This window comes from Hetaerina americana, unplaced genomic scaffold (genome assembly GCF_022747635.1).
Source record: "Hetaerina americana unplaced genomic scaffold, ioHetAmer1.1.p SCAF_1, whole genome shotgun sequence".
Lineage (NCBI taxonomy): Eukaryota > Metazoa > Arthropoda > Insecta > Odonata > Calopterygidae > Hetaerina > Hetaerina americana.
Window position 1 is genome coordinate 100,682,127 of NW_027286069.1, and position 144,179 is coordinate 100,826,305.

At 37.6% G+C, this 144,179-nt stretch overlaps 1 protein-coding gene and 1 non-coding gene across 2 annotated transcripts; one reads left to right on the plus strand and one right to left on the minus strand.

Annotated features, from left to right (window-relative positions):
* Nucleotides 1-37,091: 37,091 nt before the first annotated feature.
* On the minus strand, nucleotides 37,092-99,548 carry Gapvd1 (GTPase activating protein and VPS9 domains 1). Its single transcript, XM_071591580.1, has 32 exons — nucleotides 99,403-99,548; nucleotides 98,849-98,983; nucleotides 87,457-87,633; nucleotides 84,700-84,847; nucleotides 83,413-83,669; nucleotides 81,190-81,511; nucleotides 80,741-80,959; nucleotides 79,158-79,324; nucleotides 78,967-79,053; nucleotides 76,377-76,718; nucleotides 75,521-75,722; nucleotides 73,862-74,082; nucleotides 72,259-72,424; nucleotides 71,176-71,348; nucleotides 71,040-71,109; nucleotides 69,459-69,815; nucleotides 68,633-68,922; nucleotides 67,207-67,316; nucleotides 65,761-66,086; nucleotides 61,434-61,463; nucleotides 59,065-59,372; nucleotides 58,047-58,463; nucleotides 56,351-56,478; nucleotides 54,462-54,595; nucleotides 52,644-53,050; nucleotides 50,764-51,008; nucleotides 49,696-49,809; nucleotides 47,528-47,742; nucleotides 45,624-45,738; nucleotides 45,407-45,479; nucleotides 44,058-44,258; nucleotides 37,092-40,046 (listed from the first exon to the last, which is right to left on the minus strand). The coding sequence occupies exons 2-32, from the start codon at nucleotides 98,951-98,953 to the stop codon at nucleotides 39,906-39,908; spliced, it is 6,267 nt and encodes a 2,088-aa protein (XP_071447681.1). The 5' UTR covers nucleotides 98,954-98,983; nucleotides 99,403-99,548; the 3' UTR covers nucleotides 37,092-39,905.
* On the plus strand, nucleotides 78,742-78,814 carry TRNAS-GGA (transfer RNA serine (anticodon GGA)). The gene has a single exon. It is a non-coding gene; the product is annotated as a tRNA-Ser (tRNA).
* Nucleotides 99,549-144,179: the final 44,631 nt, after the last annotated feature.

A 144,179-nucleotide genomic window follows, 5' to 3' on the forward strand; every position in this document is an offset into this window, starting at 1 on the left:
TCTCTCCACCCCTTGACTCCTCCGAAGCGGTCTTCTTACCCACCCCCACCCCCTCCATCGACACCCTCACCTCATACCGCATCCATCCTCCAAAAAAAAATGAGTAAAACACGGAAAAGAAGTCCATTATATTTTTTTCAGTATTTTATGGCCCGTGTTTTCCCAGCCGCACAGCCTTTTATAATACTCCTCGACACACAAGGCACCTGGGCGGGCGACGACGCATTATTTTTGCATATTTTTCCTGCTTTTCAAAATATTCCTTTGACTCCGCGAGAGTACATTATACACACATTTTATTTCCCATCCCGCCCCCTTCCGTTGCCCTCGCCCTCTTCCCCCCTTCGTGTAACTGCCACGCTCGGACAGATAAGAGCTTCACGGGCACTTTCTCCCTTTCTCCTCCCCTTCAACCCCCCATTTTTCGCCACTCTGTACCTTCATCTGTTTCTTAATTGATGCGCACGTAGAGTCATTTCGTCCGCATGGTCATAGGCCCCCTTTCCCCTTTCACTCCCCCCCCCCTGGATCTCCCCGCGGAGCAATCCCCCTCCCCGACGGGAGAGCGAGAAGCGGAGACGTTCGAAGAGCACGAGTCGGTGGGCTGATGAGCGGAGGGAAAAGATTTGTCTCCACGAGTTCGATTGATCTTTTCTCGGGAAGAAGTTTCAGGATCGCATTAAGATACACGTTTATCTCGCCCCTCAAGGAAAACGGTCGTCGGTGAATTCACCGCCCGACTCATTTCCCTCGTTCGCTGTCACCCACAGAATTGGAGTTTCCCTCTAAGCGAAGGCACCGAGAAAATATTTTCCTGAAAAATACATCCTTCGCTTTTTTGCTTTCAATAATCGGCTGTACCTTTTATCTTGTGTATATATATATATATATATATATATATATATATATATATATATATAATTGTTATTTATGTAGTATATATATATATATATATATATATATATATGTGTGTGTGTGTGTGTGTGTGTGTATACATATTTTTTATCGTTTATGTGTAATGTTTCGGTTATATATGTAATATGAAATTACTTCAGCGTAATTATTTGAAACTGAACTAAACGGTTTGAGCATCATTATTTTGCATTTTTGTGAAATGAAACCACGAATGATATCTAACGACCAGTTTTCACTCGCGCTTTCATACATTCCTGCATATTGCATACATTGCAATAGATACTGAATTGAAGAGTTCCAACAGCTATAGTCATTCGTCCACATCTACACAATGCACTGGAAGCCGCCGTTATAGCATGTGGCGGAGTGTTTCAGGTTACCAACCTATTCATAAATATGCACAAATACATTATGTATATAAATGTATGCTAACTTATACATACGTATAATTACAAACATGAATGCATATTTTTATCATGTAATTACGAATGTATTCAAGTAAAGGTTTACATTTGGTTGGTTGAAATAAAATGGGTTTATGTTTACGTTTGATTCTGTTGTGATTATTCGTTGCGCGAAAGAAGGACGAGAACTTGAATTTGTCGGTGAAGGTTCACTATCAATTCCCCAATGTCAGAAAGAAACTCTGGTGCTCCGTAACTTTCTTAAAATCTGATTTTAAGCCTTGCCTGGTCTTATCGTGAATCAAAGGACGCCTGACGAACAAGTCACGCTTACTCTCTTCTCGTGACAATTTTAAGAAAGTTTAGCGGAGATTCACTGAAATATTTCCAATTCCTTAATTCATAGTCTAACCCATTCCATAATAGGAAGCCACCTTTCGATACAAAGCATCCAAGGCTCACGCGGAAAACTAATCTAGGCCTTTTGAGTCAGACATCGACTAAACTATCTATTTCTTAAACCAAACTAACCCATTCATTCTCCAATCATGCCATTTTAATACCATCACAGTTCTATTACGAAAAATTAAATTACACCTTTTCATGCACCAGCGGAGGTTATTATTTGCAGTATACATGCAGATAGCTCTCACGGTCCACAGAGGAGCTCGATAAAACAAAACCTTCCACCTTCGCAAACGACTAAACGACTGGAAAATTCCTGAAAGTATCGTCTTAGTAGAACTTCCTGAATCTCACGTGTCGCACACACCAAAAAAATTCATTGTTTACCTTTTCGCAAGAGCTCTGGAAATAATGTTAAGGATTTATATTTCTTCCTAAAGAGGAGCATTCAAAGACCGTTGAAATAATTGACGTTTTTCATCCTTTACCAGTATTTCCATACACAATGATGGATTAATGTGAGCCTTAAAAAATTATATGCATGGAACAACGTGATTCACGGAAAAGAATTAATAGTATCTTACTGCGTAGTGACCTAGCGCTTCTTGATTCATGTTTTCCCACAATAATATATGTAGTTAGCATAGATAAACGAGAGACGAGAGTTTTGTGATACTCAAATAAATTATACACGCGTGAACTATTCCTGGCACTTTGGACACTTCATCAGAGTTTATTGTCTAATGTGTGCGCAAATATAACGCATAACAATTAGAAAATTTCTTGAATTTGAAATGCTGAAAATATGTTTATATCGGATTCTGTCTTTGACGTACAATTGATCAATCTTCTCACAAATAATAATTAAGACAATTGCATTATTTTAAAATAAGTATCATTAAGTCTTCCTCTAACTTTCCACTTGAATCTGTTTAGCACTTCATGTCATGCCATTCTAATTTGCTTTAAAATTAATCGATTTTTTTTATCTTTGAAGTGTAGGATGCTCCTAATAGGTACGCCCATAGTATATACCAGGTGCGTTCCTAAAGTAATGCAATTATTCTTTTAGTAGTAGGCAGTGTTAACTGTCTGTCCTGGAGGAACAAACTTCTTATTGACCGCTCCTTTACCATCGAACAAGAAAATGAGCATTGTTTTCAACTGTAATTTTACACTGACTCACTATTTGCGTTGAAAACCGTGGTTCCTTACTATTCAGCATTTTGGCAAGAGAGTTCCGAGACCTAAAAACATTTGTATTTATTCATTTATCCACTTAAACCCACTGTTCGAGAGAAACCCCAGACAGTCATCTCCAAGAGATCACCGAGTCCACTCTCCTACACAAGGCTTAGTCTCGCTTGCTCTCTCGTCATCAAGAGGGGTTTCCCTCCCAGTTTCTATTGCAAAAGCATTCCAGAGACTTACCATTCTCATGTGACATGTTTTCGAAAATCTAAACGAACCATATTTGATCTTTTATAACATCTCCGATGGATTAAAAATAACTACCGCGTGCTCCAAATATTTCTCTAAACAAGACTAAGAGCGTCCTCCCTCATTTCCGCACTCCATTCTCCTCCAACCCGTCTCATTAAGCTCACTCAAGACGGGTCGAACAATTTCTTCTAGTGGGTGTTCTCCGTGAAAAGTGGTAGGTAAGAATGAATCCTCTTCGAAGGAAAAGCAGAGATTAAAAAAAAACGAGCCGAGCGATCACGGCCTGATCAGGGAGAGAGAGGCAAACTCCCAGTTAAACGCGCGAGCCTCCCCGATTCTCACTGAGATCCGGCAATTAGAAAAAAAAAGACCATCGCCCGCGTTGGTTACGCTATGCCTTACGCTCTTACGGACAAATCAGGGCCGCGGAGTCGAGAAGCACAAAGCCCGAGGGCCGCCTCCCCCTCACTCCCAGCGGGTGGCCCCTGAACTGTCCCGGACTCCACACTGCCGTCATTAAAAACGAGATTTAAAAAAAAAGTGAGGAGGCAGTCTGAGCGCACGACCTCGAGAGCGCGACGCAGACGCACAAACATCGTATCGCGCGCACTTATCTTTTCATCGTTCGGCATTTCACACGCCGCGGATGAAAGGGCCGTGGTAGTCCTTTTATAATTGAGGAGGTGGCAGGGAGGGGGCATATATAGGGAGGGAAGTTCGAGAGGGTGACTCTTCGACCTCCCACCGAGAAGATAACTACCGCCTCGGAAATACATGCGCACAAAGACACATGCATATGCTTGTATGTGTGTGTGTATAACATACTAGCATAGAAAAAATGGGAAGTAAACTCATATATATGACCAAACGCAATGGATAAGTAAATTTACATGGAAGAAATCTGATACGACCAGGATCCGAACACGTGGCCTCTCGATTGATGGCCGACTGCTCTAGCAACTGAGCTTCTTGACAGGCGGAATTCAACCGAAAATTGTTAGTTTCCTGATTTCGCACCATGCTTTCCGCGAAAATGCACTGAAGTATGCATTGCGTTTGTTCACATATTTGCATTTGAACATCCTTATATACCAACTATACCTTAGATGTTAACTTACGTACACATTGTTCTCTCTCTCGCTCTCTCTCTCTCTCTCTCTCTCTCTCTATATATATATATATATATATATATATATATATATATATATATATATATATATATATATATATATATATATAATATCTTCGAAATGGAACGCTCATCGGCGACACACAAATATATAAAAACACAGATATAGATTTTTAGAATATAGAGACACAAAGAAAGGACACTCACAATTTGTTATTTTACGTTTCGACAGCACGGCTGTCGTCTTCAGAATCATTCTGAAGACGACAGCCGTGCTGTCGAAACGTAAAATAACAAATTGTGAGTGTCCTTTCTTTGTGTCTCTATATTCTAAAAATCTACATGTGTTTTTATATATTTATATATATATATATATATATATATATATATATATATATATATATATATATATATATATATATATATATATATATATATATATAATATCTTCGAAATGGAACGCTCATCGGCGACACACAAATATATAAAAACACAGATGTAGATTTTTAGAATATAGAGACACAAAGAAAGGACACTCACAATTTGTTATTTGACGTTTCGACAGCACGGCTGTCGTCTTCAGAATGGCGTTCTCGGGGAAGAGCGGAGAGGATGTGCGGGGGAGAGTTGGGGGAAGGAGAGGTAAAGGGACCAATAGGAAATGAACAAGGGGGTGGGGGGATATGTAGGCAGCCATATGATGCATTCAGTGGGCTTGGTTCAGCCCGGGCGGTTTGAATGATTGGGCCACCCAGGTATGCGCCATCTCGCTTGTTCTCACCTTTCTTAATTATCCCATCCCTACTCACACCGCTTCCCACAATCAATCTTTTGACGACTGCTTCTCCGTTTCGGTGATTGAAATCCTTCCCAAATCTGCGAGTGTGATAGAGGTGAGAACAAGCGAGATGGCGCATACCTGGGTGGCCCAATCATTCAAACCGCCCGGGCTGAACCAAGCCCACTGAATGCATCATATGGCTGCCTACATATCCCCCCACCCCCTTGTTCATTTCCTATTGGTCCCTTTACCTCTCCTTCCCCCAACTCTCCCCCGCACATCCTCTCCGCTCTTCCCCGAGAACGCCATTCTGAAGACGACAGCCGTGCTGTCGAAACGTCAAATAACAAATTGTGAGTGTCCTTTCTTTGTGTCTCTATATTCTAAAAATCTACATCTGTGTTTTTATATATTTGTGCGTCGCCGAAGAGCGTTCCATTTCGAAGATATTATATATATATATATATATATATATATATATATATATATATATATATATATATATATATATATATATATATATGTATATATATATGTATAAAAATAAAAATATATTCGAAACAGGACGCTCTTCGGCGACGCACAAATATATTAAAACATCGACTAAAAAAATTGCTGCTGCTGCTCCCTTTCCACCCACATCCCTAATATCTACGCCACCGTGCCCTTCCAACCCTCTACTCGCCATTGCATTACCCTTTGGACCTCCTGCTGCTAACCTTCCCCCCTCCCCTCTCTCGATTTGAATATTCATACCCCTCTCTACACATCGTTGTCCTCCCACCCCCCTTCCTCCGTCCTTCGGTTGAATACGTCCCTTTATTCGAGTCACGAACATCGGCGACAACAAACAAGATCGGAAAAAAACCCCACGTTCCCTAGTTCATCCCCTCGTAGAAATAATTCCTCCTCCTGCCCCACTCCCCCTCTTTTCTACTGACAGGGGCTTGATGCCCTTAACCACTTCCCTCCCCCGACCGCCCCGGACCGCCCCCGTGACTTCTCCCTTCCAACCCCTCCCTTCATTTTCCACTCACCCTCTTTGAATTAAATGGTTACTGGATTTATATCCTCAGGCATTTACCCACAAGTAGTTGTATTTCGTACTCAACTCCTCGACCTAAAACGTCTGTCCATCAACACAACTAGGGTCAATCAATCTGCGTCCAGGGAGTAGGTATCTTTGGCCGCGAGACGCTCTCTATTGAATTGTTCTCGCACGATTCCAATGTCCCCACCGTATTTCAAAGATAACCTTTTACTTCCTGAGCAATTGCACATCGACAATTCTCGAAGACCATGACCAACCGCTGAGTTTGAAAAAAAAACTTTTGAGGATATTTGCAATTTCAGATACCAATCCCTGAGTTATTGATTTTATTTATATAGCTGAAAATTCTGCGTCATTCTTATGCCCAGCATAGACCAAGAGCTAAATGCGAATGCATTACCACCAGAATGCATTTTAATTATTGTCCGAATGGTGTTAAAACAGAATAAGTGAATTCAAGGGATATTTTAACAATATATGTAGAGATAATCCTTATTTTTATTACCTAGGATCTAATTAAATAAAATATTTTACATTAAAAGTTACTGCAGTCAATTCTTGGAAATCAAATATTTCTACGTTATATTTGTGTGGCAGTTAACTCGAAATAATCAATTGAAAAAAGAACTGCATGTTCGCCTCCCGGATTGGTTTAGGAACTTTAAATATTACGGTCTTCCCTTTTACTGGGATTGCACTTATTCCGGGGTAAATTAATCTAATGCTTAAAATATGGCAGAGCGGTTTTTTACGAGAATTTGCAATGCTGGCCTGAAATTGCCATTTCGATAATCACATACAAATACATAAAAATCTCATTTTCTTTCCAACCAGCGTAAACCGCGTTCCCACAGAATTATTTTTGAATAACACTTAAATTACCTTTTCGAGAAAAATCGTTCCTCCTATGAACTAGTTAATGCCTAAGTCGAAATAGAACAAGGGGAAAACTAGAAACAACGTCCACCGAATATTTCAAAAGGATTTCGGTATTTGTCCCCAACTGGCGGCTTCTAAATTCTGCGAAAATGGAAACATTGCCTTAGTGGAAGGCGCGCTCTTCTTCCTTAGGCGTGCGTATTGAGTTCAGTGAAATGAGATTGTTGTTTCCTTCGCCGTTTCTACACGCTCCCTAAAGCATTGTTGAAGCATCGAAATTCTCTCCCGTATCGTTTACTTCCCTCCCCTGATCCCAACCAAACCCGACCCGTACTCATCTCAGGATATCGCCTCCCCAATCCATCCCCCCGATCCACACTGCCCCCCCACCTCCGTCACCCATACTCAAACCCCCTCCCCCCCCGTATCCACTTGAGCGCTGCACCAGCATCCCCGCAGCAGCGCGGAAGCGTGGCCGCAATTACCTCCGCCCCAACGGACGAGAAAAGATCCGTGTGTGGGGGAGGGTGAGGGGAGATAGGATGGCGGTGGGAGGTTCCGTTCTACGACGAGGCGGAGCGGGGAGAGAGGGATAAGGATTCCACCCGAAGGAAGATGTGAGGGAAGGGTGGACGAAGGGGACGGCGGAAGGGGGCATGAGAAGGGAGGATTGAAAGGGGCATATTTACCCTGCGCGCGCTTCAACCAAAACTGGAAAAGCTTCGGTCTCCCGAGATAGCTCGGGGAGGGAGATGGCGGGCGGAGGAGTGAGTCGCTTGCCGAGGGAAGATGTGCGTGCCGGTATTCCGTCGTTAGGTATCCATCCGCGAAGTCTGGGCGACGGGCGTCGACGCCTGTTGCCGTAGTGGTCTTCGTTTTATTCCCACTGCTGAGAATGAAAAAGCAAAATCAAGATCCCTTCCAAAAATTTCTAGCACCTGAATATGATTTTTATCGGTAAAACTGGAAGTTATATTTATATGAGTCCTTCTTCAGCTTGATTGACAATTAAAGATGGATAATTCAAGAAGAAAGTATCCAACGACAAGACGATGTGTGCAATCAGTGCCGCCACCGCATGAGTAGGAAAGGAAACACCCTGCTATTCAGCAAAATATAACTTTGATGCGACCGGTTTCGATGGAGCGTATCTGACCAGATGATGATATACTGCATCGAAACCGTTCGCAGTAAAGTTACACATTGCGGAATAGTGGAGTGTTTCCGTTCCCACGCATTATGTAAGAGTTCCACCAATTTAAGCCTTCCAAAATTGCATACATTAAGACCGTCGCTCCACGTAAATGAAATATTGCGCTCATTGTATTTTGCATTTTTCCTATAATTGCTGTCGGTTTCCATTAACTAAATATTTATGTATTATTTTTCTAAGATAAAGGGCGTTTCACGCATATTTTAAATATTAATTTTTCTAATATTCGAACTAATGGTCGATTACAAATTCTTCCTGTGGCCGTCCTGTGATTCAGTTCAATTATTTAGTTTCTACGAAGATTTTGAAAAGGCTATACATTAAGTTCACTGTTATCAGTGATTGCAACACGCTTGTTTCCCAGTTGGATACCAGTGCGTGTCGATACCAGTCCTTTACTTTTCCTCTTCTCCCTCATCTTCGTGACATCATCCTATTACGTTCATGTACCAGTATGCTAAAACGCAGTCCATATAGTTATAAAGATGACCCAAAAGGATTTTAAACCTCATTTCTAACTCTTTTTTAAATGTTGTCACAGTTACATGTTTTCGTTTCGGGTCAACTCGGTGAAAGAATTCTAAGCCTATGTAACTCGGTTACCCAAGGGAAGTTCAGAGAGTGTTATGGGAGCTGTAATGTGAGAATGGGCAAAACATTTTCTGTGCTTACGCGTACTATACATATTTTGCTCGGATAGAATCACTCATTGCCTAATGTGATTCCCTTTTCTTCCATCAATCTAGAGAAATTAGAGCATGGCAAATGGAGACATTTTCTTTTCATCGTATAAATAATGAATTATAAAGACACTGCCTGAGTTCTACGATTTTTCTTGATAACCTATTCACAAGGGAGATCATGCTAAAATGTTAAATTATGTACACTTAGAAACTCGGAAGCAATGCGTGAAAGAATTCATGTGGAGAACGGGCACTCTACGGATGGGAGAGAGAGAAACCATTGAAAAAACAAATCCGTAGAGTTTTTTGAAATCTAGAGCTGGAGTCGCCAACTGAGCATCGGCTGAACAAATAAAATGAGAAGTTAGATATACAGATAGAGTAGGGGATGAAAAGGCAATGTGGAGTATGGTAGGGACATCACAATATTATTATTAAGAGTGCTTATAGTATTTTATGCATATGAGAAAATTTAACAGAAAATTTCAATGAAAACCAAACTGGATAAAACATGCAACAATTTCAGAGTTTAAAAATCATTCGCCTTGACTGGGATTCGAACCCAGATCCCTCAATATCAGGTCGAGTGCTTAAGCCAGTTCAGCTATCTTTGGAATGGATAAAACATGTTTTGAATCTACTACAGGAGCTCCTAAGTCCATTTTGATCCTAAGCACTTTTGATATTAGTAAACTGTTCTACCTGCCCTAGTTCATTACTGCCTATTTAAACGTTTGACCTAGCTTTCTTTTTTCTTGAAAACCGCATTGGCTTTTTCTTCGTTCACAATGATTCGCATCCCATACTTTTGAGTCGGGTCCCATAGTTTTCTGGCCTCATATTCATAATTGTGTTCATCACAAGTGTATGGGATAAATAACTGAGGTGGTTCCTCATTGCCTCCCTCAACGGTGTTTTTAATGTGATACAATCACTAAAGTTTATCACAGGTCTAATAATTATTTTTGCATGAAAGGAAAATAATGCTTATCCCGTACCTATTACAACATTAAAATACTTATGTACAGGCATTTTTCTGTTATTTATAGTTGAATACATTAAATACTGTGATCACTATATGGATATTTACAAATAAAAATAGATCACCGGTACAATCACAGCACTATCATTGATTTAACTAAAGTAATATGAAAACCGATGAATAGTTTAAAATTTAATTATTTGTAAAGGATATTTTTCTCTATTACGACACATTAATAGTTGTCCCTGTAGAAGTGCAACCATTTGGTGTCAAGCTCCAATAATTAAGTCGACTATGATGACCACAGGGCGTATAAAATAACTGAGGAAATATGAAGTATCTGGGAGTTGGGAGAGTAGAGGAGGAAGAATGGTTTAAGTACAAATGAAGTATACGTGCCTATTCGCTCCCGTATTTAAAGGTATAAATTACGAAAATAAAATTAAATCACCATTAAGCGTTAATTATAATTACCGGGAGTTGTTGACGGGGAAAAATCTATTTCTCGGCTTTAATTTTATCGCATTTAACATATTATATAGCATTAACTTGAATGGTGAAGGGCGTCATGATGATAACGGATGATCACGTATTTAGTTATTTGCTTTTTGTAACGTTTGCCGTTAGGATTTCACATGGAATACCCACTAAAACATCAAAAACGGGCACGTGAATGAAGAAACCCCATAGATAATAGTGTTTTTTAATTAAAAAAATGTCAATTTGATAAAATATATACATTAAATTCAGATTGAAAAGAACAACAGGATATTTTTTCACGTAATTAAGATCTGATATAAAGCACATAATTGCATGAGCACGTGTCGCAATTACCTCGCCATTGCAGCAAAAGAATTACACCAACTGTTAAGTTTAATTTGATAGTTTTTTTTACAAACTATTCCACAAGGGCCCACCCGTCCGGTTTACACAAGAGATGATGACTCATAAAAATCACCCAGGATACGAGTGATTTGGGAGTTGTGTTAGTGGGGGATGCGGAGCTGAAGAGTGAGTGAGTGAACTATGGGGGCCGGGGGAGGCTGTCTCCTTCGCGAAGGGAAGGCGCGCGTTTCGGGGCCGTCCGATTGGTCCAACCCCCTTCCACCGAGATGCCGCTACGAGGAATCCCATTGGTGGATATCCCCATTTCCGAGCGGGGGAAGGGAAGGATGCCTCTCGCCTTACAAGGGGAGGGGGGAAGATGGGGGAGACGGGGATAAATGGGGGGGGCTCTTGCAAGAACTTGCGAGGAAGGAGGAGGGGGATTGAGTTCGTGTGGGGTGGGGGAAAGTGAGAGGGGAGAAGTGGTACTCTCTACGGAGAAAGGAGAGGGGATCGACGAGGGAGGGGTAAAACGGGGGGAGGGTGGCGCTGGGTCATTTTGGAGAAGGGACGTTCGAGGTAAAGGGCTAGCAGCGGAAGGGCCAAGAGGGCGGTTTAATTTGAGAGGAGGGTTGGGATTTTCCCTTGAAGAGGATAAATATAAAACGTGATTCGAAAGCGAAACTTAACGAGCGTTAGAGACGCCGATTTGAAATAAACGACGTATTCTTCAATCCTTAAGTGTTTATCGTATTTCTAATCCTTAATGTCAATAGTATCTAGACATGCGCAAGAACTATAAAGGACATCGGTACCTTTGGTAGTGTTCCCCATTCCACTATACCAAAACCAATAAACAAAGAAAACCAAACCACACTAATGAACTCAAAGTTCGTTTGATAGACCTCATCTAGAAGTAAAGACAACGGCATGTGACAATCACACAAAAAAGTATGCGGGCCTTCCCTGTGCCGCCCAGGAAGATCTAATAACCGGAAAATCACACAGCTTGAGAGTGCCTAGAAGCAACGGAGGGCCTGGGTTCGATTCCCGGGGTTGTCGAAAGGTATCACCGGAAATCGAACCCGGGCCATCCGGTCAGTAGTTCAACACTCCACCCACAGGAACACCAAATTCCATTAATATACAAATATAATATTTATATAATTTATGAAAATATATAATTTGAAACAAGGACTATATCAGTATCATAATTAAATCTGCATCATAAATTCTTCCAATCCTTTCACATGTATCTTTTAAGCGCATCATTTAAGAAAAAATGAATTTTTTATCTCTCATTCGATTATTTACCCGATCGGTGAAGGACGGGGACACCAGCCCACTGTGCATCATGAAGTAGTTCTTAAAAATGTTGTGGCTTAGGTAGTCTCTGGTCCCAAACATATAAATATTACCTTTACCGTAGATAATTAGACGTACTTATATAAGGGACATGAGTGCTTAAGAAGTCGCTCGTTCGTATCCGCTAATCTAGGGTCTCCCGGAAGAATCCTTGCCATAGCATGTCGCTCGAATCTGAATATGGGCAGTAGGCCGTAAAATGACTGCAAAATGGAAAATGGTTTCCAAGTCTCTTGTAGCATCCATGATATAGTATAATTAGGAAAATATTAATGAAGTAGGTAAGTTTATGAGAAACTGCACGCTTGAAGTACCTATGCAATATTTAAATTTATTATCAAATTATTATTTATCAAAACTTCCGCTGAATGTTTGGTGTCGAACTTTTTAGAAGGGGAAGGATTTGGGATCTAAGAATATTTATAAAATAATATTTCTCTTTTCGATATAAATTTGTTTCAATATCAGATTGTTGTCAGCTTCCAACAAATTTATTACACATTTTCAAGAACCTATTGGAAGATTATTTTGGCTATAAGTAACCAATTTCATCGGTTAAAACTTTTAAACTTGGAGTAATATTGCACATGAAATTTAGAGAGGCAATATTTGTCTATAAATATTTTCCTGAAAAAAACTTTTAACAAGTATTTTGTCTACAAAACGGTTTATGTATAGAGTTATGCTGCATCGTTTTAGCCTAGCAACTGGATATTTAGTTTTGCAGGAGTAAATCAAGTCAATGGTAAGTTCATTATACACAATTCCCTTATTTTCGAAGGAATAATTATTCTGCCTATTAGCTTAAGTAAATCGTCCGACTTTAAATAGATAAAACAAAAAATAGTTAGATATTCAAAGTTATAATAATAAGAGGAAAGTCAAACCCGGACGTTCCTTTTGCCTCTCTAGGTGTCATCTGAGATAACATATTTACGTCGAAGAAATTAAGAAGGCAGTAATCCATCGGAAAGAAAATTTGATTATTCATTCCAGGCATTGATGGCCAGAAAATTTCGGAAATATTCAATCTTCATTTCTTTTAAATTCATGTTGTTTATTATGTCCATCTAGATTAAAAATATTTACTGTCAACTTTAATTCGTAAAATTTTTCTACCACGGATGCCACAAATTTAGATTATGATTTTGCAAAATGACCAGGCATTTGGTGAATTATGGCCAATATGTTAACATGCAATAACAGATATTTTTATTTCATCTTTCGCTGCCTCTTCTCAGGGAAACTACCTCCTGCAACCACTAACATATGGCATGCGCCCACGCATAATATTCCACACCCCTCACTCATAAACTACCTTCAGTCAAAATTTCGTTATCGTGATGAAAAATTTCGTTTGGAGGAATATAGTGGGGGGATGGTACTAATCACTCATCCCTACATTGCTTATTTCTAATGGATCTCTTCTACGATTTTCTCTCATTGGTGACGAGAATTATCCAACAATACGTCCTTAAACAAAGTATATTCAATGTAGAGGAAGATTTGTGATAAAAGGCTCAATTATATATATAAACTCCAAATTAACTCGCCGAAGTAATATACTCGATTATCTCATGACCATACTACGACATGTTGTGAAATACAGTACCCATGTATCACATACGATATTAAAAGCTGTTTCTTTTACGTTCATCAAGGTGTGAGATGGATGAATTAGGCCGTCACCATGCATACATTTCAAATACCTACAGGTAAAAATTAGCACTGTATTAATATTTCCAGTGGAAATCGATACAAAGTTAATTTCACTCGATATTAATTTTGGTGAAATTCAATTTTAGCGAACATGGGCTTCCTTTAGGTATGTTAAGTAAGGAAAACTCATTCATATAGCTACGAGGCAAATGAATTCCTCAGTTACGGCAAAAATGGGTTGATTTATATCATGATTTGACTCGTACTGCAGGTGACGGGCTTAAATTCACCGCCATCTGTTATGGAATCTTTCATCCTTTTCTGGCACGCGCTAAATTTTCCGAAGACATCCAGATGCTCTGTTTTCCCGTTAGGTATCCAGTTTAAGTAAATATCCAGTTCTCCACGGAGGCCTAACGACTGGAATGTCGGTATAATATAGTGGATTACATAAATCTCCCGGATTAAAGAATCCAGCGGATGGGCTTCCTGTTACGCTAAAGAGGAGAGAAAAAGTCAAAGAAGAGAAACATGAGAGCTCTGTGGAAGACGTACCATCTTAATTAAGATGTGAGAAGAGTGTGTGACAAAAATAGCTTGGGACAGTTAGTCAAGGTCATAGGCGAGCGCAGGGGTTCATTACGGTGTATTTCAAGTCTGGGGATCGGGAAGATGCGGTGGATAATGTTCCAGCTTTCCACTACGAAGACCCGGGCTCTAATCGCGGTGGTTGCAGGATTTTTCATTGGTATCCCTACTTTGGGTGCTATGTGGAGAGCACTTTCAATAAGAACACCGCCCGTCGGATGGGACGTTAAAAGTTGTGCACCTTACCGCTTTTCGTTCGCCAAATAGGAGGATATTGTCGACGCCGGGTGTCTCTCCACCTTTTCTCCATTCCCGGAGCATCCTTCACATACCAAATTACCCTCTTATCCCACATGGAGGAAGTGATCCTAGCTATCGGTCGCCACCCCTCATAACTACCACATTCCAAGCTGGTGGCCTTTGTTCTTCTCCCTTACCCTCCCTTATTCAGAAACTCAAAACTGCCGCAACGGTATGAAATTCCAAGCCAGTAGCCAACGATACCGGAAATGACAAGATTTTTGACGGAAAGAATTGCATTTCTGTCGTATACATCGCTTACCGAATGAAAAACAAGGTGTTTTAACTTCAAATTCCCAAAGGTTTCAAAAATTCATCGTATGAGACAGGAAGGATATTCATCCATGTCAATCCGATCCAATCCGATCGAAAACCTAAATAAAATTCTCTCCTATTAAGGATGAATTAATGAATTCATTGAGGAAATGCCTAAAGACACGAGAGTTGCAGTTTACATACTATAACGAAACCACGATTATATATAAAGATGATGACACGGTGTCAAAGAGAGTCACTAGCGATTCTCTCTCTCTTCAAAACCTTCACGGCTCAACTGCTCCCGTCTCAGGTGTTTACGTACAACTGAACGGCAAGGACACGTATTGTGGAAAGAGGACGGAATGGCCGAAATCAGTCGAAAAAACGGCGCATTTTAGGGGGACGCACATGTTGAACAACAAAGGAAGTGGCTTATAGAACTAACTCGTGTGATACTGGCACAGAAAAAAAAGGTCCCAAATTGTCGTCCGGTGATTGGCGGTTGCGTTCCCAAGACGTGAGCGCTGGCACCTTCCATTGGCTAACTTTCGGGAGAGGGGGGACGGGAGCTAGAAGGGAGGGGCGTTGTCATGGCAACGGATCGATACGAAATTAGGTTGAAGAGAAAACGAGGCTCCTGCACCCCCTGAGGGCTCTCCTCCTTGGAGAAGTGGGGAGGACCCCGTGTCCGGAGTGTCACAACACAATCCGGCGCCACAGACGTGAGGCGACGCCCCCTGGTTTCATCGCTCCGAGGCCGAAGATATTATCTCTCGAGTGCCCGTCGCACTAATTGACCCGACAGCCACATGTGCGGGCGCAATGATGAGCAATTGGAAAGGTAGAATCTGATCTGAGAATCATCTCCAAGGGTCCTATTAGCAATTGCAAGAGGAGAGTATAATACTGAGTAATGCTTTAATCGCCGTGCATTCATCCGACAGGTGGGCTTAGACAGGGAATCGCCTCGTTGACGTCGCCAAAATACATTTCGCCCTTCCATTCATATCATTGGTCTCAAATTTAACACGATTGCCGGTCGATTTACAGTGGAGTGATTGCGACGGCTGACAAATATGGCGTTGTGTGCACGCTCTTTGCTCAAAAAGGAAATAAATTTAAATAGTCTTACTTAGAGTCAAACTTAGATTAGTAAAACTTAGATTATAGTATATTCTAAGAGAGGAGAAATTGAAAAAAAAATTATTTTTACTGGAACATATCGGAACACCGTTTATAGAGCATTAATAGTTTTTCTTAGAGCTTTGTGAGGAGATAGGGGCTAGCCGTAAGAGGTCCGGATGCTTAAAGCCAAACCGGTTTTCACTGGTTGCCACAATTTAGAGTTGGTTGTTACAGTTTACGGATTATTGTATTAATACCTGGTATTATTATTAAAAGGCGTTTTATACGCCGGGCTAAGCTACGTGTACATCAAAGAATATTTTTAAAACTTTTTCGTGAACCATCTATGTTTACAGTTAAATACATTTCCATGCTTAGGTATATATTTATCTGTACACCATTATTACATGCGTTTTCTTCATCTCTTTTCCTTTTTTCCTCAATTTTCTCCTAGCATACGAGTATACCTATTGAGTAAAGCACAGTCGTGTGATCGATGGCATATGTACAAGATAGATATAGATATATGTAACGGACGGTCGTCTTCCTGAAACCAATGCCCAGGTTATTTAAGACTTCCCCTTTCCCCCTCCAGTCTTCAACTCCAGCTATCCCTTCGATACTGCTAATAATTGCAATATTGAGAGTCACGTGGACGTCATTTACACCGCTTAGAATTGGGGAAGTGTTTGAAGGGCATCAGAAAGAGGACAACTGATAGAGAGAAACGCGAGTTGGTCTTAGCGTACATCTACATCTACATGATACCCCGCAAGCCGCCGCAAGGGCGTGTGGCGGGGGGTGTTAGGTCACCAACCGTAAAAAGGAACAATACCACATGCAAAAAAACAACGTGGAAAATTACACCCACAGCAGCGCACACACTCATGGAAAAATCCCTTCATCCAACACTCATGCAAACACATATACCGCAAAACAACAAAAAACTGCGCCCCAGGATGAAGCGTAGGTACGAAGGGATTCAAGGCGATCAAGGCTGTCACCCAACATTAACAACGTCTTCTGCGTACTGATCTAATCCCTTCCTCACGACAGCCAAATAAGAGACGAAAAGACCAACAAAAACCCAAGAGAATCCGGGCAATTTAACCCAAGTCTTCGGGGGAGAGTTTGCTGGCATCCGATGTGTAAGCCTCACATATCCACGTACCAGCCCAACCACTTTAAGATGAGAAACTAATAGGTCAAAGGAAACGTGGTGGAAGGAGCAGGGCAAGGATAATGAAAATTTGCAGAGATAAGGCAAAATGGGTGCTATAAACCAATTGGTGATAAAACTGTTCGGTTTTAAGAAACGTAATTCTATTTACACTATTAGAGATAAAATGGGGAAATAATTAATAAAGCAGAGAAGATTCTGCCCGGTATGGAAAGAATATATAGAGGGACTACATGACAACGACAATAGGCCAGTGGCCATGGATGTAGAAAAGGAATACGTTTTATAAGAATGGCTAGAGACCAGGAATACCTGACTGTGAGGTAGAAAAAGTATTTAAAAAATAAAAAGGGAAAAGCAGCCATATGTAAGGACTATAAGTTTAATTTCACAAGCATCAAGATTAGTACTTATGATATTTAACAAAAGGGTGGAGAAAAAAGCGAATGAGGAAATAGATTAAAGTCAGTTCAGGTTCAGAAAGGGGACTAAACGTGATACCATGGCATTAGTGACGTCACTTATGAAAGGAACATAGAGAACAATCCGGGTGCATGATGATGTATAATTTGTGTTGCTTGAGATGGCGCTCGACAGAGGAACCTGAGTACAATAAATAAATGTTCTACAAAACATAACAATAGGCTGGAGAAAAAGACGACTTATCGGGAAGCGGTTCCCATTTCAGGCTGGACAGGTGAGGATAGCGAATGGAGAGTCAGAATGGGCAGTGCCATGAGGGAAGTAAGGCAGGGATGTCCATGATGTTAATCTCGTTTCAATAAATATGCAAAAGAAATGGTTTCTGGAAAGGATGGAAAGGACTGGAGGCAGTAGTGAAAGTAGGAGGGGAACTTCAAAAAAGTCAGATTTGCAAATGATCATGCATAACTTATCCAGTCATCCGCATGTTTCCAATAAAAACCAATCACATTTAAGAATCAGTGTGATTAAAGTGGGTTGAGAAATAACTATTAGAAAAGGAAGGTAATGACATTCTCAAGAACTAGGAAGGCTATGACAAATATTAAAATTAAGAAACATCAACTAAGACAGGTAGAACAGTTCACCTAATAAGAAAGTGTTTTGGAGAAGGGTATCCAGAATAGAAGGGGTATAAAAATAAGAATTGTGTTAGGTAAGGGAGGATTTGCAAAGAGACAGGAGTTGATGAAATGCACCTTAAGTAATAGTTTAGAGGAAAGACCAATGAAACTGGAGAATGGAGCGTAGTTTCGTTTGGCTCAGAAATCTGATTGCCGACGCAAGGGAATAATTTTAGTTTTTTGAGATGTCGGTTTGGAGAATAATCGAAAATAAAATGGGCACATGAGAAAACAAGCGATAAATTCCTAAGCATGATAGGAGAAGTGAGAAGGCTGTTGGAATAAATTTGAAGAAGGCAAGGCAAGTGGATGTAAGAGATAAGAGTACTTACTGAGGGGTAATGGGATGCTGAAGACAGTAATAGTGGGGAGAGTGATGAGAAGGCGAGGTAGGAGGAGGAAAATAGGAAGCATTCTGAAAGATAATAAGGCAGGTAGAAAGAGTTCAGAGCTAATATGACAGGCATGTCCATGATTTTCCTCTCACTTGATTAATTGCCAGAATAAGTTATTGTAGCGCGAAGTACCCAGATTTAAGCATACTATTTTGTAAGCTGTTATGTAAGTTAGGACTCAGGATTACAGTAGCAAGTAGTGTCAAAGCCCATCCAAAATCTACCCTAAACCGATAAAATACTACATATCATCATTATAAAATCAACAGAATCAAACTTGTTTGACTTGGGCATATTGAATACTCGTTATAACACATCGCACAACAAATAATCCTCCATTACTTTGTGATTTTAGTGGCTAGTAGTATCCTTAAATAATTTGGAACAGTTTTCGTTTTCTAAAAGAAAATATCTAAATTGAAAAGAGTCAGATACGAGTAGCAAAAAGATCGCGGTATACAGATAGAATAAATACTTAAAGCTAACTGCTAGAAAACTCCTCTTACGTATTGCCTAAATTCGTCTACATACTGTTTATATCATTATCTAAATATAAGTAATTATTCATTCCTACGCACCTTGGTACCTCCGAAGAGTTGAAGAGACAAATTTCATTGAACCAAAACTTAAGCATTTCCTTCCTTCGATGAAGGTATAACATAAGAGTTGGATTCGGGGGAGCATGAAAAGACACAATGCCTCGCGGATTTCCCGGAGCGTACCTCATCGCCGACGGATTCTGCGGGTTCACCGGATGAAGAGTAAGTGATTTTTAAGCGACTACAACCCGGTAGAAGTCATGTTGCAAAATAAAACATCTAGGGCTTTTCCGCACGTGGCGGGAAACAATGAAGCAAACTCGTGAAACGTATTTGACGAGTTTTTCCCAGTCGGGCGGAGAGGGGTTGATCCGTCATTCCGGACGCCCACCTTCAACAGCGGGGCGTCTGGAAGACCACTCCGGATGCGATATGCGTCGTCATAGTCATCCAGGCGATCGCCTTATGCCTCCCCCATCCACACCCCTCCCCGTCCGCCCGTTTCGTGGTTCTTTTTCCCACGCGCGTCGGCAGTAAGCGCCTCGGGGGAGACGATCTTGCAAAGAGATCGAACGTCACGCGCCGCACGATTGTCCCCTCTAATTGGTCCGCTACCCCCAGCAGCGATCCGGACGCACGCATATTTATCGGAAACCTCTCCCCTCCTTCATCCCCCTCCAGAGCCATCCTCGGACTCCCCCTTCACAACATCCCCTGCCTCCTTGTACTCGATGCCTCATGAACTTCGGTTTCTCTCTCTCTATCTCAATATATATATATATATATATATATATATATAGAGAGAGAGAGAGAGAGAGAGAGAGATATAGATATATATATAAATATATAAATATATATATATAGAGAGAGAGAGAGAGAGATATATAGATATATATATATATATAAATATATATATATATATAAATATATATATATATATATATATATATATATATATATATATAGTTTTTTTGAGCGTTGGACTGCTGATCGGTCCGAAGGCCCCGGTTCGATTCCCGGGCAAGCCTCCTTGGGAACCGGCAGCTCCACCAAAGCTATGTGATTTTTCGGGTACCAGATCTCCCTGGGAAACCAAAACCGGCACAGGGAAAGGAACTGGCCCCCCTACCCTGATCTGTGAATTTCACACGCCGTCGGGCTTAGTACTGGGTGAACTCAACCATCACCTACCGAATCGACCCTCGGGATGGTTTTTTATACTTACGTATGTATACATCTCCCGAATCTTTTTCGTCTCCGCGAGGGTGGAGAGAGACATCGAAATACGGAGAAACCGACGGAGGAAATGATTCCGTAGTCGAATGGCGTGGTTGTGGAAGAAGTGGGAGATGGGAGGGGCGGACGAAGGATATGCTATCGGGAGGGAAGAGGCGCAAAGCGGCCGCGGGCGATCGTCTTTTGTCCGACCCAGCGTGAGGCGAGAGCGCCGGGTCCCTATGACGCGCGCTCCTTCGAGCAGAGATTCGGACAAAGGCCTTCCCTAATTATGGATAAAGCCCTCGCGGCGGAGAGGGGACCTCTTGCCGCGCCCGAATCAACCTCTTGCCCCCTCCTCAGCGTCCCCTCCTCCCCATTCCTCCCTTCACCCCCAGCTTCTACTCCTCCTCCCTCTAGGAGCCCTCATCGACCCTTCCGTCGCTCCCTCTCCGTCCCTCGGAGGCTTAAACCCTTACCCACTCCGTCTCATCCCCCACACCCTCCCGCTCACCTCCCTGGGTAATTATAACTTCCTTCTAGGATAATTGAAGTGTCATCAGATTGCGCTATCTGAAGTCCGCCGCTCAATAAATTCACCCGCACTCCATAGACATCATATTTCCCAAGTTATGAACTTACGCCGACATTGACTTGACAGCTATGAATCACAATAAACATGGTCAAAAGTTGCGCATTCCATTTTACTAGGCAAGGATTCAGTACAAAAAACATATTTAATTACACATTAAATTTCTGCGTGAATTTATGTACCTATGTCTGTTCGCGTCCACGGCGATGTGTACTTTGGTCCAGGGAACTCGAACATTGGGCATTATTCCAAAGGAGATGGTCATGTCTGGCTCGTGTAAACATATTCTTCATCTACACCTCCGCATACTCCTACTTCGCATTAAACGAAATAAAACCTATTTCTCGGAAGGAATCGAAAACATTTTTCGTACATACTTGAGGTCATCATCGACCGAAAATTAAATGAACAAAGAAATTGCTCTTTGCAAATCAGGATATATGTGATAATTTAATTACTAGCACGAAAGAATAACGGGAACATAATAGGTTACCAATGGCGTTAACTCCCTTATTATGGATTGATTTAAAAAAAGATAGACAACCTCTTTCCTACGGAAATATTTTGAATAGCGCTTTACAATACGAATAACTTAAAATCATTCTTTAATACTACGAAAGACAAAGCAGGAAAACAAAATAAAAGTGGCATTTATAAGTTAACTTGTAAGGACTGTAGTGCTATATACATGGGCCAAACGGGGAGATCAGTAAAAACACGGGCGGAGGAGCATAAACGCCGTTTTAGAAATTGTGACCTCAAGCAATCTCACTTCGCCAAGCATCTGTGGGAAGAAAATCAAGGGAGTGATTTCAACCCGGAAGTCATACACCATATGGACAAAGGAATGAGGATGGACAAGTGGGAAGAGCTGGAAATCAGAAAGAATTTAAAAAACGGGTCATTTGGTTAACGATTTATTGTTTTAATACCTCTCCCCAATCCTGAAAGTATCCCTTTCCTTCACAGAAAGACCCAACAATCCCCTCCCCCCTCGGTGAACCCACCTTTCCTGAAGCTTAACACCCCTCTCCCCATTCCCATCAACGCCGATCGCAATTCCACTTTTTTCGCCTCCTTCTCCCCCCTCTCTCGCCCACCCGTCCTCTCCCTCATGAATGGTATATAAATGGACCGCGACTTGATTCATTTACACCTGATGATGACGCCTAAGCGTTGAAACTAGTTGTACGTAAATAAAGAACAGTGGAAATGTACATTGCGTTCTTCATCTAATGAAGTGCATAGGATGTTAAATGAGATACGTTACAATAAAAGACAAATTTTGGGATGCCTATCTGACTTCAAATGTTGCTATAAATCACTTCTTCCATCACTGGCAATAGGAAACATGGCATTTTTCACACGTGACTTAATACTCCCTCCCATTATTAAATCTGAATTTTCTTTTTCCAAGTCTGCATTAAATTACACTCTTTCCTTGACTTCGGTATTTAAGTTCTTAAAATCATTTGAAATATGAAATAAATATAAAAATCCTTATAAATATTATACGTCAAGAAAGGACCTTGTACTAAGTAGTTATGCATAGTTACTGCCCTAATTTGACCATTTTAATTTTCATGTCATAAAATCATAACTGAATCAATAATGTGACTTTTAGTAAAAATATAAATAACCAAACGACACGTACACGATGGCCTACTTATCACCAAAAATAGAAATCTTAGAGGGCAAATTGGCTCTTTGTATTACTAACAGTGGTGAAATGTAACGGAGTACAGAAGCAAGGATTGATTAAAAAACTGCAGCGCGGAACAAATATAAAAGCATAAGACTACCTCAGGGAAATCGGCGACATAGGTCACCTAAGTTAGTTTCAATAATGGTCTACTTATATTTCGGATAATAATTTAATAATAATTCGGAGTTCAATTTAATAAATAAATAGCATACCTCCTAAATCATGGTCATTTTTGTTCGAAAAAAACTTCCATCAACCTTCTCACTTAACTTCAGTTATGACTGTGGTTGAGAGTATTATCATGAGAGGTGAAAGTGAACGTAATATTAAAAGAGAAAAGTTGTTGTTCTACACCTATTACATAACATATGTATAAAATTTAAAGATTCCTTTATTTTAAATGTAATTCCTTACTGTTCAGTAATGCATTTTTGAAAAATATGTGACTGAAACCTGTAAATATTGGCGAGTTACGTTATACTCGGTAGGAACGAAAAGAAAATACTATATAATTTAAGAGCCGTTGAACATAAGAATTCAGATAAAACGTCAATATCTGTTGAAACTCAGTGACCACTGTGGTACTACGGTGGAAATAACGATGAATTTTGAAATTATAAAAGAATATATTAGTGTACTGTACTTATACTGTACGCTATTGTGAAGAAAATTTGATAATGGCACACAGTGCCGAAACTATGGTCGGTAGAATGAGTAGTATGGAAATTTACCGATTGATTTTTATGTATCACATTGGTCACAAATTCTAGTTGAGAAGTAAAACTTCTGAAGAGGGCAAATTGATAGCAAAAATAAAATAAAAGAGTTTTTTCTTGCATTACTCGCCTTAATTTTCTAATTTAACCTTATGGACGTATACTGCACAGAGGAAAGAGTATGTATATTCCCACCGATTAGGAAAAAGAGAAGAGCACAGAAAAAAACAGCGCTGAAAGAGAATATCTGAAGAGCACGTCTGGTCAACCTTGGATAGATCCCAAACCTGATCTTTGAGACGAGAGGATGAGCGTGGATATGGCTTCTGAGATGTGAATACGCCGAAAAATAGGTAAAACAATTGGGAGGAAAACGACGAAGTATTTTCATAAGGTAAGAGAATATCAAAGATTTCCAGCCATAACACTGAATAGGCAGTAATAACAGGAGGAGGGTTCCCCCTGAAATTTGATGTTGTAGTGACCTGCAAGCCACCGCTAGGGTGTGTGGCAGGGAGTGAATATACACCGGACTAATTTGGACACGAATATGACCACACCGTGGTCGGATGATGTTATTCTGATCGCCTATCGTTCGTTGAAAAAATGACTTCTTAAATCGATCTGTTCCAGACTTAATCTCTCTAATTTTATTGACATGATCTCTCCTACCGTAGTACGATGGGGGTAATAATACATTTTCAACGTTACTGCTAATGAGACCTTCCAATTTATGCAAGAGATTTAATCTGAAATTTAATCTTATCTGCGTGAGTGATTCCCAGCCTAGCTGCTCTATTATTTTGGATACGCTACTAAGGTTATCATGACAACGCTTTACAAATCTAGCTCCTCTACGCTGCACGCGATCCAATTCGGCGATCAATCCAACTTCGTGAGGATCCCATATACTTGGAGCATATTCTAAATGAGGCCTAACCAGCGAAAGATAACATTTCTCTTTGATCTTTTCATCACGTTTACCCAGTACCCCTCTTATACCTGTAAATCCTAATTTTTTGTTAGCTTGTCCACATATTCCCAATATGTGTTTCACCCAGAAGAAGTCGTGAGTGAGGGTAACGCCGAGGTATTTAATCGAGTCTACACACTTCATTTCGGTGTTCCTGATGCAGTAGGCGTGTCAGAGGATTTCCTGATAAGTTCTGAAGGGAATTTGGGTGTGGAAGATAGTGCTTAAGATATAAGGGGGAATGAAGAACTAAGGGAGCATATCAGTAATTCAGGGCCAAAAAGAGGAAGTTCACGTGATACAGGGTCGCACCCAAAAGTGGTAGGACTGTTTTTTTTACAAGAATTTTATTGACGATATACTTACATCGACATAATAATCTTCAAAGTATGCTCCTTGAGCTGCTACACACTTAGTATAACGTTGCTCCCATTCCCCGTACGCCCGCTGGAAATTTTCTTGTATGTGTGACGTAATAATTGCTGGGGCAACAAAAAAGCTAATTTTATTGGTTTGATTAACTGCAATAATAGCGATTGAATCACTAAGTTTAATTACAATAATATATGTCCATAAACGCAGCAAGATTCCGACTACATGCTTTATCATTTCTTATACCGAATACTCTTCTCCCAACAAAATTTTATGCACCACTAAGGTAACACTGTTCGCGTCAATACTGCCTGTGAAAAGTGACTCACTGCCCCATAATCCGCAGTTCATGTTGCGCACCGGAACTGCTGGTAAACTGTATGAGTGTGCAGATCACGTCACATTTAATGCTTGTGAACTGTAATAGAGAACAAATCACGTCACATTTCAAGTAAAAAGAGACGATAAGATGCATCCTGATAAAACTTATTTCAGGTATGTGTCGTTTTTGTTAGCTTTCGAACAGGGGGAATTAATTACATGGGAAGCCAAAGGAAGAATTGAGAAGAGCAGGAAGAAGTAAGCGCTAGAAACCTTTGAAGAAATTGACAATTTGGTATGGAACAAGATAGCTTGTGGAGCAATATAAATCAATCGTCGAATTGGATGGATTACCTATGACAATTACTATTCAAGCAAAAGTACGCAAATATGATTTTTTGTTTCTACGCATTATTTGAATTCTAAAATATACGTATTTACCGTCCGAAAAACAGTATCTATCCCGAAACGATAGGGAGTGCGACTACCATCTAATTTTCAAATTTCCCTCGTCTCGCGGTCAGATGTAAATGCGCGGGAGTGCGACGCCGTTGCTTGGATTGGCTCGTTCGGACGATGTTTCGCAGTCAACTTGGCAACAGAGCGACCACGTACCCAGCAGAGTGGATGGGCAGTGAGTGGCATTGTCGGTGAACACGCGCATTTGCAGGAGAGGCAACCCCACTATGATTATTATGTATTATTATTATTATTCTAGAGGCAGAGCGAGGAGTGTTGTTGATTTCAGAATGTAGAACCAGTCGAAGACGTAATTGAGTGGCGGCGCGAAGGGTGGCATAAGGGTGCGGGAGGTGGTTCGGCTGACGGAGGCAGAGGAGAGGGAGAGAACTTCCACCCCTCTCCGCTCCACCCCCTCGCCTTCATTCACCACATGGCCACATTTCAGCAAAGCAGAAGACGCCCAGCGCCACATCCCCTCCCTCATTGCAGACAAACAGGAGAGGGTGGTGTCGAAGAAGTCGCGGGGGCCGTGAACAAGCACCACGACGCGAAATATTATACCAGGCGCGCATGGCTTTGAAAGAGTGTTTATTCGCATCGTCGCAACGCATTCTGAAAACGTGTGCTTGAGGAACTGTTGCCCTATGCGGCTATTCTCGTCTTTGAGGCGCGCGGTCCAACTCCATTTATTCACAGAGATATGGTTGGTATTAAAATGTGAACTATCTTAATAAAATAAGTGCATCTTTGGGGGAAACACTTGAAATGAATGCATACTCTTCGTAAAAAAAACATTGAAGGAACCAGCAGACAAGTCCGTGTGACAGGAACAGAATGTCTAAAATTTTTAATGCTTTTGGCATAGAACTTCCTCTCCTCTCCCAATTCTAAATCAAATTCTATATTTAATAAATATAGGCTAATGTCCATGGAGAAGGTTGAGAGTCCTATGGGAGAGGCACGAGAATGAACATAGTACCGTTACGTAGCATGTGTCCATCTAAAACAGTATCTAACCTGTAAAATGCCAATATTAAGCATAAAAAAACATCCTCCGTGAAAGAAAAGTACTAGTGATAGAATCACATTAAATAGAATTAAGGCTGCTGATATTTGTTTTATTCTATTGGTTGACTTGGATGTGGTCATTTAGCATGTCTTCACACAAAGGAAATTCTTAAATCCACCCTGAGGCCGCATTAGAAAAGCCCACTTGGTTCGAAAGTTAATCGAGTTGTGGGTGTATGTTTTCCAGATTGCGTTTCTCCTGCGTGGATCATTTCCATTGTAAAAAAATGAAATGAAAGTATGAGGATTTAAGTTTCAATTTTACCAATACTGTCAAAATACAGAGTAGTAATTTAAAATAAATAAATCGAAAGCGTGACGGACGATGGATTCCCAAAGAAACACAATTAATCCTTAATTCCACCTTACAAAATATTCCCACGCCAACGCCTTGAGATTTCTCAAGGAAGGTGCACACTGGAAACATTGAAAACGGTTAATAGAAATACTGAGGCAAAATTTGAAGTTATCAATTTTGTATCCTCAAGGGTGGAGAAAAATCGTAATGAAATTTAATTAGTTTTAACGAATTTTATCGTTTATATAGATGATCTCTTTAGGTTTACCAATATTTTGTCATGGCTGAAAACGTCGAGGAATTTTCATAGGTTTTTAAATGTTTCAAATACATTGTTTCATTGAAAATCTCTTGAGTTTACGTAAATACCATTACAAAAATCAATATTTTGCATTGCCTAAAATGAATTCAAACTAAAGCTTGGTAACGAAAATTAAACTGCATTAACCTCACATGTTTTTCGGCATCGCCATAAAAATGTCAAATGAACACGAACGATATCGATCTTCCGCCAAAAGCATTTCTCGGTCCTCCGCCATTTTCCTTGCACACTGGTACATGCTGGAAAGGGAGTAGCCAATAGAACGGGCCCGCTTTTTTAGTCTCCCCTCCACTGCCAAGGCTCCTCCCACTGCCCGGGAGGCTATCTCGGCGACACCCTTTTCCTCCTCTAACAAGATGAAAAAAAAAATAGCCAGCCTACCGTAAATAGTATCTAGGCTGAAATAAAATACCTCGTCAGAAGCCCTTTTCTACGATCGTTTACTCAATAATATTGTAGTAGTACAATGACATAACACTAAATTTATCTAAGAATAGACGTAGGCGTGAGAAATTAGTCTCTATCTTCAAAACGGGGGTCGATATGGCTCCAGCGCATTCATTGTATGTAGATAGGCTCGCGCGATCAAAATTTATTTAGTTGTGAGGGAACGAGGCAAATAGGTTTCGGAAGAACGTCGACCCAAGGCAGAATGAAAGCCTACGGAGGCAGGGAAACATGATCTAGGAGGAGGTTATCAGAAGATCAGCAGGCTGGCTCTGAGCGAGGAAGGAACTCGTTTCTCCCCGCTTCGGGACTTTCAGTGGCAGAGTGAACGCCTGCGAATGAAAGGTGGTGGGAGAGTTTTGAAACGATTTGCGTTGAAAGGAAAAAATAGTGAATACTTTCCTCTAGAAAATTTACGAAAAGGTCATTTTTGAACATGTATAATGGGTTTTCAAGTCCCCTTTAAACGCATGGATCTAATTAATTGCTGCACAACTTTAGCATAACACGAAATAAGTGCCACACACTCAACTGTATGCCTTTATTTTGAATTATACAATGCGCGCGTGCCGTCTCTTGCCAATTGTTTCCAAAAACTAACATTGCAGTAAGTAAATCAACATATTGAGAGAAGCTTTTCATTAAAGACTACTTCCTCCATTTTGCAAAAATAATTCGCTCTTCAAGTTGATTCTGAAAGGGAAAGACGCAACTAAGGATGGGGGCGAATGGGGAGGACACTTATTTCCGTTCACTTCCAATGCTTATGGAATTTAACATGATTTGTGGTTCGTCTCAGGAAATGAGGATTTGAATTACACATTCTTTCAAGCTGCCTTTTCGAAAGATAGATAACTTTTCTTTGACATATCCCTTAGGATGTGATCATCACTACACGAAAAAACTTCCAGGGAGTGTCAGCCCTCCCTTCGATCGAGATGGTGCGGTGGCTAACGTACCGGCTTCCCATCGTGAAGGCCCGGGTTCGTATCCCTGAGACGACACATTTTTCAATGGTATCCCGATCCCTACTTGAGATGCTTTGTGGAGAGCACTTAGAGTGAGTACGACGTCCGTCAGATGGGACGTTAAACTGCGGACCCCTTGGCGCCTTTCGACAAGAGTAGGCTAATGCCGACGCCGGGTTTCTCTCCACTCTACCTCCTTTCCCATCCATCCCCAATGGCGCAAATGACCATAGCCTCCCCTAAAACTACTACTACTGATTACACCCAATAAGGAATGTCATTGTTATTATCTGAAGGGTTAGTCTTGTTATCGCTACAATTCGCCTATGTCGTTCTTTTCATTCCGACATACGATTCACATTCAATGTAACTGCTTGCACTCCGAAAATAAGACGTTCTGGGTTAACTTTAGGGTTTCTCCCTTAATATTTTACTTTCAAATGTGGTTTTGAACAGGTTATTATGCCTTACCATATATCCCCTCTAACCCTCTTTGAACATAAATGTCGCTCTAATTTTTGAAGAAGAAATGCCGAACACTAACGTGAACTTGGAGAACGTATCAGCGCTGAGCTTAGTAGCGTATCCAAAATAGTAGATCAGCTAGGCTGGGAAACACTCACGGAGCTATGGTTAAATTACAGATTGAAGCTTTTGCATAAATCGGAAGGAGATCTCTTTGGCAGTGATGTTGAAAATATATTATTACCTCCTTCGTGCAGGAGAGATCATGTTAGTTAAATTAGAGAGATTAAGAGTAGAACAGATAGAATTAAGATGTCACATTTTCCACGAACAATAGGGGATCATAATAACATTGTCCGACCGCGGTTTGGTCATGTTCGGGTAAAATTATTCTGGTGTGTATTCACCCCCTGCCACACACCCTAGCGGTGGCTTGCATGGTGCATAAATAAATAAATAAAAATGTGTTTCCAACCGTCAATAGTAAAGACCACTGACTAGTTGAATGTTTGTTGGCATTAACCCATTAGCGAAGTTCAATGGTATACAAAAACCGATTTTCGTCATGGCCTCCCCCGAGACGCCTTCCAAGATATCCAGGGAAAATATTGTGTTATTCAAATATCATTCACTTGAATCACGACAAGGATGAGACTTCCCCTCTTCCCCTAAATCGGAAGTCTGAATCCACTCCCGCACATTTTTCCCGCCAGGAAGAGGCAGACGAGGCGAAGAGCCGGCCACTCGCACAGGGAGACTGGCGGCGCCGTGCATAGTCACCTGATCAAAAATATTCTCGAGCGCTCTCATTCAAGGCTACGCCGGCCAGGCGGCCGGCCGCTCAATGCGAGGCGGAAGAAACGTTTCCCTTCGCCGACACTACTCCCCCTCGCGGCGCGCCGCGGTCCAGCGGAAACGGCGACCCGCCCGCCCCCGCTGAACCCCTCGCGACCGCCGGGAGGAAGAAGATAGTCCGCGACGGACAGTCCTCTTTTCTCTCTAGGGGTCGCCGAGGGCTCTCCCACGACCGACCGGCACCTATCGCACGTGTCGCCGCGGGAGCCAACGCCGCCAAGCACCGCGACTAAAAGTTTTAGCACCAGGCGAACATGAGGCATGGAGAGGACGACTGGCGTTCGGATGCGAGGAGCCCCTCGTCTCGGGAAAGCGGCGGGAATATGAACCGGCGGTGAAAGCGACGGAGTGGCTAGAGGGGGAGCCCACTTGTTACGGGAGGGAGCACGTCGCAAAGGTGGAGAAGGCAGCGGAAAACACGTACATAGATGGTAACAAAGTTAAATAATATTTGGGAATGCAAACCAAATACAGGTATATTGAATGCGGTAATGAAATGTGATTACTAAACGAGATACAAATATGAGCGAACGAGGAATTAACTCGTGAAAAATGTAAGTGAAAGAGATACTAAACCGAACTCATTTCACGCTACGTATTAGTGGCTGATATAATTTGGTAGAATGTTCCCATACCCGTAAAATCAACGATTGGGATGATAGGCTTATGACGTTTGAATTCAATAAAGAAGGCCATATGGTAGGTTTAACATTCTTGTCGTCGATTTCCGTGGAGATTTTAATGTCCCATCTATTGACATAAATATTATTAGAATAACATATTAAAAACCGGTTGTAAAGACAAAGATATATGCGAATGGCTATTGAATTCTTTTACGTCGACCTTTTTTAATCAACTTGTCACTTCACCAACTAGGGGCGATAATATTCTAGATTTGTTAGTAACGAATATTCCCGAAAAAGTCTAACTATGGAAACTATTAAAAGAATTAGTAGCCACAGGGCAGTAAATGCTAAGTTTTCGCCTCATGGAGTCCGAAATAAGTAGCCGAAAAGGAAAATTTAATTGCTTAAAGAAGGGGCCTTAAGTGCGTGCTACAGAATCAATTAGCTAGTTTTATGAAATATAGTCATCACCGAAATACTGAGGATACGTGGAATCATATCCTTGAGATCACGCGCTCAGCAGTCAACAAGTGCATTCCCAGTAAATTTATAAAATATCGCACGGAACCTAGATGGTACAACGCGGATGTTAGAAAGGTACTGCGCGCTCAAAGGCTATGTCACGCCAAGATGAAAAATATTAAGGATGATATCTCTAGCGACAAAAAGAATGAGATCACCTATGATTATAAGATATCTAGGGGGAATGTCAAGAATGAATTCAGAGAGCGTTAAGGTAATCCAAAAGGATTTATTTATTTATACATTTACCCTGCAAGCCACCGCTAGGGTTTGTGGCAGGGAGTGAATACACGCTAGAATAATTTTGACATGATTATAACCATACCGCCGTCGGATAATGTTATTATGATCCCCTATCGTTCGTTGAAAAAATGACTTCTTAAATCGATCTGTTCTAGACTTAATCTCTCTAATTTTACTAGCATGATCTCTCCCCTACCGTAGTACGATGGGTGTAATAATAAATTTTCAACGTCACTGCTAAAGAGACCTCCTTCCAATTTATGCAAGAGCTTCAATCTGCAATCTAACCTTCGCTCCGTAAGTGATTCCCAGCCTAGCTGCTCTAATATTTTGGATACGCTACTAAGGTTATCATAACGTTTTGCAAAGCTAGCTCCTCTACGCTGCATGCAATCCAATTCGGCAATCAATTCAACGTCATGAGGATCCCATATATTAGCAGCATATTTTAAATGAGATCTATCCAGCGACATATAACATTTCTCTTTGATCCTTTCATTACATTTACTCAGGACTCTTCTTATGAATCCTAATTTTTTGCTAGCTTGCGCACATATTATTCCCCGGATGTGTGTCCCCAGAAAAGGTCGTGGGTGAGAGTAAGGTCTAAGTGTCTACACATTCCGTTTTGGTGTTTCAAATGCAGTATGCGCTCGAGTGGGAATTGCTCTTTTTCCAAAATATTATGACTTGAAAATTTAGTTTAATCCAAATGAACCCCTCCGCCCCCAGGTTGTACGGACTCCCCAAATTACACAAAAAAGCCATACCTATTCGGCCTGTCATCTCAGCTGTGTCCGCCCCTTCACACCTTCTGGCACGAAAATTAGACGTATTGCTCCGAGATCTCACAGGTTTTAAACCTAAATATGGAGTTAAAAACTTTATAGAGCTATCCCGAAAATTGAAAGATATTGATGTCCCGGAAAAAGCGAGGCTAGTCTCCTTCGACATTAGCAATTTATTTACTTGCGTACCAATATCGGAAACTTTGCTTAGGGTGGAAGAACTACTCAAGGATTCCACCATTGCCCAAAATATCTCAGACGAATTGGTCCCCCTCATCAAAATGACAGTTAACCAGAATTATTTTAGTTTCAACCACACCCTTTACAGCCAAACGGATGGGTTAGCTATGGGTTCCCCACTGTCCCCCTTCCTAGCCGAAGTCTTCCTCAATTCTGTAGAAGAACATCTTTTTAATGCTGACAATCAGCATAACAAAAACGTGGGCTATTGGTTTCGTTACGTTGACGATATACTATGCCTATGGACCGGAACCAACCGACAGTTAGACTCCTTCCTTAATTCCCTAAACACTCTTCATCGGAATATCTCCTTCTCCATGGAAAAAGACGTCAACGGCACCATCAACTTCCTCGACTTGACAATCACAATTAGGGATAATAGACACGAATTTGCAATTTATAGGAAACCCACATATACAGACCATATAATTTCTAATGATTCCGCACACCACTTTTCTCACAAACACGCAGCCCTCCACTCCATGATCCACCGCCTCCTACACATCCCCCTTTCCCCCAAAAACCTCAAAATTGAACTCGTGAATATCACTAATATAGCTACCAACAATGGTTTCAACTCCAAACTAGTTGACACATTACTACGGAAAAAACAAAAAGCAATGGCCATAAAAAGCATTTTCGTATCTAAAGATTTTAAGTGGTGCTCGATCCCGTTTCTGGGAGATCTTTCATATAGGATTTCCAACTGCCTACCCACCTCACTCAAAGCAGCCTTCTACCCACCCATAACCCTCTTCAAACTTCTAGCCAATGGAAAAGACACCCAGGATAGCCTTCTCAAATCAGGCATTTATAAACTGAAATGCGAGGATTGCAACAGCGTTTATGTCGGTCAGACCGGCAGGAATATCAAGTTACGAGTCAAGGAACACGCTAGGTGTCACAAAAATCAGAATAACAACTCTCTCTTCGCCAAGCATTTACTAGAATTCAACCACAGCAGTGACTTTGTCCCAGAGATATTACACACACTCCCAGAAGGATTAAAAATGGACGCTCTCGAGCAATTAGAGATTAGAAGGCACTTGGTAAACCCCAACACGACACTTTGTAACGAGCAATTGTTCCCATACCCCTCCCCACTCCTCTCAGAAAAACTAGCCTGGAAATGGTCAAAACAATCCATCAACGCACCTGCGAGCCCCCACCCCTCTCAAATCCTTCCAACCCTCCCCGCCCCCACTCTGTCCTGAGGGTATATATGCTTGCTCTGTCTGTTTTGCAAATTTGCACCTGATGATGCCGCAAGTCGGTGAAACGCGTTGTACCGTATAATAAAATCTGTGGAGAAGTACGAGTCTTTCTTTCTTTTTAGTAATGGATATTAAATACTTCCACGAAGTGAAGCCTGAAACAATAGAATATATATTACTAGTGACTACGGAGTCAATGTCGTTAACGTAAAGTAGGAATTAAAGAGGTCTGATGACACTTCCCTGGGTGAACCTCAGTGAACCTGAAGTAACTTCTACTGTATTTGAGCTAACTGCATCTATCAATACCCTTTGAACCCGACTATTCAAAAAGTCTTCATTCCAACCCCGGATATTTGTATCTATGCCATATGCTTCTAGCTTTGCGAGTAGTTCACTATGAGGTACTTAGTCAAAGGCTTTCTTAAAATCTAGAAAAATCGCGTCCACTGGAATATTGTTCTCTACTGAAATAAGAATATCATGAACAAAAAGCGCAAGCTGTGGTTCGCAGGATCTACATTTTCGGACACCGTGCTGATTTTTCATCAATAATATCTGGTTATTGATGTCTGGCGATCGAACTAGCAACTATATGTTCCAAAACGTAGCACGAAATGGATGTGAGGGAAATAATTAATGATCAGAGGGCTGTAATTACTCGGTTCCTCCTTGTCTCCGTTTTTACATATTGGTGTTACGTTAGCCGTTTTCCAATCCCTGAGAACCTTGTTATCTACCAGTGGCTTATTAAATATTATTTCTGGATACGGCGCAGTTTACGAGGCTAGATCCTTAAATATACGAGCGGGTATTTCATCGGGCCCGGAGGATTTATTGGGCTTGATATTTTTCAACGAACGTTCTATTCCATTATATCATACGAGTATTAAATTTTCGTCATCGGTTGACCGGCACGATTTGTTAAGTTATCGGGAGTATTCTGCGAGATATTAATGAAGACTCTTTGAAAGAAGGAATTTAATTAGTTAGCCTTTTCCAAACTACTGGTTTTTCTTTCGCCTTTATCATATTTGAGTGAATTGAAGTTGACTTATTTCACAGTTGATTAATTCCCTGAACTTCTCCGACGAATGACCAAAATGCTTTCGGATTCTCTTTCAAATTATCAGCTAACCGTTTCCTTTTGAATTCCCTTAACGCTTTCCGAAATTCATTCATGGCATTCGCCCTAGATATCTTATAATCATAAGTGATCTCATTCTTGTCGCTAGAGATATCATCCTTAATATTTTTTATCTTGGCGACACATAGCCTTTGACCTCATAATGCCCTTCTAACTTCCGCGTTGTACCGTCTAGGTTCCGTGTTATCTTTCACACATTTACTGGGAATGAACTTGTTGATTGCTGACCGCTCGATCTCAAGGAAGTGATTCCACGTATCCTCAGTATTTCGGTGATTACGATCTTTCTTAAAACTAGCAAATTGATTCTGTAGCGCGCACTTAAGGCCCCTTCTTTAAGCAATTAAATTTTCCTTTTCGGCTTCTTATTTCGGACTCCATGAGGTGAAAACTTCGCGTTCACTGCCCTGCGGTCACTAATTCCTTCAATATTGTGTATAGTTAGGACTTTTTCGTGAATATTCGTTGCTAAAAAATCAAGAATATTATCGATCCCTGGGTGGCGAGCAATTTCGAACACAGCAATACAACACGGATATAACAAGCACCTTTGGAATTAGCGAACTTGCCAAAACAGTAAGAAAGACGCCACTTTTTTAGGGTGCAAGCTTTTGCACTGATTTCGAGTTCGCGTTGAAGGCATAAAAAACGAGGGCGAAGCGGAAAATGTAGCCATGGGGGAAGTATAGGGGCAATTGACCGGTAGAAGTATCAACGGAGAAACCCTAAGTATCACGAGGTAATGTTAAGTATCTCTATAGTAAGAAAGTATCTCCCTTGGCCGCATGGTTACACCTCATATCTAAGTCTCTAACCCCTACCATTGACCTGTTGCCAAGGGCTTCTTCCCCGAACCCTTCTCAAATAATACTCGGTCATATGAGGCCCAAGTTATACGATAAGTTAAACACAGAGGATTATTCCACCTGGGAGGGATCTTCCTTCCAAAAGCTAGTTCACTAATGACAAAATTTTGGTTTTGACTATAACACTGCTCTCCCCCTAGGCATGCTACGGACCCTTCCACTTGACACCCCACCTTACTCTACCCATCATCCCAATGGTGGGGCATTGCTCTATGGAATGCTTCCAGACAGTCACAATTACAGCCCAAGCAGTGGGGTCTTTGCAGTATAATATTCCTTCACGGAGACTGCAGACAGAGGCAGCCTCTCTATTTCAATTTTAAGTACACAAGTAGAGGAAAAACAAAATACTATCATAGAATCCAAAAACTACCTTTTATTAATAGACTATACCATCATCAGCAGTTTTGATTATAATATTTTCTTGTTTTCACATTCATCAATATCAATTAACATCTACTGATTCCATTGGTTATTTTTAATTTCAATTTATGATTGGATTCGATTACTTACAAATATAGACCAAGACAAGGGTCTTCAAGCATTTTCTACATATGCACATAGATCTTTACCCATTATTCAAGGTTCCCATTCTATCATTAAAGGATACCCATAATTTTCATTCCCAAGGTTACACTTAGTCTTACCGATTATTCAAGGAAAATCATTCGAATTAAAAAATTGAACCCAGTTAAATTTTTAATACATAATTCAGTCTAACAGGGTCTAACCATTCCTTACCCCTGAGTTTACTGCATAGGAAGTTATAACAAGATTGCACCTAAATCTTTCCCACCTGAATTCGTTCTTATTCCTTAAATATGAGCTAGAGGACAGTGACAAAATGAATTAAGGGCTTTGGAAACTCACCAATCCTTTTCATCTCAAAACCAAAAGTTTATCAAGCGACTGCCCTCATTATTGATCCAGGTTTTACTTCATCAAATTTCTTAGCTCAAAGGAATTAATTTTTGACAAGTCTTGCTTCCACATTTACTGGGCAATCAATACCTATGTTCATTAGTTGAATCAGAAGAGAATGGAACAATTACATCAACACTCTTGTCCAAAAAATTAACTTCACAATAAATAATGCACTCTGCCTATACATATTGAGAGGGGAGTAATTTACATTTTAAGAAGTACCCAAGACAAGTACTTCCAGAGAAAGATTTGGCCACAGCTGAGAAATGCAGATTGGTACCTGACACAAATGTAGTTTATGGGCCGAGCATTAGCCTATATCAATGGCATACATAATAGGTGAGATATAGCTAATATCTCTGGTAGATGGTCCTCGCACATTGGAATGAGAAATCCCGCTAGAATTTCTCATAAATGAAGTTATCTCTCTCGACTTCCAATGTTGACGTACGTCCCAGTTCTCCTAGCTATGGGAACCAAATGTGATAAGGGTAAAAACAAATAATTAAAAAAAATATTAGTTAAATAGCTGCATTTTATATGTATACTATATACACAGTATAAATGAACAAACATCAAATAAGCTACACATCACTGAAAACATAGGTAAAAGTAACAAGAATATACTGACACATAAGAAACACAGTAGAACAGTTTTTTTTCTTTGTACTCATTTCCATTAATCTCACAAAAATAATTTTAAAATTATTACTCCAAACATGATAGATCTATTCATACAATAACAAAATACAGTATATAATTTAATTTGAACCTGATTAATGTGCTATCTGACCTAGATAAGCCAAAATCTATTAAAGGAAATATGGTATAAACCTCTAATTAGAATATATATATTATATATTTCCATTCACTGAATAAGATAGCTCTCAATTTATCATCACAGACTTTTTATCATAAAAAGGAATGTGGAAAAAATCACAAAAAAAGTCTGGCATATTTTTATCCATATGACATAGTTCCTCATATAATGCCTACATAAGCTTCATGTGGGCTCAAACTCAATATTTACTGTTAAGTAAAGCAGGGAAAAATGATCTCAAATTAGGAAGAAATAATAATTCTTGAGGTGAAATGCTTGTGAGTTAATGTGAAATATATTTTTATATACACACACATGCACTTGACCATAACCTCAAACCCAGTTTGAAATTCATAGTATACAAAATAAGTATTTTTGTTTCATTCAGTCAAATGCACTAGACAAGACCCAGTACCAAATCCAAAATCATTTCCAACAATGTTTGGAGCATCAGTCAATTAATTTGTTTGAAGTCTCACTTCATAGGCCCTCCTCCTCCTCCTCCTCTAGAAGTGTAGCTAAAATTTTGTACGTGCATTGAATATACGTTAATATATTAGAACAAAAAAATATGTATCATCTCTTGCATTTTGAATAGTCTGAGTTTGTTGCACTTTTGTTGGACCCACTTGCGGGCAAGAAATACTGTATAATTCATAGAAAAATTGAGTATTCATGATAGATTCATACACCAGGCAAAAAGACAATAATTGCACAAAGAATCCCCCACTGTTCCCAAACTCTCAGCTCATACTCTGTATACATTATTAGTTTACATTAATAACAAAAAAACTGACAAATTACCTATATATTTTTACATACTCATAACCAAATAATATTTTGATGCAAATTAATTTGCACGGGCAGAAAATCTGCAAGTGGATATTATCTTTAGGATAACTATATACACCAACTAAGTGTGAAGAGCAATAGGTAAATAAATGCTCAGTGTGAGTTATACCACCTACCTATAAAATTTCCATATAACTGCTCATAAAAATTATTTCTCAATGCTGTGATCAAACATACACATTAATGTGGCTGTTATAAAAAAAATGTAATATATTTGAAAACTTTTTACCAACCAAAGCTCCATTAAAAACTTTTTTTAAGATTCAATAGGCATTTAAAGCCTGCATTCTACGTAATTCATTCATGGATGCTTGGCACAATGGCAATAATAAAAATATCTGTTGAGCAATTGATCAAAATTGGTAAATTGTCATCCCTTATTATTAAAGGCTATGCCTAAAAAATCTTAATGACATCAATAAGATTAAAAACCATATTCTCACAAGTGTCAGATTACTGAGATTGAATACAAGCAGTTGGGAAGCATTGGAGAAATAACATTATGAAATTACATAAATGTCAAAAATAATGATACCATTCCAGGGGAAAGGGGAAGTATAGATACAAACATGGAATAACTGTACAATAAACAAGCCACAATGGAATAAATATTCCAGAAGCAAAACAAACGACTTTTTTGGGTAACATCTTTTGAGTCCTTACTAGTTTGTGCGCATAAAATATTCCTTTGCACTCAATCTAAATACAGAAAATTCTCAAGCTCTTTTGATACCCATTTTACTAATGTATTGGTACTTTCATTTCCCTCAATGCATTTTAATGCATAAGTTTTTATTGGTGTCCTAAATGATGAACATCTGAAAACCACACTGCCAACACACAAGGAGGAAATCCCTTCAGCAACCAATGCACCATTAAAAAAGGACCATTATAAATTATAACTAGACTTCCTTTTGAACATAAGGTCCATGACCTTCTCAAGGAGGAGAATTTATAGTGACTTTCTTCAAATAATCTGGTGTAGTAAATCACAAAATCAAAGTATTCAGTACATAAGAAACAATTTGCACAGAATGATGGGGGCATGACCCCTCTTACCCCTGCATTATGTACGTATAATCACACCCTACTAGGTGCGGATCAAATCAAACTGCGAGGTTCAGACGTGTTGAGGTATAAGAATAATTACAGGTTTAACTACTTAATTTTAGGTATTTCTTCTCACAGATTTAATCCCAGCTCGCAAAATGAACAAACGTCATTCCTCTTTGTTTCTGTCAGAAAAGGAGACTTAACTACCTACAGAAATAAATTATCTGGCACTTCTACGTCTTCTGTACAAGAAAGAAAATCATTGCTGTGAGATGGGAAGAAGTGGTATTCAACAGTGTAAAGCCATGCCCTTGGGCATTAATATCAAATGCATATAACATCTCAATCTTTAACAGTCTTATTCATGGATGCTTACATATCTACTCCGCCTTGATTTCGACATGTGAAAATCTAAAATCAAGGTAGTGGGAATCATTGGTGCTGCCAAATTTCACATTCAGTCAGATTTGTCAGCCACGTCAGTTATCAACTTATCTGGAATTCCTAATTTACACGGGCATCATAGAGCTTCCTGTCAGCCAGGGACCAATCTCAAAATTTCAAGAAGGATGACATCTGAAAGGCCAGTGGCCTTAAATGGTGTGATCAGTCACTGTAATCCATTGTCTTGATGAACTCAATGGCTGAACAGAACTGCACCCACCAATACTGATCTGCACCAGTCAAATTTGATCCATGGAAGCTGTTAACAAACTGAACAGTAGAAAGAAGGGAAGGAGGATTTGCCTGGAAATAGGAAATAAAAAAATTAATTTTTTGAATGTTCATTCAATTTTAGGTAAAATTTCTTCAAAAATAGAAAAATCAGCTAGTTCAGTGCAGCTGATTTGTAGATTGATGGAGTCATAAAAAGACTATACTGATATGATTCAAATAATATGCATGCAACAATATACTGGGCCATTGCAATTCATTATCATAATGTTCAATAGATGTATAACATGAAATTTCATCACAATTAACACGTTATAGCCAAAGAATGATCATGGAACCGTTTGGACTAATTTATTTCCCATTTTTAACTTAAAACGTTTTCAGTTTTCTTCATACTTTTTCAATGAAGAATAAAATATTCTGCCAAGCCAAACCATTTATTAGATGTTAAAATTTTCTAGTCTTGGCCTCATAATCTGAACAACATGAAAGTGACTCAGTCACACATTATAGCTATGTGTAAAATATAATACTTAAGAGTGTCAAAAGGGTTACCATGTTCTAGATGCTAAGCTTTTTAACACTACCACTTCTGATATCGTTGAATTGATGTTTTGAAAATACTATAAACTGCCCCCTCTCCCTCACCACTGACTCCTGACTGGATCAAATTAGATCAGGCTGATAATTTGATGTTTCTTAGTCAGCACCCTTTCCAATAAGCTATAGAAACTGATACTACGGGCAGCCCTCCCTCTGGTATTGCTATCTTATATATGTTATGCAGACCATTTTTTTTACAAGGGTTATATCAGAAATACTGGTAACTATAAGTATACAGATATGTTTCTCCAAGGATGAATTTAACTTTCTATACTTTCTTGGTAACTGTCCCAACCCATGCAATTTGATGTATGATGTCTGTAGAAAGTTTTTAACAATACTTGTATCGTGATAGACTGCCCTTAGGTGCATGACACTTAACCAGACCTCTGGATCCCTTGTTTTGGAAGTAATTCAAAAGCAGAAGGGGTCATCTATGGAGTAGGCGGATGATTTGTGGTTTCCCATTGCCACCTTGATTTTCATTCTGCGATGTAATTTCATTCCTTTGAAAGCACATCTTCTGGCACTCTTGCAAGAGTAAAATAATGAATACAGATTCTTTATGCCATCATTTCTATCCATATCACGGGAATTCCCTGTCTACATATCGTGTGCTAGGGATTGATTCTCTAACTCACATCTAATGTGATTAATTGCATCATGCGTGCTCTGCTCTTTCAAAAGAAGCTCTGATATTATGAGGGGGTAACCAAAATAACCAGAATTATTTTTTTTCAAAGTTATGTATTTAATTTTTTAACAGAACAGCCTTAACTCAGCCTCAACTTCAAAGTACTCTCCATTACCCTTAATAAATTTGTCCAATCTGCGATTCCATTTCAGGAAACATTTTTCAAACTAATCTGTTGTGATGCCCAAAAGCTCCTGCCACTTTTTTCTTTACCACATCCACGTCATACAAACGTTGTACTTTCATGTGACTCTTCATTCGCGGAAACAAGATTAAATCGCTCTGAGCAAGATCAGGTGATTAATTGGGGGTGGGGCAAGGGAGTCATGTTGTTTTTGGCTAAAAACTGGTGCACTGAAATGGCTGCATGAGTAGATGCATTACCATGGTGGGAAAACCAAGGCTTCGTCTCCCACACATCAGGCCTTTTTTGTGGCACACTGTGATGCAATACTTTGAACAAATACAAATAGAAAGCCTAATTAACAGTCTGACCTGGTGCGACAAGTCCAGAATGCACTTTCCCTTTCACATCGAAAAACACAAATTAGAATCGTTTTGATGCTTGATTTCGTTTGACAAGCTTTTTTTGGGCGAGGCGATGATTAAGTTTTCCACTGGGGTTGTAACAATAGCACCATGACCCATCACCAGTAATGACCTTGGAAAAAAAATCTGGGTCTGTTCCGAGATGGTGTTTCACTGCACGGCAAGTTCCAATTCGATTCTCTTTTTGCTGATCAGTCAGGATGAGAGTCAGGAATTTGGCAGTGACCCTTCTCATCTTCAAATCTTTGGACAAAAGTTGCTGAACCTGACTCCACATTATTACAGATAACTTTATAATCTCTTCAATTGTCCATTGTCGGTCTTCAAGCACAATTGCTTGAACTTTTTCAACATTTTCATCAATTATAGAAGTTGACAAAGTCCTGAACGAGGTTTGTCATGAAGTGACTTTTCATCTTCTTTGAAATGAGAAAGCCATTGGTACACCAGAGTTTTTCCTATATCACAATCCTTGTATGTCATTTTTTTAATACCATAACAGTTTCTGCAGCATTTTTCCGAAGCTGGAAGCAAAATTTCACAGCAGTGCAATACTTTGAACAAATCCAAATAGAAAGCCTAATTAACACTTAAAATAATTCACTTAAAATACATTCACTTAAATCCACTATGATGAAAAACTAGGAGCAAGGGAAACTGCTTTTACAAAACGAATTATTGTGACTGAACACAACCTTCCCACATGACAACAATGCCTGCACAGAACTCGGAACCAGTTGCACTATGCTCACCTAGCAGAAGAAATGGATTTTACATAAGCTCCCCCAACTGCAGCACTATTCCATTTCTTTTTGGGTACCCCTCATACTTCTCAATCATCCTTCTACTAATCAACTATAAACATAGCATTTAGTGCCATTTTGTTCCCCTTGGATAAGTTTCAGTTAGCGGCATTGGTCAAATCACTGTTGCAGTTTATACTTACATTATCTGAATTCAAACAGTTAAGTACCAAAATTCATTAGTAAGTAAACGTCTGTTAAGTTAAAAAACCAAATTTTAACAGAACCTTGGAATTGGATAAATAATAAAAACAATTGTTGTGAAAATTAAATTATAGAGACTGTTTTAAGTTGAATGAAAATAAATTATTATCATTATCACCAGGTGTTCAACGCACATGTGGAGGAAATGATTAAAGAGAGGCATGGGAAGAATTGGAGGTAGAAATGAAAGTCTGCAAGAAATATGTTTGATCAGTTAGGTTTGCTGATGACCAAGCTCTTAGTTTTTCAGTCAGCAATGGGGTTGTAAGCATTGCTGAGTGAAATGAAAATTCAGTGGGATCGATGCGGGGATAAGAATCAATATAAATAAAACAAAGGTTATGCAATTTTCCAGAAAGAGAAAGGCTAAGGTTAACATTACAATAGGAGGGTCAAAACAAGAGCAGATGGAAGTTTACACATCTCAGAAGTGTTCTGGACCAAAATGCTCTAAGTAGCAGGGACGTACGGTGACGAATTGCACTAGACAAAGAAGTTTTCACATAAAGGTGGCAGTTGATGGCAGGGATATTGAGTCAGAACGTTAAGAAAAGGCTTGTTAAATCTTTGATATGTAGCGTAGTTATGTACAGTGCAGAAACATGGTCACTGAGGCAGAAGAATAAGCATAGATTGGAGGCTTTTGAAATGTGGGTGTGGAGATGGATGGAGAAGGTAAATGGATGGAAAGGAAAACAAATGAAGTGCTAGATATGATGAGTGAGGAGAAGGGATGGTAAGGAGAAATCATAAAGAGGCAGGAAAAATGGACAAAGGGCATATTGATTGGCAGTGGGATGTTGACGACTATGATAGAGAGGAGAATGTTAGGTAAATGAGTAAGGGGCCAGAATAGAATAGGGATGTTGGATGGGATGAAGGAAGTACACAGAGATGAAGACGGGCTTGTTGTAGAGTAGGATAATGGGTTATGTTTTGTTAGGATCAACAATATTTGTTTGCTAGTTGTGTCCATCCAAAACGTACATTAACCGGTAATTACCAAATAATAATAATACAGCCCTGAAAAATTGGAAGATTTTTTTCGAGAGACTAAAATCGATGTTTCATTATACATGTATAGCAATAAAAAACATTGGCTCCTACTAGCCCATGGGGTAATACATACATGAAGGATAATAAAAATCTTCTACCATTTTGAATCAATGACTAAAGTATTTGAGGAAGCAATTTCTTTTCATTATTACTCAAACAGTGTAATATCCTTACCTTTATTAGCACATACACAAGAACAGGGATCAGATCATCTGCAGCTGGGGCTCCAGTTCTCTCTGATGCCATTGCTAAGAGAGTGATGAGTGTCAGGCAAGTGCGAGACACACAGTCAACCTTATCCCTTGGTGTGCAGTAGGTTCCTATGGCAGATATCTCAGCCTGTGCACTAGGCCATGGACATTCTCGGCAAAACACCTATGCAAAGAAAAATTGACATTGAAATTCATTAAAACTATTCAAGTTTTTGAGGAAATATTTCATGACATAAATTTATGACAAAGAAATATTGACTCACAAGTGATGAACAAACAAAACTGGTAACAAGGATCATAAATATAATGCTGAAAATTTCAATTGCCTGCTTATTTGGAACAGTTGTAATATCCAATTCATATAAAATTTGTAATATTTAGAAGAAAATACTGTTGTAGTTGGGGGACACGGGCAAGGACATGTCCACTCACCCCCTTCTCTAGCTCTCCGGCCCTGCCCTGCTACATCATTGAAGGATGACTCGATCTGCCGTGTGAACCTTTCGAGGGGGTAATAAGAATGGCAGCATAGATGCTCAGGGAGTCCGATCCCAACTGTACCCTCATTGAATCTGTGACCTCACAAGACTTGGCTACTTGCTCCTACCCTTCGTTGAGTCTGCGACCCCACAAGACTTAGCCTACCTGGACTTCCACCACGTAGCTATTTCGTCAATCTCGTCTCATTACCATGTAAGTTATCAATAAACTCAATGTAGTGCTATGTACTGCCTTTTTTTCTCCCTAATATCACAATGACAATATAATAAATTGCCATTTTACTTTCCCTAATTTAAAGCATTGATTGATTTGCCTGGCTTTGATTCACTTAAAGAGAAATACCCCCCCATATCAAGTTTTAAACAATGAATGTTATTCTCAAGTAATTCTTGATAAAATATAATTCTATGATTTATATCATCAACGCTAGAGCATTTAATAAACCCTGAATTCATCCCCAAACAATTATTGCTGCTATTAGGAAAGAAACATTTCACAGCTACTTTGAGTGCCAGTGGTCACTGATCAGCTAATGGCACGTACACATGTCATCACTTAATGTTTTGGAATATTTTCAAATGTTAAAAATTGAATGAACTTTTTTAATAACTTGATCCTCAACGTTTGCATTGTGGCTAAATAAAAAAATTACATTCCAATATTTTTATTAATTATAGGAAATTCCCAACAGAAAAATGGGACTTCTAGAATGGAGTTTTTCTTTGACTCCATTTCAACTATCAAGTCACATTTCACCAAGTATCAAAATTACGTGAAAAACATGGCTACTCTAATTCAAAGATCACATACCTTGGGAATTCTAAGATCCTTGTGGCAGGGCTTGATTACTTTGGACAGCTTCTTCATGTGCTCATGAAGAACCCTATTGGTACAAATAGAAAAGAGAACTTGGATAAGAGTATCAATCTCAGACAACTATAAAAAGGGCAATGACACAAAACCCATTTCAAAGATTTTAATGTTTATCAGAACTATAAATGACACAAAGGGATAAGAATTAACTCACTGATCTCGTGATATATCTCCATCCCCATTAGGGTAAAGTGCATACAGGTACACTCTCCCCATAACAACTCTTTCCAAGGAAATTCTGGCAAGTTCAACCTGTTCTTCGCTAGCACCTAAAATATATTTTAAAAACCACATGATTATTTTGACAACACCCATATTTTATTTAAATTTTCATAAATTTTCAAAATTGCTATCATAAAAATACTTCAATTAACATTAACATTATAAATACTAAAATCATAATTTTGTGTATAGGACAAAAAGAGATATTTTATTTATATAATGAAGAAACTAACATGTATTAGGGCTGTAACATAATTGGATCATAACATTTTTTAAACGCATAATTTGTTGTACGAAACTAAACTTTGTAACATTATTAGCTTCATGTGTAATTTATATATGGTGCAAGCTTCATTGAATTGACTCCATCAACTAAAGATGCAACATGATCAGTTTACTTATGCCTAGTTCTGATGAAAAATAATTTCTACAAAGTTATTTCTCCAAAATCAAAAACAGCAGACTCACATGTGGCTATTATTTTAGGAATTCTTAAAATTATTCAGAAAATTTTTGTATCACTAACATGTGGGTGGCACTCAATAAAATTTTCAGAATTTCCGATAGCAAATTAAGAACAATCTTCTACAATGGCAACAGCTGTACTAATGTTAACTTCTGTAAGAACAGTGCCTGGACCTTCTGGTCCACCTTCTCTTGAAATTGATGTCTTCCCTATTATGAAAACATTTTAAACCATCTCCTAGTTGTGCTATATGAAGGAATACACTCTCCATAAGCCACCTGCAGCATTAAATGATCCTCAGCTGATGATTTGTTCACAAAAAATGAAAGTTGCGATGTAGCCCCACGTGTTATCCCAATTGTTGCTGTTGGTGAATTGAACATGTTTAATCTTTCAATGCCTGTTGCTGATGCAATAACATAATCAAATCAATTAAACTAGGGCCATTATGCATTACAAAATTAACAAGAACATAACATTAAGTTGAAATTTTGCACAATAAATGAATATGATAAAAAAATTATTGGCACCCTTCATTGGACAGCTCGGGTATTTAAATAGGTCTGTATTCAGGAAAGTTTTACAAAAATGTGAAAACTAACTAGCATTCAGAGTATGAAGAAAAAGAAGCAGCAATTTCTTGGGTCACACATGCTACCATGTTTACACCTCCATAGTCCTATTAGATCGTGTTGAGAATAAAAAGGGACTGTTATTATATTGTATCACAGCCAATGGGGATAAGGTCTAGCGAAGTATGACCTGAGGGAAATGGGTTGCACATATGCAACATTACATTAACAGGATCAAAATTCAATGATAATCAAAGTAGAAGTTTATCAAGGGAGTTGTTTCTACACTATACTCCTTAGAAGACTGGCTGCCAACTGTCCAGCCCACTAGGTTGATTCAACTTTTAAATATACATAAGATTAGGAGATAGAAATAGAATAGGATAAAAAGGTGTGATAAACTAAGGAAAGAAGGATTAAGGTAGAAAATTAGCACCAATTACAATGTCAAAGTGGCTAGGGCCAAAAATGAGAACAAACTATGTTATGCAAATCTATAAACAGTGCTAAACAACAATTGAAGAAGTAGTGTGTATTAAATTAAAAGCAGCAAATATTTTGATGACTTTTCAACAAAAAAATAATGAAAAAATGTTGATAGAAAATTCACATTATTCAATTTAGAGCATTAAGTAGTTTCAATTCATTTTGAACAATTGTGAAGATTACAATCACAAGCAAATATTCCCAATGAGTCTTTAAACTTAAGTCATCTTTTACCACACAACTTTAGAGATAATTATTCATTCACAAGTGAAATTTCAAGCCAAAATTGGATGAATATAATTAAGTTCTCACCCTGCCATGTAGGATCCTCTTCCATTTGGGAGTTCCATGCTCTGAGTAATGATCGCACAAGGACAGCTTTTTCGTCCACAGCAGCAGTAGGCCGTCCAAAATCTGCCACAAAATTCATAAATTCCTTTTCATGGCGCTTCACAAATAACCGAACACACACCCAAATGAGTGCTTTACTGCAAGCCTGTTTTTCCCTGCCAGTCCGCTCAAGAAGCCTTAAATTGGATAAATAGATAAACAATCATTTTTCATGCCCAATAAGAGAAGAATTATCAGAGGGGAGTTCAATAATTAAATATGGCACGTACAAAGCATTAAGTTGAAAGCGATTAAGGAGATTCACAAAATATTTCACACATTGAATTTTAAGAATATTTTCAGACATTTCCTGTGTACTGAAGGTAAAAAAATTGCAATTTGTAATCTTAATAACCTTTTTCATTTTACATTTTTCATAAGAATTTGTAATAGGGGTCTTTCAATGAACTGGAAAACTTAAGTCTGGTTAAAAATAATTTATAGTTTATTTGTACCAATAAATATTAATCAATTATTTGGCTGTTTTTTGGGATTCTTTTACTCTGGAGCTTACTTTACATCAAATTTAGCATTTTATTTTAATACATACAAAGAATGTGGCATTAAAAAATGTATGCTTCAATGCTCAAAGGTACCAAAACATAATAAAGTCAACAAAAAGTGAAAAAGAGACCGGTTCAAGTGATTTATTCAAGAGAATACCTTCCTAAATGGAAAATGATCCCATATCTAAGCATATACTGAAAAATCTAAAACATAATATGGAAGAACAAATTTTTTAAATATTTTATAGTGAAGCATTCCAGACATGCATGGGCAACTTTGAATATATGAGGGTTGCTATTTATATTTTCTGCCTAATAATGAAAAGACTAATTTATTGTTGGAAATTACCGTGTAGTTTTTCATAGTATTCTCCATGATAATCAATACAATTTTGCATGCGCTTGAACCAATTTTCATAACACTTTTTCCACTCAAATTGAGGTACCTCCAAAACATGGTTTTTGAATGCATCAATGGCTTCTTCAGGCAACAAAAAACGTTGACCACACAATTTTTTCTTGATAAATGGGAATAAAAAGAAGTAATTGGATGCTAAATCAGGGCTGTACGGAGGATGACACATCAATTCGACATTTTGGCAAGTAAAAATGGTCTGCTGATTTGTTTTCTGAAATACAGCACCATATGACACACAATATTGAGAAGAATTCAGCCCATCTCCAAGACCACTATTTCAAGCAATTCAAAAGCAGAACAGCTCATATTCTCTGCAATTTTCCACTGTCATCTTGATTTTAATTCAGCAGCGTCATTCCATTCCTTCACAAACATCTTCAGGCACTCTTGCATGAGTATACAAATGAATGCCAGTGCTTTGTCATCATCTCTTTCCATTTCACTGGAATTCCACATCTGCATATTCTACACTAGGAATTGGTTCTCTTAGTCACATGTAATGCAAACAATGGCATTATTGAACTCCCTATGCTCTTTCAAAAGCAATTCTGTAATTACTTTCCCATTAACCTCCGATACAACCAACAATGAACATTGCATTGCCTTTCTGTTCCTCATCTGACTATTGCAGCTTAACGTTGGCCAAATCATTGAAGAACAAGTGTCTATTTTCATTTAATCAGAATTTAAACAATTGAACATCAAAATCCACCTTAAAATAATTAGTAGACATGTTTAATTAACAAACCAAATTTGAATACAATCCGGGGAAGTGGATAGAAAAACATAAACACTTGTAATCAAAATAAAATTTAGGGTAACTTACTTTAAATTTAATGAAAATAATGAAAATATTATTCTTCAAGGTTACAAAAATTTTTTCAGAATAATTTATTTAATCAATGGATGATATTTTCATCATAAAACATAAAACATTACCTTATATTTAAGCATACACGGTACAAATACGAGGAAATTTATTTAAAAGCACCTATTTCAATTCCTAGGTTTGATTTATAAATTTATCTGACTAGTATTTTAGTCTTTATGCTCATTAAAAAAAGCAAACTTAAAAAATTTTTCTATAAACTTCTATAATAATTGATAATTCATCAAATATCCAGGCTGACATTATAGGGTGAAAATTAGACTATGCACTCCATTACCTCTCCAAATGTGTAAGTGTTGACAGAAGTCCTTGCTTGCACCGGACCAAATAAGCTAGGTATGGAGCCCTCCTCCTGTAGTCATCCCTCAAACCTCGGAAAAGTTTTAAGCAACTGAAATACCAACATAAAATTAGAAACTTTTCACCAGAATTTATTTTCTACTGCGCACCGCAATGATCAAATTATCAGACATAACTAATATGAACTGGTAACTTCCTGCAAATACAGTAGCTTAATATAGATACACCCAAAATATACAAACCCCTGGGTTTTTATATCCATACTGCATTTATTTTTCCATCAAAATAAGTTTTTGCAACTGCCTTGGCTATTTGTAAGGTATATGAACTAGTCTGCCAGCACGGCAATCTGAACTGCATGAAAAGTTAGCCTTTTCCTGGTATGAGCATTTTTTTAAATTGCTCAAAGTAACACCACTGCTACTGATTAAATGACTGACATTAGAATATTTTACATTATTATTGTTTAATAATTCTCTAAAAAGGGTGAAAGAAAAAAAAACATTTAAACTGAAATAAATCTGGAAATTTTGCAAGAATGGATGAGCAAACACAGGAAGCTTGATGGGAAGTTGATTAAGTAATCAAAATTTCAAATCCAAGAACAATAGAAATGAACAATCTCAAATCATTAGCTAAGAACACATTTTTTCACAGTGCATTGTAATTTCCTCAGTCATTGAAGTTAAATCCTCATTGATACGTAACAGCAAAGATGAAGATGCAATATCAAACAAAATATTAGTCCTCAACATGGCAAGACAGTTCATTTACAAAACATGAAGATCTTTTAAAATGTTTTTCCCAAAAAACCTAAATGTTACAAAACCTCAAATTTTTACAACATCTTCCTGGGTGCAAAAAAAAAATTCAAGGTGCCCCGGAAATTACAATTCCATGTAACAACAAATGCAGGATTAAATTTCTTGATATAAATTACATTTCATCTTCTTGTAATTAATGCAACTTTTAACTATTTTGGAGAGGTATCACCATTCTCGGGTGACTTGGACCCACTTTACTAAAATGGCAACCAATCACTTACCGCTGATTGTCAAACGACATCACACATCGCAATGTCTCCCTAATGTGTATTGTGTTTGGTTGATGAACATCATCATGAAGACTAACTGCCTCAGCCAACTGCAGCTGCAGAAATGAAACCAGCTCATTGCCTGTGCCTATCAGTCTACTGCGTGCAGCACGATGAGGGACACACATCCCTGGAAGGCCACCATTTGTGTTTGCCCACGAGGATGCAGATGATGATAACGTGGATGCCGTTTCTCTCTGAAAATTTAAATTACAGTCATTTGTCATCATTTACTCATCTATTTTTGGATGCAACTTACCTATGCAATGTAAACAATTATATTTTTCTTTCAAGACAGAATAACAGATGTGACAGATACATTTTCTCCCAGCAAAGACTGATATGTACCCCCGGGAACGAATTATTTTAAGAGATACCTTAACAAATAACAAAAGTGATTATTATCATTTACTTTTGCCTAGTGCTCATAGATGTCATGTAACTTATGTGCCAGAGTGATGCAGGACAAGCACATAGTATGTAAAATACAATACACATTTAGAATAATGCACAATTAAGAAATATTATTCTTCAGATGAATTTAAAAACATTACAATAAACTTTATTCATAAAGCGTTTCTTCAATCATTATTAATTTTCTATAACTTAATATGCATTGCCAACACTTTTGGATAAAAATTAAGTATCTTTCATCCCACTCTAATGGAACTATAATATTGTTTTAATTTTATTCTTATTGCATATATGCAGCCTTCTTATGAAAATTTGGAGGGCGCTGCATTGGGAAGTCTGATGGTAGCCAACATGATGTGATAGGAATACCTTGGATTTTCAATTGAATAAATATCTATCGGCATCTCTGGCCCAGTAAGTGTTTATGAAAATTACTAGAAAATAAATACAGCTAGCATCATTCATATTACGCATTACTAAATGTAAGGAACTAACTTAACAAACAAATGATCAAGAGATGGATGGCAATCTGAAATCAATGAACGAGATTTTGCAGCATATGAAAAGTGACTTAGCAAATCATAGTTATGTGAATCATCCAGAATCAAAACACTCTTTCTAATAGAAGTTGCAAATACTTAAACAAGAACATACTCCTTCTGAATAGAAGTTGTATATATTTAAAACAATTTGCTGCTTTGACAAAATTCGTTGGATTTGGTGTGATAAAAAATATTTTTTAGCCTGCTATTAAACATTCACTTATGGAAATACGATGAACCAGATACAAATCACCAATGTTTAAGAGGAAAATGATTTATTGACTTCAATTTCCTGCTTTCTACAAATTGATGTTCTCTAAGTATATACAGAGAAAGAACTGCCTTCTGATTGAGGAACTCATTATAACATGGAAATTTTCATAGAAATTTCCAGGAAATCTAGGTAATAAGTTTAGCTTAACAATTAGTTTTATACATTATAATTGAAAATACTGGAAGAACTACAGAAGCTAAGTTAAAATCAGGTTGGAATTCACTGAAAGATAGACAAATCTTAGGCCTTGAGTGGATATGGCAAGTATATTTAGTGTCAGAATTATTTTTATTCACCTCTACTAAACCAATTTGAGTGAGCATCTAAACACAGTCGACACATGCTCTTTCATTATAAATCTATAATAAATGAAACATAAAAACATATAACTATTTGATGAAAAATAAAAAAAATAGATATTTTCTCAACTCCGTTGCCATAAATCAGGATTTTACATCTGATTACATTAACCCTCTCAAAAATGTAAATTTGTCATTTGACTACATGTCTTATGCACCCAGGTTAAAGCAATTCAAAACCTTTATTCAGTATGTACACACCTGAGTTATTTTACTTTTAAAAGATGAAACACAAGCCCTTACCAGTCCATGTCCCATTGGCCTCCCCTCAAGCGGATGCAAGACATTTGCTGTGCTGAGTACCAATCGGAGCTTCCTCTTGGCATCCTCAAGTGCCACTTCCTCATCCTCTGCCACCCCAGTGCCATACCCCGTGTCCTCCTCAGGGCCATCCTCATTCTCTCCCTCACTATCCTCATCCGAGTCGCCACCTTCTTCCTCCCCATCCTCCTGCTGCTTCCGCCTCATCAGGCTTAACTCTCCACTTGAACTACTGTGAGGCCTATGCTGCCCAGAAGACAGGCTCAGACCATTCACTGCGGGAGTGACTCCAAGGGATGATAGGGAGACTGGGGACTCGCCCATCACATGGCCAGGTGGCGTTGCCTCCGGCTTTCGACGATACTTCGCCAAAATATCTTCCATGGCATCTGCAATCAGAATTTGACCAGACACTTATTTGAAAAGGAAAATATTAGCTCTCTGGAAAATAATTCCAGAAAAACTCTTTCATCTAATTAAAATCGACCTCTTTACCTCTAATCAGAAATGTAATTGCCGTTTACATTATCCAGTAGAGTTTTAAGGTAAGAAAGAGGTGTGTGTTGAGGCATGACAAGACTGGTTGATTATTTTCTGATGGCAAACAATATGCAATTAAATGTTGATGAGTTCATGTATTTTTAACTAGAATTCCTATTTTTTCAAGGCTACAAATAGTTTAAATTTTGATACATACACAAGAACACACTTTAATACATAGTCCGGTGTCACAAAAAACATGTTTTAGAGGAATTTTCATTTAAAAAATGATAATTTGATAAGAATTCTTATGATGAAATGACTGCTGCATTCCTTGAAAATTCCTACACGCTAATATTGAGATTAGTGTATTTTAAAATTTAATCAGGGTATTTGTTTAATAACAGATACAACATATATTTTGCTGTGATAACTGAAATTATTATGTTTCTACGTAAATAAAACCCTTGGTCCTGATATCTGAGCACATTTTTACATAATGGTTTGTGAGATGGTATACTTGTGCATCTGGGACAAGCATGACTCGATGCCATGTCAGGAGACAAGAAGCAGATGAGACTATGGCATAATATGAAGTTCAATTGCCGTCTTTCTTATTATGGACTTATGTTGGCTTACTTCAAAAACAATAAAAACTTGAGACATGTATATTACCTGACAGTAATGAGATTGCTCCAGCATTGTGTGAATAATCATAAGGAATCATATGGAATATTTTAAAACTTAAGTACAATCATATGAAAAGATTGAAAAAGAAAGTTTTACCACTCACTTCCATCTCCTTTTTACTAACATGGTATCCTGAGTCATGTAATCAGGGGTTTATATAATTGAGAATTTTCATCAGGACTTCTTTGCTACATAATATAGGTATGCATCGCCAGATGCTTGTTGTAACAAAAATGCATTTATCCAATTAGTAGTAGCACTCCAACTTTAAACAATGCAATTATACATTAAGTATTATATCTAAATAATAAGCTGACACCTCCATTAACTCTAAAGGAAACCTTGTAGCCCACTGATAATAATGGACTTAGCAATCAATACTTCTTTTAATATTCATGCCAGTTCTCAAACAAAAAATGAATTTGTAACAGAAGGGAAAATGGATAAGTGAAGAATATGGTAGCTGGAAAATTTAAAAAAGAATGGGGCCATGACATGGACACTGACCATGACAAATTATATCACTTGAAGTATATTTTGAGAAATTCATAAAATAACACTTTATCAATGAACTAATTATAAGTTCACCATCCTATAACAGCAATATGTTGAATAGAATGAAGCGCTCACCACTTTGGCTAGGAATTGCGCTGTCCATAGATGAATGCTGTCTCAATCTCACATGAGTGAGAGAGTCAACTGAATGCCCAGTCCTTCCATTACTTCCTTGGCTCCCATCAAAGCTCAAGTGAGCACTGTCATACCTAAAGAATCAGAAGTCAAACTTTAACATTTAATTAAATAAAATAGTTCAGCATTTGAAAAAAATTAGCACTACTACAAAAACATTCCATTTTTTTAGGCATTTTCAATTCAAAGCCCTTGCATGAAGACTATGAAAAAAATCTCAATAAAAATCCTTATCGATAAAATTTCCATAAAAAATAAAATCCTTAAAAGAAACAGCCTTAAAAATTCGGATTCACCAGGTGATTATTTTTCCAAAATGATGCCAGGTTTAAATAATACACAGAGAGAGAAATATGTGCTGTACTCATTATATCAGGATTCCATAAAAATTCAACATATACCGGGAATGAATGATTCTCCTAATATCCATGCTGACATGATGTAACGGAAACTAATAACTTTTCTAGCCAATCTTGCAAGGAGGAAAACTCATCTTCGTTTAGAATTACCACAAATTGCTTATCTGGCATGTGAGTGGACCAGTTTCAGGAATGTGGCAGCTCCACATCTTTAAGAACAATTTAGATGTAGCATCATAAACCTTTGTGCAAGTTACAGGTAATAATTGCTTCTAAGCTGGATTTATATACATTGTAACCTGTTCAAATCTTTTGCTACATCCAAAATTGTTGAAAGTGTTGATGAGAATATTTTATACTTTTTTGACAATGTTCCCTTTTCTCATTTCAGTGATAAAATATTTTTAAATGGCTAACTTATTGTCCAGGGTGAATCGGTTTGAACAACATTCCATGAGGTAGGGTGTAGATCACCAAACTTAACCGTAAACTGCAAATCCCGATAAATCATAAAAAGCAAGGTGTTTGTTGTTTCTATCCTTAAATCATGTCAGGAAAATATGAAAACCTGAAACATCATAAGTTCAGATAGGGTTGGTTATCCAGGACACATAAGGAAAGGCAATGCGACAGAAAAATAAACAATAAATGAAGGCCTACAATAAATAACTATTTATTTCCAAAATATACATTTTAATAATGGATGTAACATCTAGTGCCCCATTACATTACCTAGATTTTGCTCTGGTTAAACTGGCTCGCCCGACGAAAGGGCCCGCATTTGAATCTAGGAGGCAGCAGATATTTTTCAGTGGTATCCCGATTCCTCCTTGAGGTGCTTTGGGGAGAGCACTTGGATTGAGTATGCTGTCTGTTGGATGGGACATTAAACTATGGACAATTTGGTGCCTTTTTGTTAAGAGTAGGCTAATGCCGACACCGGGTCTCTCTCCACCCTTCCTCCTTTCTCATCCATCCCTAATGGCACAAACGAGCTTAGCTGTCAGCTGCCTCCTCTGAAACTACTACTCTGTATTACTTCACTTATTCAGTGTTGAGAGACTGCTGATAATTGCAATCAATTTTATTATCATTTACTGTCATAGAATATCATGACGTGTTCAATATAATTTGGCCAACATTACTTATGAGTGGTTAGAAAACCTCATATTTTTCTCTCTGTATGGGTTATTCCATTTGTTTTTTTAGGAGGTATTAGGTTAAATAAGTGAAAGGAAAAAAATTATGAAAATAATCATAATATGGCATGACAAATTATCTCAAATTAGAACCCCTATATAACCCCTCTTCATTGAGCATTTAGGTTAAATGGGCATTTAGGTTAAATCGATGAGCCAAATTTGGCAATGTGTCAATATACTATAAAACAATACTACTTTCATCTTTCTCTGGTCATTTTTTGACTAATAAATGTCCACTTCTCTTTAAAAACTCAATTTATTTCATTACCCATGGATGGCAAGGTCATCAACCGATGCAGTTCCAGAGCCCCTTCCAGGTTTTCTTACACGACTTTTAAATGGCAGCTTGAAGCGGAAGAAGCTTCGTTTCTGTTTGTGGTCATCTTCCAGTAAATCCTAAAATAAAATTCACAGGCACTGTTAGGAATAAAACTTCTCAAGAACATGATGGCCAAGTAGAGACATGCAAAAGATGAATTCAGCACAAAATGATTCTCAAATACAATTGGCATGTTGAACATGGATTTTTCATAACTTTTCCAGCACTCAAAATCCAACCTTTATAACATGATTTATGAAATGGCTCTTCCCCGAGAGACAGCAGATAAAGGGAACTAACCATGGGATTTTTTTAAATTAAGGAAAATTTTTTCCTAAAGTTAACAGAAAATGCTACCATCAAAAGATACCAAAGGGTATGATTTCGGAAGAGTAAAATCCACTTTACAATGCACATTCTGATTCCCATATTGTAATTCCAAATTGCACAACTAATTCATTGATTTTTCAAAACTATTCAGATGTTCCCCACCCATTTTTTTAAGAAATTCAAAAATTCCGGAGTTTATCCCAACTGAGTGGCCACCCTGAACTACTTTAACATTACCTTTTAAATACACTAAGCATAGTATGAGGACCTTATATTTGCTAAAATCAAAGTCTTCACTTCCTCTTGATAGCATAAATGTTCCTCAATCCACAGTTATTTTCTATTTTTATTCAGTTCAGAGAGTGAATGCATATGTACTTCAAATTATTCACACAAAAATGAATGTCATTATTTTGTCTGGCTCACAGCTCTTATGATCCAATGTCAAGATATTTTGAATCCAGTTGGAATGGAGGAACAAAGTTTTAATGTAGTATGAAAGAAGCAAATTTAAAAAATTCACTGTAAAATTCAATAATAAAGTTGCTTTATCTTTTTTTGGTATATAACAGTGAATTGATGTTAATATAGTATGTAAAAATGATACCCAATTAAAAGTTTCGTAGTACAATCTGAATTTTTCATTTGAATTATACCCTAAATGAATTATTTATACGGAAAAACAAAATATTAATAATAGAAATTTTATGATGCTTAGCTGTCCGCTACTACTAATATAAGATGATTAAATCAAATGGCAAAACAATTACTGAAAAATTGTTTGTTTCTTCATAGCTTTTATGCCTATTATCAATTCATATTTAATGATGATGTTTACTTTTGATTATAACCTTTTTCAAAACGTATCATACACAAAGCAACATTCTTGAGGTGGAACAGTAAGCTAACAGCCAACTCTCTACGATTGATGCATAGAAAGACGGCTGAGAAAATCCCTTAAATTGAAAAATTATATGAAATCTAAGGTAAGGTTTCAATGCTGGAGGAAAATTATGAAATTAATCCATAATGGCTTACTGTATTGGGAACTCAGGTGAGCCACTTTATGGGTAACACATGATGTGTTATGACTACGAACTATGATGCAGTGGATAAGTGGCAGTTAAGAGAACGCAAACTAATACTGGTGAGAAAAAGGATTGCAGGAGGCAAATGAAAACTAGGCATGCATGGTAACTAAAAGCAAAGGAATTGAGGGAGAAAGGTGAGAAGCAAGATGGAGACAACTCAAAATGTCAAACCCCAAACAAAAGGCAAAACCAAAGAATAAGAATGTATCTGATGCACGACTCACCTTATCACCACGTTCAGCAGTTTTGTCAAAGCTGATACTTTTAGGTATAGCACCCATCAATGGAATTCTTCCCTGGCTAGTGGAAGATTGCTGTTGGTTGAAGGAATTGACAACAACAGGTTCCCCAGCCAACACGGCACCCTCAGCACTGAGTGCCTCCACTGGAGGAAGTATAGGGAGGCCAGGTTGAGGAGCAACTGCAGATATGATTCTCCTGCGAGCCCCATCTCCACCTCCACCACTGCTCGAGGAAGACGAGGCGAGGCTGGTTGAGCTGAGCCGCGCCCCACACCCGGGCCCTGAGAGGAAGTCAGCCTCAAGCTCCTCCTCAAGGTCCACATCATCATCGTCATCTTCTTCATCATCAACATCATCCTCCCCCCTTGCCCTTCCATTTGGCCTTGGCATCATACTTCCCTACACACAAAAGGATTAAGAAGAAATAGCACTTTTAAACTGCAGAGCTACCTACAACAACTATACAACAGCAAGAGGCAGAGCCCTACATATCATCTTAGACAAAGTTACAAAAATTATGAATTCAAAAATATTAAAACTGGAAATTTTTTCCTGCTTCCAACAACAAATATTTTGGAAAACATTTCACACACAGGCTGAAAACTTTGGAACCTATAATTTTAAACAGAAAAAACATACATTACCAAAAAGTAAATAAATAAATATTATACAAGTCATGGATTGCATTTTTCTTTTCTACAGACACACATTGCATATTCCTACAATGATTTCCCTAAGTATTCCACTTATAAACTATCCGCAAATTCATTTCTTTCATCAACAGAATGAGATATGACCAAAAATACATCACTGCATTTGTATGAACATGAAAATTCTAAGGCCACAAATTGATCACTTAGCATGCTATGACAATCAGATACACAACTATTTTTTCCCTTAATTCAAAAATCTCCTCAATCAATCTATGACCGGAAAATGAACACCCAATTTCATCATGTCTAAAAAGAAGTTTTAAACTTCACTTCAACAGTTTGCTTACCTGACCACCCAATAAATTACTAGACACAACAGATGATTTTGTGTGTGCATGACGATTTCTCCTTCGGTGATGAATGTGATGCTCATGAGGTGGTGGTTTCAGTGGAGTTGAGATGGAGGCACCACTGAACTGGCCACACAGTTGGTGCAGAAAAATTTGATTTTGGGGAACAACTGGAGATTCTTCTGGAGGCATGGTGGGTAATTGTTCTATTCCTTGACTACTAAATTCAACTGGTGGCTTCAAACTTGATGCTATGCATTCTTCCTCCAGCTTGACAGGACCTTCCAACTTTCCCTCTTCAACTCCTGAGAAATTAAAATGAAAAATGTTACACTTTGTTTTTGTACCACATCACTGAATGAAGATCAAAATAAATACACAAAAATGTATCAAGCATGGCATAAGCTCACAGGATCAATTAAATTCTACTTTAACAAATAAATACATTGATCTTAAAAATTTTGATGCAACTAAAATATTTGACTCATTTGGGTGGCTTTTTCATGATCTAATTTTGACTTACTTGGTTCCAAAATACAGAATTTCATGATTCCAATGTTTTAACAAATTTCTAACAGGAAAACTTTTCAAAACTCATTGAACACTTTAAAAAAATTAAACTAACAATTTAGTTTGTCATGGGCGAACTTCACCCTTTATACGCTGATATTTTTATTAAACAGCTGTGGGTAGTCATTTGAGTAATTAGACAAAAATTTAAGTAGACTCTACAAAATCAAATTGATTTTGGGCAATGACATCATACAAACAGGTTAGGGCCTCTGATTAAACCTTTTATCAACTGCAGAATGAAGTTCACAGCCATTCAAAAAATAAACAACATTTGGTTGACATCAAAAGGCATAAATTTTCAAAATGCCCTTTATTGACAATATCTTTTTAAATACATTTAACTCTCGATTATCCATGTGTGGATTACCAATTTTGCATATGATCCACGGTCTTCTCTTCCTAGCACCTCAAATTTTAATAAAATTACAATCGTAAGATTAGCTAAACGCTTTGAAATTTCAATATACTTTTTTTTAAATAGAGGTTTGACATACCTTAGCTTTCTTTCAAGTTTTCAATTTCACAAAATAAAAAAGTTGTCAATTGTACGTTATGTTTTAATTCAAAAATTTTGGTACCATCCATACTTCCCCATTCTCATTACCCTTGCATTAATTTGCCCTGACAATTCCATATTCCCCTTCAATGCAGAAATACAGTTTTACTACGCAACAAATAGGTCACTAACTATCTGCACTGCATTTAAATTGTTATCATATTTTGACTTTGAATCAATACCAGCAATTTTCGCCAATATTCATTCTTTGCCAATCATTTGTTAATTAATGGCTACATGATTGGTTTAGTTGAGGAAATAATGTTCTGCTATTTACTTGATAATAGTTCCATATTCTTGAAAAACTACAATTTTATAAAATGGTTGAAAAAGTGAAAAAATTGAACTTTCCATAGCTAAAAAAGGAGAATTAATCACAGGGAATGTAAAAGGAACGAGTCCTTACAAATCCATTTGTTTTATGACTATATTTTCCACATTATTCGGTTATCCGTGTTTCCCAATTACCATGATTCATCACGCATCAATTACCATGGATAATAGAGAGTTTACCATGCATGCATGCACAACATAACTTTGAAGCACACTCCTTAAAGTCGATTAACTGACACAACCTGATTTTTGTAGCCAAGATATTTGTTCTTATTCCCTGCACTGACACCAATAACGACAGTTTTATTATTGAAAGTCCATTAAAATTTATTTTAAATCTAGATATCTGGGCTCTTCTTATGACATAGAAAATACCTTGGGACTGCAGTAGACCTATTGAAGTAATGTGGCTACATTCTACAGTTTACTTTAATTACTGGCAAACCATTCAAGCGAATTCAAATTTACATTTTAGTGATGAAGAAATTATAATATCTTTTAAAGTTGTACCTCACATTAAATATCGTCATATATGATTATAAAAAGATTGCAAAAAAGAGAATCAGTACATAGATGTTTTAATGACTTTTTAACAGTAGATAAAAAAGTAATCACAATTAGTTACTAACAACTATCATGACTTTGGGATATTAAATAATAAATTCAGATGCTTTTTCCCTTGAATTTTTAAAATGATCAGTCACTTTTAAAAATTATATCATGCATAAAAGTACTTAGAAAAAGAAACTGGAAATGCAAAGAAGAGAGGGAATACTGTTACTTCACTAAGTCATTCCCTCATGTGCACCAAAATGCAAGAATTGTTTAATAAAGGCAAGATAAAAATGAGATAACTAAAATATATATACATATATATGCTATTCTCCCTGAAAATATTTCTTACCTTCAATTACATGAAGATTTATTAAATTACCTGAAAAAATGAGGAAAATACAAGCTTGAGCAAGGTAATAAAATAAATAAAACAAACATTGAAAATTAAGGACTATAATTTAAAGGATCACATATCTACAGAAACAATCAATAATTATCAACAAATGGCAAACCTAACTACAGGGAAAAATTATCTGGATCTAGAGAAATATTCTATTTGTGATAATGCAAAGTTGTAATTTTGTGCATAATTTTCCCAACTTTTCAATTACCAAATTTTCTTTCCCAAGCTAAATAACAGGATACGATCTTTAATAAGTGGAAGCATTATTAATAATCAAAGCCATCATGTTCTCTTTCTTAGGTAAGGAAATACTAAAGAAAATAATGCACAAACATCAGTGAATTAATAATCAAAATCAACAGCATAAACATGGCATGAATTACATGTCAATATGTTAATAAGCCTTCTATAGCAAAGCATAAAGCAATTACCACTTATTATAAGCAGTCTAATGATATATAATCAAGAACATAATTAACTAGACTGATACAATATTATGAGTTTATTAGGGAACAGTGCAGCTTAAAATTTTAATTTGATGTGCAAATCAGTTTAAAGAAAAGATTCAAAGTTTGAAAATATGAATATCACCCAAATCCATTAGAATTCGGTATATTTCCAAATTTTCCTGTTTGCTAATGAATATTCAATATTCAGTACTATGCACTACAAATTTATGCCTCAAATGCATATTCAAATAATGATTTCTTAGTTTCCATCAGCTCTTGTAAAAATAATGCCAATTTGCCAATATATTTTTCGATAATAGGGGATAACACAGGGAAGACAGTTGAGGAAACGGAGTGTAGAAGCATTAACCAGAAAAAAAGATAGGAATGGCAAGGGTTAGAAGATACATATTTTAGTAAGAACAGGGAGACAGGTACAATAAAAGAAAATGTTTTTAGTAAGAACGGGGAGACAGGTACAATGGAAGAAACGGTGAGCATAGCATTAAAGGGATATTGTAAGCCACAAACAAAACCATAAGAATAGTTACTCTGAGAAGAACAAGGAAACAATTGATTACAGACAAGGTAATTAGGAAAATAGATGAGAGAAGCAAATGGAAGAACATACACATATATTTAGAATTACAAGGAGATGAATAATAAAATGAGGTGGAAACTAATAGGGCAAAATAAGCATGATTGAAGATGCATTGCAGGGATACGGAAAGTTTACGAAGGAAATGATAAAGTGGTGCACTGTAGGGAAAGTTGAAAGTACCATCAGGAAGTAAGAAGGAACAACCAGTGCACACTATAAGAGATTCGACGGAAATATTATTATTTGAACCAGTTAAGATTTAAAAGAGATGGAAAGAATAAGTGGAGGATCTACAAGGTAAAAATATTAAGCCAAAAATTTTAGACATAAAAAGAAAATGTGACATAGATGATGATTTGGGGAGGCATTTGATTGCAAGATAGAAAGGGCATTTAGGCTGAAATACTGAAATAAAACAAGGCCTAGGAGATTGGTAACAACCCTGTAGAACTACTTCAGGATTTATTAAATATGAACGGAAGAATTTTTATTGACTCATTACATAGGAGGAATTTGGCAGAAGGATTGCCTTAGATCAGTGTTAAGTTTCCATCCCAAAACAGGAAAAAGTAGCTGTATGTAGGAACTAGAGAAAAGTTTGATTTTACATGAAGCAAAAGTGGTAATTAAGATCATCAATAAAAGGATATAGAGGAGGACAATTGATTACTTATGGGATGGTCACTGTAGTTCAGGAAGAGGAGAGGTAATTGAGTAGGCACAGTAGCAATGAGATCACTATTAGACAGGCACCTAAGAGTAAAATTAGAATATATTAACGTTTCAAAGATTTCAGAGTGTATGTAGAAGGAATTTGGAAAAATTAATGATTCTACTACAGAAGAAGGCATTAGATTGGACAGACATGTAACTTATCCACAACTTGTACATGGGTCAGCCTGCTCATGTGCTTGTGGTGAATGAAGAGTTGGGATGGGCAGTGTTATGAAGAGGGATATGACAGGGGAGCCTATTATCACCCTTGCATCAACAATGCATACTTGGAGGAAATGGTAAGAGAGTCATTGGAAGAAATGGAATTAGGAATGAAATTTGGGCAGAAATTCATAAAATCACATTTATGGGCGATCAAGCTTGAATTAGCCTGTCACCCAAGGGATTACATTTACTGCTAGGCACATTAGAAAATCAGTGTGATATGTATGGGATGAGAACTAATGTAAATAAAATGTACTTAATGATATTTTTGAGAAAGAGGAAGTCAAAGTTTAATGTTAAAACAGGAGGGAAAAAACTAGAGCACCTGGAAGAGTTTACCTATCTCGGCAGTGTTTTCGACCTAGATATTCAACATAGTAAGGTTGCAAAGAGAATTGCATAAGGCCAACAAGCTTTCACCAGGAGGGAATTATTGACAGGGACATTTAGTAAGGATGCTAAGAAAAGACTTTGGTATGAAGCATGGGGCCTGGCATGGCTCTGAAACTTGGCCACTGAAACAAGATGAAAGGTGTAGGTAGATTGGAGGTTTTTTAGGTGCATATGTGCAAAAGGCAAAAAAAGGTAAAATGGACAGAAAATAAAGGATAAATTACTAGACATGGTATGGGAGGAGAGAGAATTGTAGGGAGAAATCCAAGGAAGGCAAGAAAGATAGTTGCTGAGCATTTTAATTGGGGATTGAGTGTTGAAGACTGTCATAGAGGGGAGAACGTTAGGAAGGTGAGGTTGGAAAGGAAAAGGATAGATGTTGGACAGAATGAAGGGAGGTAGAAAATATGCAAAAATGAAGAAAGGTTTAATGTGTGTATGTGTGGGGTGTCAGGTTGTGCATTGCTAGATAAAGGTAAGAACTATAGCAATGCAGAGACTGTGTCCATCCAAAACCTATCTTAAACAGAAGATTACCAGTAAATGAAAATATTGAGATTCAAATAAAGTTCAAGTTATTGTAATTTGACTAAAATATTCATCATAATTACATTTATTTTAGGTATTCATCACCCCTTCCTTTTTACTCGTAAAAATACTATCATAAAATGATAATCATAAAAGTTATTCATATTCATATATCTCTACAAGATTTACGTAACTCAAAATGATGTCATTTCATCTCTAGTTATCAAATTAAAAGAGAACATATAAGCTGTCAATTTCTCCTTCTCGGCCCCTTAAGAATAAAATTCTAAGCATTAAGGAAAGTGGATACCCCATAACTTAAAATATATCAACCAAAATTATACTTGCATAAGACTATACCGATTCCACTGCAAAATTAAAATTCACATTGGAGAGTCAATTTAAAAATGAGACCAACCATTATAAAATGGATATTTTGATATTCATGATATCTTTGGTGGTTCCCACAACTTTGCATATAATTTCTATTTACCAGGTCCATAAGGTGTCCAAAAATTGTGATAGGGACCAGTTACAAAATGAATCATCCCTTTTTGGTAAAATAATACTGTGGGTAAGATTTAAAGTAATGAAATAGGAGATTAAAATATGATTGATTTGATACTAAAACATCAATCTATTTTAATAAATTATTATACTTTCACATAATACAGTTTTTACACCTTACTTGAAGCTAATTATGCCTCCCTGGGAAAAAAATAGTCTAGTTTGAAAAAATCAACAGAAAAAAATCACGATACTTTAGAATATTATTGAATTAAAATATGGCAGTATTTAAACTACAAATTGAGAAGGATTTTCAACTTTAATGGTATGTACAACAAAGTTATGAGACTAAAAAGGTTTCCAAGATTTGTACAGAGCAATGCAGCAGATTTTAGATCATTTGAAAGAAGCTCCATGGCAATTAACTTTAAAGTGGTGTTTTCTTAATAATTTTTTCATCTAAGAAAATCATACTGCTGATTTCAAATGATTAAAGGATATTGTACACACGAAAAAACAGAATTTTTCCAGATATATATAAAAGCGGAAATTAGATGTCCCTACATTTAAAATTGTATTTGATAATAAAAATTTTTATTCTATAATACTTGTTTGGCATTGATAAATAATAGGAAGACATTTTTATAGAATTCATTTTAACTGGATATTGTTTTGCTGCAAAAAATGTTTTTTATTCCATTCTATTCATTAAATCAAAGAGCCCCATCTTAAAATAAATGAATGAAATCTTTGCCTCATCTTGATGGAAGAAGGGAAATATTTTTCTACAACAGATGATAATGATACTCTAACTGAGATCCAGCAAGAAGTCACAAAGAATGCTGCTTAATCGCACCTTGACTAGGAACTCCTGAAGTAATGTAACGAGGCGTGGGACGCTGACATGGTGTTGACAGCTCAATTTCTCCAGCAAGTAGTGCCTCCTCCTCTTCCCTGATGGGCCGAAATGTTGAAGCGGGCCCAGGAGAGAGGCCCCTAGATGAGAGACCTGGAGAGGGACCTCGGGCGCCCATGGCATTGTGAAGGGGAGGAGTTGCCTTCTCCTCAATCCTGGCAACAGCAGCGGCCCCCATTTCATCTCCCATGCTGGGAACCCTCTCCAACTCCCCTCTAACACCAACACCTTCAGTCTCCAGTTCAGATCTAGCTGTGTCATCCGACCTGAAACATGGTAAATGGAGTCAATTTTTTATCACAAAACAGAGAGGGTTAATAAGTATAATCACCACATTAATTAGCAATTTATAATTCAGTTGGCACTGTAGCCTATTTGGTGGAGTATTTTTTGACCAGATGGTCTCAGGTTGGGATTCAAGTATTGATTCTAAACGCCTAAAATATTTAAGCTGTTCAAATTTCTGGCAACCACAACTTTCTGGAAAACAAGATAATACAAAGAAAGGAATTTGCCAAAATTTCCATCCATTTGAATTTCATATACCATTGGGTTTGCTATGAGTCTACTTAAATAAATAAAATTCAAAATTCAGGTTGATTACAGTGAAGATGAATATAATTGTTCAATAATCATTCACATCTAAACTCATGATCATTAACAAATGATTAGGCTGCGCAAAGCTTAGTTGATACAAGATTTGAATGAAAAATGAATCATTCATGATTCAAGCAAAATGAATAGCCAAGTAAAGTTAGGGTGGGCATGCACAGAAGTAAGAGAGGTATTCTTATGCAAGGTAGTTGCACAAGGACTGCTATTTTTACACAATGTGAATGAAGAGATTTGTGTGTAGTACATGGTTCAAGCAACAGATTAAACCTTCAAAATGTAAGCCTAACCTTGTTTAATAATCCTACACTGTTAAAATGATATTTAAAATTTAATTTTAGTAACATAAGACACATTGTATTTTCTGCCCTTTACCAATTAGTGATTTTAATTCTTTCTTTTCTACTAAATTTATTTGGATATTTAACTTCAAAATTGTTCTTTATATGTCAGTTTGAAAGTGTAAAGGAAGTATTTTAACTAATTATATTTTTTACGGAACAATTCACCCATTAACTTTGGTTTGCTCATTCATTTCAAAAAATCCTTCTTCAATGTTTAATCATTATGCATACACAATATAGCATGATGAAATGTCAAAACATAATTTTCACTTGGTACAGATAAATATCTATATATGTATGCATAAAAGATGAATTAGCATTGGGGATGGATAAACGATATCATTTATTTCCAACAAAAATTCTCATGACAGCTAATAGTCATTGCAGATTAACATTCAATAAGGACTATAAATAAAGTGGATAGTCTTACCTTGCGACACTACCAGCATCATCTGTATCGACTTCACACATCCTTTCATAATCAGATGCCAACACATCAACACTCCAAGCCTCAGATCCAGTTTCAGAGACATCCAAAAGCTATCAAAAGAATCATTAGGTAATCAAAAAAGTTTTATGCCGAAAGGATATATGAAAATCTTAGGTTACCATTTCCAAATATCTTTTAATCTGTAAAAGCACCATTGAAATTGGGATTTTAAGTCATATTTGAAAGGAAATATCAACTCATTTCTATGAAAAGGGCAAAAAAACATTTTTCATCTAAAGTTCAATGCAACATATGAATTTACAAGCTGAAGAAAAATATCTAAAAGCTTAAACTGGTTTCAGGTTTCTATTTCTGACAAAATAAGTTTATTTGTTTGAAAGGGAAGAAAGAGACAACACAGAAAATTATTTTTGCTATAAAATAGAACTTTAAAATTGAAGGAAGACATAGAGAAATAATACAGGAAAGATTTTGAAACATAAAGCAATAAGCACATCATAATTCACAAAAAACCTGCTTCATCTACAAATCGACAGAAACAACACTTTTTGAAAAGCAGGTTCAGAGGTGAGAGTGACAGGACATTACCAATAAGAGTAATTTTCCACAGAATTCAAAGTCTGTGGAAAATTACAAACTCTTTCAATATGGACATAATGGTTTGGGAACTTTGATATACATTTAAAAAAAATACAAGTTTGAAATATATGGGCTTCTTAAAAGTTTTTAAATTCAAAAAATGAAAGGTTGTTAATTATTTTTTAATTTTTAAATTTAACATTTTTGCACTATCCGTACTTTCCCATTATCATTTCCTTTGCACTCATTAGCCCTGAGAATTACATATTCTCCTTTAAGGTGAGCATATGCATAGCTTTACTATGCAACTAAGTCAAGTCATTAGCTATCTACAATTCATTATTTTAAATGGTATCACATGATAATTATGAATCCATACCAGCCATTCTTTTTCAATATTCGTCTTTTGCCGGTGATTTATTTTTCCTCCTAACTATGTCATTGGTTTAGCTTTCTGAGGAAAATATGTTCCCCTATATACTTAATGATGGTTTTATTCTGGAAAACTATAATTCCACTCTTATTAAATGGCTGAAAAAAGAAATAATTGTGCATTCCATCGCTAAAAGAACTTGAACTAATCAAAAAGAACGAATAAGGAGTCTCTGCATTTATTACTGAAATTCAGAAATAATCAAGTTATGTGATAAAAATGACCATTTTTCAATTGCCCAGCCAGATAGGAAAGTTCTAATTACCCTAGCTTACTTATAATTTACAGCATATTCAGCATTTTAACATATGCTTCGCCATTCCAATACAGCCTAATTTAATCTCTCCATATTTTGGCAAGTCAAACACTACAATGACAAATTTCAGGTCTCACCTGTCCCGAAGGGTCTTGCCTGGCACCACCAGTACTCCCTAGGCCACCAGGCCCCAGGGTACCCATTAGGCCATCCTCATTGGGGAGTGAGAATAAGGAGAGTAGAGAGAATGAGGGGGCACCCACAGCGGCTTGTCCCACAGACACGTGGCTCAGTTGGTTTGAGGGATTGGCTTGGCCTAATGCAGACCCAGAACCTGCTGAGTCCCTGTTTAGGTCAACTGTTTCACTATCACTTGCGAGAACATCAGTGCTCCATGTATCACTTACAAGTGACACAGTCTCGTCACCTGAAAATTAATTTTTTTTAAATTCAATCATTCTGCACATACTATAGACAGTAGCCTTTCAGTTGTAATGCAAATATTTTAACCTCAATCAGTATAATTTATTAACATGTTACTCCAGGCCTTAGGGGTGATACTGTTTATTACAGTGGTTGATCAGTTATTATGGTTTATGGTTCAAATATTGACTGGTACCGTACACATAGCAAGAGGTGCTGTGAATGATTTATTTAGGCTGAAAAAACTTGATCAAAAGCATAAATATTCCTGAAAACAATGTGAATAAGTTTTCCGTTTACACACTGAAATTTTTTCACAATAATCAAATAAAATTTTGGATGTATGTGCATAGGAGCATTTGTGCATTTATATTTCTGGTACTACAATACCATAGCACTCTCAATCTGAAAATGCTACCATATACTGGTATTGATTAAAACATCACAGCTAATTCCTATGGAAATTCTAACTTTTACTCGACCTTTAGGCAACATGTCATTCTGCAAAATATTAAACCCAACTCTAGCAAATGTGTTTACCTTCAATTAGTTTTTTAATCTCAAATTTGCCAAATTTGTCATCAATATCAGATCTCGTTTGCTGCTGCTGCTGTTGGTGTTGCTGCTTGGACACAGGATGACGATGGCGGCAGTTGGGAGGATGTGGGCCTCCCCTCATGCCATGAATGCCCCCAATTCCCAGGCCGCCCTCACCACTGATCCCTTCCAACCCAGGGCCCATGGCATCATTCCCCCCCACCACGTCTGCCCCCCCAGGTATTCCCCCGACTGCTCCTCCCACCCCACTGCCATCCTCCTCCTCTGCACCTCCACTCCCACCCACCCTGTCCTCCTCCCCATCCCCCTCCGTTATTTGGGAAGATGGAGTGTCTCGACCTGTGTACAAATACAAGGAAAGGAGTGAGAATAGCAATCTTTATGTCATCTTTGGAGTTCATACGATGCATGATCTATTTAAGTAATAACATCAAGGTATTTAAAATCACTCATCTTCTTGGTAGCAAAAAATCATGTTTCACTATCTTATATATTTGCTATATTGTGCCAGCAAAAACAATATCACTTTTATTTTCTAGCACAGAATTTTGGCATTCTGAGTTTTCATGAAGGTTTGCAACCAGTTTCATACTTTCTGTCATTCTTTTTCTGTGTGATTACAGTTTGGACTGGTAAATATTCAAATACCTCTTGTCTTTGTACAATACCCATGTCTGGAGTAGAATTTGTACCCACAACCTTATGTCATTATTTATTTCCATGGCTTTTACATTTTAAGGTTCTACCTTTTCATTCTACTTAGAATAAAGAATAAATAAACCCACACAGTACACATCCATAGGGTCTGATTTTTATTCAGGCCAATTTTACCATTCAATAGATAATTGCACAAGATTTGGTGGTCTTTTCAAACCTGTCAGATGTGCTTTCAAGTACCATATGTACAATTGCAATGGTAATTTTTATAGATACAAAGCCGAAGTGTCTATTAATCAAATCTTTGAATATGGAATTCAAATGGAAAATGTATGCATCACTGTTTTCTAATCAATCGTTTTAATTGCAATGAGAGGTATATTATAATTCAATGAGAAAAATATAACAATAGTTTATCCTTGTTTCTATCTGCTGGGCCACTAGTTCTTTAACCAGGTTAGCACCTGACTAGGGTGCATTTTTGCTTCTTGCCATCATACAACCACCCCTTAAGTTTTTCCTGTGACCTAATCTAATTATAGCGCAAATAATGTTCCCATTAATAAAATGTTGGAAAATTAGTTCCCAATTATCACCCATTTCCTGCAATAAGCCATATCTGATACACTTGATCTTCTATTTACTGTCAAAATGAATTCATGCTACACCATTTGAGGGCACATGTCATCTGAAGCTCAATTGTTTCCACATTGAAAACCAGGGGCAATTGCTCCTATGTAAATCACCATATTCATGAAGTCTTTAGGGGTTTGACTATTATTTGACCTTTTATTTTATCATAGGTCTATCTAATTTTTCTGCTTCTAAAATCCATTATCTAAAGAATATACATTATGTACATCCACAGAAGCGACATAACCAGAATATCCACAGAAGCAAACTAACCAGATATATTGGGTGTTCCTCTGGAGGAGACATTGGCAGAGACCATGTCTGAGAGATTGTCCAATGCTAGCTGATCTTCCTCGCCAGGTCCACCCACGCCCCCATTCCCTTCTCCCCCTCCCCGCCTTTTGCCCACCCTCCTGCCCCTCCTCCCATCATCTTCTTCCTCCTCCTCTTCCTCCTCTGTGCCTAACTCCAGGGAAGAGGCCACGCTGTGGTTTGAAACAGCTTCCTCCTCCTCCACCTCAACGCTCCTTGTTTCATCCCCAACATTCACCCCATCAACCTCTCCCGGTTCCAGGGTGGACACTGTGGGCACAGCAACATCAAAATAAAGACCCAATTCTACAATGAGGCTGCACAGGCACTTGCCACTGGTTTGGATATAAAATCAAAGGATTCTCCAAAAATATTCCTCAAAAATATTTCGATGATGTTCAAATTCACTTGAATGAGCGGTAAAAGTTAATGTTGAGTGGTGTCATCTCATTTAAAGCATTCAGTCAGGAGTAATAGGTAGAGATCACCACCTCACAAGGCTTTTTCTGTTCCTTCTATGAACATGAGACCTAATCTTCATGCAATTTCATTTTAGGATGTGTACAGTTAAGCAATATTTTCAATTTTCACCTTCACTTTATGATAATAACGAACAAATATATTTTAATACAAGTAAATAATAGCAAAATGAATACAGCAGTTTGAAGATTAAGTTTTTAGGAACTGTTCAAATTTAACAATTGATCTCCAGTTTAAATTTTAATAACGACAGATCCATTTACTCAAAACAGATGCAGAATTAACTTCTTAAATTAAATCTAAATCAGTCAATCAAAAAGATAGCTTTCATTGAAGTTGATGTCAAAGATAAGGATTTCACAGCTCGCAGCCTTGCCTGTGAATGATTCAATGTAATACAATGTCTTATTTAATGCCACATAAATGCAGGAATTGGTGTGACTAATATAGTCACCTACTGATGAAATGCAAGAATTTCACAATATAAGAGGATAGCTTAAGAGCTCAAAAAAAATTATCAGAGAAGGGAAGAGAAAAATGAAAATGTCGTAAACACCCTTGACATAAACTTAAAGTTTAATACTATTAAATTTTATTTTGTGGAATATTACTATTTTTAATTAATCATGATATTCCACCATATCACACCTTTGTCCATAACCTTTGCTTGTTCTTTCTTTCTATGTACACCACAACTCACCAATTGAGCCCTCATCATGGGACAGGGAGAAGCGTGTACGTTTTCCAGAGAGCTCCCTATCACCTATATTAGCCCCTCCAATCAGCGGAACGCCACCTGTCCTGACTCCAGACACACCAACCATGCTATTTCTACCCTGTCGCCTTTCCCACTCCATCTCCAAAACCTGCCAAACAACCAAACATAAACAATAGAGGAGAGAAATAGTCAACAGTACAATGCTTTTTCATTTTAACATTTGTGTAGATAAAGAAGAAATTGCCAATTGAAGTTGGTGTTGTTATGAATATATTTTACACAAATTAGCCATTTAAATAAATTATTTATTCTATGATTCATATAATTTTAAATCAGATCTTAAAGCTATTTTCACATTATCTCTCAGGATTTTTTGCTCAAAAATTTTTACCTTGGTAAAATTCCTCCTGCTTCCTCATCACCTATTTCCAAAACTAAATCAAAAGAGACACATGGTAATTTTTTCAACTTTTAAATAAGAACACACCAGTGCATTTATATTAATATATAAATGATGTTATGATGTTAATAATTTTGCATTCTTGTCATTTCTTGGGCACTAAATTTATCTGGATACCCAGAGGATATAATAAGGGAATGGCCCCCATTCTTAATGTGTAACCTATTAGTGCCTCAGGGCCTTACACAAGTTAAGTTCTATCTGCTACATAATGTTTGGTTCTGGTATACTCTAATAACTACCATTACTTTAGTGGCTAATGCAGACATGAAAAGTTCAGCAGACTTAGTGAAGTCTGTGCAGGTTCTCTAATGAATCTAACTCTGATGATATTTCAATGTCCAAGTCATCCATCACCTTCAGGGCTGAATGTGGTGGCTGTCATTCATACACTTGGACCTGGGGTCAGGTTTCATCTGATCAGTTGGCTACTTCCTGCCTTTTTCCATCCTTTTGGATACTACTCACCATGGGTTTACGGGAATTGCTGGGAGATTACCCGCAGTCTCAGTTGATGGCTTTCACCTCCAGCAAGATTCCAAAATTTGTCCACACAGTGAAGAATTTTTGTCTTGTCCTAACAGATGGCATAGTCTAGAGCAAGGTTGTGCTCAGTCACAGCAGATTTGTCTGGTTGGCTATGTTTGAAGTGCCTCATATGTTACTTGGTTTCTGTGGCAATTGGCCTTCCCACCTTGGCCACATATACCCAGCCACATTTGCAAAGTATCTGATTAACTTCATGGATCATGAGGCTGAGGAGTATTTTGTCCTTTTGAGTTGGTCTCTCAATTTTGATCATAGATGGAAGTCTTTTTCTTTCAAAATTCTTGAGATTTTACCAGAAACATGGAAACAAAGAATAGAAAAGGCGGGGAAAATAGTTCTGGCATTCCTCTTCTGTGACAGGATCGCCTATCACGTATCATGAATGCATTACATTAACAACCAATACAGTCAGTCCTTAGGATGATGGATGACTTGTACATCTAAATGCTGGCAAAGATGCAGAGTTCGACCCAGTTAGAAACCCAAACATATTTATGCCAGGAAAGCATCAGATCTTTCTTCAGCAAACTTCTTGACTGAAATAATTTATAAATATACCAAAACTTAATACCAAACCTTTTCCTCAGGTAGCATTCCAATGCACTCTGATCCAGAGTGATTGAATGGAATGACAAGAACATCTTCTCGAGGAGATGCCGGCCTATATGAAGAGGATAACCCATTTGTGCCCATTGGACTGCCAGCAGGGGGTGTCACATCTTCGTCACCTCCAACCCCTTCATCCAATACATCTGGACCAGCTGGGGACAGGGTACGGATTGAGCGTGTTCGAGTCACTATTGAAATTCAATCGGATTAGGGAATTATTCCATTGTGGTCCACATACAACATGAAAGATTCAAATTTAATTCTAAAAAATTATTGAACAAAAAATAAGCACATGCATAGTTCTGGCAATGAAATGTCATCATTACTAAAATCTACAAAATACAAATAGCATAATTTCATAAAATTAAACTCAAATATATAAAATAAAAAAAACCGCATTGATTCACTTAGTGTAAGTCAATTGATCAAATAAATAAGGCATAAGGGGTAAGGGCATTGTTAAAGCAGGCAATAATATATTACCATTGTTGGCAGAAGTTAATTAAGAATAACGGAGTTTATTTCTGAGAACATCCTACGATGGATTTTATTCAAAATGGGATTTCATCAACTTTAAATTTTTTCTCAAACTTTAGGCTTCCTCTTCACCATATAAGGTCATTTGAAGTCATTGCAATGGTCAAAGAAGAGTTAAGTGCACAAATTTGTGAAAAATACTCTGTGGGGTTCCATGGGTCAATTCCCCAGTTAATTCTGACTTCACTTAATCTATACCACAGGTCTCAAATATTATGCATTAGCGAGGGGTAATAGTATTTTTTTTTGTTTGAAAAAGTATTTACGTGTGATTTGGAGAAATATTTTGCAGAAATGATTTTGAAGACCAAATTACTGATTCTGAATAAAATAAAATTTAATGTTTTTTCATTGATTGTACTTTTCATATTTATCACAAAATAAAGTATTACCGATTAATTTTAGCTCTGTTGTGTGATTATTTTTATCAGGAATATCAAAAAAGATTTCATGGAAAGTAATTTTCATACAGTAATTGAAAAAATTAGAAACAGGTAGGAACTGTAACAAATGTCTGTCAGACCCAGTGTGACTAGCTAAAAGCATTCTAAAATCTAGTGTGCATAATGAAGAGTTGAGGAATATAGTAAACGAGTTTGTAATTTGAGGAAAATTACAAACTCATTTAATATGGACATAAAACAATTCCACGAAGTGAAGCCCAGGAGTGTAAAGTATAGTTAAGGACTAGTTCATTCCCTTAATATACAATTTAATGGTTCATAATAAAGAGATACCTTCCTTTAGGAATCATTAAAAATTGAAACTGCTTCATAATTAAAATTTGCCGATAATTTTTTTAAATTAATAAATTAATGTTATTCAAATTAACTGTGATTTAATCAATTATGAGTTTTCTGCCTTTAAATTATACACAAAAAAGTAATAATTTTTCCAATGGCTACTTTATATACTTTGCTCCTTGAATCGCAGAAAAGGGAGCCAATGAAACACAAGAGACTTTCAAATTTTTACTAAACAATCCTCGTTTATTCAAAGCATAAGCAATAATATTTGTGAAGCTTTTACCTCTATGAAAAACTAACAGTAAGTATACTACTCTCAAAAGAGAAAAACTCTGCCCCTTACCTCTGCCTAGTAATAGAGCTCTCTTGCTGGCAGTGACAGGAGAAACTGAGGCTGATTGTTGAGGCTGAAGTGAGCTGATTGATGAATGCTTCCCATTTACTATAATCCCAGTGGCTGGTAAAAGATTCAGAAGAGCTGCCAACAGCTTTTTATCTACAAGGCTGCTTTGACTTTCGGTGTAGACAGTTTGCAAAAAGCTCACCTAAATTATAAATAATAATGATAAATAAGCAACAGAATTCAGAATGATGTTAAGTTTTCTTTATCATGCTTACTTACAAATTCAATAGAGCTATGAAGATTATTGATCATCACTGCAATGATTAATTTTCCAGAAATAAATAAGAACATACTGATGATATCTGTAATGACTCAATCGCCATATCACACCTTTTCAGCAATTTCAAACATGATTAGAGCAAGAAGTGTTTTGTGGACCCAAATATAAGTTGTCTTGCATCTTAACATTATTCCATTAGCGAAGATTCCCAATAACTTATTCCTCACATATTTAAAAATATTATTAATTTGATTTGTAGGTGAAGAAAGTTAAATTGAATACGATGCATACAACCCATAAACATTTGCAATGTTGTTTCACAGGATAGTCTTTCTATTTAATCAATAATGATGCAAATACAGTAAAAACTCATGATGAAGCAGACTTGAATGAAAAATTGGGACTTCAAAATCAAATCAAACTCGAACTATAATGATATTTCCAGATGCGTTCATAATAAATAGCTAAATAAGGATTGAGATGTTAAGTTACAAACCAAGAACTTTTGAGAATCACCTCTCATGCAATAGTTAAAACTAATAACAATAAGTATTATCTATTCTCTCTCTTTCCTACCAGGTTTAACAGTTCACTTTCTGTGAAGAGGGCAGCTGATCTGGAGAGCCCCCTTGTGTACAATGAGGGTACTATGGGAGGTGGGATGGAGAGTCGCTCCCTCCTCCTCTTCCTTTGCTTCCTCCTCCTTCCCCTCCGGGCACGCATGGTGGAGCTACCACCGCCAACGCCACCTACACCCATCCCTAGGCCTAACCCTTCCCCCCCCACTTCCACTCCCTCCCCACCACCCACACCTGCCTCCACCCCCTCAGTCTCATCTTCCTCCCCACACACCACCTCATCCTCCAACTCATCATCCTCGTCCTCGAGCATGCATTCCACAATAGATGAAACACAGTCCTAAACAACCAGGAAGGAATAGAGTTAAACAGAGTGAAGTTTATGGCCATGGCTTCATTTATCTTAGTCATAAATTGGAATAAAATGGAACAAAGGCAGAGATTCAGTCCAGCAATCAGGCCTCAACTATGAGGGAACAGCTTCTTTTTCTACCTCCTTTGCATTTTAGAACACAAGGAAACCATGGAAATTATGCCCATCTGTAAATACTACACAAAATACTGTTTTGGTAAAATTATTACAAAAAGTTAGAGATAGACACAGTGGTCGGATGGCACCTTGTTAAAAAATTGTATTAGGTATCTTTTGACATAAAAATACAATGATGTATCAAGAATATAATCAAGAATATATTGAAATGTAGAACACTAAGAGACAAGTAAACACTGAATTCACATGAAAATTGAGAAGGTGATCAAGAGCCATACCACATGTAATATCAACACAGAATTAAATTTTTAATGGCAGTATTATATTTATTGATAAGAGATTTCATATTGATGGAAAGGGCTCGAATAGCTCCCCAGGTAACTCATTCCAACCCACAATAGATTTCAAATCAAGAATAATAAGAGTCACTAACTTGAAATACTTTTTATATCCATGCAAGTTTACAAGCATCCATTCCAAATTTTTTGCAAGAAAACTCAAACTCTTAGTAAACTAATCTTGAAGTGGTTGGATGAGTTCCCTTTCATTCAAAAAAATCAAGGTAATGAAATCACTAACAGTACTGTTATAAACCAACTTTTAAATTATATAATCTCCGGATGCAGAATGAGCACAAGTACTGTCTTACATACACTTTTATAAAGGAAGAAAGGAAAAAGGGGATGAAGGGAAGAAGTTTAGGTCCAGAGGAGAGAAGAGAGAGAGGACTAGAAGGGGTTGGCATAGCATTGTGAGAAACCTGGTCAGTTTTAAAATTATTTTTGGCTGGTGAAAAAGTGCAATAATTTGATCATTAATATGTTCCAATTCCAGCATATCATGGCTGAAACTTTACTATCCCACTGACATTTGTTCCTTTCATTACCACTCATTCCATTTCTATATACAGTTGGTGTAGAATGACCATTTATGACCACGAAACTAACACAGATCATGTACATAACCACATTTTACTGACTTTAGTGATTTTACCCATCAAATAGAGACCAAAATGACAATTTTGTCAGTATTTAATAAATTTAAAAACTTGTGATATTTTAGAAAATTAGTGCTGCATACAAACAACAATAAATCTAATAACAATAAAATTTAAGATTTTCAAGACCGTGATACCAAAGACATTATCCTAAAGTTACTCAGATTTTTACTACCTAATACAATTCTGGTAAACTGGGTGTTATATTTGTTATATGTAAGGCTACCTATTTTCTAGAAAGTAAGCAAAGAAGAATCAATATAATGATAACCTCCCTCACACTGATTGTAAATGTATCCTTTGATTTAAAACTACATCACTATCGTAGCCTAATGAAACTTATACTACACTACTTCTTACTTGATAGCCATAGGTTCAAGCCTGAGTGATGCTCTGGGACACTAACAGCTACAACCAGTAAACAGAACCTTTGACATTTTCCATGTAACATCACTTGAAAACCACCATGGGAATTGAAAATGGATTGGTTCCTACCTTATATTTTGAATTGCACAGAATGTATACTATAAATCAGTGGAAACCAAGAAAACACTATTCCAAAGAAACCGCGGGAGATGCCTCAACAGTAACTTTCAACAGAGTCATCCACTAATGTGCATTTCAACGCAACAATTTTAGCATTGAAATGCATATTAGCGGATGACTCCGTTAAAAGTTACTGTTGTGGCATCTCCCGTGGTTTCTTTGGAATTTGTCTATGCATAAACAGCCTAAGTGTTTAAAAGTTGGCTTTAACCTTGTGGACTGTGGTGCGTCGCGCACAACTACGAATGCCTGGGACATTGTATGCACGGTATTTCATCACAACATCTTATTCCTTTAAAGCCCCCGAAAAATTTCAGAGTTTAGGAGGACGCCTCGATAGCTTAACTGGCTAAAGCACTCGACTGGACATTGAGGGATCTGGGTTCGAATCCCAGTCAAGGCGAATGATTTTTACACTCTGAAATCGTTGCATTAAGAATACACTATCCTAGTCTACTTATCTCACACCATCTACCCTTTACAATTACCTTTAGGTTAATATCATATGTGCCATATTCTGGCTAACTTATAATACTCTAAAAAATAACTTCTAACCTTTTCAAAGAGCCCATACAAATCAGCAAGCCTTGGATCTTCTTCTTGAAAAGGTCTCAATGCCAGCCCCTGCAAAGCCTTGGCCACCTGAAACAAACAAAATTATTAATGTTGACCAAATAAAAGTACATATATGCCAATCACCCAGATAGAAACCCTCAAAATTATAAGCTAATGAAAAATGCCCCAACCTGCATGAGCCGACGTCGAGCTTGAACAGAGATTGGCATATCTAAGGAGATCACACCATGTGCTGCTGGATCTGCTACTGCTGGGCAAACTATAGATGTGAAGGCCAAATCTGTACACAAAGCAGCCACTCTTTCCACTGAATCCCTACGGATCCCAACCTCTTGATCTACAACAGGAAAAATAACATGATGGTAATTCCAAATATAAACCTTTTGATACACATATCAGTTAAAGTTTAAGTCAAGTGAATAAAAATAGGTTAACCCTCTTAGTGCGGCGGGCCGATATATCGGCTTTCGTATCCCTGGCGAAAAGTGCGGCGGGCCGATATATCGGCTCTTGCGTAGGCTATTGTTTAAATCGCTGTAACTTATGGTTTTTTCTTTAATAATTTATGGTTTTTGTGCTATCAATAGGTTGAATTCCATAAAATTACGTAACTAATTTTTTAATTTTTTATTAGCAATTTTAAATGCTTTTCAAAAAGTATAATTCTTACTATAATTTTTCGTTCAGTTTTGTACATGTCGGGAAGCTCAGCCTAATTGTTTGCTCGTTTTTTTTTCTGAGTGGTCTTTCCACTATGAAAAGCCACTGAAAGGCTACTAATCTGTTTTCATCTGTAATCTCTTGAATGTGTTGTGGTGTCGTGGTGTTGATATATAGCTGCTTATTCAGACTTTGTTGATACCATGAGAGCACTGCTTTGTAATCATTTTGGTTTCTCTTGCCGTCCATCCTATCTAATCAATTGCGCCCTGTGTAATGGATTACATTGTCAGCAGTTCTCTGTGAGTTAGAACTTGGTTTTTTTCTGCCTTTAGATTGTAAGCACATTGCCGCAGTCTCAAGGAAAGGGGAAAAGTCCCAATTTGACTCAGTGAGATCAGCCTTTTCAACAAAATCGAACTATGCAGAGGCTGAGAAAAAAATTTGCAATTCACTGGTTTTTCTTTATTTATTTATAATATTTTCTGCATGTCTTTTTGATTCTTTATTATATTCAAATATCGTAGTTTTATTGAAAAATGTTTTTAAAAAAATATTAGTTTTGTGTCTAAAAATCGAAATATAATTGCTAAAAAAATATTCTTCAAATTTATGATAATGTAGTAATTACATTTATTTTTCAGATGATGTAAATGTATTACATCATTATTAACTACAATATTATATTTTAAAATAAAAAAACTGCACATGGATATCTAAACAAATAACTTCATAATGTTTTTTTTCTAAGGTGATACATTTTCTTAAATTAGCCTTCGCACTTCTCACTAGTAGCCCTGAAATCCCCGCCACACTAAGAGGGTTAAGTAATTGAAAATAAGTAATTTGAAAATAAGTAATTATAAGTAATTTGAAAATAAAAATTTAAAACAATTTCCTTTTCACCAGAATTAATTTTTTCAATAAGAACTCCTACAGCAAGTCACATTATATACTTTTGTTTGAAATATTGATTCAAAATAAAATGGGGTTTTATGACTATATAACAAAGCCATAAATTGTAATAACAATACTGGAACATTAGATACACTCATTTCATCAGCTTCAATTTTTTTTGAGTAAAATAACTAACCTCCATTCATAAAAACTGATGATGAGCTGTTAACTGAAGTTGCTGCTGCTAACAGCATTTCTTGTCTCACATGTGCTATAAGCCAACGAAGTGGAGCTGGGAAGTGACGAGCATTTGCCCTCAGACTTCTAAGAAAGCGACGAACTAAGGCAGCCAATCTAATGGCGGCCTTTCTACTGCAACCTTTCCTTTTTTTATTGTTAGCAGAACATGTGGCATCTGTCACAATAAACAGTAAAAAAAATACCTGAAATTATCAGTCAAATGCATTTATATCACAAAGTCAAACCATAGTAAAGTATGACTAACCATAAGTCCACAATAAAAAATAACATTTCTAAGTTAATACTGATTTGAAACATTTTTGGATCTAAAGCTTTCTTTCCTTACAGTCTAATCACCTAAGGCCCTAGTAACATTGGTATCGAACAAACTAATCTTGGGCTAACCAAAAGGAGGTTCATCAAATCCTCTGTTCTTCCAGTCTTCTGCACTCCCTCCTGCCATTTCTTCACCACCACCAGGGTCATCCAGCTCAGCATCCCAGCCAAATGCAGTTGCATCCCATACATTGCCATCCAAGTCCTCCAAAACTTCATCGGCAGTATCCTTCTTCCACTCATAAGCAATCAGGTGGCATATTGGTTTGTGCAGAGCAGCAGTGAGGAACAAGCGCAAGGAAAGTAGGCCTTCCCTTATTGAGGAATACATACGTGCAAAAGCACAAGAGCCTTGAGAGAGAATTCTTCGTGGATCTGGGGACATGACAATCTGCAAGAGAAAGAATTCAGTTAAAGACTCCCATTAATTATTATATTAACAATGGATTTAATAGCTGAAATGGAAAAAAATTACTCGCAGTCAAGAGGAAACCAATGCAAATAGCAAGGTCTCCAGAGGTGGAGAAGAAAGAATTTAAAGATTGCATTGGTCCAAACAATGCAATGAATGATGTTTACGATGCCATACTGCTATGTTTCTCTCAAATTTCCTCACCCCAACCAATGAAATGTGGATTCTCTTGTAGCAAGGTTTGTAAAAAAAGTATTGGGAACAATTCTTTCTTGATATGACTGTACGTCTCAGCACACTTGTACCGAACAGGCTGGGTGGTGGGGTGTCTTAACTTGAACCAATGCCAATCGTCTGTGAGCATTAGGTTCTGGCTAGATTGTGTTTCTAGTGGACTTCTGTTGAGTGGCTCGGCACAAAATGCAGCAAACAATTGAACAGTGGTACTACACCAAATTTCATGTTGGACTGGAGAACCCAGGTTCAGAGACCTTGGGCATGATTCGCCAAGTGTTCAAGGATGAAAGCATGTCACTAATTGCAGTTTTTAAGTGACACAAGCTCTTTAAACTTGACTAAGAGTGTGTGGAGGACTAGCCCCGTGCTGGATGGCCATCAATGTTAAGAACCAACAACGAAGTGCAATGTGTGCATGAAGTGCTAAGTTCAGACAGTCGGTTAAGAGTGCAGATGATTGCAGAATGTATTGGCATTAATAAGATGCCAGTGCACACCATGAAAATTTGGCAATGTGAAATATCTGCGCTATACTTGTCATGAAGGTCTTGACGGACGACCAAAAGCAGATTCAAGTGTCTGCTTGCGAAGATCTACTGCAATGCTTTGAAGAAGACTGACTTTTTGGACAGTCCCAACTTGGCACCAGCACACTATTTCCTATTCCCAAAAGTGAAATCCTCCATCAAAGGTCAACATCATGGGACCATAAGTGCCATCAAAGAGGCTTGCACACATACCCTTAAGGACCTTCTGGAATACGCCTACCAGGGAGCCTTCGAGTCATGGAAACTGGCAAAAGTGTGTTGGTGCTCAAAGGATGTCCTTTGAAGAACTTTGAGATACTGAAGCACCTAAACTTTTCCTGATACTTAACATACAAACCTTGTAGAAGATTGCTGATATCAGGAATTTTTTTTAAGGACAACAACATGAGTATCCCTATAGTTAAGGAATAGAAGGGGGCAAGGAGTGCTGAAATTGAATTCCCTCCCTTATCCTTAATCTCTAATGACAGTATGATGCAGTAAGTGGATTTCATTTCCCCAACTAGCAGACCAATTTTAACCAAAACATTAATGATGTCACTTGAGCCATTTCAGTGGAATCAAGATAAAAACACGATGAAAAAAAGACATTTTGCCACAATCAACATCTGTCCTTCACCCGATCTGAGTGTATTTTTTGGGTTAAGCCAGCAAATGGTAAGATGATAGGTAGAATTTTTTTTATAACTACAATGTGAAAGCTCAATATTCTGATACTAAAATAAGTGCAGAAAGATGAGAGTGAGAAGAAGGAGAGGTAATGGAATTTAATCCACTAGGAACATTGAACCAGAAGAGTAGGAAGAGTTGAATAAGGGGTAATAAGAGTATTTTGACTTTCATTTGCAAAAAATGGGTACACCTAATAATTCATGGGTATTATCAGAAAATTATGGTATACCTGCAGAACAAAATAATGAACACCACTTATTCAACATTGATGGCCACAGTTAAAAATCTCTCAACACAAAAATTCCTGGATCAAATTCTAGTGATGTGCTACACATGATGTGGCAAGGAAAAACCATGAAACACACTATCCTAACATCTAGTCCTTAATATGTCAAGACAACCAGTAAATGTGTTAGTCCTTACCTGGACTTTAGCCAAATGCCTTAACAGTCTTAATACGAAGGGAACATTCCTTTCATCTGGCAGAGGGTCTTCCATTGCCCTCCATGTTGAGCAGTCACCAGGAGAGTCCTCAACATCGTCATCATTGTCATCCTCCAAGTCCCACCCACAGTAGAGGCCGGAGAGCAAGGAGTTGAATATTCCCGAGAGTGCTTCTTGAGGCAACAAAGGCACAGTTGCACCAATGACCGATCCCACTCCACATGCAGTACTTCCACCTATAATATATTTAATACAGAATTCAATTACACAATGAAGTCCCAATACACCACAAAATTAATATTTTTCTTCTTGTAGATCAATAGAATGACTATTCTAGTAGTTATTTTAATGGTCTGTTTTAAATATGCAAACTGAAGGACCTCATAACAATGGGAGTCATGAATTTCATCTCACAACTCTAATTTGCTTTCCTTGACTTTAAAAAAAAATAGGAAAATAATCATCAGAGTTATGAAATTATAAATTTCTCTAATTTCCTATGACTTGATTTTTTAGATTACAATTTAATTGGAGTAAAAATTATGATTGAAGAAATTTGGCAATCCTACATACTTAATTAGAAGAAAATAATCATTAGCATTGGTTTAACATCACTGCAATTACACATAAGTTACATAAGTAGATATATTACATGCACAATTACTATCTACCTCACAGGGATAGCCTACTATGAAACCAATAAGAAGATAACATTGGTTCCCTGAAGTTTCAAGGTCTCTCTATAAAAGTTAAAGCTCCAGAGTTCCAAGGGGGATTGGGATAGTGCAGTGGCTAATGTACAGGCTTCCCACCGAGAGGGCCCAGGTTCAAATACTGGAGGCAACAATTATTTTTCAGTGGTATCCCAATCCCTACTTGAGGTGCTATGTGGAGAGCACTTTGAGTGAGTACGCCATCTGTCGGATGGGACATCAAACTGCTGACCCCTGGGTGCCTTTTAACAAGAGTAGGCTAACGCCGATGCCAGTTTCCACCCTTCCTTTCCTATCCAACCCTAATGGTGCAAATGACCTTAGCTGATGGCCACCTCCCATAAAAACTACTCCAACAGGGCTCAAAAAAAGGTAGGTCTATCATTCCTGGCTCACAATATCAAAACAGTTTAACCAAGGCATATTGGATTCATTACATGAAGGGTATTGTCTTTACTGATGTACAGAAGTGGTACCCAAAACAAGAATTAGCAAGAGCAACAGAAAAGTTATTAATTAAAAACAATATTTTTTATCAAATAAAAAATATTACCATCACAAGAAGAGTTTGAGGAAACAGAAGAATTAGATGACTGACTCTTTGAACCACCAGTTGGTTGTGATGCTGCAGTTAGACAAGCGGCAAGAAGCCTGGGAGATGAGCGCAGCACAAGTAAAAAATCTCCATAGCGGATGCACTCCTTTAATAGAAGAAACAATATTATTTTCAATTACAGAATTTTCAAACATCAGATTTTGGATACTTTTCTAGGGGCATCATGCCACAATGAAAATATTTAAGCTACAAAAAAGGACATTCAGGACAATATCAGTTATCTCTAGGCAAATTTCTTGTAAACTATACTCAGTAAAATACAACATTTTTTTCTCCCTTGCACCTTAGTATTATAAACTCACACATTGAACAAATCATTCCTCAAATTATTTACTGCTTAACTTTATTTTTGCCAACCATTGCCCACAATCATACAACTATCATTATCGATAATTAATTTCCACCCCATATCAAGATTTGGACAACATAACCATGTTTAAGGCTAAGGCACGAAACTATCTAACTACAGTGGAACCTCAATTAACGAGCACTCAGATAGCGAGTAATTCCCGTAATGAGCAAAATATTGTGCCCTAGAATTAACTACTGCGCCCTAAAATTAAATATCGCTTGCTAACCAATAATTTGGTTAGCAAGCGATATTTCGCATAACAAGTGAAAAGAAGGGGGGATGCCTGGAATGATTGTGCCAGCTGTTTATGATTGTGTTTAGTACAGGTTTCACTAGCATCATAGTGTCCCTAGTGATCGCACATTTGTCCAAACTTGCATTCAGGCATGTGTTATTTTTGACTTTTCATGCACAGTTTAGCAATATTTTGTCAATAGTTTTAAAAATGTTCAAAAGAAAGAGCAGCACAAAGACAGTCAAAAGAGAATATAAATAACCGTAGAAATGAAAAGTGAAATCATTCAAAAACAAGAATGAGTCAGCATGGCGGATCTATCAGCACATACAATTGGTTGACATCAACGATTTGCACTAACCTCAAGAGCAAGGAAAAGCTGACTCTTGACGAGCTTATGGAGTTACATTGTTTCACAGGAAAAATTGTGGAGGAAATTTTGTCCGAGGAGGAAGAGGTAACAGCAAAGCAACAATCATCAAGTGTTATAAGATAAATGCTGAAAACTGTCTGCCGACCCTGGTGGTGGCGGGGTAACGTCTTTGCCTGCCAACCCAGAGGTCATGGGTTCAATTCCCACCAAGGTGGTTTTTCCTCCATCTAGGGCTTGGGTGTATATAATTGTAATATTGCTATATCATTGTGTAAAGGCCAAAGTGCTGTTTTTGGACTAAAGCAAAATAAATAAATAAACTATTGCATTATACACAAAGGAGCAGTACCCTAATATGGCAGTTGCTATGCACGCAACAGATGTATATAATGATAATTCTGTGTTGCATTTTTGCAACATTTGAAATCAGCAAAAATAAATAAATGTATCTCGATAATTTTCAAGTAAAAAAGAATTAGGTATGCATCATAAAAGGGTCACGGTAGTCCAAGGGTAGAGCATTGGACTACTGACTGGAGGGCCTGGGTTCGATTCCCAGGCAAGCCTCTCTGGGCACCCTCAGCTCTAGCCAAGCTTTGTGTGCTTTTTTGGGTACCAGATCTTCCTGGGAAACCATAACCCTCAGAGGAAAAGAAACTGGCCCCCCTACCCTGGAGTCTTAAAAGAGTAAACCCTCAGAAATCTGGACCGGGTTAATCCAGACTTGTGCTTCTTCAGGTCAGAGTCCAGCTGTATACAGCACATGGCTTATTAATGGGTAAAAGAAGTAGCACTGCTTTACTCTGCGGAAATATATGTTTCGCTTGCAAGTTTCTACGAGTTTTATTATTGAAAAATTGAAAATAATTAATTTTCAATCAATAAACCAGCTATACATTGGAAATTATGAATGAAGTACTGCTACATGAAATATACTTCAAATTGTCATCTATCGCAACAAATGCAGGTGAAAAACATGAACTTGAAATAGATGGCTAATTCTCTCCGTCTGATTAGTTAAAACTCCATACACAAGGTAAGGTACTTGATAAATTGCATGCAGAGGTTCCTATTGAATACAAGGCATGGCATTGTGCATGCCACATTTGCTAATAACCTCTATGATGATTTCAGATTTTCAAAATGAAAGTTTCTATTTTTCCCTGATCTTTTACCCAAACATTTAATGGGAAATCAATGTCATCCAAAAAATACTTTAAAAAACCAAATCATATTTGACAAGTTCCAAAAAGAATCATTGAATAAATGTGCTCTCCCTCAAGAAAATTTTGCCATTAAAGTTTACACTCCTACAAGCATCAAATGGAGATCAATATGTCTCACAGATTCATTTGGCGTAGTGTATATTTAGGCATCTCTTCTTCCAAAATATACACAATTATAACTGGTTATACTTCAAGTTTGTTAGAAACATGATGCAATTACTGCCACTTCAGTGACATCATGTGAAAAATTTCTTTCAACTCAAATGTCATTCGTGTTAGGCTTGCACCACATTAGATTGGAATCAGACTTGTAAACAGAAAATGTCTAACAGTCTGCATCCTTTGCAATTCAAACACTGCTAAAAGCAAACAACCATGAAAATTTAACTCAAAGAATATTTATGCAAGATGTTAGCTTGAAATGAATTAAAGATAAATAAGAAACAAACAAAAAAGGAATATAATTAGGTCTACATATAATGATCATGGAATAAATCCTCTTAAGTACCTGAACTCCAAGTACTTTGTGCCCATCAATGAAACGTGTTGAATCCAAATTTCTTGCTCTCCTTGTACAGACATAAGGTGGGCAATCTGGATGTGACAGGATTAGACGTCTTAAATTCAGTCGCTGCTGGTTGAGAATCCAAATATGTTGTGCTAGTCGTGTGGAAGCTGTTGAGACCTATGTATTATAAATAAATGATAATCAGCACACACTGAAATATTCTTGTTGAACATACATGCCTAATGAATTAAATAATTCAGCAGACAATTAATTCACTCACACACAATAGATATCTTATCAAATACCATTTTTCACTTAAGGCATAAAAGCAAATTGCCCACTAATTTTATGCATGCACGGTATGGCAAAGCAGAAAGTCTGCAATGGCTAGCATTAAAACGTATTCACCATTCTGTCAACAGAAAATTTGCTAAATTACTCAATTATGATACTGAGGTAGGTGAGAAATGTTTTAGGACCAACTCATACTGTATAAATGTCCCAGTTCATAATGTACTCACTAGTATCTGACCTGAACAATTAGACATTGCTAGCCACGTGATATTTTTAAGTCTTCCACAAAACATGCACCTATGCATTACAATGAACAATGAAAAGCATACCCAAGAATAGGGGTGATATTACACAATGGATATCAATATATTAAATAACTTTTCAATTTTCATTTCAGGGGTTCCACGTTGGCCAACATGGAACCCCTGGAGACCCAAGAAAATTTCATTAAGCAGATACGCCAGGAAAGCACCAGATCTTACTTCATTTAAACCATAGTTTTGCCTTAATAATTTAAGTGTAGGATATGCTAAAAACTTTTAATAGCGCACAATATGGGTTCTGAGATTGCCACAAGAAATCATCCTGAATTTACATGTTCTCACTTGGGATAAAATGGAACCTATAAAGCAAGTTACAAATGTTGATTTCTCAACGAACTATAGACCATAAAACACCCTTCATGCAGAACAAACTCATGTATACAAAATGATGGATATTAATGGGATAAAATTAAGCCTTTCCTTTAAATCATTATATGGTACTCACCAAAAATGAAAAAGAATGAAAGTTATTCCGTTGGAAAGTTTAGCATTATTTATTATGTGCTGAGATTTACTTATCTGTGATATATTACAAGTAGATAACTAAATAGTCAGTAAAAGTTCACACTTGAATTCTCATTCCAAATTATTTTGAATTATCGATTATTTACAGGTATTTCACATTTGTTTCAAAGACCATATACTATGAAAGATTGAATGAAACTGTTATAGTCAAAGCTCAAGAAGGAATTTCCTCAACAAACTGCAAATAACACAGGCATACAAAAATGAAAGTTCAGAAACTTAAATGGCATATGTGACAGGATGTACTCAGGCTAGTGAGCCTCACTTTTACTTTGCTTAGGTTTTCTATTGACACAAGTTGGAATGCACACATGACCACAGAAAAACTGGTTATACAACCATTCAACATTGTATCAATTAATTACATATATATAGCAAAGTAATAGAGACAAAGTTTTTAAGGAACTGTTAAGGTCCCTTTATATCAATTTCAGTGGGTCGCGGTAGCCCAGTGGGTAAAGCGTTGGACTGCTGACCGGAGGGTCCCGGGTTTGATTCCCAGGCAAGGCACTCTGGGCACCTGCAGCTCCACCCAAGCTAAAGTGATTTTTTGGGTACCAGGTCTTCCTGGGTAACCATAACCGGCACAGGGAAAGGAACTGGCCCCCCTACCCTGATGTGTGAATTTTCACACGCCATATAGGGCTTAGTACTGGGTGAACTCTACCATCGCCTACTAAACCAACCTTCGGGTTGATTACTGTGTTTATGGATTTTTATATCAATATCAAACATGCCCATTAAGAGAGACAAATTCATCCTCTAATGTTAACTCCAAAGCCACAGCCTTCACAGTAGCCACAAGGCTTGGTACCAACCAGACTAACTGGGACAATCAAAAAATTATTGTTGCAATTAACAATTCTTTTGACATTTTGCAACAGCCAAGATCATTAAAGTTCAAGGTTAGTTTTGCATAGAAACAGACTGAACATTGCTATATTTTTTAACTTTTTCTAACTACAAACACCCTATTCAAGATTAAACTTTTATTTCTGCACTTTATGCCTCCCTTAATTCAATCCACCATGCCTAATTTTTCCATTCTGTACTTAACCGGCCTACTGTCCTTTTCTCCATCACAGTCTTCAACATTCCATCTTAGATTAAAATTCTCTGTACCCACATTTCCTACCTCTTTTGGATTTCATCCTGCAATCTTCTCTCCACCCTCATGTCTGGTACTTTTTTTTTGTTTTCCTTTCCATTCCTTTCAGCTTTACAAATCCTTCTACACACCAAGGTCTCAAAAGCCTCCAATCTACACCTATCATCTTGCTCCAATTACCATGTTTCTGAATCATATAAAACCACAATCCATATCAAAGTTTAACCAGTCTTTTCTTAACATCTCTGTCATCAAATCCCATTTCCTTGTGTAAACATCTTTGCCTAACTGAATTCTGCTGCTAATGCCCCAACTACTGGGGCCAACTTAGTTGAAAACACTGCCAAGGTAGGTAAACTGCTCCACCTGCGCTAGTTTTTGCCACCGTATGTTAATGTTAAAGTTGAATTTTTTTCTTTCTTGAAAACCTCATAACTTCGATTTGTTTAAATTGATTCTCATCCCATACCTACCATGCTGATTTTCTACAGCACTCAGTGATGATTGATAGATAGATAGATTTATTCGCCATAGAACAATTGTAATGATAATTGTATGGGCTTCGTTAAGATTCAATTACATTCATCGGTGCATTAATATACATACAAATTCATAGGAATAATAATGTACATGAAATATATGAGTATTAAAGATTTAAAAAACAGAATTCCCTACATTGGCTCTTTCTATGTACACTTGGACGCTATAAAAAACATTAGTTCAATAGTTTCAGCCTCAACTTTGTGGAAGTTCATTTTAATAAATGAAAAAGAAACACTTTGTTCCAATCCACCACTTTATTACAGGTACGACTAGTTTCGACGCTACGGCGTCATCCTCAGGTACAAAGTTTAAAGTCACAATCAATGTATACTACCTTGATCAAAAAGTTCCCGGAATAACCACCGTGTGGCGCTCCCATCGTTCCGATTTGAGTTCTGTTTTTTTTGTTAAATTGGTACATCTGTTGTTGATATTCCCTTTAAATCTTAGTGTCATAACTTGACATTTGCAAAAGTTACGTAGCCAAGAGTACATCTATCTCTGTGTGTGTTGGCGATTTTTTACAATTTCAGAAATGGATTTAAATTTGCAACAACGAACTTGTATTAAATTTTGCGTAAAAAACGGATTTAGTGGCGCACGGACGTTGGAAATGTTGGAAAAGTGTTTCGGCAACGATTCTCTAAAAAAAAACGGTCGTTTACCAGTGGCACGAGCGGTTCAGAAGTGGTCGTGAGTCAATCGAAGATGATGAACGCAGTGGCAGACCATCGACATCGAAAGTCGGTGAAAAAATTGATAAAGTAAAAGAAATGTTGGTCAATAACCGCAAATTAACCATCAGAGAAATAGCGGAGGACTTGAACATTGCCTATGGATCCGCCCAAGACATTGTGGTTAATGATTTGGGTTTCCGTCGTGTAGCAGCAAAGTTGGTGCCAAAAGACCTCAATTTCATGCAAAAAAGAGACCGTGTTGACGTCGCAAAAGACATGATTTGCGAGGCTGAATCCGATCCCACATCCATCAAAAGGATCATTACTGGAGACGAGACGTGGGTTTATGAGTACGACACGCAATCCAGACATCAGGCAAGTGAATGGCGTTCACCCAATGAGCCGAGACCAAAAAAACCACGTCGTTTTCAGTCAAAAAAGAAGGCAATGCTGACGGTTTTCATGGATTACAACGGTGTAGTGCATCATGAATTTTTGCCAGAAGGCCAGACAGTAAACAAAGAGTATTATTTGGGCGTTATGAGACGTTTGCGTGAAGCAATTCGCCGAAAGAGACCAGAAATGTGGGCAGAAAACTCGTGGATTTTGCACCATGATAACGCACCGTCGCACAGTGCTATCATTATTCGTAATTTTTTGACGAAAAATGCAACAAATACCATCCAACAGCCACCGAATTCACCTGATTTGGCTCCCTGTGACTTCTTTCTGTTCAATCGAGTTAAAAAACCATTACGGGGAACGCGTTTTAGCAGCCGAGAGGAAGTAATGGAAAAATCGCAGGAAGCACTGATGGACATACCGAAAACCGAATATAAAAAATGTTTCGAGGATTGGATCAAGCGCTGGCATAAGTGTGTTGCAGTCGATGGGGATTACTTTGAAGGGGACAATATAGATTTAGATGAATAAACTTGTATTTTTAATTTTCTGAATAAATTCCGGGAAATTTTTGATCAAGGTAGTATATACCCTCTTCTGGAAAGGGTGGGGGAGTTGTGGGAAGAGGGGGCGGGGAGGGGAGTACGGGGGTAGGTACGAAAGAATGTGGGAGAGGGTAGGAAACACCAGGAAAAGCGTTAGTGAGTGGGGGGGATTGGAAGGTGGGTTAAGAGAGGGGAAAAATTTCATTGGTCGGTATAATTTGAGTCAATGGCTAATGGGGATAAAGGTACGGGTTAGGAGTCAATGGGAGTTAGGGGGAAGGGGTTAGAGGTTCTGTTTTTCTGTTATTGCTAGGGAGGCTTCCAGGAGAGGTGATACGTTTTCAAACAGAATGTCATTGAGTAAAGGATGTTTCTTCATTGTTCTCCGGATCTCCAACTCTTCCTTCTTGTCCATCCTCCTCCCTTTTTCTTCACGATGTAGAATTTTGGGGATGAAATCACTGGTGTGATTTTCCTCCCACAGGTGTTTGGCAAAGTGGGATTGGGCTAGGTCACACTTCTTGTAGCACCTCTTGTGTTCCTCCGCTCTTGTCCGCACCGCTCGACCACTCTGTCCGATGTACCTCGCACTGTAATCCCCGCAAACCATTTCATATATCCCACTATTTTCCAGTGGCTCAACTTTATCTTTAGTTTTATTTATGAACATTTTTAGATTTTGTTTGTTATAGAAAGCAATTCTGAATTTGTCTTTCGGGAACAATTTGCTAATTTTTTCGGACGGGACACCATAATAGGGCAATTTTACCCACTTAAGTTTTCCCTTAATAGTTATCCCTGAATTGTAAAGTAGCCGTTGGGCTCTTATGGAGCGTTTCTTGCCGAGCATTTTGTCCACCATTTTTTCACTGTAGCCATTTGTAGTTGCTATAGATTTGATTGTCACCAATTCCTCGTTAAATTTTCCTATCGAGAGTGTAATATTAAGTAGTCTATTCAGTAGGAAGTGAAATGTGGATAACTTTTGGGATATATGATGGCGGGAGTCAGCAGGAATTACATGGTCTGTAGTGGTGGTTTTGCGATATAATTGAAACTCGAATCCTTTTTCCCTTTTAGTGACTGTAACGTCAAGAAAACTTAGTTTTCCTTCATTTTCTTTTTCACACGTAAACTTGATATTATTACACTGAGAATTTAAAACCGACAAAAAACTGTGCAGTTGTCTTAGAGTGCCAGTCCATATTGCAAAGATGTCATCCACGTAGCGGACCCAGAAGTAAATGTTTTTTGTGTTAACTGAACTATTCATAAACAATTTTTGTTCGAACTCGTCCATGAAAAGGTCGGCTAGGAGCGGTGACAAAGGTGACCCCATGGCTAAACCTTCTGTTTGTCTAAAATAATCACCATTAAATTTAAAATAGTTTTGCTCCACACACACTTTGGCAAGGGTCACTAGGTCACTGGGTATATATACCAACAGCAGATCGACAAGAGGACGTCAAGCAGTCCAGGAAGCGCAACGCATATGGGTTAAGAAGGAACTCCAAGGATGGTACGCAAAAAGGAACAGCATGGAAGAATACAGGTTCCTACTCACAAGGGAACTGTGGCGGGACCTTCACTGGACGGAATGGACCATACTAGACGACTATGTACGAGAAAAGAGCAGTGTGATAGCACGGAAAAAGAGGTTAGCCATTAATGATAAACTTAAGCGCTTGCAAGAGACAAAATTGGTTTCCCATCAGGAACCTCAAAGGGGGAACGCTCCCATAACCTTCCACGACAGAGTGATCAACCTTTCGGACGGAGTGTTCGACACGAAAGAAATAGCCCTACTGGAAAAAGGACTCAAGTTTGTACCCAGTACTCCAGTCGGAGCAAAGGAGGTCGAGAATCTGGCACTAGACTGTGAAGTGTCTTTGGAGAAACGGGATATTGGTTTGAAAACTATAATCGCTCAAAAACTCCCTAGCTTACTGAAAGTCCCAACGAGAACCGAGTCGGGGGAGCGCAAAGTTATTAGTTCTATTCAGAAGCGATTGAGAGAGAACAATTTAATCATTGAAAAGGCGGACAAGGGGAACGCAATGGTAGTGATGAAGAGAGAGGACTACACGGATGTTACGACTTCATTAAGAATAACAAAATAGTAAAGCTTTCATCGGACCCCACTAAAAAATTCCAGGAAATTGTGAAAAAATCACTTTCCTCCACTCCAACTTTTCTGAAGTCCAGCGACATTTACAAAGCAACTACTATGAATCCAAGAGCTCCCAACTTTTTCGGCCTCCCAAAATTGCATAAAGGAAACATTCCTATCCGACCGGTCATCTCCAGTGTGAATTCCCCTTCCAGAAAACTCGCGGCGGTGCTGAATTCTAGATTTAGAGAGTTGACTAATTTCCAGCCAAGGTATGGAGTGAAGAATACTGTGGCTTTTTGTGAGCAACTTTCCAAAATAAAACCCCCCACCACCAAATATTTTTTAGTGTCTTTTGATGTGGTGAACCTCTTTACCAACATCCCGGCGATGGAAGCAGTCAATGTGGCAAAGAAAGTTTTATCAAATACAGTGACGGACACAAACGTCGTCCGCGGAGGAACACAAGAGGTGCTACAAGAAGTGTAACCTAGCCCAATCCCACTTTGCCAAACACCTGTGGGAGGAAAATCACACCAGTGATTTCATCCCCAAAATTCTACATCGTGAAGAAAAAGGGAGGAGGATGGACAAGAAGGAAGAGTTGGAGATCCGGAGAACAATGAAGAAACATCCTTTACTCAATGACATTCTGTTTGAAAACGTATCACCTCTCCTGGAAGCCTCCCTAGCAATAACAGAAAAACAGAACCTCTAACCCCTTCCCCCTAACTCCCATTGACTCCTAACCCGTACCTTTATCCCCATTAGCCATTGACTCAAATTATACCGACCAATGAAATTTTTCCCCTCTCTTAACCCACCTTCCAATCCCCCCCACTCACTAACGCTTTTCCTGGTGTTTCCTACCCTCTCCCACATTCTTTCGTACCTACCCCCGTACTCCCCTCCCCGCCCCCTCTTCCCACAACTCCCCCACCCTTTCCAGAAGAGGGTATATATACAATGATTGTGACTTTAAACTTTGTACCTGAGGATGACGCCGTAGCGTCGAAACTAGTCGTACCTGTAATAAAGTGGTGGATTGGAACAAAGTGTTTCTTTTTCATTTATAAAAACCATTATTTAAAAAGAAATTTTTCAACATTATTTGCATTTATTTTCTTGGGGAGTATTTCTTTTAACTCTTCAGGAAATCGATTAAACAGCAGTCTTCCTGAAACTTCTGGAGTTTTTGTAGTGCTGCTACTCTGTAATGGCCATTATGAAAATTATCCTTATCCCTGGTGCTGTACTTGCTGCTGAACATCCCTATTTCTGACCAGCGAAGGGGTTTTGGTGGAGGCGTACAAAATGACAGTATACATATAGATACAGGGAATGATCATGATTTTGTGACATTTGAAGTACTCCCTGCAACCATACCATGATGGCAACTATTATTATGGGTAATCTACCAGTTAAGGTATGTTTCGGGTGGACACAAGCTACCAAATGGTACAGAAATGATTCCCTTGCCTCTACTTACAAAACATAATCTGACATCAATGCTGCAATGAGCTCCTCTTCAACTATGCATACTTCTTTCCTCCTCCTTTCCATCCAAAATCCCTATCATACTCCAGCCCTTTCCTTGTTTGCCTAACATTCTCTATCAGTGTTCAACATCTAATTGCCTACCAGAATACTCTGCATCTACTTTTCCTGCTTCCTTTGGATTTCTCCCAAATATCCACTCTCCTACCCAACTATGCCTCGCTTTTCCTTGTTTGTTTTCCTTCTATCCACTTTACCTTCTCCACAACCACATTTCAAAAGCCTTCAACTTATGCTTATGATTCTGCTTCAATGACCATGTTTCCCCATTATACATACTCTGCATAACTACACTCCATATCAAAGTTTTAAAGAGCCTTTTCTTAAAATCCTTACTCAATGTCCCTGTCAAAAAATTTCTTTCCTTCCCTCTTTCAAGCGAATGCTTCTTTGCCTAAAGCATTTCTTCTCCTTATTTCCCAATTACTTTGAACATTTTGGTCCAAAACATTTCCAAGATACATAAACAGTTCCACGTGCACTAGTTCCTAGTTTATTTCTTCCTATTTGAAGGTTTAACTTAGTCATCCTATGACAAACTTAAGTTTGATCAACCATAAATAACTAATTTTATGAATTCCTCACCAATTTTCATTCCCATATCCAGTTCTTCCAATGCCTCTTTTAACCATTCCCTCCACATAAACGTTGAACAACACAGGTGATAATGGACACCCCTGTCTTACTCCTCTTTCTAACATTGTCACATTCGTCACTCATACCTAAGCAATCTGAGACATATACAGGTTGCAGAGAAGTCTCCTATCCCAATGTTCTACAACTATTTTCAGTGATGTATTCAATAGTTTTTCCTAATTCCATTTATCAAACTACTTTTTTAAATCTATGCAACAGAAAAATATATCCCAAATGGATTCTATATTCCCCTCTATTAGTGTTTTATTACTGCTATGGCATCATGCATTACTCTCCTCTTCCTGAAACCAAACTGATCATTAAGTACTCATTTGCCCTGCTCTCAATCCTCTAATGGAGGGTCCTGGGAACCAGTTTAGCTGAGCGCGGACTCAAAACTTATTGTTCCATAGTCTTCGCACATGGCTGCCTTTCCCTTTCCTATAGAGCCTACTGATACTCCTCCTTGTTTTTCCTGTTAATGCTTCCAAATTCCATTTCTTAACAGTCTTCCCTAGTTTCTCACTCAGAGGCTACACTTCATTATTACTCAATTATGGTCTGAGTCCAATACAATATATACATAACTATTCCTTCCTACCAAGTTAATTATTCTCATTGACTTGGATATTTAATTGTCATCTTCAACATTATCATGGAAGCATTTTATCAAGCCCCTGTCTCTGAACCAAACCTCAAGTTGATTAAGGAAATATAGGGTAAATTCAAGCATTCAGAAGTTCAGTGCATTGCTACTAATTGGATAAAATATATTGATTACATTAGGTAATCTTTTATTACTAAATGATTAGCCAATGGTGTTCAAGTAACTCTTCATGCTGATAATACTGCTCTGGTGAATACCTGTACTTAATCAACTGGTGAAGGTGGACAAAATGAGCAAATAGCAATCTGGTGTGAGGCTAACTGTGACATAATTGCAGAAAAATCACACATTTTATATTTTTTACCTAAATCAAAATTTAATTGTTTATAGCTACTAAACAATCAATCTGTTAAACATGTTAAACATAAAAAATTTTGTGTTTACCTTTAATTACATATTTCAAGTTGGAGAGATATGCTTGTAATTTAGCCAAGAAATATAAAACACACTGCTTTATGTTCAAATGCATAAAATCAAACTCTTAATCAAGATGTGCTAATTTCTAAGCATTTTGGTGAATTCTATCTTTAACTCACAGTATCCCTTATTGGGGTGCCTATACTCAAGGTCTAAAAATTTTCAAGGTACAAAAAAGAGTACCCATAATTTTAGCAGGACAATCTCACACACCTTGTTGGCCATAATTTGAATCTCTCTAGCTTTTGCACTAATCAAGCAGGCATTTAGACAATCGTAATAATCTGGGAAAACAATAACTCACTTCTTAAAACTTGTACCACACAAAATTACTCAACATGCAGGTAAACTGACTTGCTACCATTTTTAATCTATCTACAAAATACTGCCAATTAAGCAGAGAGAATGGTAAGAGGCTCTAAAATAAAACTTTTTAAGTCTGCAAATGAATCGAGCAGTATGACAACCCTAAGATGCAACTTCAAAATTCCCACTGAGAAAATTATTACCATATTAGTAAGTACCTTAATGATGCTATAGTACAGAGACCATTGCATATTTTATGAATAGCTAAGTTTCTACACAAGTTTGTATTTTCGCAAATTTTATTCGTCATTAAAATGTTGACACACGACAAATAACAATTATCATTAATAAAAAAGCTATATTTTAACATAAATTTTGCATCGATTAACTGTTTCCGGATTTACTCCGCAGAATTTCTCCATATTCAGCAAAAAGAAAAACTTTGAAGTCCAGGGTTAAAAACTATTATGGACTAACTCAAGTTTGAACAATGTATGCTATCTTCAACCCTAAGATGATATAACATGTGGAAATCTGGGCCAGCCAATAAAAAAGTTTTTGAAGAGAAATTCACAAAGATTTTAAAAACGTTTTTTCTTTTCTTTTCAAGCTCTTAAATGACACTTCCTCGTGTCATTTAAGAGCTTGAGATTTCCGTAATTTCGCCTTGTTATCTAGTCAATGTGTTTTGAGCTTGACTATGGTAGGAAGCAACCTCTTGTGATAACAACAGTCATTAATGAAGTTTTGGGATTGACACAATTGCATATGCCTCTAGGAAAGCAATCCAAAAATATGAAAGTAAGAAAAGTCAGTTGCGAAGCTCATGTTGATATAGGTTTAAGATTTAGCCTAAATAAATTTTCAATATGTTAAGAAGAAGACTGGATGATACCCTAATACATGAAGGTGGTGGATACCCTAATAAATACAACAACCGGCACTTTTTAAAATAGTTAGTTAACACTACAAACACCAGACATTTAGCAACTGTCAACTTTTAATAACACGTTGAAGGATTCTTGGGATGAAGGTACAGTCCATCAAAATGTTTTTATCTTGTTTCTTCAGTGAAAATGTTACATCCAGGATATTATGGATTTTCTACTTAAAACATATCAATACTATCGCAATGCCTTTCACAAGGTCTCCAAATAATAAATTTTATTTAATGTCATATTGCCAATCAATAATTAAGCCTCGGAAAATTATTCTAATGTTTCTGGTAAAAAATACATTAGGTCAAAACCGACCTCTTGAACGTTATGAATAATGCACTTACCTCTTTATTGAGCGTTCTTAAGTTTTGCTGCTCCGAGGCTACAAAGAGCTTCTCATTCCGTAGGTGGTCTGCAAGCTCAACAATCTCCCATTGTAACGAAACCATTTTTTGTATATGTTCAATCTTCGTACTTTGCTAAAATTGGACAAAGGGCAAAAGTCACGATTATAGTGGAGAGATTTCATAATTACGAATGAAGTTGGAAATTACTGCACAGTGAAACCCTTTGGGTTTAGAATATCTCATACATCGCCTAAGCCCACTTGTGGGGTTAATCAGGCGAATACGCTTATCAACAACCCCAGCGCACGCCCACTTCTTTTTGCCTGGATATGGAACACATTTTTTACAGTGATTAACTTCAAAATTCATTCCAGGGGTACCAACTTGCATAAAAAATACACGCTCATATATTTGGAATCGGAATCATTGCATCTACCCAGCTGTCACCCATTTACAAGCGAATGTTGAAATAAGTGTAAAATCTTATTACGTCGTCCGTTTCCTGTTCGTGATTTCACTGCCAAGAAACATTAATGAAAATTTTCACTTACGTACGAAGGCGGAATAAAGTGGTGTTCCTATATGAATAGTGCCTATTTGCAATACGAAATTCCAGCAAGACTTCACACTGTAAACGTAGGCGTATTTAGCAGACGGAATGGGAGTATCAAGTACATTGAAAGGTTATAGCCATTTTGACAACGAATCGAAAACACTGATAGCAATTGTGTACGATACAACTCGATTATTAACTTTCGAGTCTACTGATCGATGGAAACAGTGTAATCGATAGGGTTTCGGTGCCATTTTCGAACGTTGGTTCAATGAATTTACAATTATTATTAAACGACTTGTTCGACTTATTTTCGTGCAATGGAGTTCATACTTGTAATTAAAAGAAAATTTTTAAAAAGTCGCCGTTCCAGAGTTCTCCTGATCGCTCGACCTTCGTGAAGTCACAGACGTACCGTATTTCTGTGCAACCGTAAATAGGTGCTTACAATGTACATACCGGATCCTTAGGTGGACTTTCGTTAGTGGGATTCGTCAAATGACCAGTTCTACAAAGTTAGTATTGAGTTTTTTCTTGTGATATTTTATTTTAAATTGAACATTCCCGGTGACAAGAGCTCTCTCACAATGATCGCTTCTGTGAAAGAAATGACTACTGTAGAATAATCGTGTAATGCTATTGTATATTCAAAATAGTCGCCCTTTTTTCTAGTTACATTCTGTTCCCCCTTAGTAATCGTGAGAAAATAAGTAATAAGAATAAAAAGTAATGGTATAGCTGCTGTAGCGCTAAAAGCAGAACAAATGTATCAGTTACTCTCACAAAATATTTGTCGGGTTTGAGTTTATCTCCTGCTTTATTTTGGGATCCTGTGAATTAACCCTATGGATACTTGCTAAAACACTTCATCCAATGTGACTCTCAAGTTAGAACTATCATTAATCAGTATATTGTTTTATAACAAGGAATTTTACCAAGACTATGAGTAGGAAGGTATTTGGTAAATGAATCCGTGACTTAGAACATACACTAACCAAATTTGGGACACTAAATGCTTTTCTCTTGTGTTTGCCTGAATTCACCCCTTGCTAACAACTGCATGTCCTACTGTAGTCAATAACATAATTTAAGTAGGGGCCAGCACAGGGTTTGATAAAACATGATGGGAGAGGTACTTTTGTATCCCTTGGAAAAATTACAAAATAGGGTTAAAAATATCCCCCAAGGTGTTCAATGGAGAATAAAATTATTTAATACTGATGAATTTCATCAATAAAAAAATTCAGTCCTTGTTATTTTATATTTCTACACTTCTCTAAAAGTTCTTTTCTGGTTGCTTATATAACTCACTTTTTATTCCTCTCCCACATTTATGATTAGTATCTCTTACAAGGGGTTGAGAAAATTGGTATAATAAAGACCATATCTCTCTCTGTAGGTGAAATAGGAGGTTTAGTTTTGAAAAGTGTGTGTTTCCATTCTCTTCTCACTGGGTTGAGTCTCTCAGTCTTCCACTTCTCTTATTGAATTTCTTCTTTTCTACTGGATCTCAAGTAAGCCAAAACTATTGGTGAATTTAGATTTTGACTGGCAGTCTAACATGTGTTGAGTTGGGAATATGAACCAATGAATAATAATAATAATTTTATTGGTCCAGCGATCAAGGACATGATATAGGACAAGTCAGAAGATAGTAGAATAATATACAAATTACTAGAACAGAGCACACTATAACAATATTACCCTCCATCATTAATGAAATCCACAACCTTGTAATACATTTCCTTGAGTAACATTGCTTTAATTTTGGATTTAAAAACGGAAAAACTATTGATACCCTTTAACTAATTGGGTAATACATTGTAAAGTTTTAAACCCATTGAGTTTGGATCACACAAAGAACTTGTAGTGCGTACATATGGGATATGAAGGTCATTCGAACTTCTTGTGAAGTGGCTGTGTACAGCACTGTTTTTATAAAATTTGGTAAAATTATTGTAAGTATACAATAACACATAAAATATATACACAAGGAAAAGGTAACAGGCCCAGCTTTCTAAAAGTCGGTTTACAAGGGGCAAGATAATGGGAATTAGTTGAGCCTCACTGCTCTTTTTTGCATTTAAAAAATTCTGGATGCATGGGGTGATAAAACCCAGAACAAGATACCATATGTTAAGTAGGAATAAAACTGCCCATAATACAAAGTCAACAGCACATCTTGAGATACCGTGGATCCTAAGGATCGAATTAAAAAGCATTTGGCACTTAGCTTGTTAGACAGATTATTAATATGCGATTCCCAAGTCAATGAAGCATCGAGGTGTAGCCCAAGAAATTTCACACTACCCACCTGGAGAATTGGCTTTTGGTTAACTTGAACACTAATAGAGTTGCTTGTTTTGTTCTTATTATTAAAATAGACAATTTGGGAACCAACCAACATTGACCAGCATATTGCGGCCAATATCATCTAGCCTATATAAATACTCCTGAATATTCACAAGTCTATGTACATGCTAATCTAATGCACACTTACATTGCATATGAAGTATGTATTATGTATTTATATTGTACGTAGTCTGTAAAAAAAAACCATAAAGTAGGTTTGGTAGGTGATGGTAGAGTTCACCCATTACTAAGCCCAGCAGTGTGTGGAATTCACACATCAGGGTAGGGGGGCAAGCTCCTTTCCCTGTGCCGGTAATGGTTTACCAGGAAGATGTGGGGCCCAAAAAATTACATAGCTTGGGTGGAGCTGCAGGTGCCCAGAGAGGCCGGACCGGAGGGCCCAGGTTCAATTCCTGGGTCCTCCGGTCAGTCATTGAATGCTCTACCCGTGGACTTCCACGACCCAGATGTGGTATGTTTTAATTGGCATTAAGGCATAAGCATATTGAGTGTGTTCTTTTGCCAAAATGTGGTATATATGTTTTGGCAAAAGAACACACTCAATAAGCTTAGGCCTTTATGCCAATTAAAGTAGATTTAATGAAGAGCAGAGTAGGCTATCTATTGAAAATATTAATTAAAGCACATCAAAGTCACCAGGTCATACATTTAAGCAATATAATTATAGTGAGCTATAAAAAATCTATGAAAACAATAGCAACATTGGAGCCTATTTTCTCCTTAATGAGTAAGTATGATTTGTTGAATGTCTTCTTTAGATCTCGCCAATTTAGTGGCTCTAGTTGCCCTGACTTTAGCTGCTTATGACCAATGAAAGCCAAAATTACAACTTTGGCTCAATATTGGGTTATTGTGTGCTTCAAATGGCAGGCTACTTGACATTCTCATCACCCATCTTTTCTTTCCCATATCCTTTGCTCTCTCAAGAAGTTTATTATTAATGTAGGTACTTTTTTTATCATATTTTATCTCATTTCTCATTGCCTTCCTCACTCTATTCATTATTTTTTGAAAGAGACACTTCAGGGTAAACATCATTTATGTTAGGGGACTTACTGGCAATTTGTAGGCACTTTGAGTGTCATTCCATCATTTCATTGTCTGTTTTTACCAACTTGCTGAATAACTTCTCTGTTCATTTATTTAATTCTTTCATGGAATAATTGAGAAGCAGAGCTGCTTTGCTTTTATTAATTCAAAGCTTAGAGTGTAACCACCATTGGCTTAGAATATCTCAACATTATGTTTTCCACATGGTTTGCATTAAGTTTATGCCTGTCCCATTCTTCTCTGTATTAGTATGGTTATATGTTATTTTTTTCAACAGTTGAAGCATGTTTCCAAGCTAATAGTGAATGAAATATTTCAGTGGTTTAGGTATCAAATAATTAATTTTAAGTGGTATTACATTCTCTACCATGACAGCCCTGTTATCTTTACTTTCATGGTATATTTACTTTCATCCCCTTTTGCTATGCCAAAAATAGAAGATCCATCCAAAATAATAGGTAAAAGTTTTGCAGAATTCAGAAAAGCTTTTAGTGGACTTGCTTAAGTTCCTAATTTCTGCAGTGATAGTTCATGCCATGCTTTTGAAAGGTTAGGAAAGCCTCTTTTTTCTCCTTTAAATGCTACCAGGAGTATGCGAATTATCAGATGAATGCATTTGCTCCACCTTGGGTGAGAATGATACAACTGTTGATTTTGATTAACACTGTCGAAAATGATTTCCAACAAATGATGAAGGTAAATGGGAATAAAAGGGAAAAGAATCTTGATAAAAATATGGCATTCCTTAGAATCAAACCATTAACCTTTGTTACCAGGGGTGGACCAATTATCCATTCTGTCCATGTGTTACAAATACTGTATTTGTTCAAGTCAGCGTGTTCCATTAAGTAAAGCATAAATGCCACATTTTATTTGCAACTTTTAATATTATAATCTTGTTGAAGGTAAAATGATCTTCATTTTTGTAAACTGACATTTAACTCTCACTAGAATGAATAGGGCTGAGAGAATTATCTTGAATTTAATTTAGTATTTCACCATAGAGAACCGCAATACAGAAACCTGAATGTCTGAATGATTGGAAAAGGCTTGAGATGATACTCATGGAAGAGGGAAGCTCTTTGTAAAACATATACCAAAGTCACCTTTGAAATTGAAATTATTCGAGTTCCTTTCCACTGCAAAAGTGTTAATTAAATGCTTTTTTAAGTTAAATATAGCTCTAGAGCAATCTCTTTGACCATACTTTTGATTTATGTATGATGAATTGTGGGCAGGTACATATTTGCAATGAGATGGGAAATATAGTTAGTTATAATGTAAAGGTAATGAAAAAAAATTCCTCAATAACGAAACGTGTTGAAAATATGTATTTTAGGAAAATAACATTTGAAAAGTGATATCAGGGAAGAATGAGACAAATTCCTGCATGGCCAGAGTTAAGATATTATACAGTGTGGCATAAGGTGCATACCTTTTCAAATAATTTGAGATCAACAACTTTCAGAATTACTACACATGCTTTCAACATTAGGAAGTTGCATTTCATCTCTACAGAAATATGAAATATCCAGTTTCTCGGTAATTGTGAGATTATAGTCAAGGTTTTTGTTTATATTTAATTTACAGATTATATGAAAATCCCTAATATTCATAAAAATAATTTTCTCTGCACCATTTTGTACCATCATAACCTCAATGTTCAATCATTACATAATCAGTTGGAAATGTCTTCGACTTGGTCCCTGATTCTCTCATGCCATGTGGCCTTCAATAAAATCATCTGCCTTTTGTTTCACCCTTCTGTACATAAATCTCATACATTTTTTATTCATGGCAGTAAAACTAAATATTTTGCATTTTTCTGTCATGTTCTTCTGTAGTATAGAGGTAAATAATAAGTTCTTCTTGGAGACGATTTTCATTTTTCCAGTTGCATCTATACCAGAGATGAACTCATTCGGGTTTGGTTCTCATTTCAGTTATTAACAGGGAATAAAATCAATTCCTATAGTATTGTCTCATTGTAAATCCATAGTGAGATATCATACTAGTCTCAATGCAGGGTCATCTTTTTCGTATTGATCAACAGAGTTTCCTCCAATGGTGTCACTCATTTTTCTCCATCCTGATATTTATTAATATAATTCCCTTCTCCTTCATTTTCTTATTGAATTTTTTTCCTGATATTTTAATAGCATCTCATTTTGTATTATTTTCTCTTTATTGTGTTTCCACTGGTACACGTAAAATGTAACTGTTTACTGTCTTAAGGACTGATCCACCTCTTATTTGTAAGAGATTAACTTGAACTCTTTTACGTACACTTTCTTGCTTTATGGCTATTTAAATTTCCAATAATTGAACATTAGAAGTAAATATAAGAATGGAACATACTTAGGGAGAATCTTGGTGGTCTTTGAAAGGGATGGCCATTCATTTAGGGAATTTGCCTGAATAGTTGATATCAAGAATTTATTTTTTGAGATTAAGCAGATGCATATATTAAAAAATGGAAAACTATGAAGATCATGATTTAATTTAAGCTACATTAGTCATGATTGTTTCATTACTATTTATTAATTATGATGAAATATTTATTCACAAAAATTTACCAGATTATTAAATAAGTATATCGTAAATGTTTGAATAAGGGTAATACTCGAAGCAGTCAACCAAGTTCTAAAATGCAAAACAAAAGTCATGAAGGTTAAAGATATATTGGATATATTGTAATTATCCTCCAAGGTCTGACTAGGTCACTCTCACCTTCAATTTTAATGTCTAGAGTCAATGATTCTTGGTGATATCTATACGTGTGCTCCGGCTTTGTAGCCTCTCCCCCCCCCTTGTGCCACATGACATTGCCATGTAAGAATCAGTTCTTTTCTTTCTTCTGCCTGCAATTTCTGAGGGAGAAATGGCACCTGAAAAACTCATAGCTGGAGTAAATATGGGGTCCTCAGAAGTGTCACGCAGATTGTTAATTTGGGCTGCAAGCTGAATGAATATTCTACTCATTTGGCTATCCCACCAAGAAGGCAGAATGAGCATGAAAATGGAGCAGCAAATATTCAAATAAGTTGAACAAAACATAGGAAGCAAGAATACCGGTGGTGGTGGAATATTTTCAATGAGCTATTGGCCAAATATTTTTACTAAAGTTACTTTTAAAGAAATATGAGGGTACGGAAAAAAGATATGTACTCAAATGCTAGTATTCGAGTATCTTCTTAGCATAACTATTTATTAGCTAAGAGCTATCTTTAATTAATATTGGCAGAAGAAGAAGAAAATAGGCCAAGCAAAGAAACTTAACTACCAGAGTAAAAGCTAATAATATATACTCAGCAACAGCTTGTGGAAAAATAGTGATTCATTATTTAATTGCAACCCCAGCATAGTGAAATGGACTACTTGTGTGCCATTATTCTCACCTGCCTAGATCTTGCAATGCTGAAACTTGATTTCAAGTTCTATTTAATCAAGGAATACTCAGTCTAGAATCTTCTTACACCAGATGTTCCTCAAAAGAAATATCCAAAAACGTGTTGGCCAGTGTTGTCCATATTGTGTAGAATCCATCCAGTCAATCTCCTCCCTTTTCACCTACCCTATCCATTATTATCTGCTCTACAGCCAATTTAGCCCTCCTTAATTCTTGCATTAAAATCTCCTGGGTTCATAATGTTTTTTTTTCCTCCTTTAAGATTTTTTGGTACTTCCGTGGTCCATACATATCTGCAGTATCTCTTTAAGCTATGGTGTATATAACAATTGAAACCATGAAGCATGGTTTTCAATTGTTGGCTGCGCTATTTTTTTCCCTGCTGAAGCATTTCTATGTCTCTATGATGCATCAATAGCCACTTTTATAAAAATTGAAAAATGCCAGGATTTTTTTATTAGATACTACCACTTTTATATCAATTTAGAAGTTGATCTCCAAACTTTAAGGGCTACAAGCTGTGTCAATGTCATAGCTAAAGATGTATACCCTGGAAAGTCTCTGAGCCACTTGAGAATTGAGGGGTACATTCATGTAATTGTAGTTGTTAATTTAGGGGCCATAGGAAAATGCATGTGGATATTTGGTTTTGAGAAAAGATACCCGCAAAGAGTGAGAAATTATGCACTTCAATCATCCTTAATCCCCTTTCCATAGTAGTCACCAGGACTAAGAGACAATAATGTGTTTGGTTTTGTTGGGATGTGGGTGGGAGGGTACTGGGCCGAGTGGGGAATGATGGACTAGCTCCTCTAGCTTAGCTTCAAGCAGAGGTATAAAGAGCCCAAATGCACCCTTTAATATTCAAACCTAAGCCATGGTTGAAAATGTGCCCTTTAGTGGATCATAATTATGCTTGTTCAAAGAATATGACTCATGTTTAGGTAACCTTCACGTTGAATATGTGAAAAGGAACTTATTTATATTGTTTTTTTCTTTTACTATTTTTATTTCTGATGTGACAGCACCCTTCTTTAGCTCACTCTGATCTTCTCATGTGTAAACATTTGCCTCGTCAGTCTTTAAATATCATTGATGCAGCCTCTGCTAACATTTTAATAATACTTTGTTTCACAATCCTTGCTAAACATAACAGTTTCAGGCTTAACTTTGTGGAATTCCTTCATGATGAGGGTAAAAAAAGAAACTTTGCACTGCCACATAAAGATTTAATACTTCCCAGGATCATGGTTTTGATGCTGCAGATCATCATCAGGTAACATACATGAAAAATTTTTCAACTTATGCCTGGCTCCAATAGGGGAGGAAGGTAGGGGGAGTAAGGGAGAGGGGGTAAGTTGAGTACTGGTGTAGCAACCTATTAGTGAGCTAGGGGAGGGGGGGGGTATGTATTCGATTGTTTTTGGCTCAAATATGTGGAAGTTCATGTTCATTTACTGAAGAACACAATGTATCCCTCCACTGTTCTTTGAAACAATACCAGAAAAACTCATTGTGTTCTTCTTTTAATGAGGGGGGAGGCATTGTCCGCAATGGTTTGACCCTAATTAAGAAAGGCTGGATGGTCATCACTGCCTTGGTGGGGGTGGGGTTGGTGCAGAAAGATTTTGGAATCTTTTAGGAATTTTAGGAGGGGGAACGGGATAGGTATATTGTTTCATTGACCACCTCAAATCTGTCTGACTAAAGGGATTGCCAAATTTCCTGCTCTTCCAAAACATGCAGCCTGTGTCCTTTCTTTTCTGTGTGGAGAATGTCTGCTGTGAATTTACTGGTATGATTCTTTTCCAAGAGATGTTTGGCAAATTTGGATCTGTTTTCTTTCTTTGTGAAGCTTGAACAATGTTCTTTAATCCTAATATCAAATGTCCTCCCTGCCTGTCCAACGTAGATGGCAATGCAGTCCGTGTGTTGAGTTTATAAACCCTGCTTTGTTGCATTATGTCAATTTTGTCTTTGGGTGAGACCAGTATGTTTTTTAAAGTGTGTCTGTTGTAAAACGCTGTCTTGATTTTGTTCTCGAAGAGTATTTTTTGTATTCTGAGTGAAATGTGGCCAAGAAATGGAATTCTTCACCATCGGCATTTGTCAAGTTTAGATGCATTAAATATAGCTTTCTGGGCTATCTGTGTTTATTTTCTGTTGTACATGTTTTCAATCATTATTCCCTGAACCCATTGTTGAGTGCAATTCGTTTTTTAATATGGAGTTCCCCTTGTTTGTTGTGTGGTGACATTGGAATATTGCATACCCTTTGCAACGTGGCATGATGAAAGGCTGCATGTTTTTGTGAATGGTGATGCTTGGATGTGGAGTGGATAATTTGGTCAGAGTAACACTTTTTTCTGTATATGGAAAGATCGAACTTTTGATTAATTATTTCCACAGCCAAATCCAGGAAATTCAAGGCACCATCTGATTCCAACTCACTTGTGAATTGTATATATCCATCTAAAGAATTTAAATAAATCAAAATTCTCCCTTACTCCCCTCTTGGAGCCAGGCTATATAAGTTGAAAAATTTGTCATGTATGTCACCTGATGATAATCCACAGCTTCAAAACCATGGTTGTATGAAGTATTTAATCTTTATTTGGAAGTGCACAGTTACTTTTTCTACAATCATCACAATCCTTATATTCAATACATTATTTACAATGACCAAAAGCTGGTTTACAGGACTCTCATTGGTAGAATATTGATTTCTCAAAGCACAAAGAGAATCACCATTCCAAATTTATGTTTCTAACACAAAGTTAATAAAGTACTTTCCTTCTTATTGAAAGATCTGCTCTGATTGTAAATGCCTGGATTAAAAAGATTTTTTGAATGCAGGAATTTAAAAGGAAAATGAGCATGTCACCATCAATCACTGCTACTTCTTCGTGAGCAGGTACATAAAATGAGAAATTTATCAAGCATTTACAAAAATCTTCCTTATATATAAAAAAACCCAATAATCAATCAAAAGGCTGTTTTTAATTTATTAGGCTATAGCTTACCTCAGACTAAGCTTGTAGCTCATGTAATTCCTTTTCCCAATGTGAAATCCTGAACCAGCTCCTTTCACTATGCCTCCTACGTTTTTCCTTGTGCCATTATGTAAATCACATTGCTGGGGTTTTAGGTGCAGTTGTTCAATGACACCATCTGACATATTAACCTAGGATCCTCTAATCAGTTGTACATATTCATTTTGGTTCCACACCAACTCCCTGAAAAAAAATGCAATGAAATTCTTCAGATTTTCTTCTCATTTCACATCATCCTAAAGAAGTTTAAAGGTGCTGGGATTGAATATTTTTCAGAGGTATCTCGATACCTACTTGAGGTGCTTTGTGGGGGGCACTTTGATTGAGTATACCGTGCGTTGGATGGGACGTTAAGCTGCCGACCACTTGGCACCTTTCGTTAAGAGTAGGCTAATGCCGATGCCAGGTTTCTCTCCACCCTTCATCCTTTCCTGTCCATCCCCTATGGCGCAAATGACCTCAGCTGTTGGTCGCCTCCCCTAAATACTACTACTAGGTGCTGGGAATATTGGAACTGCACCAAACTAACTGCTCCTCCCAACCATAAATTAAGACAATGTGAGGCTAATAATAGGATTGGACACATTTATGTAAGATTACTTAAAATTCCCATTCTTACTTAGACCTACAACTTGATAATTTCTTTGAGGCAGTGACATGCCTAACCACAAATATAATTTTTGTGCTCTGGAAGGTTCTGCTACCAACAATCCATTGATTTTTATGTGCCTATGGGGCACATGAAAACAAAGTAAATGGCAGGAATAAGGGGAATTTGTTAGCTTCCTTATCTCATAGGCATGAGAGTATGAAGTGTAAAACAGTTCATGAATGATACAGTTCAGTTGGTTTCTGGTTTTACATGAGGCGATACTTTTTAAGACAGAAGGAAGACTGGAAGTGATGATTAGTTTCCTTCTAAATATGTAGATTAGGGTGGTGAGATTAATGTATGAGAACTATGCTCAAGTAATGGCATTATGAGTGTAGACACATGCCAATGGATAGAATCTGTTGTTATTCTCTTAGATATTGAACCTATATTTTACGCGGTTAATTTATCTAAAGTATACTAACCACTATAAAAACTGTACATGAGATGCCAAAAAAACCATTAACTTATTCTATGCTATGAAGTCTGAGTTTACATAGCACTATTTTATTAGTGTAAGTTCTGACCTAGGAGCCAGAGATCTTTGCTAATGGCCGTGAGATTTAAGTTCAAAATTTGAGTGGCACCCCGGTGCACCAACAACTGGAATCTGATTTGTACAGTTTTCAAGTTTTCAAGTGATCAGAGGATCCACTTATTACCCTGGGTACAGAACTGGCCCTGTACCCTTATTGAGTAATTGAACTTAATTGTTCAAAAGTAACCAGTACTACTCTCTCAGCTGGCTTATTAATTGTGACCCAAGAACCACGTGCAAACCACAATGGATTCTAATCCGGAACCCCAATTTTTGGATGATACCACTTGGATATGTAATGAAATATTCTTTCAGCTGTTGTGGGAAATAAACCACCATGAGGTCTGCCAACAGCTCAGAACTTGAGAGGTCGGCAAGTGAAAAATTAATATTACCCCTCCTATTGCCTAAACCAGTCATCTTTAGCATGATACCTTGACAATGATTTATTATACAAATGAGATTTTCAGAATACATTTACTTCGAGGAGTTTTTAAGTACCTTACAATGTCACAATGTTAAGTGCCTCTGTTTTTTTATTTTAAATTCATTTTCCCCAAAAATAATAATTATGTGGTGAGTGCAATTACATTCGCATAGCTGTTACTCTTGTATTAATAAAATAGCAAAATCTTGCTAAATGAAAAAAATCACCCGAATATGGACAATTTTCAAAAATGTGTTTCCTCTATTCGGGACTCTCTCTTGCTGATCACATTATGCTGTTTCAATTTGATAACCGATAAATACTTTCGCATTCATTTTATTGGAACGGCGTAGCCTTAAACACGGCACTTTTATTGCAGATGAACGTGGTTGTAGCTTTGCTTTCTTTTACTGCGAGAAAGGTCATATTTTTCCCGTCCTTGAAAACGGAAAGTCTCTGAATTTTCCGGTAATGTGAGGTCACCACGAATAATCGAAAATTCGAGAAAAATATACTACTGAAAAGTTGGATGCGAAAATATGCGATATAGCATGTAGGTTTATTTTTTTAAAAACCTCTACATTAATTCGCCAAAAAAATATTCCTCTTATCTTTCATTAAAATATCATTCTCTTGTCCAGCTGCATTACTCCCTTCTGACATTCACCTCCGGATTCCAACGCTCGCTTGCCTGAGTTGAATTGGCACGGTTCAGCCACAACAGAAGTAATTTATGTCGTATGCTGATGATCTTTTTGAGGAGGGAGTAATTAAAGTAATCTACGTCGTCGTCAAAGAAATTCCATTTCTGATGGCGATACGAGCCCATCGCAATGCAGAAAACGTCCAAAAACGACCCAGGCACAATACAAAGCTTAACATTTCGCATTTAACCCTAACACATATTTTACCATGCAGAAGTTATAGACGTGAATAGGACAGCTATACCTCGGATAATTCGAATAGTTAAAGCGGGACCCGAATGATCGAGGAACTACTATAAATAAATCCGCCGTGCAACGGCGCCGCCAGTTCTCAGAAAATCTTTCACCCGGTCATTGGAGAAGGTAGGGTACGTGACTCCGTCTTGCTTACGTGAACGGGAAAGGAGGACAGGTTGCGATGAGGAATAAATTGAGTTTTTCCCCAGAGACGATGCGGGCATGGGGAAGGGGTGGAATTAAAAGGGGAGGAGGTGACGGAGTGCGAAACGGCAATACTCCCGGTGTGATTAAATCTCCCCCTTCGCCATCCAAACGATTCCCTCTTTTGTCTGACAATAATTGCATCCCCCTCGCCCGTGCTCCTAAATATAATTTACAACGGCCGTGGAGGCAGCCTCCTCCGACTTTTTTTTACGTGCAAGGACGGGTTCCGGCCCGGTCCCCGTCCGACGCAACAATGGAAGTGGATCGAAAAGCATTCGAATTGGAAGTGGCTCTTTCAGACCCACGCGGACGCATAGGCCGGGAGGGTGGGGTCCATTGTTCGCGCTTGGAATGAGCGGACCGGGTGGAGGGGGGATGGCTGGGAGAAGGGGAAGGAAGGGGTAACAGGAGTTGAGGGTAAATGCGGGTCTATATCAGGGCTTGGCACTCTTTTTACCTCAAAGGCCACGTAGGTGGCTGTTGATGTTCTGGTGTGTTTGTTTTCTCATGAGCAAATACCAAAACGTTTGCAGCAACGATTATTAACCTGGAGTGAAAGCGCTCCGTGGGGATGCGAGGTAATGGTATAAATATAGCTCTCGTTTTATGAAGATTTTATCACTATAATCATGGTGTACCTTGACCTCTCCTTCCGCCGCTGCTGCGCCGTCACTATCTCTCTATTGAACGCTTATGTTTGTATCGCGGGGTTGGATAATTCATTCTAACTTGAATATTTTTGCCTGGAGGGAAGTGTAAAAATATTTTGAGGCAACAAGGGGTGTCAGCTGATGTAAAATTTATGAAATACTAGAATGAAAAGCATATGTTTGGGGAACATATAATTGAATGAACTTCTGTCTGTTCAGTTTACCTGTTATTTCACTGGTGTGGTCGAATCCCTCCCGAGACGGACCCAATTGAGATTTGGTGAGTACCAATGGCAAGGGGCATGGGAGAGAGCGCCCCTTGGAGTTTCCAGCTGGAGGAATGCCATTAGGTTTTCTTCATCTGCGACCTTGGTGACATATTTTGCTTCCCTGAGGGGTTTTGTTCAACCCCTTTCTTCTCAATAGAAGATTACATTATATTTTTTAAAAAGATTTTAATGCTCAGACTAAAGTAGTATAGCCATTGAAGTGGGACCGAGTAATTTACATTTTTATTGGCGTCATCGAACTCAAATCCGGTAAATGTTTGTATGTCTTAGTTCTGATCAAATGATGAACCACGGAAGAGTATCACCAAGAAATGTTTCACATATAGTATACATGTCCTAAAAAATCTTATATATTTTTATAATATTCCAACTGTAGCAACACCTAAGGTATTCTGCGGGAATGCTTTGCGTGGGCCGATAACTTCTCTCCGAATTTTGAGTGATGATTTAGCCCCCCGTATTGCCTGGCTCCGAGGTATTCTTGGACTCGAAGAAGACCTTTGATAACGACGAAGTGGAATAAGATGTTCAAAGTGCAGGCAAAACTTAAATTGGATTATAAGGGCAGATAAATAAGTCTACAAGAACCAGTCCGCCGCAATGAAAACAGAAGATCAGGAAAAAATAGGATATAAAAACAAATAAAGGGGGTTTGTAAGGATGCAATTCCTCACCGGAATAATTCAACGTGCACTTAAAAGAAGAAATGATGAACACAAGGAATCGGCAGCAAAGGAATGAAGATGAACGGAGAAGAAATTAACATGCTTCGCTGATGATATCATAGTTAGAGTAGAGAGTCAAGAAGACTTGCAAGCATCCTAAAATACAGTGAATCTATGTAGTACTGCATGGATATAATATAGAAATAAATTATAGGAAAAAAAATCCTGTTTTGCGCAAGACAAAAGCAGATGTTGCGCTAGCAGGAGAGAAATTTGAATGAATGGTAGCATTCCCCTACCCCGGAAGCACCATAACAATGGGGAAGAATGGAAGAAGCTCAACGGATGTCAAGTGCGGAATAGCTCAAGCTAAGAAGGCATTTATGGTGAAAAGGCAACTCCCATGCTCAAAAAAGATACTAAAATCAAAAGATGGTAAGAATTGAAGAATTTTGCAGAAAAACAGAGGAGAAAAAGAACATACGGGTAGCCTTAAGGAAAAGAAGATCCAGATGGATGGGCACTCCTTGAGCCACTAAGAAGTTGTTTTGAGTTCGTATGAGAGAAGGAAAATAGATAGAAAGATCCCAAGAGGAGGAGCAAGAGACAAATACATCGACTAAATAAAGAGTTATGTAGGACAGAAGGGCTATCCAGGTATGAGAGAATTAGTGTAGGAATTGCGAAGAGTGTGGGGTGAAGTCAATCAATCTCCTCGGATTCATTGACTGATGATGGCATCTTGGAACTCATTAAGATGCTGTAATATTTCATGTCTTAAAGCGATCTAGTCTTCATGAAAATAAATAAAATTATCCAACCACTTGCTTGCAATTGGTTGGATAAGTGTATTTCTTTTCATCTTATGTCACACAGGGATATTACTACTCCTTTTCAAAGTTTTTTTTTTAATTTGCGCAAGATTCTATCCCGCAAAATCCTCTGAAGGTACTATCTATTCCTCCTACCACGACAACACATTTCATTATCTCGTTGCGGTCAAGTATCTAATCGTTTCTATTGCAATGAATCTTTCTAGTTGGGCCCATATTGTCAAATTTACTTTCGAACATCGCCTCTTATGTCAAGATAGAGTTGGAAATAACTTATTAAATACGATATTTCGAGTTTATCGTGTAGAAATCGGGTGACTTCACAATTCTTCAATCCATGAAACTCTTTGCTGAACCTCTTCCTCGGCTCGCCTCCTTCGGCTTTTTGCACTAAGCACTCATTCGGAGATAGATTGCTACAATAATTATAGGTTGAGTGATACACCCCCTAACAAAGGTTTATATAGGGATGCTATTTATAATTTAAGTAATTCTGTCAATGGTGAGAAGCGACTTCAATTGAAAGTATCCAAAACTGATAACCTCCTGCTTATGTCATCTCTTATTATCAGTAGAGAAGACTTGAAATTTAATTCCATCACTGCAATGCTACGCTGGCATTATTTCTCCGTACATCTAAATATTATTACCAAAGATCCCTAAATTAAGGCCGAAAGCATCCGAGGGTTTCATTTACCATCCCGACCACCGCGTTTTAAAATTTGGAGGAAACACACCTCTTATATGTCAGCAGCTGTACATCTTCCTGTTAGCCTTTGGAAAATGTCAGGAGTTTTTTTTTGGCATGATCGTATCTCCTCCAACAAGGCGCACTTCCCGTAACGCTTCACTTGTCATTCGAATTGATCAGCTATTTAGTGACGCCTATGGCAACACTCATGTAAATGGCTGGAAATGGGAATAAAATTCCATTACTTTGTCGTTTTTCCCGTCCTACTCATTCCAGTTTGATTCGCAATAAATAAAATGTTGGCACATGGCAGCAATTAGAACGAAATTTCGCATCCGTGGGTTTGGGGTGCATCCATAAACCTGGTAACGTTTGAGGGGCATGGAAAGAATTATTGTAGGTTTAACGTCGAGTTACATGGCGGGGAGTTGAAGATATAGAACATTTTTTAAGGACGCTTCTAATGCGCTACATTTTATGACTATCTGCGTATGATTTTTATGTAAAAAATTCGAATACTTTAATTTTGCAATACTATTGATTTTTTCATGAATGTTGTTGGTGTTCCCTACAAGAGAAGGTAAAAGCATTTTCAATTCCATTAATTAATCACTTAAAATGCTACCTAGCTCATTTACGATGTACTGTACCTACAAGCCGAAGCTATTTTCTCAAATGTTTCTTGGAATGTCTCATAGACATTCATATGACTATCTGAGATATATTCGCATTTCTCATATGCCTGGAAAAAGGGTCTCAGAGACCTAATGAGATGTCTCAGAGATGTCACCAAGCATCTCAGAGGTTTATCGTTACAAATTGCAGAAGTGACAGAGATTACGCGAACTGTTAATTAATGACTTAGAAAAATCTCTTATACCTCTCATTTACAATATATTATACCAGCATTTCGAAGTTTTTGTCCTTAAACAAATCAACAGTCACGCTGTTAGGAGAAGAGAAGGGTTGGTGTTAAGTAGCATGCATGAGGATAAGGGGCCAAAATTGGCCATAAAAAGAGTTAAGTAGATTTAGAACGATGATTGGAAATGTGAGTTGGTTTATGAGGAATGCTATTGACGAAATTTCATTTACATCCCTCAAAAAGTTGTAAATATGACATTGATTAGTTACAATATTCTTTTCAATTTTCCTGGCAATATTTCAAGTGGTGTAATTTACTCAAGCCTTTCTTTTTTAGAATTTTACTCTAATTTGTACTGATACTGAATAGTGAGGAAATTGAAGATTGTTTCATTTTTATTTACTTGTAGAAATTGGTGTCACACCATGGGTAGTCATAGAATATCCTTTGAAAGACTGTGCAACAGACATGACCGGGTCAGGAGTCGAACCCGTCATCTGAAACCGCGTATCTCCAATCCAGAATGATTCAAACCGATTTGAATTTTTGTTTCTGGATGTACAAATTCGTTTGTTTAGTTTTGCAAGAGAAGAAAAATGGATCAAAGATTGAAAAGTTTAGTCCAGCAAAAGTGCTGATGGTTAGTGCATTCTTTAGCTGCTCCAAATATGGTGGTTCGAATCCTGTCGAGGCGATGAACCATGCCTCGTCAATGCGTAAGTACATTGAATAGTATTTTACGCTTACAGTGTTGAATAACGAGTGTAATCGGGAAATCCCAAAAGCACCTCCTGTGAATTACTCAAAATGAAGTAATTATGACTTCAAAAAGATACTGGTAATTATTTTAATGTAATCACTCGCATATTTCATGCTCGGGCTGGCGAGAAAATGTGAGAAATTTTCAGCTTGAAAAATACTAGAAATTTACGGAGGTTATGTGAAGTATTTTTTTAACACAAAATCGTTAATTTATGGTCAAGAGCCATTTGAAGATCGAAGGGGATGAAACGATTTGCGTATTTCTACCACGAAAAATGATGATGCGAGTTATTTTCCAGATTATAAGGGTAACGCCACCGCAAAAAGTGGGAGATTTTCGTTAATACGATATGCAACCAGTCGAAGCAATACGTGTATTTTAATGTTAACTATTCTTTTTATATTTATATAATTTCCAGTATTTTAGGTTATCTCTTATGACTCTGGGAAACATAGAACATCTGCGCCGCCGGAAGAGTGCAGGATAGAGATTTAATTTTTTCAATCCGAATCCCTTGAAAATTAATGATTTCCTATTATATTGATAATTTAGATGTCATTCACTTTTATTTTGACTTAACTCGATGCCGAACTCACTCATAGAACCGGGTTTTGACGCAGCATTTTCCAGATCGCGAAGAAGATGATCGCATTGGATTGATTATTGCTTGCATCCACACCCCGGATAGTATTTCTATTGGTTTCTCTCTCTACGAAATGATCGCTTTGCAGCAGCGGCCCCATAAATGGTAATGTGGCTCGATTAATGGTAACGTCTCTCACTTAAACAAGAGTAAAGAGAATTTTTCTAAATCATTTAGGTTTTCATTCTATTAATTTCCTTTTTAATACGATGAACAATTAACCTAATAACAGTTTGGGCGAACTGTTGTCATTATTTTTCTTGCAGCTATTTTTCAAAGAAGAAGGAGACTTAGGACGATCGATGACCACATTACATAAATATGACAGAACGTAGGACATTTCCGAAGTACGAGTATTTCTTCAAAAACTCATCTGCTCTTAATATTTCCGCTACCAGCTCCATGTACTAATTACCCCCAACCACCCTTTGATGCTGTTCAATATACTTCTAGATTCTTTACCGTTTGCATCACATTTTCCGCACCGCATTTACCGCACCCATCCGTCAAGTCTTTGATATTCCACTTCCTCTCTTGAGGATTCTTCGACCATACCTCTTTGCTTAACACATGACACTGTTTTCCTCTCTCCCCATGTTATTTTCATAATTTTAATCATTGTTTCCCCTCAGATTAGGTTTCTGTGCCGTAAAAGTCTTTCCTCTGCATGAAATTCATCATTATATTTTTTCCTCGCATCTTTCCTCTGAGTCCCTGACGCCAATACTACCCCCTTCGTATATGCCTGTTTCGTTACAACTGAGTCTGTTTTTTCATAAAATTCCGAAGATACTTGACTCTTCTATCTGCTCTTAATATATGCCATCGTATTTTCATTTTTAACTTAAGACTTCCTTCACATGAGATTCTCATTTCTTCAGATTTCTAATGATTAATCTTCATCGTACATCTTTCACACTGACTCTGTAATGCTATTTAACTTAAGCATTCCTTCTCGCTGAGAGTTTCATTGCTTTAGCTTTCTCATGATTTATCTTCATCCCATACCCCTCACGATGGATTCTGTTATGCACTCAATAATCATTCCAATCCCTCGACTAACTGGTTATCTGCTCTTAAAGCATTATCGTCTGCAAATCTAATTGATTTAGCCGGCTCCGATTTTTTTTCTAGATTCACTTGATATGATTCGAATGAATTATTTTCGTTTGCGTCGATCCGTTCTACTTGCGGCTAGTCCGGCGACGCCCCCTGGTTACGGTAATCAATGTATATCGGCTGGTAAGGGAAAGGGTGGGGGCCCTCCCTTCCAACGGCGTTGCCCGCTCCGTCCGGGGAGGATTCCGAGAGAGGGAGGACAATGGTAGGTGTGCATTCTGGGAAGAGGGAGGAACAGCTGACGGGTGGCGTGGCCATCAATCTACGTCGTCGACCAGACGCTCCATGCCCGACAACATCCACTCCCAACTTTTCACCTGTGCGTCCACAGTAAAAACCAGGGATTTGGCAGGACTCGAAAGAGGTTTTGAAGCAATGGTTTTCTAGCTGGAGGGCTAGTGTCTTTTCCAAGTGTGCGGCAGATTTTTTGAGACGGCGGACGAGTCCCTGTAGTTTTTGTTCTGGTAAGCCATCTGTTAAAGACAATATACTTAATTTAAATTAGATCTGAATTGACTTTTAATGATAATAGCCCTTCTGTGGAGGTAAAATATTAAAAAGGTTTTAATTAACACTAAATTTTAACCATCGTTTTTGGTAGACTTCCTTCCATCGAGTATTTTCAATGTGTCGAGAAATGCTTCGCATAATGACTTCTTTATATTGTTTTCTTTAATTTTTGGGAAAGCAATGTACTAATGTTACGTCTGGGTAGATTTGCCACTTGATTAAAATTAGATTGTCAGCTTAGCCATTCGCTGTATTAATTTAGTTTGCGTATTTAAAGGAAAAAGCTGAATCAGTAATTGTTTCCGTGTATTTTCAAGTTCCGACAAAAAGTGACATCTCTCTGGAAGGCGGCATATTTATTTCGCAGTATTTTCGACTTTGGCAGGCTACTGCCGCTATACATTTTCGCCTTCATTTCTTGCTCGTAATTGTTTCAACGCTTTACGTATTGCTTCTTTTGAAGATCAGTGGTCAATATTTATCTGACGTTTAACTTCACAAAAAGCCTCGCTACGCCAAGAAAAAAAAACTGATTGCCCTCGATTTCATCCACTTGGAGAAAATTTTTTTCTTGGTATAATATTTTCATTGTTTCACGAAAATAATATTGCTTTCTTCGCGAGAATAATGAATCGCACCTTATGACAAAATGAAATTCTAGGGTCTGCTGTAATGTGGTGAGAATGGCATGCATTCTGGAAAAAAATGCTGCTAATGCCCTTAGCCATTTCTAATGGAAAGCTTCATGGTTCGCAACGCAGAACACGGGATCTGGATCACTCACTTTTTTGGAGACATTAACTGCCGCCATTCGAGTCATGTAATGACAAGAAGTGAAAAAAGCCCGCCTGAGGGTAAGGCCCCGCCACCAGACGCGTACTCTCAAAGTTCCCGGAGAATATTTCTGGATGTATTTTCTCCCGTGCTCGTCTTCCACGCTCTTCTAGTGCTTTCTGACCGAAGAGGTGTCGATTCTGGGATTACTGCGGAGTGCCCAAGGGTTGGTGTCTCCGTCCGTTTTATCTTTCCGCCCTCGATACCCAGCCGCCCCGGGCGAGAAAAATGAAATCGATGTGACCATTGGTGCTTCTCCTTTGACGGGCGTATGCGAATGTTTGCGCCCTCCTCCCCTCAAGGTCTCCGCGCACCGAGGGGATGGAGCCAGCCATTGCTCTCGGCTTAATCCGAGTCTGAATTTTTGGATTCTGAAGATCAGGGTATCGCAGCGGTCACTTTCCGCAATTGAATATCCTGGCTGAAGTTCACTATATCTCATTAACCTCTTATTTGAATAGAATAATTAATAACTTTCAATTGTGCTAATTAAATATAAATTGCAAAAAAATGGATTTAAAAAATGATACGCCTGTCTGGAAAGAATCCAGCCGTGCAATATTTAGAATAAAATAGCCTACCTAGAACATTGAGGTCTTACTCCCCTTCGAAGTAATCTCTTGGGACCTCACACACTTATCCCAGCGGCTTTTCAATACAATCGGCAAAATCATTTTTCGAAATTCATCATCTGCCACGTCATATTCTCTTTTATCTTGTCAACGCCAAGAATTTCGTGCTGCAGTTGCAGGCGACTTTCTCCAAGCCGCAAACGATTACCCAGCTTTTCAAAAAAAGGTCATTACTGGAGATGAGTCATGAGTCTTCGGCTATGACCCTGAAACAAAAGCCTAGTCTTCCCAACAGTATGAGATAAAGGAGAATGCGACGGGGCAGCTGATTACAATTCCGATTGTATAGGTAAGCGGAGAAACTTCAAGGTGCTAAAACATATCACTAAAAGGGGTGATTAGATTACCCCACAAGAATTTTCCATCGCACTACCTCCCCGTAATATTAATTTTTAAGTGCCGGCCCCTGTCCATTATCGTCCCCGCGCGGGAGAGAGCTTTTCGGTATTTTTCGCTCATGACTAAAATACTGACTAAATGAGGAAAATTTGGTGCCGAAAATATTTATTACGTTCCCTAATGTTGTGAATAAAACTGAGATCCTCTGTCGGAGTTAGCCACTCCGTTTTTGTGTAAAAACCTTATTTAATGCGGCAATCCTTCTCGGGAAAAGTGGGAAGATTTCCAAGAGATTTGTTTAAACCGGAAACACAAGTCGATTATTATTATCACTATTACTGAACATCCACGAGGGAAGGTAATTTCAAAGGAGCCCTCTTCCATGTGGGGTTCCTTCACTCGTAGGACCTGAGTTCAGAGCCCGCCCCGCACCTTCTACTGCCCTGGGCGTGGTGTGGTGGATTATGAAGGTAAAATGGAGTGAGGGAGACTTTCGTGGATGGAGGAGATGAGAGAGAAGTCATAAATAAGTAAACGAGGAAGGATGGGTATATGCATATATAATTAATGAGGACGGTAGACATCCTTGTGAAGGCTTCCGCGGTGTGACACTGTTGAAGAACCGTAGTATCGTAAAGGTTCATAGTATTGCTGTGACGGCCTAAAAGTGCGGACCTTCCCAGAAGATACGGATCTTCAGTCGCAGATAGAAGAGGGAGAAATAGAAATAGATTTTCAGTTCTTGATAATTTATCGTTTCCGACAGTTAACTTTAGAGTAGAAAACGGCCATCTAACTATTCCGTATTTGTTTGATTTCATTTTAAATTTTGCATGTCACCACGTACTAGTTTGTACGCATTCCATTTTCTTCCGTTTCCCTTCTATTGGCCACGAAGCCACAGTACATTCAGAAAAATCATTATAATTCTGGCTCTTTCGATCTATTTCAGCACAAAAATCTCATCGATTTTGTGCCGTAGCTCGATGAAAAAAAACACAGCAAAGCTCGGAAAATGTTAAGCAATGTTGGGCTATGATGGAATGCACTAGGTTTTCCTTTAACTTTCAGGACCATTAAAATTGATATTTTTGCCATACAGATCAACAACTAGTATTACCTACTAATACTGGTTTCTTGAAACCCATTTGATTATTAAATTTCGTAAAAACTCATGATTGGAATATGATCTTTGTTTACTTAGTATTATTATTTGCTTTGCCATGATTTAATTGATTAGTTTTATTTATTTTTATTTAGATTAGAACTAGTGATGGTACATTAGGTTATATCTAATTTTTTAGGAGACGTTGCTTTTCTGGTGAGAATACCTTGAATACTTAATTAAGGTTCTTAAAATTATGTTTTGCACCTATGTATGGACAATGGTCCAGTTTCCTAATTGCTCATTTTTCAAATATATTTTGTTGTTTTTTTTAATTTAAGGAATTCCAAGTGTTCAACGAAAATTTTAGGTTATCAACGATTTTCGGTTTTTCACAAAAGTAATTGCTTATTTAGAGCTGAAGTTTGATACAGATCTACGTAATAATTTCAATTCCTAATAATAATTAATTAAGAGTGGGGTGTGATAGCTTAGTGTCCATATCATTTGGCTACCGATCTGAGGCTCTCGGGCTAAAATTCCGGCTTATGCTCCATTGAAGCAACATACCCAGAAATCCCACCGTTGCGATTTTCTGGGCACTATCTACCCTGGGAGTTCAAATGGTGGCGCGAGGAAGAGAAAGGGTCCCTTCACTCTGGATGCCTGAATTTCACAAGGCTTATTGCTTAGTTCGGGACGAATTCTACCCAAATTTATCAAAATTAGTCTTCGACTAGATTCCTGCGGGTTTTTGTTGATTGTAATGAACAGATAAGTATAATTTTGCTGCTACTTGCAGATACTTCTAGTAGATATAAGAATTTTGTTTTACGAACACTTGAAAGTGTTAATCTGTGTTTTCAGATTCCTGTTTTCTCTCCCAGAACGTAAAGATGGGATACATGCGAGGTCTGCGCAACGCAGTCGTATCAGTGGCTTGGGAGGTTCATTTGCTAGAATGCTGGACACGATGTGCGTTTTCTGGAATTTCTCCACCAGTCAGCACCACCCAACCTGTGCCGCGTCAGGTATTTCTATTCTTTAACTCGATTCTTCTCTTGAAACTTTCTTATCTACCTCTCCTTTGAATGGTGTCATCTCCTAAGATATCAAGACTTTCATTAAGGAGCGGAATTATTATTCTTTAGTTTAAACTTATTCGTTGCCTGTCCTAGATAAGGTATTCAGAACCATTCATTTGGCATTATTACATGTTTTTGACTATTCTGAGTAAAGATAGCATGTCTGACATGGACTAATTTAGTTCTTAAAACGATTGCTTTCTATTATGCTGTAACAGATATTTTTAAAACAATGTAATAGCCTAATAATCATTCAATTTTTGCGCGTTGTACTATTTATTACATGTGCTATTCATTACAAGACCTTGAAATACTTTGAGTCGCGTGCATTAAATATACTAATGCTGTAAAACCTTTAGGATCCACCAATTTTCTAAATGCGTGACGCATAAAATATATAAGTTTTGATTTGTCTATAAAGATTGTTGCACCTATTAAATCAAAATCTTATGCAATTTAATCCATCTTGTCAATATTTTCCTTGTCGCAGAAAATGTAATTAACCCGGCTTGTAAATCTCTTGCAAGCAGTTTTATTAAACATAATTAGTTAATTTCTTTGCTGGAACAAAGGTGATGATTCTTTCATTTTCATGCAAATATAAATTATCATACAGCAGCTCGAGAAATATAATGCAGGCCGCGGGGCCTGAGCTCATGGTATCATATTTCTACTGTCTACTTTTCAGCATCTTGTGAATCATAACAATATTAAATTATTACTTTTAGTTCGATCTTAATATTTTGCAAAGGATGTGCGACCGCATGACCGTAATGCAAACGCGATAAATTTATATTTATGTTTTAAAGTATATTTAGATTGTCAAACATTGGGTGTTAATAATTCCTGGCAATCCTGGTCTTGTGAAGAATTGTAGCATCTAATCTAATATTTAGCTATTTTTAATTGCCATTTGTTCTACGGTGTAAAGGTAGTAAATTTAGCTTCTCTTTGTGGAGTGGAATATTTTCGGAACAGTTACTGATTATGTCCATGGAACACTTCCAAAGTCGTTCTGCGCTCTTCGTGCCAAGAAAGTCTTTTGTTACTTGAGGATGATTACGGATTATATGTAAATGGAAATGGAAATTTAAGCAAATAAGTCCGGTGAACTCTTTCAAGCCTTACGCGCACGGGTGATCTTCGGAGTGCCCGACAAACATGTCAGAAGAGGCATTCAGGCACATTTTAAAGGGCAACGGAAAGATTTTCTCAGTATAAGGTTCTTTTATAGTTTCCTTAACTCGAGAATGCTATGTAGCACTTTGCGAAAGAACGTCCTCCCTTGGGTTAGTAATAAGCTAACGATTGAAGAAATGAGGTAAGTTATAATATTATTATTCAAATAATTCTGCCGTAGGTATTAAGGAAATTGCTTTTCATGGCACAAGTTTTGCGTTGAAATTTTTCCTTATTTCAATGTAACTACCTCTAACTATTAATTATCCTGCCTGATTATTCTGAAGTCACTTCAGTCCTTTGATTGAAAAGTTTTGCGCATGCTAATTTGTAGCTGGCGTCCACTATAATCTTCTAACCGAAGGTATGTTTGATAGGTGAGAATAGACCTCATCTGTTACCAAGCTGTAAGTTGCAAGAAATTAATACATTCTGGGTGGAGGCTTTCTTTCACTTTCCACCCCTGTAGCCATCCAGAAAGTTCTGGAAGCCATAAAATCATAGTGTAGGTTATAGTGGAGGTGTCAATCAGATATGAGCCTAAGACCTTCCGTTCAATAGTCGAGCGCCCTCAAGCTAGACTAGGCCACCAACAGGAGGCGTGGTAGCCGTGGTTGCTTGATTATTCATTATAACATCAGACTTCAACCAAGAGGAGTTCTCTATTTTTGAAACGATTTAAATGTAAATGAATGAAAAGCAATAGTAATAAGATCAAAATTTAAATTGCTCATCGTGTCCTTTACCTCAGACTCTTCCTCTTCAGCTTCCACTTCACATTTAAGAGACGTAAATTATTTTGATGCTTCCTCAACGGCGTCAAAAAACTCCCTTAATTTTCTGCTATGAATGTTTAGAAGGTAACTTCCATTTCACACGTGACCATTGTCCTTCCATCTATCCTCAATGATTGAGATTTTTCCCTCTTTTACTAGCATTGATATCTGTAGTCAACAGCGTTATTGTGCTCTAAGAGGTAAACTTTCTGGCCAAGATATATGGCTATGTTTTGCCTTAGCAGTGTTTCTCAATGGCAAAACAAAAAAATGTTGTCTACATTTGAAATTTAGTAGTTTTAAGTTAAGAGAAAAAAATGTCCCGTAAATATTCTTCTATTTATTATCCATTTTTGTAGAATCCATCGGATGTTCCCGTAGGGATTATCTGTAGTTGTCAGTACTTGCCTGCGATACCGAGTTTGAAGCCCTCAATTAATCCCTGATACATGTTTCCAAAGCCCTATGACTTAAATTCATTTAGCTCCCCTCTTCACGTGAATATTTCACGTACTTTTCTTTTGATGCATTGGTATTTTTATTGAAAAGAGCAGCTTCCTTTTTCATGATGAGCCCCTTCTTAGTTAAAACAGTTTTCCATTGATGACCAACAAATTTCTTTCATACAGCAGTGAATTTTGCTTGGAATTACTAATTGGGAGTTTACCTCAAATAGTGATATTACTCATCATATAAAACTAAAAGCTTATATATTCTTTCACTCTTATTAGCAACGAAATACCGAAGTATCTGCATGGTATCTGTCACCACGTTTCTGCTTCTTTTGATTGTATTCAGCTGTTAATCCTTCACCGGCGAAGAGTTGCTATTTGATTACCTTGTAAAAATATACTTTATAAAATAATTTCAGAAAGCGTGCATTATTTTAGCTGTATCATAGATACAGCTAATTATTTTTATCCTTTCAAAGGTTTTTGTGATTGCATTGGTAAAGCTCTATAGCAAAGTTGTCATTTTTGTCGAAGAGTGTTTTCGGAGAACAATCACGGTGATTTTAGATAGATCCTATGGATGAAAATTAGGCAAACAATTTTCAACAAACTCAATATTATTACTCAATGAACTTTTCGAGAGACTTATGTGGGTTATTGATTGCAGAATGTAACTGAAACTATAATTTCCAGATTCATTACAAAGACAGGGAAAAAAGTCATCAGATTATGCAGTAAACGTCATCAAATCCTATTCAGTTTGTGTCAATATGTTCTCTCGGATGTTTTGTCCTGTTTCCAACTCGAAAGTATTTTATCAAAATGTTACCTTTTGCCCGGTGGTATCTTGTTAGCGTTATGTTCTTACGAGTGGACAGCTATAATAACGATAATTTGTCTGCAGTGCGTGGTAAGACAGACTGCTATTTCTCGCAGATCCATCTGCACGCGTTGCTTTGCTGCCGATATTCCCGTTTCTCCAAAACTCCGCCGATCTACTCTCTTCTTACCTGCTCCCTTCCATTAACAACCATCATTTGCTCAGCCATGCGCGCCACATCTCATTTGAAATGTTTTTATTCGTGGTTTTTTGGTGTTGCTGGACCGTGAATTGTGGTGAAGTGTGGCCATTATTTTCTGAAGGTCAGGTAGTACGTAGAAAGCGGACTATACGCGCGGATTATTGTTAGACGTACTCTTTTGTCTCTGGTTAGGTTTTCGATGGACCCCGACCCTACATTACTGTACTCTGAAGCCCTAATGGATGGACACAGATTAGACATATGTACATCACTTCTTCTCACCAAACAAGACAACCGGACGCCACGTCTGTATAGAACTGTTCTTCAATTCGGCATACATTCTATCTACCTTTATTTCGCCCACATGCCTTTGTCTAACCCTACCTCGCTTGCCCTACTCTTTGCCTACCCTTTTTGGGGTGGAAACTTAACGCTGATCTAACGCAATCTTCCAGCCAAATTCCTCCTTCATATATGTTACGAATGAGCCCATAAAAAATCTTCCTTTCACGTTTTCCTAAACCATTAAGTAGTTCCGCGGGAATGTTGTCTAGCCCCAAGACCTTATCTGATTTCATTTCGTTAAATGCCCTTTCTACTTCGCGTTCAAGTATGCATGGGTCTAACCCGTCCCCATATACGTCATATTCTCTTTCTGTGACTAAAATTGCTAGCCTTATATCTTTACCATTTTCTTTTACCTATTTCTGTTTTCCTTTGTATACTCTCCATATCCTCACACTGAGTCTTCAACCATGCTACTCTCGCCCAATTAGTTTCCCCAACAGTTTATTATTTTTTACTTCGTGCTTCCTTATACCTATTTTTATACCTTACGTTCTTCCATTTCTTTTTTTCTCTCCATCGTCGGTAATTCATGGTTTCCTTTTCATTTTCCTATTTATTACTCCTATAGCTCCGTTTTTGGTTTTCAAAATCCCTTTTTTGGAAATGCTCCCATTTTTATTCTACTGTACCCATCTCCTTGTCCTCTCTGATAACTTTTTCTACTACCTTATGGTACTCATTTTTTTGTCTCAATTAATACTTACGTATTTCATTTTTTCTTGTTCTTCTTCCCTGTTGTATCCTCTTGAATCTGATGTTATACTTCATTAGTACTAAATTATGATCTGAGTCGGCATCCCCTCCCAGGACACGGTGCTAATTAATCACGCAGTTCCAAAATCTGTGCCTGACCTAAATATAATATAACTGATACATCTCTGAATTCCGTGAAATTCCCCTCGTTTACATACGTCTGTTTGGGAGTTTTAACCAAGTGTTAGTTTAGGATAAAAACATCTCTCCAACGAAACTCTTATTTTCTTTCCATGGTCATTCCTTTTTCCTAGGCTGTAGTCCCCTATCTTTCTTCTATCTCTCCCTTTGCCCACTACTTAGTTCCAGACCCCAGTAACTACCAAATGTTTCTACCCTTGGACAATTGCAATGATTTCCTCTAATTGATCGTACACCCTATTTATTCCTCCCAACATTTAATCGTTGTTATGCGGATCTCAATAATGATCAATTTCGCTGGTTCACCTTTTACTTCTCCTGATAATAGTCGATCAGTAGCCTGCTCAATGTTCACTACACCTCTTCCTATCTTTTTTTTCAATCCTGCTGTCACTACTTACTAGTGCTCTTCCCCTACACTGTATATTACTTTATAATCATTGTTCCAATAGCGCCCGCTGTCCTATCTCACTTCACACAGCCCTGGCATATCTTTATTCCATCTCTCCATCTTCCGCATTATATTTTCTTATTTCTCTGTCCTCAACATCGTCGTATTATTCCAAGACCTTATTCTAACTGGTTCGACCCTCTTCTGTGTTTTCGGTGGTGCTGCTGTTGGTTCCACTTCGCAAGGATTTAATGTGATGGAGACCACGTGAGCCTTGTCTCTCCCGCTGCCGAACACGGCACACAAGACGATGGCTCCGGGTTTCGTAGTTACCAGGTCTCTTATTCATAACTGTGTTCATCATAATTTTGTGAGATAATCAATTTAGGTGGTTCCCTATTGCTTTTTCCAATAGTATTTTTAACGTGATATTATCTCTAAAATGCTCGTCTCACTGGGGTCATACTCCTTTTCTGTTGCGTGCAATGAGGAACAAACGCTGTCCTTACGTCTGACTTGGGTCACCAACACAGCTCTAGGGGTGGTCAGAACGCGCAAGCCCTTCCACCACATCAGGGCTGCAGTACAATGAGATGGCCGGGGTTAACAGATGAAATATAATCTACCCATTTTTAAGTTATAAGATACCGAAAAAGCATATTGACGTAGCTATTAATCTTCAAAATATCGAATGAAAAGCACTCAACCTTTCGTATTCAACGCGATCTCTGTGGTGGATTTAAAAGTTGATTTTAGCTTAAAAAATGGTTTTTTTTAGGTCACCATCAAATTGAAACATGTTGAGAACCTATTCTTTTTAGTTTATTGACAAGTTTTCAGACTGAGTTTACGGATGAAGTTGAAATTGAAATAGTATAAACTAACCTGAGCCGAGTCCCGAATTCTCGCACTCAACTGTATGGCTTTCTAGGAGTTCACACAAATTGTACTGGGAATAACCATGTCTAATGAAATGGAAGTGATCATCAAACGTACTTCTAACGCGGAAGGGATTGTTAAAAAGTCAATACAAATGATGAACCAGATAGTTGAAATATCTTCTCGAATTTTTCCAAATTACTTTTTCCTCAGAATAAACTTCGTACTTTAAGGTTTGGCTTTATGGAACTTATTCATTACGGAAATAAGAAATGTAGATTTTGTAATTCCACTAAATGTTTTGATCTTATGGCCCGGGTTTCAATACATAGTATCATCATTTACTTCTCTTTGTTGGCTGTCTCTTATTTAAAAAAAAAACTATGCACCATTCTTTGCTGAGTTTGAAGAATAGGAGGTAAATAAAAATATTTTAATCCATCGTTATTGACATTTAATCAGTGTAACAGTTCCCTTAGGCATCCATGCCATGGTTTTTTTGGATTAATTAATTTACACCTTTACAGTGTTTTATTGTTTATTGATGAATTTAAACATATAAACTATGCATTCTTTGGTAATTCCGTGCATTATTGCTGGTCTTTTTACGATAGATGAAACCCAAGAAGTTCCTCAAGTACCATTATTGAAAAAAAAAACGAAAAATCAAAATCCTTCCCTTAAATTTGGTTTCTGATCTGAGGTGTATTACGTTTTCTCTTAAACCACTCCTTTACTTACCATCCCGAAGGATAATTAATTATACCATTCGCAATTCTGTCGATTTCGTCGGTTACTTTCAAGCAAAGAGGACGCTGCACATTATGAGATAGCGTTTAAAATGAATGCTTATATATATCCCGAGACTCAGAGTTAGATATCTCGCACGAGTTCCCAAGTTCGCATACTTCGTGTTAGTTCTTTGAGTTTCTACATCTCCTACTTCTTTTAGGAATGCCACTCTACGGCTTCATTTCAAACCCGAACTGGACAATAGCAGACTTTGGGGAATCGAGATACGGGCATTTATTTTTTTTTAAAGGTGGCACCGAAAAATCGATATTTTTATTCCCAACGTGACCCACCCACGAGCGGAGCCGTCGAGGGACTCCAAACATTAAGTGCGCAAGAACTTCTTCTTCTTTTTATGATCGCGTATGCATTCCTCCGCGTTCGCCCTCCCCCTCTCCCTCCGCGTGTACACCTGACGCTCCCAACCTTTCCCTTCCAACCCTTTTGACCTGTCGGCTAAGCGAGTGGAATGGGGGAGGCATCTCCGACGGACGAGGGCGGGCACGAACGAGGGTCATGGGTCGCCACCATTTTTACCGGGGCTCTTTTTAAGGGCCCCAGGAGTGGTGCCTGGGGGACGGGTGGGAGTCGGAGAGAGGAGCGGAGGTTCTCGAGGGCTCTCTCCCTCCTTCGCCTACCTCCCCCCCCTTACTCCACCAAATTTGGGAGGGCGGAAAGGTCGCAGCGGCGCTCGTCCTCCCGCATTTGGGGAACGGAGCGCCAGTCAAACTCTGCTCTCTTAATGCGTCTTGGAAAAAAATAAAAACAAAAGACTCGTTGGTTATTTATCCCACGGGTTTCACCCACTCCTCCATGTCGGTCGTTCGCTCTCCCTCTCTTAGGAGGTCTCCTTTTCATTTTCGGGGGAACCACTCGATGGTGTGGAAATAAAAATTTGGAGAGTAAAAAGTTATTCTGTCTGATGACTGATGGCAGTGTGGGTATTTTTTAATGTATTTTTTATGGTTTCCTTGGGGAACATCACTTGCTTTTAATGGTCCACGCTGAGCCGGGGAAGCGTAAATATTACCGTACCATACAATAAAGTTTTTTCACGAGAATGGCCACCTCAACCACCGGAGCGGCCGTGATTTCACAAATTTCATCCTTGGCCGTGAATTATTGCTCGTTATTTTAGATTTCATGTGGGGTGTGAACGAAAAAGGAGCGTTATCGAAGTTAGCTGATGGCCGGCTACGGTGCAAGCACTTCGACATATCCTTCCTCGGTGCCGGGTTATGTATCCGAACACGGTTCTTTTTTTCTCTGGAATTCCATCAGATTTCGGACTTTGAAAATAGGGTCTCAGTTCGGACTTAGTTGTTTGTGAACACCGGGAAAAATGTTTTTCCAATACACTTATACTATCATTATTATTATCTACTTTTATAGTAAAACATTCGTAGATACAATGACGAGTTGTGGTATCAAGTGAAGGAAATTATAAATTTATTTTAGAACTAAATTTATCTTTATGATTAAAAGAACAACTGTTTTTCCATTTATTACGTATCTGGTTGGCAAAATTTCTCCAACAGTTTTGCAATTACCTTCCTTTATCTTTGACGTTGTATTCATTAAAATCTCACAACTGTGCAAGGTGAACTTTTTTTTCACTGCATTATTAATTCTCCGATCTCTCAAAAGGTGATTTTCTGGCGCATGGAGTTGAAGTTGAAATATTATTTTAAAATGTTAAAGGTTCTTAGTAGTTCCCTCAATTATTATTCATTATGATAATATGAAAGCGGAACTTGACTTTACTAGGTTAAATTTAATAAATAAAACTGAAAATACATGCCATGAAAATCAAGCCTTAAAAGTAAGCTCTGGTGAATTGATAATCGTTCATCTACATCATTAAGAATCTTTGCTCCATTAGATACTTCCTTGAAAAAATATTTGTGTTTTCTTTTTCCAGTACCAGAGATATCTTTCGGATTACTTTTCGTACACATAAATGATTGTATTAAATTTTGATACTATGATATTTTTGCTCTTCAACCCACCCATCGTTTCCCATAATCATCCACATTCGTTTTAATCCTTAGAAACATATAATTTCACATTACTTCAGTCCTCCATCAAATGAGTTAGAAAGATATTCTATTATGTTAACATTGACTGTCTCGATAATCAAGTCAGATATTTGTCTGAGATAATCTAATAAATATAATTTAAAAATTCCTTTGCTTTGAGGATGGAACGTAGTCCTCGAACTATGAGACCCTAATCGGTATTTTTTATTGTTTTCTACTCTAAAACCTGGGGATACGCGTAAGCTAAACAAAACACAGTAAAATAGCATAGTGTGTATGAGGTGTTTAGTGCAAACGTATTTATCAATGTTTCAATTCGTCTATTTATTCCACAAAATATCCGCTACTTTCATTGTAACGCGTGTCTGTGTGGGATTTGATGTTTGTGCGCTCGTTTGGGTCTTCCAGAGGTAAATAAATAATTACAGTCGGTTGAAATCACGGGCACTACCATTAGCTACAGTTTCCTAATTGACTTAGAAAAGGCACCCTGTATAGTAGGTATATCGAATCTGCCATACCACAGGATATTATGTCAGAGACCTCTATTAATATGAAATAAATCCCAAGGAAAAAATATATATATTTATGAACTTCTATGATTTATTTGCAGGTGAAGGGTTTCTTTTGTTCGAGATTTTCATGATGAAATGTGTAATCACTTATCGTTTGAAATTTGTCACAAAATATTGCTTCCCTTGTCCTAATGATCGGTGGATGAGGCTGGAATTCCATAATGACCGCCTAGAGGCTTTGCAGCGGGCGCCCGCCCGCCTCTTCTTTTGACAGCGCCCGACTCACCTTTTGACAGCGCCCCCGTCCGCTCGGCCATCCACGCCCTCCCCTCCTGCCCTCACCAAACTCCCCCCGAAGATCCCGTGTTGCTTTAATGGTGGCCGTCATTGTTGGAGGAGCGGCGGCGCCACGGGCGCTCAGCGTGTTGCTCCTGCTGTTTATTGCGTGTGCCACTTCTCCCCGATCATCGGAGGGTCATTAAAATTATTTAGGTGTAGATTCACTCATATTTCATCAAGTCCAAGGATGAAGATTGTCTTTAGTTCCAACGTAACGTAATTTGTTGGTGTGTTGCTATTAATTTAGTTGGAGCACTAATATATCAAGTAGAAAACAAACGTTGGCATTTCTGTCGAGATATTTCATTACCCGAAGGATCCATACTACAAAGAACACTCTAATGTAGAGTGGGACGTTTTCTCTCGCCTCCATTAAAATCAGTCGCCGGGAATCTGGTTCCTTTGTGATGGTATAGTGCATATAGAGCACAGTAATGTGTTCAGCTAATGATAAAAGATGTTTTTGAGCCTTGATAAATGAAATATTTTCTTTCTTAATCAGTACACTTTAATTGGAACAGCTTGATAAGATTTTGCAATTTATTTCTAGCCTGTGTAAAATCTGGTACGTAAGTTTATTAAGGTTAGAATATCCGTTTTACTCTTGAAAAAAGTGGAAATTGTTCGCTATTAATTTGCCAAAGTGTTTAAGTCCGTCTCAATTACTATGGCACTTTTTTAATTCTGTCATGGCCAACGCATAAGAGGTATACATTGCAAGCAAATTATGGTCAGTTTCTGTTTATTTTACTCCTTGATACAAGAAGACAATCTGAAGTAGTACAATGCACCAATACGAGAAAAAAATGTATAAAATGGTTGAGGATATGCGAAAAAATGACATGTTTTTGGATTATTATGAAAACCTGATAGGATCTATGTTCGCTGGATCTGTACTCTATTTCACGGAAAACATTTAAATGTGGTCACCTTAGATATCATGAATTATTTACCAAAGCAAGGTCTTACCCAAAACTTCACTTTTTCTATAAGCAGATTATAAGAGCTAGATATAAATTCATTACTTCCATCTCTGCTTGGTGAAATTTCGTGATTGGTGTCATGTTTACTCACATCTATACCCACAGAATATCCCGCCAAAAGCCATAGGTGCAGGCAGCAGGAAGTTTTGAGAAGCCGGCCATGAAAAATTTAAGGAAGTTATTCCTAAGGACATTGGTTAATGTTTCATTGTTTTCCCCTTTTTGTTGCTGTGATCGTGAAATTTTCGCAAGTAAAAATAGTGATTTAATACGTCTCTTTGCTGGCCATATTTTAATGTATTCATCTATCTGACTTATCGGTTTGGAGTGTGCTTGCAATTATTACTTAGATGTCTCATGTAATATTGCACACTTGATATCTTTTTGTGCTGAATCCTAGAGTCATTTTTTACCTGCATATATGCCTCTATTCATGTTATATATTCATATGCGATCTAACTGAAGATCAAAATCATTTTATCTCACCATGGTCTCATGCATGGTCTGAGTGCATGAGTAAGGGTGCGTTCGCTCGTCTCTCCTTCTTCAAAGAATACTATTATTGCCCACTTGTTATAATTCCATTTTAAAATCTCTATTGAATAATGTATGCGTAACTTTAATGCCTCCTGTGATAAGTATGGCTTATTATCCTCAGTTAATTTACGGCTTCGTCGGTGAAAAAATCTAGCGCTACTTTTTCGTCTTCAAATGATGTCTGATGTACATTCATATAACCGCAGCGGCTTTATTGCGCTACTTTTATTTATGGAACTCGATATATATTTCGTTGACAGTTTCAGGGAAAGCCGTGATCCAGTTCATTTATCAATATTTTCACATATTCCATACTTCCGTAGCCTTCCTGCGAGGCTGGTGTGCGATGCAAGCGGCATGATAAAGCAATTCTATTCCTTTTTTTCCAAAATAACATTCATTAACATTTGCCAGCGGATTCCTCTGCCGGTATGCCTCATAGCTAATGTTTTTATTGAGGTTACGCTATACCATATTATTAAGATCATGGAAGATGACGTAATGCGTTGTAATGATGATCATTCTGTAGCACACCGTCCTCGTTATTGTTATTAAACTTATGGGTGACGGAAACTCAGTCACCATCCTTAAAAGTTCACACTGACGAACTCAACTCTATCCACGCCGCTAAAGTGAATTATTGTAATTGGTTTGCAAGATCAGTGATCGCGCCTGGTTGATCCTTGTAGTTAGCTATTAAGTCTTGACTGAGGAGGAATATCAAAATATAGTTTACAATGGATCGTTCTAGAGTTTAACAGAATATGGAAGACAATACGATCAATCGACACTTGCCAGTCTCTATTACTAATAACTTTAAACATAAAATTTTGTTATTGGCCCTCCGCTCCTGGCATTCTAGGCCCTACTTATTCGACTTGCTCTATACCAATGAGATTGACGAACACTGTAATTTCGGAGGTGAGGTCTTACTGAATCTCTGTCGCATTGTTTATTTGTTCCAGGAGATTCGTTGGTCCTACTAAGAAATAGCTACTGAGTAATCACCTCGCATGATATACGTATGCTAGTCATTCAAAGGAGGGATACGAGAAGTGGCTAACTAGGTTTAAGCAGATCGGCAGGTAATAATTGACCCTCGGGAATAAACTTTTAAAGCAATTCCTTTTTTCATGCGGTCCGCAAGTGTATTCCTTTTACCCTCCTTTGCAGATTCAGTTTTAAACCTATTATTTCAAGCGGTCAAAACTCTTTCTAGCCAATATTTGAAGCATTCGAAGAGCATTTTGCTTTTAGTTGTGTTTGAAGAATCTTATGATTTATCCTGAGATTCGTTTAATATAGTCCATATGTTTTATGAGTGAGTTTAAGGTCACCGAATAAGAATAACATATATTTCCTACTATGTTGTATATGAAAGGTTAATATTTGATTGTATTTGGAATGAATTAGCCAGGTGCCTTATAGTAGAAACTAACACATGCTTTTCTGTTTACTTTTCTCTTTAGGTAGGTAAAAGCTTTTTTTCAATTCCACAATTTCTCTATCCACATTTTTTAGATATTCAAGAATATAAGGTCGTCTTCAGTAAATCTCTTTACGTGGAAATATTGTTGAAAGTTTAAAACCATTAAAATAATAAATATTTAGGCATTATCAATGCATGAGGAATAAAATATGTACACTTTCTAAAATTCACAAAAATTAACAACATGGTACTACCCATTTTATTTAAATATGCTTTTTTTAAATATGCGACATCTCCAGGTTTACCTCTGTGAAGGAATCGGCAATATCGTGTTAATAAATATTTTGTGAATTTTACAAAGTTTACCTTATTCCTAAATATGAATGTTCGCAAGGCTGAGCCCAATACCATTGAAAAAATATATACTAGTGCATATTTACCCTTTTGATTTAAATAAGTACTCATGCTCTCGACCAAAAGAGGACTAAATAAATTTATCCAATCGGGGAAAATTCAGATAAATATTGTAAAATTTTAGCAGACAGCCTGGAATAAGGGTGTGGAAAATTTGACAAGGGCAGCGCACCTTAGCGATAGTTTAATTTTTTGAGGCAAAAAAAATTCCGGCAAAATCTCTAGTAAATATACCTCGGGTATAGAGTCACCTTCTTCTCTTTAATGGTTTAAGGTTGATCGCCTATTTACTTCTAATATGAATGGACATGTAGGCAATAAGCCTGGCCTTCATATTTTGTTACTCGTATCCTGTGAGCTAGTCAAACCTGTCAAACACCAAGACTGCAATTTTTTTCGTTAGAAAAGTATTACTTCTCAGCAAAATCGATGGACTACATATCGGTAGATTGTTTTTTGATCATTCGGTTCTCTGGAGACTCTCGTATCAAACTATTGCTTTTTTAAACAATGTGTAGACAAACAGGGCAGCAATTCCCAAGGCAGCACTGCGTTCCACACTAGATTATATTACTATTATTATTGTTACTTTGGTTTCTGTCTTAAAATTTTAGCTATGAAAACTTACATAAATGCTTATGCGCACTCTTCAAAATCTATAAAATGAAAGTGTTGTTTTTTTCAGACATTTATTGTCGTGCCAAAACAATTGTAAAACTAGGAAAAGCAAATTTTTACTGAATTTTGAAATCAAGTTAACAATAAAAATGCTTTTTCATTTACAAGCGCTTGATTAGGTATTCAATTCAAGGAGACCTGGTTACATGATATTAAGTTACCTATTATTTCATAAACTCCACCACCAACATGTCGTTCTTTACATAATTATTCCTCCGGGAAACCTACGGTAACACATAAAATATATGAACTTACGCTAAGTTTCGCAGGTGAGATGATGTAGTTCACCCAGCAAGAAGCCATCTGTATATTTAACCATAACCATATATTTATTGCGAGCCTCATGGGACGGGGGACATTCACGGTGTCGGCGACTTTATTTCGCAGTAATAATGTCTCGGATTTCAAGCCAAAACTAGACACAAGCTCTCCTCTAATTGGTAATAGGTCGTGGAAACCTCCATAAATGGGGGAAATTGTTAGTGAAATCGGTAGTGCAATGATACTCAAAAAAGCTGTATGCAAGTGAAAGATTTTGGCCATCTTTCACTTTCAGTGTCGGCACAAATTAGCCTACAGCTTGATTATCTCGGTAGAAGGAATATATATTCAGAGATAAAACCGGTCATTTTTATATTGTAGAAATAAGAGTCTACGAGTATTGGGAAAAGAAATAAAATTTAAAGTAAAAAAAAAATTACGTCTATTTTCAAGAAAATTCATATGAAGAGGTTCATTAATATTTATTTCTGAAATTGTTGGTGCAAAATTGAAAACTGATTCTACACTCCCGCGAGCAATGTAACATTTGGATGGCACAATAGAGCACCAAAATATAAATAGAGAACGCGTAAAAGGACGCTCACATTTCAGAAAGTTTTAGCTTTCGGCCTTCTCTGGGACCTTATTCAGGTAAAACCCTATGTTATATTCATATATGTAAGAGTATTCCAGGAAATAACGTGGATTCCGTCGATCTATGCCTCGCCATTTTCTTACCATAGGCAAAAAAGACGAGATATATGTAGTAATTAGGGTTACCACGATATATCTCCATATTAGGTTTTATCAAAAGTATATATTTTAGTATGGTATGTTAAGTTGAAATTTATTGTTTCTTATCTCAAGAAATAGGTTAATTGAGGTTCTATGTTTAGAAAAAATAATATTACGCTTAGCTTGATGTTACTGAAAGCTTGACATTTCAATTCTCAAAGTTTTAATATGCGTGTATGTGTTGAATACAAGAAAGACGATGAAATACTCATTTATTTCTTTTCTTCAACACTTCGCTCTCGTTCGTCCCCAGCTTCGTGGTTTTCCAAAGTAACCTGGTTACTCCACCCGCTTGGAGATGACAGCTCAAAGGAATACAACAGGTACCAAAATCTGGCTAAATTATTTCTGGTCTCTCTCTCTCTCTCACACACACACAAACTAAAAGAATTCACAGCCGAAATACAATTTGGGATATTGAGTTTTAAATTTTTTTTCAGAATTAAGAAATTGTTTTTCTCAAATATTCTTTATCGTCATCATCTTAATCCCATTGCTCCTACAGCGGGCCACGCCCCACACGCGGGATAAATTATAATTTGTTTATTTTATGAGGCTATCTCATAATTACGTGGGTAGGCTGATAGCTGAAATCTTGCCCATCTACACTCGTCCATAATCCTTTCCTCTCTACTCGAGGACCAACGTCTTTTTAAATGTCTGATGACATGACTTACTATGACTGAAATGATTTAGCAAACCATGTCAGTCAAAGTACTTTACTGGAAATTAACCTCCGCGGTTGGCGAAGGATTACTACCGTATCGTGTCCGCAATGGAACTTTGCCAATTGTCTGAATAATGGCGTTCCCATGGTTTCCTTACATATGTCGATGTCACATCAGTCCGTCATTAGTCCCGCGGCGTAATCGCCTAATTGGAAGACTACGCTCCCCGCATTCGTCCTGTCAACACGACACCGAACTCTCTCTCTCTCTCCCGGCACAATGCCGTCAATGCCCCGTCCTCGCTCTCATGCAAGCTCTCCTCTTCCTCCGCCTTTCTCCCTCCCCCTCCTGCCCCGCCCCGCTCGCCCCACGTGACTCCCCGTTGCCATAGCCACGGGAAGCGTCGACCTCCCTCCTCCGCCCACTCCTCCTCCATCTCACTCCTCCCCTCGCGCGCTCTCTCTCTCACCCGCGCCTCGCTCAGATGTTTGCCGGTGGTTGAAGGGCTAGCCGCCTCTCCAGGTGGGACGCCGGGAACTCGGCCTCCGGGTTGCCCGCGAGTGATCGCGACACTCGCCGCAGAGAAGGGGAACTCCCACCCGCGGGATCCTGGGAATTCTTTCCCTTCCCGTCTTGCGCTCTCGTTTTTTTTTCTGCGTGGGCTTGTCAACGTGCGAGGACCTTTCGGTGGGAGAGTTATCGAGATGGAGGCACGTGTTTCAGCGGAGTTGGGATTCTTCTCCTGTTGTTTTGAGGTCCGCCGAAATTCCGTTCTGCTGGATGACCATCGCCTGCGGCGAACGCTCGATCAAAGGATTCTTCGATTTTCCGGAAAATCGCTCGTCACGAGTGGAAGACATTTGTGTGAAGTGTGGGTGTAAATCATCGGTGAAGGTGCAAATATCGGAGTGAGTGTTAAAATATGATCTGAAAGTGCTATAACATAAATACTCGGCTCTTTCGTCCAGTATTATGACGGTTTACCATGTGCTTGCTTAAAATTTACATTCTCTCCAGTATCCGGAGGATCAACACACCCCCCTGTTTCGCGCAAAATTAAATATTTATAATAATATCTTTATCTGAAAATTACCGCTATATTTTTTTACTATTCATCATGTGCTAACATCAGGAGAATTCTATGTGCACGGGATAAATCTTCCTCCCCCCCAACGTTGACAAAAGTGTTACTCATAAGTTCGATCGAAGACAAGGGGAAATTTTCTCTAAACACAGGCAAGCAAATATTACCAGCCGCTATAGGTTTGGATTGGTACTCATTGGAATACATCTGTGGATTCTGTAGTGATTGACCCCGTGGGAAAGACGGCCACAAAGTGATTTGTTCCAAATATCAGTAAGTATTTCATTCGTCTGCTGTAATAATGCTTGCTTGGTATGTGTTTAAATGAACCTTTCAGTCTATAGACTCTCAGTGGGATACCAATGTAAATTAAACTAATAATTGATGTAAACTCTGAAGAATGTGGCTTTAGTTGCGTGCGTATGCATATGTCTGAAGTTATCAATATATTTCACCAAGTTTTTAGCAAAGATTTAACAGCCGGAATAAATGGAGGTAAACATTATATTTTTTCAGCAGTGGAAAGATTCATCCGATACTTTGAGTGTTGAGTAATAAAGGCAAAAAATGGGATGAATTTGATGAGCACTCGATAAAAAGGACTAATTTTTTCGGTAGACTAATAATCCAAGAGTTTTCAAAATAAAGCAAAGCATTTCGCGCTCGGAAGTCCAGTAAACGTTCCAATTCTTTATTGCTCTATGTTTGCTCTTGATCTGAGGTAAATTTCTTGATGCCTATTTCTTTGTTTCCTTTCGTTCAGAATTGGTTAATATGCATCCTTTTTGCATCTATTTATTCATTCGGCATATATCATGTGGGAATTGTTTGTTTTAGCGTAGAATTTCACTGAGTTTATGGTTTTGTTAGGCGAAGCTTAGAAATGTAGCAATTCGGTGGTTAGTGTTTGTGTCCATCAGAAGCTTACCTCTACCAATACACTACCATTAATAGTAATCTAAAAGGAAAATCAGCAAAATATATGCTAGATAGATAATGATTATAAAATTCCATTCAAACCTCATGTCCATAAGTAGGGATCAAACGTTTGATCGTGTGATAAGAGTAAGGGGGGAGAAATACAATAGTTCTTCCTCATGAAAACATTAATCATAAAACGTGACCAAAGTGGGTCTTATTTTATATTGATGCAGGTGAAACTCAGACCACGTGGATCATTTCCCTTTCTGGGAATATTTTGTTCAATAAATTGAAGAGTGACTGAGGATATTAAAAACTTTTGGTCAAGAAAGGCTACATTTAAAAATGGGAATGAAACAAAATGTGTGAACACCTTGAACTGTGTCATGTCCACAGTTCACAATTATCGAGGGAGAAAAAATATACAGTAGACAGTACAGAGTCATTGTCTTAATCGACTGAAAATAATATTGAACTACCAGCGCAAATTTAAGTAATAATTATGGAGTGTACCTTTACCTATTTGAATAGAAAATAAGACTGGAGATATTAGAATATTCTTCATGAAGGATAGGAGAGGTCGTATAGGGTTTGAAATGTGTTTGAAAGAGTAGAGAAAATAAATGAAGCATTGTGCTGTTATGGCACGAGAATCAAAATGGATAGGGCTCATGCTTGGATGAAATTATGAGCTGCTAAATTTGATGGAGAGAAAACGTGTGGAAAGCGATGTGGGAGGAGAAAAATAGTTCAGTTTCTTAATAAGCTGAAGACGGGCGAAAAGTAGAGCGGGGTGCTCGAAGTGTCTGGCGATGGGAATAGATGGGAAAGCGGTTTGTCAATGGTTAGCAGCCTGTCATGAAACTGAAAACCAAAATCAAAAAATAAAATTCAATTCTCAAATATCTTTGCATTTTTTAATCAGGAGAAATCGTGTGTACACCTATTTTTAATTTCAAATGCTGTACTTTTACAGGTAATTGTATCTTTTTTATAAATTAATTTGAATTCGTAAAGCTTTGATTACTACCTACATGATATTCGTTCTATTACGTGTTGTAATTAATGCAAATCTTTGCAACTAATCTTTCCTACTGGATTTCTAAAGATGATTAGGAGTGACAATTCTTTGGGAGATTATTCTGCTTTACTTCCGACAGTCAGACAAAATAGGTGGAAATCGCCCAGGAGGCAGCAACGTTTATAAGGTATGACTCACGAAAGTAATAATCCGTCATAATCTATCTCTATGGTACCTTGAGAATACGAAGTAAGAAAACCTTTGTTTCAAGTTCTCGTATTTGCCCACATTAGCAGGTGACGTGAACCTGTCTATCTGTGGTTTTCCTCTTCGGCCATTTACTGAAATTAAACATTTAAGATATTTGTTAGTTCTCATTTACCAGTCGTTGCTGAAAAGCACATAGCCATAGAATACTATTCAACTGGATTTTAGCTTAACAAAGAGATCCTTTGTATGCGGCCTTACATCTTTTTGGCTGAATTTATATTCGTACTTTGATTTTTGAAGCGGTTAATTACATTCACGCCTCTGTTATTTTCTTTTCAAAACACCTTGAAATCATGAGTTCATCAACGAGGAGCCTTTTCTCATTAGCGAGAACAACAACAATTAACAACCATAAACGCAAAACTAAAACCGCCATTAGCACTCAATCTTGGCACTTACCATCTAGTCGGTTGACGCCCACATTCATACGCGATCAACTAATGGCTACAAAAACAAGACACAAATAGGCTATTCATCTTATAGAGGACCACAAAATAAATTAACGTCAGCTAGATTCATGTCATGCTAACAGGTGAAATGTTAATAAATAATCGTCTGAAAAGAAAATCATTTTAACACTGGAGAAAAATTGAAGTGGTTCTCACCTGAATGGGTGTCCAAGTATTTCGTCTTCTTAAGAATACCCTTTTAATTACGAAGCTTCGTGTAGTTGTATAATTGGCACGGATTTCCAAGTCGTTTGCAATAGACATACTCTTTGTTGTTTTTTATTATGTTACACATATTTTCAAATGGTTCATTCAAAATTGCTTAAGGAAATGCAAAACAATAATTAACTTGTTAGAGTAAAGGAAAAGTTGGTAAATTGTTATGGAAGGGTACATAAATTGCGAGGTTGTATTTATTTTCTTATTGTTGGTATGAAAAATAAATTTAAAATAGTGGCATGATCACTCCCATGACAAAAACCAATTGTTATAATCATATTTCAAATGAAAGAAGTTGTCCAGATGGTAAACCTTATAATTTCGTGTAACCGAACAGTTTACTTGAAATTAAAAGTTATTAAGTCAACATTTTCCCTTTTTTTTGCACTCAGATCTTTCGGTTTTTGTGGTAATTCTGACATTTAATATTAGATATTCTGCTCCATAGAAAATAAATTATTTCAAGGTCTCAGGTCAGGTCATAAAAATTTAATTTGTCAACTAAAAAAGCTAAGGATCATATAACCTAAGGAATGGGTGAGTGAATTAGTACTGTTTCATAGGTATTGCGATACGAGTATATGCATCGACATTCATAATAATAGGGTGAGAAAAAACTTGAAAATACCTTACGCAATCATCCTTTTGCGGAAGTGCACTTGATCCTGTAAATCGAGTCATCTGTTCACAATTTACTGATTTATCATACGAAGCGCAACTACATTAAATTTTTAAAAAATGCATAGTTAGGTTTATCTAAGACGTCGCTGATCCATTTTTATTTGACCTGAAAAAAATTGTTAAGAAAATTATTATTCTTGCTCTCATTCATAATTTGCCTCGAAAGAATATCTATTCCCTTTGCTTCGACTTGTACAAAGAAATTAAAGCATTTCTTTGGGTGTCCAATTAAAGGTTTTTGAGACAGGGAAAGTCAAAATGCGTGCGATTCGTCATTTTCATTTTCTGCACAAATATCCGTTGATGCTCACTCACTCGATATGGATTGAGTGTAAATTCGAGCAAACATTCAGTCATCCAACCGAGGGAACTCGAAGCGCTAAGAGGCCAAATCGAATCAGACTCTGCGGTCGCTTAAAAAGCAATAACAATTTATCTTCCCCAACCTCTCCCCTCCCGTCCTCTGGCTTTTATCTCCCTCCCGACGACCATCGCCGGCCTCCGTCACTCCCCTCGCGCACCTGAAAATATCGCCGCCTCATGCCCACCGCCCTCGCTCGACGGGCAAACGTGTGAGCAGTACATCGCCATCCGCGTGATGGATGCGTAGGCAAATGTAATCCGTAACCGGCGCGCGCTCATTAATAATATCCACCACCACCCACATCCTTACCATACCCCCCTCCTCCCCATTTTTCCAAATAAATCAAAAGTTGCGTTTCATTTAAACGGCTCGTTAATTCGGCGAAGTCTCGGCGCACCAGGAGTGATTCACCCACTCGGTGCGGCGGCGAAGGCGGTGGGGCGCGAGTGCTCGAGGGGCAAACGGGAGGGGGAGGGGGAAAAAAAATGGAAGAAGGAACCAATCACGTCGTCTGTTCATGCCCTTCAAGATTACTCTCACGGGGCCAGTCGCGTGAAACGGGTGAGGAAGCTTTCACACGGTATCGAAACCGAAAGGGGTGGTGGTGGAGGGATGTGACTTTTTTTTTAAAGGCAGTTACAAGTTTCCGTAAAGGGGGGGTGGGGTTGGATGGAAGAAGGGAAAAGGGAGCGTAGGGTGGG

Coding starts and splice junctions, on each gene's coding strand:
- Gapvd1 (XM_071591580.1), bottom strand. CDS start 98,953: ATGGTTTCGTTACAATGGGAGATTGTTGAGCTTGCAGACCACCTACGG. Junction 75,723..76,376: donor AAAGTGAACTGTTAAACCTG/GTAGGAAAGAGA, acceptor TTTATAATTTAG/GTGAGCTTTTTGCAAACTGT. Junction 67,317..68,632: donor GGCAAGACCCTTCGGGACAG/GTGAGACCTGAA, acceptor TTCTTTTGATAG/CTTTTGGATGTCTCTGAAAC.